Source organism: Platichthys flesus, chromosome 2 (assembly GCF_949316205.1).
Source record: "Platichthys flesus chromosome 2, fPlaFle2.1, whole genome shotgun sequence".
Classification (NCBI taxonomy): Eukaryota; Metazoa; Chordata; class Actinopteri; order Pleuronectiformes; family Pleuronectidae; genus Platichthys; species Platichthys flesus.
The window spans coordinates 20860465-20976948 of NC_084946.1; the positions used below are offsets into that span (position 1 = coordinate 20860465).

General features: G+C 41.8%; 3 protein-coding genes across 3 annotated transcripts; 2 read left to right on the top strand and 1 right to left on the bottom strand.

Annotated features, from left to right (window-relative positions):
• Positions 1-24364: 24364 nt before the first annotated feature.
• Positions 24365-62134, top strand: LOC133973597 (neurexophilin-2). The gene is made up of 2 exons (XM_062411556.1): positions 24365-24753; positions 60756-62134. Exons 1-2 carry the CDS (start codon positions 24700-24702, stop codon positions 61569-61571), a joined length of 870 nt encoding a protein of 289 aa, XP_062267540.1. The 5' UTR covers positions 24365-24699; the 3' UTR covers positions 61572-62134.
• Positions 62135-64863: 2729 nt separating this feature from the next.
• On the top strand, positions 64864-86625 carry shmt2 (serine hydroxymethyltransferase 2 (mitochondrial)). Its single transcript, XM_062405596.1, has 12 exons — positions 64864-64996; positions 72943-73134; positions 76337-76416; positions 77071-77271; positions 77538-77619; positions 79761-79883; positions 81425-81564; positions 81684-81846; positions 82241-82340; positions 83550-83705; positions 84597-84704; positions 84842-86625. The coding sequence occupies exons 1-12, from the start codon at positions 64964-64966 to the stop codon at positions 84967-84969; spliced, it is 1506 nt and encodes a 501-aa protein (XP_062261580.1). The 5' UTR covers positions 64864-64963; the 3' UTR covers positions 84970-86625.
• Positions 86626-94589: 7964 nt separating this feature from the next.
• On the bottom strand, positions 94590-99637 carry LOC133969253 (cytochrome c oxidase subunit NDUFA4). The gene is made up of 4 exons (XM_062405608.1): positions 99421-99637; positions 96929-97014; positions 95753-95816; positions 94590-94819 (listed from the first exon to the last, which is right to left on the bottom strand). Exons 1-4 carry the CDS (start codon positions 99460-99462, stop codon positions 94763-94765), a joined length of 249 nt encoding a protein of 82 aa, XP_062261592.1. The 5' UTR covers positions 99463-99637; the 3' UTR covers positions 94590-94762.
• Between the last annotated feature and the right edge of the window lie 16847 nt (positions 99638-116484).

Here is a 116484-nt window from a genome sequence, read left to right on the forward strand (position 1 = left end):
ACGACTAAGTAGAGGCAATGAGTCAAGGCGGCCATGCGTGGCTCCTGCGTGCGGCTCCCTGAGCTTTGTTTGAGCTCCAGGGTGCTCAATGAGACGCAGAGAGTGTCATTTCTCAGGACTGTCCCACAGGATCGCCGAGAGGGCGGAGAGGGGAAAATGGAAGTGTAACAAACAGACTGTTCAATTAGGGGCGGAATGGTGTGAAATTGCCTCCAAATGATAAGCCTCCATTATAGCTGTGGATGTGTACTTGCCTTGTAGGTGAGTAGTTATGTATCTCAGCAAAAGAGGGGGAAAAAACACAAATCTGGCAGCATCCATGAAATGCATCTTTATGATCATGACAACGCAAACGTTATGGATGTGACACAGTCCAAAGTCAGGAAATGAGGGAGATGCACACATTATTTAGTGAGTGTGAAGAGCTCAGCTCTTTATCTTACTGCAGAGAGTCTGGAGTGAGGATATGCTTTTTGTAAAATAACTCCCTGTTCCCAGTTTTTTTCGGTACACCCAGCAAAACCCAATGCAGTCTAACAACCTTTGTAAATGAAATCCTGCCTAATTGATTCAAGTTGATTAGGTAACAGACCGAGAACTGTCTCATTTATGCTCAGCGATAGATATGGATGGATCCTTCTGTCTCTGCATTTACTTTGTACGTGTTAGTGCACGTATTCTGAAACCTTACAGATACGGATGAAACAGATGGAATAAAGCAGTACCACAAGAAATTGTAGTGGGCAGTGTAGCCAATAGTTAAAATGACCATTAGACATAAAGTATCTGAGCCTTTAGAATCCGCTTTAATTATTAATTTACCTGTTAACTTTATATTTCAGAATAAATGAAGTGTCTGTCACAGGTTCCATCAGCCAAGTGTGACATTTTCCAATTGTCTGTTTTGTCTGATCAACAGTCTAAAATAAAATACATTAAAAAGCAGCAAATTCTCACATTTGAGATGCTTCAATGAAATGAATTAGGAATCGCACATTTCAAAATGTATTTTTTAAATTATTCAAACCTAATTAAAAAAAAAAAACAGTTGAGTTTAGGGCTGTTTTCACTCCTCCTGTGCCATTCTCTCTTCCTCTCGGATGCTCGGGCCTGCAGCCATAGCTCTGTGTTTGTATATCACTGGGTAAAGGTTAAAGAACAGAACTCTCTTCAGACAATGGGCCCATGAGAGGACATAAGGAAGTAACTGTGCAGGGGGTTTAAATCTCACAATGAAGAGGTTCAAATGAAGTATTCAATCTCAGCAGCTGAGCCTGACTCACAGAGGAACCTAACTTGAGATAAACAGGTTTATTAAGACATCATGACATGAAAGTCCTGAGGAGATACTGGGCTACTTCTCATCACATGACCTCACAGGAAGGTCAGCACCCATGAACGAGGGTGCTACTACATGGATGGCTCACATTATCTGAAAAATGACAATACTTAGAAACTAGAGAGCACGGATTGTAAATGTCAGTTTAGTTTTACTTCAGAATGCACATTTTACAGTAGGAAGCAGATGCTCCATGTTCAGCTTTAATCTGAGTTAAGTTATTTAGAGGCTTGAAATCTCCTGTACATATTATATAATATAATATTTTAATATTGTAAATTATTAATTACCTCGTGGAATAATAGGTGCAGAAAAGCATATAATACACAAAATGCTTAAAAGCAACTCCCCGGAATTTCTTCATGACAAAAGTATTTATAATATAATAATAATAATAATTAATGAATGAAATTAACTGTGAAGTAATTTTCCAACACAGCGTAAAAAGACAGCCACCCCCCACAGAGAGGGGGAATCCTCACAGGTTCACATTTGACTCTCCATTCATCTTTTTTTTGTGGCTGCTGCTTGTGTTTGACCAGAGTCTTATCTCCAACTGTAACAGGGTCAGTGTGTTTCATCCCCGGTCCGTCCGCCGAGGGGATTTGGGCTCTGCTTCCTCTTTGACGTCTTCACCACTCGAGCCAAACGCCAGCTGCCAGAATCCAGAAAAAGGAATAAAACAGTTTTTTATGGATGACTCTATCGAGCACTAACAATGCCATGCAGGTATGATGTTTAAATCCCTATCCTGCTGAAATCAGCGGACCTTACCACAGGTGTTTTTTCTCAAGCAGGTTCCTGACAATGAAAAATGTCCCTGTTCTCAAGTTCAGACTGAGGGAGGGAGGGAGGGAGAGGGAGAGAGAGAGAGAGAGAGAGAGAGAGAGAGAGAGAGAGAGAGAGAGAGAGAGAGAGAGAGAGAGAGAGAGAGAGAGAGAGAGAGAGAGAGAGAGAGAGAGAGAGAGAGAGAGAGAGAGAGAGAGAGAGAGAGAGAGAGAGAGAGAGAGAGAGAGAGAGAGAGAGAGAGAGAGAGAGAGAGAGAGAACCAGTGTGTATGCATAAGCCTATGAGTAAGTTGCCTAAACTGTTTGATGTAAAGACCTTGTACGCTGAATTTCTCCTGTTAGTGAGCTCCATGCTTAATAGCACGAGGTGACTAAATGGGTCCCTGCCCAGAGTGTTGGGGGGCCGGTCTTCGTCCCCACCAGCTGGCCCTCGTAACCTCACCAGTATGAGGGATAGACAAACACTAGCGGGACACATGCATGTGTATGTGTGTATTTACCTCCATGCACACATTGCCACTCTCACCAGACGGGTGTTAAACAGATGGGGAGGAAGAGGTAAAGCCCCCTACAACCATTCTGCAGCCACTCGATCGAGGAAGAACTCTTAAGATTAATGGATGACAGGCTCTAAGTATTTTTTATGCATTCTTTCTCCATCTCTCTCCACTTCTCCATTCTCTCACTTGCCATAGCTTTTGTTGATCCGTTCTGACATAAGCTGAAAAACCTCATCGTGGCGTTCAGGCTTCTCGGCGCTCCATGTCGGCGTCCTGATTAAACTCCCCGTCACAAGACGCTTGTGACCTCCATGGAAACTTATGTGGGAAGAGGAAAGGTGCGTCGAGGAGCTGTTTTAGTAATGTGTTTAATATTTGAGGAAATAAAGAATGAGGCATGATGGTTAATGCAGGACGCACGTATAGTTGAAGATATTTCCTGATGATGAACACCTGTGATATTCATCTGGCTGGCATCTCCGCCCTGCAGTCCCAGCTCCAGCAGGTGTCCATGCACTTGATGAGCATTAAAGAAAAGCATGTAACTGTTTGGGAGAAAAGTGAAACAATAAAAGAAAAAACCATAGCTATAATTACATACATAATACATAGGGCCCAATCTTTCATTCAGCACAAAGCGGTGCCAGGTGCAACACCTTCGTCTTTGCTATAGTTTCACATGCACTTGTAATTTTTCCCATACAACGCCCACGTTGTTGGAATAGAAAATGCATTTGCGGCCATCTGAGCGCTCGTGGCCGTGTTGGTTGTAAAATGAGGTCTTGTCAGGTGCTTCGCTCTTTTGAAGCAGCGGGAAGCGAATGCATGATTCACCAAAACAACCTGGTCTGTAGTCGGCTCTGTCGTTTTTCAAATGTATTTGAGTTTTTTCCTCATTTTAATAAAATGCACCTACAGAGGTGGGTACACAGCATGCAAACATGCTGCTCACAGACAAAGAGAAGGCTTCTCTCTTATATGTGGCAAACTCACAGGAAGACAGCAAAGTGCAAGTGCACCTGGTTTTTAAAGCCAAAGGGAAATTACTCTCTGATTGCTTTGATGTGTGTTACATCCAAAACACAACAATCAATTAAGTAAGTCATTTAAACCATTTTGAACCACTTGGCTGATGCTGCAACCTTTTCTTCCGCCATTAAACTAGAAAAAGTACATTTGGTATTCATCTTCAACAAATGTATTTTGCCTGCTATTCCCACAGTTTTTTTGTTGTTGGATTATGGAGGACCATACATGACATAAGTAAAAATAAATAAATAAATAAATGTATAAATAAATACAGAAATAAATAAATAAATGAATAAATAAAAATGGAAATAAATAAATAAATACAGAAATAAATAAATAAATATGTTAATACCAAAAGAAATGTCAAAAGAAATGTCTTAAATATATTTTAACATTTATTTTTTCCCTGATACATTTCCTTTGCATTTGCAGTGTCCTTATGCTAATGAGAAAGGCGGGCCTAACCGCAGTCTCATGCAGGATTGGTCACAGGAGTGTAATGATCCAGCCCTACTACTTCTGCCTTTCAATGCTGGTTTCCAGTAGCTGTTTGCAGCGTTGAGCCAGTTCACACTTAAAATGAACTAGTTCAAGTTCAGAGGGTTAGTTAAGGTTATTTTTTATTGGGATGATTTAGGTGTCAGTAGTCCTGACTGTGAGCGTCACGTCTCGTGTTGTAATGAGCACAAGGAGCGAGCCGAGAGGAGGAGGAGGAAACAGAAACTCCAGCTCGGTACAAACCACCTGCCGCCTCTGCTGTGATCATGAAGCCGCTGATCTCTACCACCTGCAGCTTCTGCTCTGAACATGAAGCCGCTGATCTCTGAGCAGATGTGACCAGAGAAGCTTTGTGTTTCCACTGTTTCCACTGTTCCACAGAGTCACTAACTGGCTGCTTCACGGTGAAGAGATCAAGTCTCAGTCACTGCCCGTGTCTCTGAGCGAGTGTGTGACGGAGCGGAGGGGCTGTGTGTGTGTGTGTGTAGTTCAGTTGACCAATCCTGCTCGAGACTGAGGTTAAGCCCGCCTTTCTCATTAGCATAAGGACACTGAAATGTGGAAATAAATAAATGTGGAAATAAATAAAAGTTGCAATAAAAGTGGAAATAAATAAATAAATGTGGAAATAAGTTTAAGACATTGATTTATTTAATTCTGCATTTATTTCCATATTTATTTATTTATTTCCACATTTATTCCAACTTTTATTTTTCGATTTCAGTGTCCTTATGCTAATGAGAAAGGCGGGTCTAACCGCGGTCTCGAGCAGGATTGGTCAACTGAGCTACACACACACAGCCCCTGCGCTCCGCCACACACTCGCTCAGAGACACGGGCAGTGACTGAGACTTGAGCTCTTCACCGTGAAAACAGCCGCTCAGTGACTTTGTAGAACAGTGGAAACACAGAGCTTCTCTGGTCACATCTGCTCAGAGATCAGCGTCTTCATGATCACAGCAGAAGCTGCAGGTGGTTTGTACCGAGCTGGAGTTTCTGTTTCCTCCTCCTCCTCTCGGCTCGCTCCTTGTGCTCACTACAACACGAGACGTGACGCTCACAGTCAGGACTACTGACACCTAAATCATCCCAATAAAAAATAACCTTAACTAACCCTCTGAACTTGAACTAGTTCATTTTAAGTGTGAACTGGCTCAACGCTGCAAACAGCTACTGGACACCAGCATTGAAAGGCAGAAGTAGTAGGGCTGGATCATTACACTCCTGTGACCAATCCTGCATGAGACTGCGGTTAGGCCCGCCTTTCTCATTAGCATAAGGACACTGCAAATGCAAAGGAAATGTATCAGGGAAAAAATAAATGTTAAAATATATTTAAGACATTTCTTTTGACATTTCTTTTGGTATTAACATATTTATTTATTTATTTCTGTATTTATTTATTTATTTCCATTTTTATTTATTCATTTATTTATTTATTTCTGTATTTATTTATACATTTATTTATTTTTACTTATGTCATGTATGGTCCTCCATATTGGATGAGTTCCCTGTTATATGTTAGCATGCTGCGTGGCTAATCCAGGGATAGTCCAAAGAGTGGAGCTATCTGGGCCAAGCATAACTGTGTTCACATTTTTGCAATCATGAAAAAGTGTTCCCCACTGAAATCATGTGATTTAAAGATATCTTGTGACTTCATTTAGGATTTATTTTGGTGAAACAAAAACTTTATTTTGAAGGGTGCAGATTTCCAGTCCAACTCCAAATGTACCAATGTACCTGAGGTGATATTTTTCTTTCATATTGTTGTCATTACTTTGGTTTAATTGATAGGTGTGTTGCTTGTGGATTGTAGATTGATCAAAATAGGTAACAGAGTACACTACCTGAAGTAGAAGAAGAAGCAGCCGTAGGCACTGAGCAGCCAATCACAGACATGTGATCGTACAGTGATAAATACTACTCTGATTACCAGTTGGATGACAAGGTTGAAATCTCAAGGGCAGCATAATGAGACAGTAGAACGATCATGATGAGATAAGCCATCAATTGGAATATGTGGCCTATCTCTCTGTCTAGTGCCGCAGATGAGATGGGAGGAATAGTGCATTATGGGCCCAGTCCCCCCCCCCACCCCGGAGCTGCAAGGTACAGAGATGACTGTCCAGTCCTGTCTATCACTGTCTGCCGGTCGTTGCTGTGTCAGATTCATCTCGCACAACTTCTCCTGTGCACAGACCCCCGGGCTTTAATTATGCTTCAGGCGCTTCGAGGCAGCCTCTCTCTGAGCATAAATACCTAAATACATGAGTACTGACAGGAAAACATACAGAGATGTGCACAGGAAGACAGTGTCATGTTACACACACACACAAACGCACACACAACCTGCTATTCTTCACTGATCCACAGTTGCGATATATGTTTTGCCGTGAAGACTGGCACATTAACACTAGTAACACAAGTCATTTGAATGTAATGCAAGCTGAAGTCAGCGGAAGTCCCATGGTCCCTTGCTCCAGCCAGTGAGCTACTGGTTGTCTGGCCTCCACCGCCTCTGAATATAAAGCATCCTAGTCGCCGTCTGTCATAGCGTACATCTACCTATTATGAGGCCAGCAGCATGTATAGCCTACATACATATAGGGGAGGGCTGTATGCATAGACCATTAACCAGGCATAGGGATCAGAATATGATTTGATGGGCAGTGTTCGGGGAACACAATGCTAACACAGGTATGCAGGTATTATACAATACATTTTGGATAGCGTGTATTGAGCCGGCACAGATCTCACTGACAAGCAGAGGGAGGAATGCTCCTAGACTACATTATAACCTCCAATCAGACACTGCCAGTGTTTCCAGCACCTTCAGACTCCATCATTACCTATTCAGTGCCGATTCCCACCCGACTGTCATGGGACTCATTACTCCATTGCTTTGTGAGGCTGCAGACAGTCGCGCGGCTCTGCGGTGGGTAAGAGAGAGAGAAGGCGTACGCTGACCCGGGGCACAGGTACTGACATAGATTGTCCATCAACACACACGTAGAGAACAAAGGGTTTGACCGCACTGAGGGAGGTTTAGAGGTAGAACGGACAGTCGACGAGCAGCTCAGGGCCCTGCCGGACTCCGTGCTATCTATATGCATGTGGACATGTTGTAAAGGAGATTGGGAGATGGACAATACTGAAGGATTGACTTACATTTTTTGTCACTTAAAGGGATAGTTCACCAAAAAAGGAAATTCACTCTTTATCTATTCACCACTATACCAATTGAGGGGTTGGTGAAGTGTTCAAGACCACAAAACACTTTTGGAGATTCAGGGGAAAACAGAGCTGCAGCCTCCATACTGCTCCTGTGGGGTCATCAGAGTGTCCGTCAGCCCCAACATTTAAATTAGATTTAAAATATTTTTAGACTAAATGTACCGGAAGAATCGATGCTACCGGGCACCCTGCGCCAACCCTTGGGCAACAGCTTGTGTTCAGTGTATGCATGCTAACGTGAATTCGACTCCATGGTGTAAATTATGCTGTTTCGAGTCAAATTTGATTATTGGGTCTAACGGGCAGTTGGATGACACCACAGGAGCAGTATGATTTAATGCTCAAACCATTGTTATTCAAATCTTAGTCCACAGTCGTAATGCTGTTTTAAATCCTGCTAATGCTAAAATGAGTCTTCAGTCAGATTAAGTCAAATTAAGAAGTAATCTTCAAATGTAAAGTGGAATTACAGTGTAGTGAGAAAAGAGGTTTTCACTGAGTTTTGCAGCAAGACAAGGGGGCGCTTTATTAATAATCAAGTTTTAAGCACAGGACATGAGTTAATGTTAGATGTAAGCGTGAAACACTGCCTCAGCTACCTGTTTCAAAGGGATGTGCCTGTGGTGTTCTCACACCTGAAGGTCCAGACCATTGTCGAAACCAGGTTTTGTGTCATTGTTCCATCCTGTGTATTTGATCTAGTTAGGACATCGCCTACATGGGCTGCTTCTACATACAACTGGCATTGATTGGTTGGTAGATTTTAATTTGAACTAAATGTAAAGTACATCATCCTCAGCAGCTTAGTTTAGTGTTACCATGCTAATTAGTTTAAAGTAATAAACCAACAATAATTGTCAGCGAAAACAAAGTGACTGTTAATTTCCAATTTACATATTGTGATATGTTGTGTTACGGATATTGTGGAACCAGTCATTCAAGTGGGTTTTCCTACACAACTGTCTCATGTCTGCTGCCTGTTTTCCCCTGTGTGTAACAGTGTGTGGCCTTGTGTGTGTGTGTGCAGAGTAAAAAAGGAAACATCTGTGGCATCAGACAGTGAATGAAAAGATTCTCCTCATCGTGCCGTTTTCACCTCACTCCTCCCACAAAGTTCTCAGGATCCCAAAGCACTTGGCAAATTTATATCAGACACACGCCCTGTTGGAAGAATGAACCAGATATTACCACTAGTAAAAAAAAAAAAGAAGAGAAAAAAGGAAAGCTTCAAAAGACCGGAGCTGGATGAGAGGGCAGCAACGGGAGGAGCAAAAAAAATGAAGAGAGACTTTGTGAGATGGATGTAAACGTGCACACATCGATATATATACACACATGAGCGCAATCACAGCCAAATACACACACACACACACACACACACAGCCTGTGTTATATGATCCAGAAAGAGTGGGATAATGGAAAAGCCTGGGGGTGTGAGAGGATTGTGTCTTCTCCCCAGCTACAACTCTCCACTGTCCAGTGCCTCACAATCCTTCAGACCCCTCCACTGAAGCCTTCAGCCAAGCTTCGAAACACTGCTCATTACAGTGGGGTGGGTGGGGGGGAATAACAACGCTGACATAAAAATAAATCTATTTCTTTAATCTCCCTTTGTATCTACACAGCAGCTGCTCACTCGAGTGTTGCTGTGATCATCTTAAGCAGTGTCTTATCTTGCCTAGTGTTAATAAATGATACGTTGCTTGATAGTAATCGACAGGATACCGCGTTTCTAATCTGAGGCCTCAGAGAGGCTGGTGTGATTCGGTGGGTTTGATCAGGGGGAGCCTCTCTTCCATCCAGCATGCAGCTATCAGTGAATATCTCCGGCTCCGTGGATCCAACCCCTCTGGTGCCGTATATGACGAGTTCATGATGACTTGAAATTAGCCAGCTTCAATTAGTGCGCCCATTATCGGCTAATTAAACAGGTGTGCTGTCGCTACATAGGAGACCACTTGGAAATGTCCCAGTATATATATATATAAATATATATATATATATATATCTGTGTGTGTATATATCACAGATCAGCTCTGTACATAGTTCATCTCTCATTCTGTTTTCTGCTTCTCCTTCTTTATTTTTTATTTTATTACGAAGTCAGAAGCAAATCAATTGCAAGACTTAGATTCAACTAAACAAATTGACCAGCATTAACCACAACAACCCAAACTAATGCTCTATAATAAACACACTGAATGACAGCTACAACCGACAATTATATTCATTGTTCTTTAATCTGTTGAATATAGTTTCAGTTAACTCTCTCTCTCACTTGCCAGTACAGCACAACTGCTGTTTTGCAGCGGTGAAGAAGAAGTGATTTCCGGTTGTGTAGCATTAGCCAGAGCAAGTTTCAATATCAGCAGTTTGGTCATAGTACACACTGGAGCAAGTGAAATGGTGATGGGTATCACATGTAAGCCTTCAGTTTCCAAGTAGTTAAATATATATTAATCACATGCAAGTCATGGTAGAGCTGTGAAAGCTGTGAAACCAAAACTAAACAAACTTAATTAAACAAAAGTAAAAAACATATATTTTCCTGTTTAGTTTTCTCTTTTGCGGTCTTTTGACTGCATTGTTCAGTCTGCTGTGTGGTTTCCTGGGGTTAAACCAGATAAACCATATAAATCAGTCAGGTTTCTCTCTCTTGCTCAACATCACATCCAGGGTTTCACTAGTTTTCACTGGCAAACATCAACCACAGCTTCCAACCAAGCCAGAGCTCTTTAGACAAAAATCTCCAAAAGTACTGTTGAGAGCACAGAGACCGAAAATAGAGAAAACTACCCACTTCTGACAGCGTGAGCAGTGAAACCAGTCGTTGGAAGTATTTATTTTATAAGTTAGTACAATTTCAATAAACACTGGATTTAATATTCAACAATGGGATTATGATAAATCCAATACTGATATACTGTATGTGAGAATTGTTATAAATCCAATAAAAGAAGTCACAATATAACAGGTTGGAAATGTTTGCACAATCATAAATGTTAAACGAGTTTGTAGATTTGTTGAAATATGGACCACCGGTGTGAACATCTGTGGGAGGCTAGTTCCAGTTGGGTCTGGACCTTTTTAAACAGAACTGCATAACTCAATTCTCCCATAATGTAAGAATCAACATTATTATATTATAAAGCACATTTAAAAAAACTTGGTTGACCAAAGTGCATCACAGAGTAAAAGGTACAACAAGAAGACAGCAACATGCAGGACATCAAATACCAATAGGAAAAATAAAATCAAATAAAATCTACTGGGATAAAAAGGTTCTCAACTCGAAACGATATGATGGATGATGATGGGATGGATGGATGGATGAATAAATGAATGAATGAATGAATGATGTATGGATGATTGAATGGAGGATTGGTGATGGATGATGGATGATGGATTAAGAAATGGAGGAGAGGCTGCAGAGGGAGCAGGAAGTTACATAGTGCTGCTTTAATGCGTTTATGAATGTCATCTTTTGAGACATTTTCAAGATAAAGACCTCCCCTTTCCCCTATCCCATTTATGCTCCACTTCCTGTATTTCAGCCTTCTGTCCTCCTCCTTTACTTCCTGTCATTCTGACCCCGTTTAAACATGGCAGGCTGTGGATCTGCTTCCCAGGGAACTCCACTCCAGGGGAATCCGAATTCTGAGCAAAATGCCTGAACAACAGGTGGGTGGAGGGGAGATGTAGTAAGACGAGCAGGGAAAGAAGCTCGTGTGGAGGGGGAGAGAAACCAGAGTAAGGCTGAGGCAGAGAGAAACAGAAGGCAAGACCTACAATAACAACAGTATATAATATAGACACAGTAACAGGGAGGAGATGGTTGTTGCTGGATGACTGTTTTGAAAGGTAATGTCTCTTAACAAGCTCCCATAATGCAAAGTAAGAGGGGAAAACCCAGCTCTGCGCTGACGGGACACCAACAAGGAGCTCATTAAGAGCCACAGCCCCGTCCCTCCCAGCTGCCATCTCCTGCCCTTCCTTGTTCCATCCACATCTCAAAATGAAGGACAGAACCTGAGCGTTGCTTTCCACTTTGGACGCGCCATGCTAATGAAGTGTGTGTGCGTGCAGGGAGGGAGTGTTTGGCAAGACGGTTGCTTGTGTCTCAATGTGTAATTGCTTTCTCTGAACAAAGGTTGTCCTGCTGGTACTTAGAAAAGGAAAGCTTTGACATTTTAACTGGGCTTCCATTTCGGGTCGATTATGATACATTTACGGTCCTTGTGCTGTGCAACTTTGCACTGACGACAGTGACAGCCTTTAGATGTGCACTTGTATCCTGGATAGGTTGTTTACATTGAACATGAGAAATCAGGTTATTCATATTCCCATAACCTACATGCAAATACAAGTATCCTGCTTACTCAAAGCTAGCAACAACACGGCCTGTACCGATAATTGTGATTCTTCTTTGGTTGCTATTGAAAATGACGCCATCTGTAGTGGGCTTATTAATTGCCAACATCAGTTTGCGGTCAGATCTGTTTTTCCTCAAAACCAGGATCAAGGTTTATCCAGGATTCTGAAATGAGATTTGACGTCTAAATGCAGAAAACACTTAAAACGGTGTACTTCAAAAAACCTAATAATAACCAGGACATGTTAACCCAGTCAGTGTCTTATGTAGATTCTGACAACTGACTGTAGCTGATGAACAAATACCACGTTTCATTGTAATTGCAAAGAACAGTTTTCCTCCCCTTTCTCGTCCTTCTTTACTTTCCGTCTTTGGTTGTTCTGTGAGGTGAACAGTTCGTGCTGTTAGAAAAAAAGTCCTCTCTAGTCAAAGGCGTCTTTCCTCTCATGGCTTGCTAACACATTTAATTGGTTGTGCCATATCTTGTTGAGGGCTCAAAAGCATTTTTGCAAATAGTGAGGAGCCAACCGCTATAACGTCGTTAGCTGCACTTTCTGTGGTGAATGTGCAGTGGGTGATTTTTAGCTCCTTTTCCAACCACAATACATCAGGCAGCCTCCCTTATAAAGGAGCTGTTACCATGTGGACCTTTCAGGCGGCACGCTGTCACGCAGAGGTCAACGCTGCCGCTCTTGAGCTGTTAATTAGTTGGAGCAGAGTAGTGACCAGCTATTCTCACACAGACTCTTAACTTTAGTCTCTTCCACTTTCCTGTTGTTTCTTTTATCCTTCTTCAAGTTTTAATGATAGCTTGTAGCCGTGGTCAGTAATCTATATAAATGCTGTAGGGCTGTAGTCCGACACTGGAATAAAAAAGTCCGCCTCAGTTAGAAAATTCCCATCACTACTTTATGGAAATATTTAAATACTACAATATCATACAATGATTGAAACAACATAGACAACTGTTGTTTAAAATGAATAAAGCTAAATATTTACCTTTTCACTCAAGAAAAACTGTACTTCTTAAACTGTACTCCTACCAGAAAGCCTTATTTGATCTAGGCTATTTATATTATACTAACGTAATATATACATTTCTGCCCTTTTATTGATTTGTTATATTGTATTGTAACCATAGCTTGGTAAAGAAAGAGTTTACACTGAAATTATCCGAAAGTTAGACTAGGTCGAACAGCAGCAAATATACCAAATCATCGAAAGGTTTCAAACAAAAATTTTGAGTTTTTGACTTTTATTGTGTTATTTTGTCAATCATATATTTTATAGCATGTTGATCTTTTAGCACTAAAGATTTTTTTTGCACGTGTAGCATCCACTTGGCCACAGCAAAGTAAACTAAAATAACCTAAGACCTGCAGAGTAGTGCATTTAAACTGCAGGAAAAAGACTTTATAAAATAGTTTCTCTCCTCCCTGCATGAAGAGTAATAATGAGGACCAGGTTGACACCTAGACCTGCTTCTAGCTGGCAGCCTAGGGGAGGTTCACACTAATCAGCCTGGTGTGAAGGTATTAGCCTTGCCTGTGCGCTTGGACCGCCTCATTAAACACCCCATCCGATTGGTTCACCAACCAACCAACCTTCAGTCTCTCATCTCGGTTTCCCTTGATTCTGAACGTCTCACTAGTCCCAAGGATTTGGTGTCTCTGCAGTGGAGGGACACATGTCTCTGAGTGCCCTTGTACAGAACTCTACAGATCGCTTATACATGCAGGTCCATGTTTTTCAAGATACTTTTCTTTGCTAGTGGCTTTATGAAAGGTTAACAGTGAAACCAATGATTTAAGATGGGTTTCCATCATTGACTGTCTAAAAAGATAGACCACAAAAAGTGAAGCCAAATCATCTTGATCGCCCCCCTAGTGGCTGGCTGCAGTATAGGTCATAAACCCTGCCTCCGCCAAGTAGGCCTACACATTAAAATAAGATTTCTCAAAGATTGTTACAACACTGATGTTTGTGTGTTGAGTTAAGTTTTTGAATTGTTGTTTGATTTTCTTAAACGTCATGATTAACAGCTGAGACTGAATTGCGATTGGTCGGGCAAATTGGCTTCAACACAGCTTCTTGGTCAGCCTTCTTTGTTGCATGTGACAGAGTCAAATCCACAGACTGAGATCACCTTGATGAAGAAAACAATAATATGAGATGTGTGAGCACTGTCCTGCCCCCCCCCCCCCTTCATGAAACTGTCTGTTCTGGTGAAGAGGTTTAATTAAAATGTCAGAGATCTGCCGTCATGTGATTTTAAAACTCAGCGACTTAAAAAGTCGGTGACTCGCAAAGACACATTTATACTTCTTCTGTCATTTTCTTCTTGTCACCGCTAATACTCTCCAGCCACACAGACTATTTAATGCTCATCTTCAGTGGTGGGCATATTTCCACTTGAGGAGATGTCAGCAGCGGCAGCAGCAGCTCAAAGAAACTCTGGTCTACTTGATCGAGGCAAGACGTGAATATGAACAATATTTAGTAATAGCAGGTCTGGCAGGGCATCGCCGATGAAGATAACAAGAGACTGGTGACTCACCAGACAGGAAGAACCAATTAAGAAAAGGGATGACATAATTTTTCATAGTTTTGTTGTAGTTTTGTCCATCGTTACAGCTGCTGATAATACAATTTTACCACTGGGATGAATCCAGTGTTAATTAGAGTGGAGGAGGCTCAACTAGACAGAGACCACATCAGACGATCAGAGAACTTTTACAAGTTACAGAGAAAATCTGAGTTAATCAAACCATTAACATCGTCTTGACTGAGATCACTAATCAATACCAGATCTGAATGAGCTACTTGTTAATTTGAGTCAATCTGGCTTGTCTAGTCTTGCTCTTTAATGTCCCTGCTTCCTGAATGCAAGAATGTCTCAGCCGATGGGAGAATTTTGTTTAAACTGAGAGAAGGGGCAGATCCAGGAGCCAAAGCCCCACTGGCCCCAATTGAAATCTGGTTGGCCCCTGAAGTGCACAAACACAACAATTTATGAAGACTGTGTATTTTCTATGCTTTTCTGAAATAATATCCTTGAAAAAATATATGCAATGATTTGTGTCTTTGCTCAAAGCTATACAGCTAACAGTAAATGAGGAATTACCTAATGTGCACCCTTTTCAGGAAGTTGGACGTATAATTGGGCCCTCTGGATAAATTGTGGCCCCTTCCTGGCCCCTGATTGATAAAGATCTGCCTCTGTCAATATTGCTGTTGGATAAGCTGAGAGAGACACTGCATGTTCAGTCCAGGCTCGTGAATTAAAGGTAAGATGTAGCCTCTTCTGTGCTAATTATTTATCTTTTGGGTTTGGAAAGGGTTGTAAATATATTGATTACAGTGTCCACAGTGAATATGGTGGGAGAGAACAAAGCAAACACAGCGACCGCCGAGCAGGACAAAAAACGAGGGAACTTACAACCTCTTACAAAATGGAACAATCAAAAGGGGGAGCGAAACTAAGTGGAATCTCTGCTCCCCCCCATCCTCATATGGCTGCTGTGGGGAACTGAGAATTAGCTTTAACAGCATGGCAGATCAGGAGTCAAGTGGCTCGAGTCAGTTGTTGGAGTGCAGACGGAGTGCTCGACAGAGGAGGAGGGAGAATGTATGTCAGAGAATAAAGAGAATGGCAAGCCTGTAGGAGGTGAGAGGCAGATAAGCCCGGAGAGACAGGAGACCGGCAGGACAGACAGACAGGACAGAGAGACAGGGAGCAAGCGCAACACAGGTAGTAAGAGGATGAGTGAGAGCGAAAGAGAGACTTCAGCTCCCAGCGCTCTCAGACAGCCACTTCTCCCCAGGGACTCCTTATCTACAGGGGGCATCTTTGACTTGATAATCCTACTGCATATCACCTATACCGCTCAGGTACGCCCCCCTCTCCCCACCCTCCACCCTCCAAGCCACACACACACACACACACACACACACACACACACACACACACACACACACACACACACACACACGCAAACACCTCTACACCCCTGCCCAGGGCCCAGGGGATTGAAGAGCTACCTGTCACTGTGCCTACACCTCCAGGAGACTTGTGGGGCAAGGTGGTGAGGAGTGCGGGGTTGTCACTGTGCCCGACTAAGAAGTCACCTTTCGGGGGATATGAATCTTAATAAGGTGGGGGTGGTGGAGGGGGTGTGTGGAAGCAGATGCACGCTGGCGCTGTTACAGTGTGTGTGTGTGTGTGTGTGTGTGTGTGTGTGCGTGTGTGTGTCTGTGTGTGTGTGTGTGTGCGTGTGTGTGTGTGTGTGTGTGTGTGTGTGTGTGTGACAGATGGGGAGCTGCGGAGTGCTGACAGGCCCTCTATGCTTTCCTGGCTGCCAGATTATTTTTGGTCATTTATAACCATTGTTGCTTAAAGGGGCTTTTATCTCCAACGGTTACTGATATAACAACACTCCAACAGCAGCAGCGGTGCAACTGGCTCCAGTCGACTGTCCCCATTTATTTGTGTCTTTGTGCGTCCTGTGCGTTTGTGTGCTCGTGTTTGTTTTTGTGTGCGATAGAGCGCTGAGGACAGGGGGTGCTCTCACTCATAGAAAACGAGTCTCTGTGCGGAGCTTCGCAGATAAACAGAGGAAATGAAAATGTGCAGTGTGTCCAATGTAAAGACCACCGACATGTTCGCTTGTCATCACAGCAATTATGGAGCTTGGATTTAGTTACTTTCATGTCACCAGCTGCTTCATTAATGCATTAGCATCACTGGGTCACTCTTTAGCTTGTTTGGCTACCAGCTTACTATCAACCTCTACTCATATTCATGCATTTGTGCAATGCAGTTATAAAAACTAGGAATCCAATGTTCAGTCCTAATACTGATGCTCCAAAACCAATTTGATTAACAAGCTCTGTGCTTCACTGTGTGGAAGGATCCTTTTTATGTGGAAGGCAACATCCGGCTTGACTTTAAACATTGTTATAAACTTTGTAAAACAAAATGTAACAAATAAATCCATTTAAAATGGGAAGAAAACATTGGTTTTGCAGATGTTAGCTGTAAAAACGTGTCGGTGCAATAAACATGAAATACTCCCTCCATGCTATGTTAGTTCTCCTTTTAATGAAACGGAAAAGGAAATGGCAAATTGCGAACATATGCCATAACAGAAGCACGTAGATGTAAACATAGACACATTGAATTGCCAAACCTATTGTCACCGTTTATTGTTTTACCTTCACGTTTGTGATGGTCGTGTGTTCTTAATGTTGCAGCTACTTCATTGATTTTCTGGCCACGTTAGAGTTCTACCTAATCCTACTTTGAAAACTCTGACATATTTCTATACCATTTTGTGTCTTGTCACAGGTTTGTCCGGCCCTAATTTAAGTGTGAATACCAGAGGATCCAACAGGTCCCCCGAATGTCCCTATGGGTCCCAACCAGCTTGGGCCTGGTCTCCACATTGTAATCAGGGCATGGCCGGGTTTGGACAAATATTTTGAAATAATATTCATCAGTCACTTTGGCTGGGTGGTTTTTTTTGACACAGCATGTGTAATCAGGAAAAATAAGCAATAACCATGTGTGTCAGAGACAGGGTAACACAACTCAGTGCAGCTTACATTAACTGCATCAGGCTCAGGGCTGCTTCGGACAGGGAAACTAAATATTCCTGTCAGGTCCGGGTTGGGAACTCTCAAGGCCAGATTCACAAAAGCTTTTTGTGAGCGCTGCTAACATGCAACGTACAAATGGTGGCACAAACGTCTCATTAATGATCAGGGGTCAAAATTTGTCTTATCTTTGGTATGTGAAATGTGTCCTGAGATTACCTTACTGTTGGATGAGCTTAGATTTTCAGATTTTACCTTTAATGTGCTTGTTGTAGAGTGTTAAAGTGTGATGCTAACGATACTCTGTTGTGTATGTGTGAGTTCAGTGCGTGTAAAGTGATTCCATTATAAGGATCCTGTAGCACCAGACATTTTATCCATAAAGTCACACAGTACAACATGAACCTAAAACAGCTGAAATCAAATATAAGCTGTGTAGAAGCTGTGGTGTGTGGTGGAGTCAGACAGAGGAATCTGATTACGTTTGATCAATGCGATGTTTAGATGTATTTACACTCCACCTTTTCTTTTCTGCAGCCGGGCTGTGTCTGAAATGATGGATGTGTTGACAGATGAGTTTGATGTTGTTTGTCATCTGATGCATTTGGACACATCATCGATGTAACCTGAGGTCACCTGAGTGTTCAGAGAGTGCTTTCAGCATTAGACACATTCACAGATGCCTTCAGGCCAAACACAATCAGTTCCCAGCTTGTATCCCAGTTTTATCTGTAGTCCAAGCATTAGCCTTCATTATTCATGGACGCCCTTAGGCCTTTTGTACAATTTCTGATGGTATCAGTTGCAAATAAGGTAAATAGAAAAGGAAACACATTTTGTTTCTGAGTTTTCTTTCTCTATTTCAGAAGAAAACAGCCATGGTTCATGGGAACATTTAAAAAAGTTGGAGTCACAGCCCAAGTCTGTGAATAAACACAGGCTTTTCTCACCAACTGAAATGTAGTCCTCTTATCTATTTGAACTAGTGCAGTGGCCCTTCCAGACCTGCTTGTTTATTATGGGTGTTTTTTTGGAGGGGGGCTGTGTTGATGCCGGCTGCAGTTTTCTTTCTGAAACTTTAAAAGTGACCTGCAGTAATTGAGCTGCGGCAAATGAAGACCAGCTGCTGGACTCAGTCCGCAGAGCCCTGACGCTGCACAAAGAGCTGTTCACCTGTTTAATCACAGTTCAGTCAAGTTGGACTCACAGAACCTTGAACTGGGGAATCAGTTGTCTTTGCCCGTTGCTGTAATTCAGAATGAGTCCCAGCCGCCACAAAGCTGGTGGTGCGATTGAAGGAAAAGTCCTCCTTATTTTAAATGTTCACACTACCATGGCGATTTCACCTGTAGTTGTGTCCGGACCAAAGAAGGTGAATGACCGATCGACATCCTAAAGTTCTTCACATTGGACCAACTTCACAATGAGACACGCACCATGTGAAAATGATTCCAGCCACATATTATGTCCTGTCCTGCACTGACAGATAGACATAATCAAATCCAATTATTCCACTTCTCCCTTTGCTCCCCATTAGCGCTCATCTCCTATTCCCCTCTCAAATTCCCTTCCTGCAACAAAACATTTGAATGACAATGGCTCAGTCCTGACACCCACAACTGACACGCCGCCCATGCTCCGCTCCTGCTCCCCTCTCATCCTCTATGCCTTCCACACGTTCTCCTTTCCTGAAATCGATAGAAAGGAAAACAAAATGACGGGGTTTTGTCACATCATATCTGTGAAACCCCGAGACTACACAGGGAAATTACTATTTCCACTCACAAAAGGCTCCATTACTGCCAGGTGACCTCTCGTCATTGTGTTCCTTAACCTCTGAGTGAGACACCCCCAGGATCGGCGTTTCAATGTATGCGTTAGCAGGTGTGTGTCTGTGTGTGTGTGTGTAATTGTGCATGTACCAGAGCTCTTCATGCAGTGGCGAGGAATCTGTCATTCATCCACACTTTTTTCCCTCCTCTCTTTTTGCTGTCATGTTTGCACAGACGTCTATTTTTAGCAGCTTTCACAAAGAGTCAAAGGCTAGGCTAATTATATTTTCCCTTTGTCGATTGGCATTCTTATAATTACTAATAACTATCCTGTGCAAATGTTTTACCTCATTAGAAAGATAAGGGACTTAATTCTGTAGTGATGGCGAATTTAATTTCTTTTTCAACTGTTCAATTGCGACCAATCGGGCATCATATCTTCCAGAGACACTGTTACCCAACATGTGTGAGCTCGTTTTATGAGCTCTGAGATTGTGTTGATTTTATTCCATCATCTAAACAGCTGATCCTTAACCCATGAGGTTCAAACCCAGGGCCTGGACAGTGGATGGTGGACAGTGCTATCCATTGCACCAGTATGTCGTCCAGCTTGGGTTGACGTGCTCTAATAAATTTGTTTTAGCTCCACCTTGTCAGGATGATTTTGCATCACATCGCTCCTTCCTCTTCTTTGTTTGCTCACTCTATCGTTCCACCAAGGGTTCCACTAAATCCTACACATGAGACCTTTAAGGGGTTGCAGCAGCACAGGGTTGGTACCTCACTGGTTATGTGTCTCCCACAAAAACTACAGCTCAAGTCTACCTCGGCTACATAGATACCACATGGGTACTGTAGATACTGCACTCGGTCAGTTTTGGCTGTTTGGCCTTTGATTATTGACAGGAAGTGTTAATTTTTTTTCTCTGTGATACAGGCAAGGTTACTTCTAGTGCAAACCTCAGTGGTTGTTATCGATAAATAAATCAATAAATAACATTAACATTACAGTAATTATTACATATATACTGTAGATAGTCAGTAAAATCTACACATCAAATACACATCTCCTCTCGTTGTTTTCTGTGTAAATCACGCTTCCTAATATTTTCACTGCCTTACCTTCCTCCCTACTATACCTCCTCCTCTTCTTCTCCTCTTTCTCTTCAGTACTGGTCTCTCTTTACCACCACCCTCCTCTCCTACACCACCACAGCCTATTTGTCCTCTCCATTCCCTTTCTACTCTTCCTCATTTTCTCATTTTCCTGTTTCAACTATCTGCTTTTTCCTCCTTCATCACACTCACGGTGTTGTCCTCCTCACACATCCTTCTTTACCTCTTTGCTTTCCTTCTCCTCCACCTGCTTTTCGCCTAATTTATCAAATGGAATTAATGGTGTAAAGTGCTTTAAGGGTGTTTAGTGGCTAGATGTGTGCGGACGACTTGTGGCCCTCGGTCTTGACTGTAATTCATCGTCATTAATGGTAGATGCTTGTAATTTTTTCTCAAACATGAAGGTGATGAACATGCAGTTTTGTAAATGATGAAACTTTCCCTGGATGTTTTGGAAGGAAAAAGATGGGATCGTGATGTGAGGATAATATTTTTGAAAGTAGATGCATTCGGCTCTTGCTCGGAGCATGTTCATTCATTTACTATAACCATTTGGCGACTGGGAGACTCGGAACAACAGAGTCGCCGCTAAGTGGAACAGAGAAGGGGAGCAGCTGGGCAAAATTCACCTGCCACTTCCAATGTGGATCAGAAATTGCACTCAGCATCCCTTCTCCAGCAGTGGGAGGAAAGCTGTGGCCATACAAATCACAGACAGCAGATTGAACGCAGGGCCGTGATGGGAACGGGAAATGGTCACATTCTTTGAGTCCCGCTGTGTTTGATAGACAGGGTTTCATGGTCGGCTGGAGACGAAGCACTGGGTGTAACACACTGATTTACAGCAGCTGTAAGATTGACAGAAACCAAAATGGTAACTTACTCTGAAGTGTTTTGTTCTTTATAATCAGGGAGACATTGAGTAGTGTGAGTTTATATTCATCTTAGTGACGTTTTTTACGTCACAAAATATGGTGACAGATTTATTACAACCTGCTCTGCCTTGAAAAACCTCTCATTTGTTTAGCCAAATATCTTTTTTCTGCCTTTAATTTGACAGTCAACTGTGAGGAGACAGACAGGAAGCAAGGAGGAATGAAGGAGTGTGACGTGCAGCTTTGGTCTACAGGCAGAAACCATAGACACTGGGGTTATGTAGCATGTGCTATAAGAAACCAAAGTTCTGCATTAAGCCAAATATGCTTTGAGGGAATTGTAATTTTTAGTTTAGATGCAACAGTTTTGTGCGTTTGAAAGAAAGGGCTAAATTTTTGTGCCACTCCCAAGCTGTGTGGAGGTGGTTGTGATGGAAGCAAAGGACACTGGAGATCAGGATCCGCAAATATAGAAGAACAAACTTGAGTTTGAGGAAGGGACATATTCTAGGCTGCTGACTTTCTCTAATCTTTATCCTTGAACTTTGAATGATGTTTTATTTACTCCCATTGACAGTAAATAAAGATGGACGACATGACAGCTCCTTAAAAGTGAAGCCAAAGCTTCTCGGTTGACACCTGGTGGCTGACTGCAGTATAGCTCATAAACCCAACCCACTCACGGTTAATGGACCCGACTAAAACAAACATTTCGTCATTATGATGGAATTTACATGTAAACATTCTTCCCAGGAGACTCCATGAGGATTAGTTTGTCCTCAGAGACGTCACTCTGAACACTTGAAATGTACCTTTATATCGTTGTGTATCCTCTCCTGTTTTTATTGACAGATAATGTAAATGTTTACATCGGCTGAACGATGGTAAGAAGGGTTCACACTTGAAATCCTGCTTCGGCAGGTATTAAATCAGAAACATGTGTCTGACCAGCTGTTTGTGCTTTGCCGTCGTGGTCATCAGGTCCTCTGAAGACTTACTGAGCATCATACTGAGGCTCAGCCTGAACTATGATTGTATTTTTATCCTCCTATCACTGCACTCCTCCCTTGTAGAAACACAGTGCCTGGTGTTTAGCTCTTCTCGGTGCGGTTGGCCTCCGCCTGCAGTGACTCTTTGTCTCTCAGGGAGGCAGTGCTGTGTCACTCTCACTCACATGAGAGCCTCGGACAGACTGCAGAGACTCTGCATTCCAAAGAGCGATGACAGTTTGCAACCATACAATATACACAGTCACACAAAACCACAGAGTGGCACAGACGCTCATCTCCATCTGTGGCGTAGCTACCAGTCTGGACTCCAGCCGCTCTGAGCACATCAACGTGATGTGCACTTTGACCAGCAGTCCCTAAAACTGACCTCATCAGGGCAAGAGCGGAAGTATGAGGAGATTACAAAAGTGAGCGAGAACGCCCCCTGTCTGAAGTAGAGAGCGTGGCGTTGTTTGTGTTCGATGTGCGGATCCATATCTCAGGGTTACAGGCCAAACAGACTTGTTTATATTCACAGGCAGATGAAGTCTACAGCAGACGTTTAAAGGAAGAAAAGAACAAGAAAGAGACACTCATGCAGTTGGAAATAGAATTCTCTGTGGTGGCAGAGAAGAGCAGTTGGTGCACCGAATATATTATGTGCTGGAAATATCTGGTTAAAAGCCACAGACTGGGAAGACGGTTGTGAAAACAGAAAAAGAGAGACCGGTGGAAGGTACCAAGTGCCATTTGGATGAGGAACAAACGGGCTGGTCAGTCACTCATTCAGACAGACGCTTATGAAGAAGGGACACACTTCATCATGCACTGGCAGAAAGTCGAGACGGACATTATGCTGATAGAAGAGAGGTCTGTCAGTCACACAGATTCACACAGACGCGCAGAGATGGAAGCGCTGATCCTCCCACAGACAAAACTTGCGAGACAAGCGAGCAAAAAAAAAAATGCCACGCATCCCAGATCAGTTCATTTTGAAGGTGGCACAGTCGGGCAGGCGGCAGCTGGGGCCGGCCATCAGGGAGAGATGTGGGGCCACGCTGCCCCAATATATCCTTGCAGCATTAATATTTCAAAATTGTTTTTCTGGGAATTTATAGTCTGGCTAGCATGGCGCTGTTGGCCTCCATCACACGCAGTCACTTCTGAGCAGCAGTCAAGGTTCATGTTTCTGTAAGATGATGATTATTTTCCATTCGCTGGTGGATAGGAGACGTTTAGCTGCCACTGAGTGGGGCAGAGTCACGTATTGTGAAGGTAAAGATGACGCAGCCCAATATATGAATTCTAAACCTTCTGCTGTGTCGTCAGCTCAAGAAGTGTAGTTCTTTATATTGTATACAATTGGGAAAGGGTTATTACTATTGCTCATGCGAGAAGGGTCCCGGTTTGCTTACTCTCCCCAGTGTCTCTGTGGGTTTTCTCCATTCTTCCTGCCACAGTCTGAAGACATGCAGATTGAGGTTAGTCTGATTGGTTACGCTGGTGACCTGTCCAGGGCGTACTCGCCCAACGTCAGCTGGTATTCTCTCCATCTCCAACTGTGAACCTCAGAGGATAAACACTATAGTACATGGATGGATGGACGAATGGATTTTTTTGTACAAAATATGGAATCAACCTTTTCAGATTAAAATGTCGGGAAAGTGTTATGAAATAGGACTGTAGCTATTAAGACTATACAATATTATGAAATATAATTTATAACTATTTTCATACAAACAAACACAACCAACCACACAATAATGCTCATCTTCTTATCTTGTATGACACATTTGTCAAGATGGGACCTGATAATTTTGGGCATATTTGTTTAAACCATTACTTCAAAATATTAGCCAACACGTTTTCTTTCAGTCCTCTATCAGATGAAATGACTGACCTTGTTTGATTTCTAAGTCAACCACGTTCTTTCTTTTTCTGTGGTTACACTGTTCTAACTTCCACGAGGTTGGTGCACAGCTTCCTCTGTGATTCAGAACCAGATGGAGAGTCACCACCTCATCAAATCACCGACAGTACTAAATCATCTCCACGCAGTGTTGATGCCAGTGAACGTGAGCCGCTGTGCGCCGTGACGCGCGCATGGAGGGAGAAAGAAAGAGCGAGAGAGAGAGGGTGGTAGGGAAAGGAAGGAGAGAGAGAGAGAGCGAGAGAGAGAGAAGGGGGTGAGAGCGAGATCTCATCTCTCCAAATCCACCAGTCAGCTTTCCAAAACACTGGTGATCTTCAGTGAGAGCCGCTCTGCGCCTCCACCTCCCAAACTGTCTGCGCGCAAACTTCCAGCCACACGTCCAGCATGAGCGGAGACGAGCGCCATGGATGCGCCACATGAGCCGGACCGGAGCAACTGAGGCCACCGCGCAGAAGTTTGTCCGCAGAAATCCACTGTGACACTGACTGAGCAAACACACTTTACGCGTGTTTTCTCTCCGTTTCCAACACTTTTTACGCGTCGCCTGCCTCTTGGGATTGCTTGGATTCGGCGTTGTGTCTTTTTTTATGTCCATCCAGGGAGACGTGTAGTTTTTTTTGTTGTTGTCGGGGTGGTCCGCTGTAAAGGAAGGTGACATGCAGGTCCTCGGTTGGACCATAGTTCTCCTCTGCCAGTGGATCCCACGGAAGGTGAGTTTATTATCATCCTTAGAAAAAGAAGAAACTTAAAAATATCTATTCACATCCGGTGATGTTGGGTATTCAGGCGTTTGGAGAGAAGCACCTGTCCTCTTCTGACGGGGGGGTCAGTTTGTCAGAAATCAGTTCACTGAAAAACACGATAATGTTTCTATTGTTTCATACATTTGATCCATTTTATCACATCCAGAGTGACCTGCATATATTTAGTTGTTTTTATATTGCCTTATTCTAACTGTATCTTCAGAATCTCCTTTAAATCTTTCCTCTATGGAACTTAATTTAAAGTTTTACACACCTATAACAGCTGTTTAAACTACAGCAACCTGTAAAGGGGGGATTTTGGCTGTATGTTGTCTTATTATTTTAAATAGAAACGCTTGAGCCACTTTTGCCCGATCTCCAGACGCGCGGATTTCTGCTGTTTCTCTTTCACTCCCACTTTACGCACTGCTTCTTATCTATTTATCTTCTTGCGCTCGCAGCGACTTCCTCTAATTTTTCTTCAGAAGTCAAACTCGCCCGTGGCTTGTTTTATTATCTCGGCATCGTTGTGACAAAGACTTTTTTTACGCATGAACTGTAGTTTGGCTGCTGCAGCTGCTGATCATTTGTGGTTAAAGGCGTGCGTGTGCGCGGGGACGTGCATGTTCACTCGTTTTGGGCTGCTGTGCACGAGTGTTTTCCTGATTGCTTTACACTGGACAGTAATAATGTAGCCGAGATATTATATCTGGACCTCAACACACAGCAGAGCACAATACAATTCAATACCACCCAACACAATGCAACACAATACAACCGAATACTGTGGGAGCCTGTCTGTCCCAGGAGACAGCATCTGTACTCAGTGTGTCTTTGGCCTCAGCCAGAAATGAAAGAGAATAAATACATGACCTTTCACCATGTTCCCCATCTCCTCCCTCTTCTTCACCTCTGACTCCTTCATTTCCCTCCTCCTTCCTCCTCCTTTCCTCCCTTTCTCTGCTCCTCTTCCATTATGGATAACTTTACCCCGAATGGTTTTCATTAGAAACCAGCGACTGTATCTATACAAATATTGCTATAAAAAAAAAAAAAAAAGAAGCTGACGCTGTAAAATCTGGTTGCGGTTATGACACGATTTCTGTAATCTGCTATTTTTACAAAGCTTTAAAAAAAATCAGCCATGAAGTGTAAAACAAGAACTTAATGCAGTCGTCACACCGTGCAGTGTAAGGATTTAAAGAGCTCAGGGAGCGGACGGGTGGGGAGCCTTACTGGTTAGTGGCCAACTGTAGCAGACATACTGGTGAAACATATTGGTGAAGTGTGGTTTTTTAAAACAGGCTGCTGGCAGATTGGGGTAAGGTTGTATTGTGACAGGTAATAACACCCTCACGTCTCCTGAAGATTGAATGCAAATCATGTCTCCTGCTAAAGTAGAGCTGCCGTGCGTCGTCCACACGAGAGTGCAACTCAGGTTCAAGCACCAGGCTCAACCCGGTATTAGATCATATCAGCCACGCTCTCCAGCAATCCTCCATTTGGATTTAAGCTAGATCTTTTTCCCTTTTATTTCCTGAAGCGTGAGGGAGGATAAGAATCTGGTTTGTTTTCAAAGAGCACGTTGGTGTTGATGACTCAGTGGTTTCGCTGACATAATCTGACCTTGAGGCACCATTAGCTCGAGGGATTAGGAAGTCAAGAGGCAATGGACGCAGTGAAGACAGGGAAAGACGGACAGAAGGAAAGACAGGATACATAAGAGGGATAGCAGTAGAAGTACGCGGAGGGTGAAAGAGGAGAAGGAAACATTAACTGTGTCTCTAACTGAATCTGGTGGTCTCCGTGAACAAACCCACCTTTAGTGGTCATTTGGAGTCATTAAGAGGCCGGTTGAAGCACATGTGTGAGTGCATAAGTGAGTTTTTGCAAAGTGAAGACGAGGAGACGAGGGGAGAAAAGGATGAGACTCGTCTTCTAAACATCATCGTTTATATTTTGTAAACGCTTTAAAAATTCCGAAAATCATTTATAGATCATTTCCCAAAAAATGAATTTGTGTAGACATACTTGGATGAGAACAATTTGTGGGTGGGCTCTTACACTGGGACCGAAAAACGAATTTGGTTTCCTGCCTATGACGTGTAATGCTGCAACATCGTGATTCCTCACACCTCGTACTTTGAAGTGATATCTACAGTAACAGCACCACAAAAGAAAAAAAGGATGTGTGAAAAGCTTCTTTACTGTTTTATGCTCCCAGTAGGAACAATAGCATTAGCCGGCATCTCAACCTGACGAAATCCTCTTATCTCCCCCCATAAAACAACTAGCTGTATACCCCCGGGATATTACAGCAACCGAGTCACTTTAATTTCATTATATATATAGTCCTACTTCCCTTGCAATCACATCATATTCTGCATAGCTTTGCGTTTTGGCATTCTTTGTATTAGTCCCGGGAAAGTGTGTATGTGAAACCCAGTTGCTGTGTGTCCTTATGCTTGTGCCCACATGTTACGCACTTATTCATGCCATTGTAGGGGGGGAAAAAGGAGAAAAATAAATCTATGAACCCTCAGAAGAGCAGGATCAGATGTTTTTTCTAGCACGGATTAGACAAGGTGGTTGGTGGTTTCCCCTCCCACTCGCTGCGTCTTTTCCGTCCGTCCATCTGTCCGTCTGTGGATCATCCGAACCATTAAGCAGCCCAGTTCCAACAGGCAGGAGGCCCCACTGGTCTGTAATCTACGCAAAATTATATTCTCCCCTCACAAACCGATTAGATGTGTAATCTGTTGAATCATGATGACAGAAGCAATCACATTACTGCTATATCTGTTGCCTCTGAAATTGTTCCCCCCAGATCAAAGCGTTCTTTAGCCGTATAAAAAAAATGGCACAGAATCATACAGTATTTTAATGAATTCTAACATGGTTTGCTTAAGGTTAAGCAACGATCCATTTTTATTAATTTGCTTTCTCCCCCTTTCAAGGGCTCTCTGCTCCACTTTTGACAAGCCATTACTTTTAAAATAAGACATCACTTGCTCGGTTCAGCGAATAGTTCCACCCCAGGCTTTGTATCGGCCTCGAGGAGAGAAGAGAATTTAATTTTAATGTGCGAGCATGTCCTATGTTTTAGACTAATGTGAAATAAAACATCATTACAGACCCGTGGCTTCTGCTTTGCACGAGCGTCGACAGCCGACATTAATATATAACATATATAATTGCATTTCTGGCGATTGAATTAAATTGTTCTTTTTCAAACTTAAAGAGGATTAAGTAAGGTGTGTGCAATAATTGCATCATAATCCCTCTACTTTTCTACAATAGATATCCAGTTATAATAATGGAGGCAAACAGCAGGCTCAGAAATGAATACTACGGAGACAATATTTTGGGGGTGCCAACTCTAAACACCTTTAGTTTGACTGACAGCTCGACTGCACCTGAAGTTCTTAGAAAGGGAGAATTATGTTTGAAACTATTGATAAATTCAAGGTTTTATTTTAGCACACAAAAGAAGAGAATCCGGAACCTGTGAGGTGCATGAACAGAGATGCTGCTGTGTGTGTGTGTGTGTGTGTGTGTGTGTGTGTGTGTGTGTGTGTGTGTTTGTGTGTGTGTGTGTGTGTGTGTGTGTGTGTGTGTGTGTGTGTGTTTGTGTGTGTGTGTGTGTGTGTGTGTGTGTGTGTGTGTGTGTGTGTGTGTGTGTGTGTGTGTGTGTGTGTGTGTGTGTGTGTGTGTGTGTGTGTGTGCATAAAGTGATACATTTGTAAAGAAATGTTTAGAAAATAGCAATTTAAAAAATACTTAAAAGTTAAAGTCCATAAGTACCCTAAGTATTATTTGCAATCTACTTCAAAAATGTATTGATGTATTGGTATTGCAGGAAAAACAGTTAGTCTTACTATTATCAGATCATCAGTTTGTATGCACACTTACTTTTATAGCTGTGTTTTTTTATGTGAAAAGGTTTCTATATCCACTTGTGAATTTGCATTTAAACTGTATAACACAACCTTTTTCAACATTGTATATATTCTGTCATCTTCATTGCAGAGGAAACAACCACATCATGCACAGGTAGGGGGAGTGTAGGTAGCTGCATTGTATCATCTACACTCCGCTCCTCCCCCTCTTCTGGTCCTATGGAGCCTCACTGTAAATAACCAGAGGTTGTTGAAAGTCAAGAGAAGAGTGAATCAGGGGTATATAGGTTCGTGTTTGTTTCGTGAGTGTGTGTCTCGAAGTGCTTTTAAAAAGCAAAGTTTCCACATAAAGCTGAGAGGAGCATGATGATATGTTCGAGGAAAAGAGTGGAGTCATCCAGCGGCCACTTGAAAATAAATATATCACATGACCTCATTTACTTACTTTTATGCAGCCAGTCTGAAGCAGAACAGATGTGTCATGTTGAAAAGCTGAGGTGGAGCTCCAGCTTCGGGCAGGAACAGGAAACTGAGATACTAAGGTGTTCTCACTGTTTTGGAAACAGTTTGAGGATGAGGTCTCTAAACTTCTGGCACTGGTAGCACTGGATATCATGTAGTCTGTTGATCATTCTCCTGAAAAACTCGACATTGCTCTTGTAAATGGTAAATGTAAATTCTGTATACTTTTCTATTCTTGATGACCACTCAAGGAGCTTTTCAGAACAGGTTTGTCATCCATCTAATCACACACACATTCATACATTGCTTCTGAGTGCAGCACTTTTATCCATCACACATCCTATACACTGCCGGCACAGCCATCAGGGACAAGTTGGGGTTCATTATCCTGACCAATGTACGAAATGGGGATCGAATTGCAGACCTTCTGGTTAGAGGACGACCCGCACTACTCCCTGAGCCACAGTCACTCGTGTCCTTAGCAAAACAGCCATAAAGTTTGAACTCGATTAGACAACTGAAGTGAATCAAAGGATGGACAGACAGACATTCTTCCATTTATCCTCCATCTAGATCAGCCCCCCCCCCCCCCCATTTACATTACACCATTTCTTAGCTGTTAAACTACTTTTAAACAAATACAAATGTAAATATAGATGTTAACATATGAGTGTGCACTGATAAAGTTTATTTTTTCTAAATTAATTGAATAAACTGGTCTCCAGCTGCCAGAGGAGTTTTGCTTGGTTCGTATTGACAGGGGTGTAAATGCCAGATGGTTGTTTTTTTGCAAATAACACGGGCGATTGGTTGAAGCTTTTATGATGGAAAAGAAAAAATCATGTAAATCAGAGAAACAGAAGCTAATTATATTAATAAGATAACCCCCTCCTTGTCTTGCCCTGGCCTCTGTTGTGCTGTAGAAAGGTCGAGCTAATATAAGATTTTAAACACACCACAGCGGTGTTCAGAAACTACGAAATGTGTTGGGTTTTTTGTTCACTCCTTTTACAGACTGAATTTGTTAAATCAAATCATTGTGAGGGAACAGGACTGGAAGCTCTAGCCACAGACACACGACTCGGTGTGGTGCCTGCATATGAAACATGTCACATGTAATACTGACAATTTTCACATTCTCTGGACAGATTATTGGAATGCTGGTATTATGCGGTGCTTGACTGGCCAACCAAATAAATCTGAATACAAAAATGATGTGTAGCGCTAAAGCACTGTGTGAAAGTAATTGATCAGGAAGGCTGAACTTTCTATTTGACTTAAAAAAAAAGCACGACCCTCAGCAGGATGAATAATGCTTTCTTTAAAACATTTTCTTGAGTGAACTGCTGCACCCTAACCTCGGGAGGGTGAGGAGGGAGAATCCATCTTGTCAGGCCCCCAGCTATTCGCTCATGGCCAAACCACAGTAGATCGGACAAATCGTCTTCCGGTGAGCGAGGACTTGCGGTTTGGAGCCGGTCTCAGGTGTGATGGTGGCGAGAAATAACATTAAACAACGACATCGGCTCCTAACGAGGTTATTGGGATGCTGCTGTTGCATCAGTTGTCAGAGGCAGAGTGGAGAACAGCCCCGAAAGCTTCTCTTGTTGGAAGGGATGTTTTTTCGCTGCAGCCGCTGTGATGGACAGTGATAGACAGATGGCTTGTCCAATCACCTGCCAAGTGTTTGTTTTTTTAAGAGCGCCTGTCATTTTTCCCGAACTATTTTTTTTTAAACGGAGTCTTCCCAGATGGTTCCGTGTAACCAGCCATCTGGCTCGTCAGGTTACAGCCACACCCCTCACAACATGTCAGCATCCTATAACTGTTGCATTGGCGCAGCTTGTTCCAACCAATAAAAATTAAAAGGCAGTGGTGGAAGAAGTATTCAGGAACTTTAAAATGAAAGTAGTTAAACTCCTTACATTTGGATTCTTGAAAAAGTATTATCACCTAAATGTACTTCAAGTATTTAAAGTACTCATTATGGAGAATGGACGGATGGTTATAGCCACGGTTGTATATACTCAATATATTCTGCTGTGCTCTTACCGTTGAAGGTCCCACTACAATTACTCAGTATTCATGTGCTGCTTTTGTTTTGTCATTTTAAATGTACCTGTGTATTTTATTTTCTATTTTTTATTCTTTACCACCATTGGTTTCATATTTGGTTCTAATTATCTGCACTACCTTTTTTATTGTGCTATAATAACCCGTGGGAGTGGTGGAGGTGCTTTGTGGTATAATTACGAAAAACAAAACCGTTTACTCAGCAGATCACAACAATAGCAGCTCTAGTAACTGGAGCTGTCAAACATAATAGACTTGAGTGTTTTTCCTGTAAAATAAAGTGAAAGTAAAAGGTGATTAAGTAAGATATATAATGTAAAGCCCAATTATATCAAAACTGTAGTAGCAACTGGTATTTGTAACTTCCATCACCGCTAAAAGATAGTGATGACAATAAAATAAATATAATAAAGACAGTAATTTAACATAGTGCATTCACTTTAAACTGTAATATTTAAATGAAAATATCAAAAGCACGGAAATGCAACAATGGTGGTGTGAATATTCCCACTCTTTTTGCTTCAGGCTACACTGCTACTGAATGGATGGATTGTGCACAGGCAGCAGTTTAGATGATGTATCCGAATGTAGGAGCAGTATAAAGTCAGTCTGTTTGAGTGTCAGTGGATAACACAACGGTTAAACTGTTTGTATACATATATATAACATCACACCTCAGCCACACAACTGCTCTGATCTTGGCATCGAGGAAACACAGATCATTTCAAACCATATGATGAGAGGCTTAGGTCATTCATTCACTGGAGCGCAGTGGAAGGAAACAGTCAAGGGAGCCGTTTTCAACAGGAGCACAAAATATGCCTGACATGTTGTTGGAGAAGTTATTTCTAGGGCGACAGGGAAGCCATGGTCAGTCAGACACAAGCAGAACATTGGGCTCCACATCAGACCACGTGTGTTTCCCTGCCAGGATCATCTGGAGGAGAAGGCCTGTGGACAGCTGCTGCCTCTGCCCCGAGAGGGACTCGCGTCTCCTGGTCGGAGCCCCCATCAAAGCTCTCTGTGTAACTGCCAGCTCAGGAGGTGTTGATGATAGCGATTGTCAGAGATCTTTGAGTTGTTTCTGGGATGTTAGAGAACAAGCAGGAACTCTAATTGTGTAAAACTCTGTGTTTGTATTGTTCTAGTGTCTGGGACATTATCCGTTTCTATGATTTTTCCTCTTGGGCCTGATTTCTGTCACGAGCTGAGCTCCACTGTGCAGAACACAAACTCACACAGCATTTTAATGCTCCATGCCTACCCCAATGAATGGGCTACCATTATTACAATGGTATTGTGTATGACTCACCAGGCCTTATGGAGAGACTGTGGGAAATTGCTCTCTGAGACGAGCTGTTGGGGGCAAAAACAGGAATTGTCTGAGGAGGCGATAACGCCTGAAAAGGAATCAGTTTGAAAATATCCCTTGTAATGTGTTTGCCATAAATATATGTGAAATAGACATGCATGCATGGAATGGAGATGGAGTGAATTATCCACAAGCATACACAGAAACACATGTATACAACCGAGAGGTAAAAAAAGAAACATGGTATGGTAGTGTATTGTTCTATGTCGTTGTAACAGAGGTGTGATAAACAAAGGGCAACATTCCCATTGAGGTATTACAGCCATGATGGCAGGGCGAGAACATGAACACTTAGCTGAAGCTGATAAAGGGACATTCCAGCGGATGGCCCCGTTACGCTGCCAGTCAAAAGGGCAGACAGCCATCGTATGCAGATTGTCCTGAACAGGAGGGAAGAGCAGAGAGAAGCTCCATAAACCAAATCCACTTTTCATCCCTCATTTGTACTGTTGATTTTAACTCAAAAGTGTCTCAGTGAACTATTTTTAATTAGGAGCTTGAGATTTATTTTAAGGAGTGAGTAATGAACCCCAGTGCTTTTATTTTGGTACTGAAATGTTTGGTCAGATTGGTTGTATTTAAAAAAAATCTTTAGGTCCAATTGTTGTTAATTTTGGTGATTCACTTTTCATAGGGTCAAAATAGTTTCCAGTACTTTGGTCATGTAGCAAAGAGAAGGAAAAGTCCCATCAGGCAGGAAAGCAGAGGCGGTGGACTAGTGGCAGAAACTTGGACTATGGGCAGAAAAGGTCTCTGGTTCGACTCCACGGAGAGACAACAAAAAGACGAAGCTGGATTGATCTGTCCAAAAAAATCCAAGTGGACTCTCCTTACCCTGTCTAGTGCCCCTGAGCAAGGCACCTTACTCCCCCAACATCTGCTCCCCGGGCGCCGTACATGGTTGCTCACTGCTCTGTGTGTCCTGCACCAGATGGGTCAAAAGCAGAGGTCAAATGTCCCTACCTTCACGACTGTACCTGTGCATGTCTGTGCATGTGTTTGGGACTAATAAATGCATCTTAATCTTAATCTTAACTAAGATGGCATCCAGGCTTTAACTTAACATTACTAAGCTAAACACTAGCTAGATTAAAGGCACTGTCTGTGACACTTTTTATCTTATTTGTTGAAATCTTTCTAACTTCCAGAGCCATTAATAAATAAAGTTGTCTAAATACTAATAAAGCTGGTGTCTGTGGCCCTGCCATGACTGTGAGAAACACGGCAAACATTTCCTTTCGACTGAATGACGTGATTGGCTGGCCAAAGTATTTAGTGAACGAGTCACAGAAAAGTGAGTTTCTGTCAGTCGTCAGGCAGATTGGGTCATATCCCGAAGTCCAGGAGTCATTGTGGTATTAGGATGAAAACTTGCAGGTGTCTATCATATTGAAAACCCTGTTGCCATTTTCTTCTCTTTTTGTGGAGAAGTTTTTTTTTGTTTTTTTGTTTACTTGTTCAGTAATGTATTCAATTATTAGTTTTTCTGAATCTTCACTCTGTGGGTTTGGTTGTTGTTGCCCTCGTTTTGCGAGACCTAAACAAAGCAGCAGAGGGGGATTCTGGGTGTGAAGTGGTCAGCCCTACTTTGGATCGCTCTACTGATGTTGCTCCACTTTGAGAGGTCCCCAGTCATCATCACGATGTGAGCAGTGTCTCTCTCTCTCTCTCTCTCTCCCTCCCTCTTTCTCCCCACCCTCTCTTGCTCTTCCTCTCTCTCTCTCTCTCTCTCTCTCTCTCTCTCTCTCTCTCTCTCTCTCTCTCTCTCTCTCTCTCTCTCCCTCTCTTTTCCTGGCTGCGAGGAGCAGAGTCGAGCATTGGAAATAGATCAGATCAGAAGGGACGTTTGGCTCCTGATGACGGGCAACGTGTTTGTTTCATACATGCATGATGAGTAGCTCGGCTCTCTGCGGGGGCCACCAGTTATGGCACGGCGCCGCTGCCCGTGGTCAATGTGTTGCCTAGTCTCAGCTCCCTCTGGGAGACAGCACGCTGCGTCTCATACTTTTGCTATTTGGTGCGAGCGATCTGTATTCTGATGCGTTCACATGCGTTTACCAGTGTGAGAGACAGACTCAATGGAGCACTGTATTGTTGCACAATGAAAAAATAACGGCAGGGTGTGTATGTGCGTGTGTTGGTATGTGCACAGTTTGTAATTACCTCCATATATATACTGCACCATCTTGACTTTCTTTTTCATGGTTTCCACACATGTACCCTGTTCAATACATAGTTAGCTTTATGCTTTCACAACACTGTGTGATTAATAGTGACACGCATGGCGGAGAGTGTAGAAGAGGATTGTGTGCATGTATGAAATATTAAAGTGTAATCCGAGCGACACCAAATATCATAACTCACGGTGCAGACGGCAGAGAAAGCTCAGGGTCAGCTCAGCGTGAAGACCCTGCTGCCACAGATGGGACTGTGGAGGAGGGATTAGTTTTTTTATCATTTTTTAATATCTCCAGCGTGGCTTGTAATGCATTAATTCAGACATGCATTGAATTTATTGGAAAACAGCGACAGTGTGAGAGGGAATAAGAAGACATAAGTAACGTGGTGAGGCTGGTGATTCCGTGGTGAGGCTCGTACACTAAGCCACCTCGGAATCACACAATCTTAATAAATACAAGATCCGGTGTAAATCCACCGGACATATCAGAATGTCAGGGATTTGATGCCGTGGTTTTTTTTTCAGACATGTAATAACGGAGTCTTGTTTGCATCCTTTTTTGTCCTTTCAGGATCTCAGGAGTAACATGGGATGCATTATTCAGATGAAAGCAAGACAATATGCCTGTTGAAGCTGTTTTTTTTGTTCATTTGTTTTTCCAGATTGTTTCCGCATGTCAAAACTTTCCGTATATATTGTTTGCCGGACTCGAGCGTAATGCATAGTGGTCAGGAGATTTGCGAGCACTCGGCACAGCCATTTGGTCACAGATATCCTGCCCCTCTCAGTCTATTCCCTCCGTCTTTCTCTCTCACTGTCTCTCATCTTGCACCTCTCTCACCCGCCACCTGCCTGTCAAAACCTTCACAATCGAGGCCTGTATCTTTCATTCCCTTGCTCCCTTTCTCCTCCTCTTGCATTGCTCTTCTCGTTTCCTCCTCTATACCCTGCTGCCCTGTCTTCATACTGGCCATGCCCGCCCCGCAGTCTGTCTGATTAAAATGTAGCCCTTGAAGAAATCAAATATGTGAGGAGAATTTCATTCGTTTCAGCTTCCAGCTCCTCGTGCACTGGTGGAGAGGAGGTTTATTTTTCCATTTTCCTGTCCTGGTGGTTTCTGGCTCCTGTCACCATGTTTCTCTCTGGGTGTCTCTGGATCGAGACATGGCAGTTCACTGCTGAATTATATAAAATCTCTGCTTGGGTTCTAGTTAATTAGCCTGAGCATTGACGAAGAAGGGGGGGGGGGGGATAGATGGCAGGAGGGAAGCAATGGCGTGTGTGTGTGGAGGCGGTGAGGGTAGACCTTCTCTCCTTTAACTTGGTCCAAGTTGGCCCATAGGAGGCTGCTGGGGAGGGAGTCTAGGCCAAGTGCTGAGGAGGGAGAGGAGTACATCGCCAACTGAACTTGAGAAAATCATCTCACATCTATATCCCTCACATTGGCAAATTTCATTACGCTCCTCATGCAGAGCTTAGCTGTCAGTGTGTGTTAGAGGACCTTGACATCCATTTTACCACTTCGCGCTTTTGGATGTTATTACAGATTCGGATCGTGAGAATAATATTTACGGGCTGTAGCTGTCAAAGTGGAGGTTTCTAATAAGTGAGTAGCCTTGTAGAACCAGCCCACGAATATTGTTCACTCACTCGGTTCTGACAAGGCCGGCGAGGTGTTTGCTGTTTGCAAATTGCGAAGCACTGTCAGCTGGTGTAGAACAAAATCCCCTGGCTGCTGACGATTGGATCCACTTTAAATCTACATTTGATGAGGTGTCACCCCCACAACATGGACAGATCATTTATAATACGAATGGAGGGTCATGTCACTCAACTGGCTGTTTGTTCTATTTGATCATATTATACAGTTAAAGATGAATTTAAGAAACAACTATCCAAACCTTAACCTTAGATAAAGCTCATACAGATTTTGTTGGAATTATTCTTGGAAGACACCAACACACAATTTCACTGTACAAATATTGGGGAAGTTAGGAGAATGCATTGATTTTTACTCAAGTTGTGAAAGTTTTGTCACATTTTAGCAAAACTATATCCTAGAAGTTTTTCCTTGATGCATTAACTTTGTGGGGATTGAACGACAGGGAATGCAGTTGCTGAATAATGTTTGTAATTAGATCTATAATGCAGAATAAATGGTTCTTTGTAAGATTGAGGAAAGGTTTAAAATGAATATTGATGCTAAATGAGAGAAATTTAGGTAATACCTAAATCCCACCTCATTATCTCATTATGTCTCAAAGCTCTGACTGACTTTGACCTTTCTAAAGATAACTGGAACTGCAGTGCTCTTCACTCATTTAGAGTCACAGTTGGGTCACACATGCTCGTATCCAAAAAAAGAAAAAGCTTTTTCTTTGTGTGCCGCGGTCAGACGCCCGCAGATGGAACCAGGTTCCTGAAGCCTCAGTTCACTTTGCTCACCAGATGTCACCCTCCCCTTGGCAAACACTTGGACCAGGCCCCAAACTGCATGTAACGACATGACCAGCCAGTGACAGGGACATAATGTGGAACCTCGAGAAACAGACCGGCGGAGAATGAGGGGGTAGGAAGTGGCAGACAGAGCGACAGACATAGAAATAGACACATATGTTCGGCCAGCGAGAGGCTGGACATCTCGCTGCAGAGGGCCGTGTTCAGCATGTTCTGCTGAGGAGAGTGTGAACAATGTAATGCAGCATAAACAAGGAGGGGAAACAGCAGAGCAGTGTTATCCCTGCAGGACCAGCCAGGGAATGCTGATTATACTCTTCCTCGTCTCCTCAGGACTTTGGGCAGAGGATTTGGCCAAAGCATAACCTCAGACGCCCAGTGTATGTCTGCTTGAGAGAAATATGTTGCATGAGTGCATGAAGTTCAGCAACCACAGTTCAGGCGGTGAAGAGTTGTCGCTTGAGCGAATCCAGTTCATTTGCGAGCCCTGTGATCCAGATGACCAATCCTTCACTAACTGAAACGTTTCTTTGGTTCTGTGTAACAAACATGTCAGTTATAAACACAATGCCCTATTTCTATTTTTTTTACGTTAACCGAATTTGACACTTGATATTGAATAAATTGGGTTTTTATGCCACAGGATACATATCTTCTCTGCGTATTACACAGTGTGAGATGATTTCCAGAGATTGTCTACATCCCCCCAAAAAATTCTATTGAAACACATTTTAAGAGAGAAGTGATGGTCGCTGTTCAATCAGTGACACAGAGAGTGAATTGAGTCCAAGTATTTATTTACTTATTAACAGAATTACTACTGTGCAGTCAAGTGACCTCCTGTCAGCATTTTACAAGACAAATAACAACAAGACTGAATGTGGTACAAAGTTGTACTTTCACATAATGAACCTCAACATTCAAAAAATGTCCGTGAGCAGAGGTGAAAAGAAAGAAACGCTGAGGCTCCTCATTCCGGTTCACGCCTACTTTGTTTACTCTGGATCTTCTGACTTTTCATTTTACTTCAAACCTAAATTACAGGTGTCAAACGTGCATTGGGCCATGATCTGAACCAATGGACCAAAATTTTGTTCAACTAACTCAAAGAGGTGATCTCGGTTTAGATGAAACTGAAACATATTTAAATTTGTTTGCAGTGTGAAAACACAACTGGACAGTTTGGACTTTTTGACCAATTGTTGTGACAGCATTAAGCTATAGAAGATGAACCAGAGTTTGAGTGGAACAGGTTCACAGCACTGCTTTCAGACATTGCCTCTGAAGGTGGAAAGTTTGATGACGAGGACGTTCATTTGGTGCATTCGAACTAGTGGTTCATTCTTTTTCTCCATTCTACCAGAAATGCTACTGCCCTAGTTGATAACAGACGAATAACAAACACATGCTTGTCTATTAACCAAACAATTTCATTTATCGTAGAAGCAGCCCAAGTAGAGGATATTGACAGAATGTTCATACGTCAAAGGAAGTCTTAAATGCACTCCCTGAATTTCAATGTGAAACTACAACTAACCAGGTGAAATGGTGAAATGTAATAAAGACGTGAAACTTGTTCTGAACGCCCCAAGATGGTGACAGGCCTTAGCATTATACCGTGCCACAAGGTACAGCGCGTTAGAGCAGCTTGCACCGACTTCAGTTCATTTCTGCTCTCCGTCCGCCACCACTTACACCGTTCTCCTCCTTTAGCTCTTTTTGTTTTCTCTGTGTTCATTTCCTTTTCATTTCTTTTCCGTCGCCCTGTGTGGTTGGATGTTTTCTCGTCGCGGCAGATAAGGAGGCCAGCGTGATCTGGTGTGTCTCTCTGCATCAGACAGCCGAGTATTTAGAGACCGGCGGTGTTGAGAGGGACCCTCGTGTCCATCGTGTCGGCCTGCTGAGTCACATAAATCAAACGCATGCACACACGAGGACAGAAAGAAAAAGATTAAAAAGATATCCGTGAAAGATTGATCACTCTGTTGCCTTGTAGAACTGCCAAGAACTCTAAAAAAAAGAAAACGTACTTCTGTATATACATACCTATGCAGTGGGTTGGTATCAAAATTCCCTGTGTGGACCTTGAGTGTGTAAAACCTCACTCGGAGAAATGACTCACACCCAGGATTTATGGTGTAGTTTACAAGCCCGGACATCATTCTTGTGATCGACTTGAGGACTTAACCTTAGAGTAATATCAAAAATGACGTGTCCACAAATTTTGTTCCCACGTAATTGTGTGTCTCAAGGTTTATCACGCTTTACAAAATCCCATCAGGCAAAGCTATTCCTATTTAACTGGATGTGCATTATTTGGAGATTGCCACATCCACTAAATGGAGATTAAAATGAGATTTACAAATGAATGTTGATGATAAATGTTTTTTGTAATTTTCTCCGATGTTTAATCCAAGCCCCCTCGTGTCACCAATATCAATTCCGTAAATCACTCCTCCCCCCCCCCCCCCCCCCCACGTTTCCTTTATTTAAATTTTATATGAGATGCACTACCTGCTCCAGTTATTATCTTTTTACAGGACATGGATTACAAAAGGCTTTGGGATTTAATTTGTGTTTTAAACCATGGACGTGTTTTTTAGACCACATTAATATAACCTACAGTACAACAGTGCTGGTGTGTGCGGTGTTTTGAATTGATTTTCCTCTGTAATAACAATTCCTCTTTGTTGAGATACCACCCTCCCGCTTTCTTTTGCTTCGTCTGATGTAGCAAAGATTAGATTCTGTTGCCAAATGGTTTAGTTCATGATTTCATTCCTGTTTTTTATTGCGATATCAAATCCCAGTGTCTCCTTTCCATTCACGATCCAAGTGTTGAGGAGATTACATTCTGAGCCAAATCATTTCATACTTGTTTCATAGATTAGACTGAATGTCAGGTCTGATAAAGACGTGTCAATCCTTTAAGCAAGATGTTTTTTTCATATGTATAAGCAATAGTGGATTTGTGTTACACTAATTGTGGACAATTTTGTTCTATTTTTAGGCATCACAAAAGGCCGTTATTTGACACACAGCTAATTAAATATACATATATATATATATATATATATATATATATATATATATATATATATATATATATATATATGTGCAATACAAACCCTACGGTCCGTGCAGTGGGTTTGATGTTTGCATGACATGAAAAAGTTGAAAATGTCTCATCAGTGACCAATTTCCACAATTTGGTTTTCAAAGCCAAAGACATTTACTTATTTTTGATGCACTGGACAATTTCAAAAATCTAAATTAGTGCTTATGTATTTTTAGGCTACATGCATTTATATTTATAGTTTGACTTTTTTAGGCAATGCAAGCTGATGTATATAATGGTTTGTGGTGTCCACCAGTGCTTTAAGTAATTGATTATTTCAATCAGCGTTGTTGTTTTACAAGCTTTCCATTAACTGTTGTTTAAGAAGATTGAGAGAAACAATCCCGTGTGGCTCCTCCAAGAATAAGATTGTGTAAAATGATCCCCTGTGGTTTTGCTGGTATCATGCAGTGACCAGCTGGTTTGACAGTTTAATCTGTGTTATGTGACATTAATTCAAGTTAAGGCGTCTACTTCTTTCTCTCAGTTGGTTTTATTGATGCATTTTGCCATCTGAAGGACTATTTTAGAAAAATTCTAAAATGGAGACGTTTTGATTGTCTCGTTCCAGATGATTTAGAATTTTTCTAAAACTATTTTAGAAAAATTCTAAAATAGTCACGAAAATACAGCATATTAAAGGAAAACATCTTTTGTTGGCTCAGTAGAGGAACTCCTACCTGCTCACATTGTCTGTTCACTGTTTGAATGTGTGCTTCATACAGGAAGGATCACACGGCCAGTAATGATACACAGCTTAAGTACTAAGCACTTAACGGGGGGGGGGGGGGGTATTTGTTATGTTCAAAGTACATTTACTTTACCAGGTAAGCTACTTAAAACAACACATGAGAAACGAGAAACAAACTTTGTATTTAAAAAAGGAAAAGAAAAAACCTGGGAGAAATTCAATAACGTTTGGCTGAATCATTGCGGTTGTGCAGGAGCCAGAGGTCACTGTACAGAAAAGTCCACTCTGCATTTTCTTTAGTAAGATTCTCCAAACACTATTATGTGCTCATCAATGCATCACCATGTACACACAGTATGTTTTGTATCTAATTTTGGCTAACCTTCTTCAAATTGACTTGGTACGATCAAAACGTCTCCATTATAGTTTTTAATTAGCGACTAATTGGGATTGTCTAGAGAGCCCGTGAGCAGCTTCACCAAGACCACAAACAAGTGTCTAAAATCACGAGTGAGCTGCATTGACTTGAGGGCGTATTGGCAGAACTAACAGAGTGTGTTTAGATTGTTGTGTTTGTGGGTAAATTGTCGCCTGGAGAGCGAGCCAACTGTAATGAGCGAATCTGAGGAGCTCTGTCGTCGTTCTGAAGCTCCTGGAGAAGATGATGTTCAGGGAAACTGAGAGAATGATGCTCACATCGTGTGCTGGATTCATGGGTTTGGTAAAAGGGGCTGAGGTAACAACATGGTTTTGATTTCTTATTTCCTCTCTCAAGTTTTCTGTCAACACTTAATTTGAATACTTTAAACGCGTATTCCACTACATTTAGAAATAATATACTTATTACTATATTATTATATCTGACAGCTATAGTTACTTTATTTATTGTATTACCTGCTTCATAAAGTGTTCAGCCCCTGTAACATTTGCACTTTTTCTATGTGTTGAAGATTCAATTTTAAATCAATAAAATGGACATTATTGCAGAGTGGTCTACATGCAAAACCCACAAACACTATTTAACAACATGCTCCTAGAAATGTCTGCAAATTTGTCCAAACTCAGACACCAGTATTCAGAGTACTTATTTCAGTGATAATACAGTTTTGTTTCTACTTGAGCAAGTCTCCTCTGGTTGTCCATAGATGTTCTGTGGGGTTAAACTTGTCCCGGAGCCACTCCGGCTTTGTTTTGGCCGTTTGCTTCGGGTCACTGTCGTGCTGAAAGGTGGATCGTCGCCTCAGTCTCAGGTCACATACACCCTGAAGCAGACTTTCTTCAAGGACCTCTTTGTATTTTATTGCGTTCTTCCTTCTGATCCGTCTCCCTGTCCCTGCTGCTGATGTGTGACATGTCTGAGCAGGTGACAAGCAGGTGGTGAGCAGTGCCATCAGTGTTCTACAGACATGGAACAGACATGGATCTCCAAAAGAGTAAAATGTTTATTTGTCATTAGAATAAAGTTATAAATCATCAGTAATAATGTTTTGACAAAGAATATGAGGGAATAACCTTCAACACGGGCGGAAACACTTATTCTTAGGGAGAGGCGGTGGTATAGTTGTAGAAACTTGGACTATGGGCAGAGAAGGTCTCTGGTTCGTCTCTGGTTCGACTCCACGGAGAGACAACAAAAAGACGAACCTGGATTGATCTGTCCAAAAATCCAAGAGTCTCCCTACCCTGTTTAGTGCCCCTGAGCAAGGCACCTTACTCCCCCAACATCTCCCCCAACATCTGCCCTGTACATGGCTGCTCACTGCTCTGTGTGTCCTGCACCAGATGGGTTAAATGCAGAGGATAAATGTACCTACCATTGTATGAGTGTGTTGTGCATGTCTGTGCATGTGTTTGGTATAAATAAACGAATCTTAATCTTAAAAACATCTTCAAAATAACTTTATTTATCTGTATACTAGCAACTACTCCAAAACCTTGCCACACCTATATCTCACCCTCTCGGTTTCCTGCAAAATCTCTCCAGATTCCTGATGTTACAAAAGATGAAGTATTTTGATATTTGTGAAATCTGTACTAAAGTGTAACTGAACAAGATGCTCCACATTCCCTGTTGTTACGCATGCAACACTGATCCTCCAATATTCCCCCTCTAACATGTCACGTAGACAAAAATTAGAACTCTACTCTCCTAAAATTGGGACTTTATCACCAGTAGGAATATGAAGGTAAAATTGGTTGGATTATTTTGTTTTGGAGGCCGGAGCCTTTAATAATTGACCTTCCTTTCCTGTAATTTTGCCATGAAACATAATTTCTCTGCAGTGGCTTGTTTGCAAATCACTACTCTTTCTGAGACAAAATAATTTGGCACGTGTCACATTGATGTTCACGATGTGAATCCCCTTCTATTCAGACTCAGACTTAGAGTTTGTTTTTGCTAAAAGCTTCCTAGATGCATAATGCCATTAATGATTCAGTCGGCAGAAGGGGTTTGTCAGGAAGGGTGGAGGCAGTGGTGGTGGAGGAGGAGGAGGAGGGGGGAGAGGGGGGGGGGGAAGCAAAAGAGAGAAGAAAAAAAAATAATCTCAGCTGAAATTAAAAAATGCCACAAAATGAAATAAAGATGAGTGCACCGCCGAGCCACAGACTGAATATGAAAGACAATCCAGTGAAATATACATGGCCGGGCGGAGAGGTGAGCAGAATGCTGAGCTCCAAACTGTACCTGTAACCCACCGGCACCGGGGTCCATCCTCAGCCTGTTGATCGTCCCGGAACATTTAGGAAGCAATCCAGCCGCTGCCAGCCCGTCCAATGGAGCGGCTTCCTGTTCACCTAGGCAACAAGAGAAAGGAAGACGTAGAACGGAAGAGACCAATTCCCTATATTTAATAAGATTTGGTGTTCTTTTCCCCCTGTCTGTAATGCCTTTATTATTGCAGATTGGCTTAGCGGTGAAAGGTATTGATTGTTAGCCAGAGCCCCAGCAGGGACTGAAGAGAGGGAAACAGAGGTGCAGGGTGTGGGCTTTTACTGGCAGGTGATTTGTATGTGCTTAAAAAAACCCCACACGGTCTTTGCTCCCGTCAAGTGAGAAGTTATTTTGCAGCGCATTTTACACAAAAAGCGCAATTATTTATTTGAATAATGGAAAGTGGTGCTATTCTACCGGCAAACGGCAGGTATATGGTGCACGTGTCAATATATGACCTGCTTCTTACCTACGTAATATCATCAGTAAGAAGCAGACGGAGTAAGCACCTACAAAAAGAATGCATACATTTTTTTGTGTTATTTGATCAGAGAGTGTTAAATAAGGGAGAGGCAATAGGATTCATGCTGCGTATCGATTTGGCAGCGGAGATAATGATACCCGATGCAGAGCTGCTCTGCTGCTGCTTATTTAATCCCACTTAGGCCCACATGTGTTACAATGGGAGATTTAATTGTTTCAGTCTTTCCAGCAAATCCCTGACATGTAAAAAATAATGAACCAGAGTGAGAACAAAGCGAGAACAGAGAGATATATGGAGATGATGAGTGAGTGATTGTGTTCGTGCTCCTATTCTTAGCCTTGCAGCGGGGAAGCAGGACTAATGATGCTTCCTGACCTTAATGCCGAGCACTCAAGGTCAGCCCTCCGCTGATGCATCATGGGCAAGGTGTCCTGGACTGCCGAGGAGCACTGCCAGATTGAGTTTGCTGCTGCTGCTGCTGTTGTTGTTTTCTTTGACTTTGCCCCAGAATCTATCACTGCTCCTCCTGAAAGAATAACAGATACAATCACAGAAACAAGCAATTTATTCAGCGGCACAGCTCCAAGGGAACTACCAGCGCTCCTTCTGTTTCGAGTTACACACCCAATTATCCACCGTTTCTTCGTGTTACTGTACGCACGGTTGGATTTCATGCTAATGCTAATGGGGGAATGATGTCAGAGAAACAAAGGATGCAACGTTTTCAAAGATACAGAGGAAGATGTAGTTCAACGCCACAGCTTTTTCACAAATGTTTCTAAATATTCCTTCATGAAGATTTTTTTCGGAGGTATAGGTTCGTCCGGCAGCTTACTACATTTCAGCCTGTTCCTGGGGCAACAAAGTTTAACTAAGCAGAAATGGCCGCTCGTTGCACTATAAGTCATTCATTCCACCACATCCATGTTAGCTGATGGGACATGGACCAAACTAAAAAGTTAATACCTTTCTCTCAAAGACGATTTCTGTCATTTTAGTAAGTTCCTATCACTGTGTTTGTTCAAATGTTAATTTTGGAAGTTATTTGTATTTTTTTTAATGGTGTTAAAGTTCATGATTGACAGCTGAGACTGGCTCATGATTGGTCATTATTTATGTTTGATAATTACACATTTACATGTGTTTTACTCTGTGTGGCTCATACTCTAACTTAGCCTATTGCTAACTAGATGTATATCCTTCTTCACATAAAAGCATCCTGCACCCAGGTTTACTGTAGTTGTCGTGATTCAGCTGAAATCGTGTCTGTAAATAATTCACACAGAAGCGATTAGCGACTGTTGATCGAATGCCGCCTTGGATCCAATTTTGGGCAACTTCCAAAATCCTTGGACACTGGAAAACCAGGCAAAAAATCCTGTACCTTGAACACGACATTTGATGCAGTTAAGGTGACATGGCACCTACATCCCAGCTTCAGCTATGGTGTGATCCTAAGAAAAAAAAAAAAAAAGATAGCTAATTGTTTTCTTAAGTGACCTATTGATGAAGTCTGGAGTGTTTCTTTCACCTGTCTTGGAGGAGGAGAATGTGGGAATGAAAACACAGAGGGGGAAGGGATTTTATTTTTTTAAAGCAAAAGAGAAAAGGAGAAAGAGCAAAACCATTAAAAGCGATGCAGCCCGGAGGAAGACGCAGCCGTGAGGAAGGCTAAATGTTGACTGGAGGGAGGGAGAGGCAGCCTGTCTGCTTTGCTTGGATCATTAATTTGTATTCTAATTAGCAGGAATGCCACAGTTGGAATGTGACGCATACGTAAGGACGTGGAACGGGCATGTGTGTATATGTGTGTGTCTGTGTGTGTGTGTGTGTGTGTGTGTGTGTGTGTGTGTGAGTCTCCCGTGTCTGTGACCTGCCCTGGCTCCAAGTCTCCCGGCTTGTTAGAAATGACAGATTGACGCTCTCCTGCACCCCCTACCCACCAGCCTCAACCTTACCCTCCCACCCCACTCACCCATCTGCTCTGGAAACATGCCAGATCTTTAGAACCATGTTGTATTTACACCGTGTGTGTGTGTGTGTGTGTGTGTGTGTGTGTGTGTGTGCGTGTGTTTCTGTGTGTGTGTGTGCAAACGTTTCAAGTCAGTTCACTTTCGTCATTGAAAGACTGGTTGGACCCCGTCTGTAAATTCTTGTCATGCTTTTGTTGCTCCACCATTGTTCTCCCTGTGAATTCCAAGGCTGAGACGGCTCTGATGATATGAGCTGTTTTGCCTTTTAAAGCACATATTGTCCGAACCGAGGTTGCGCTAAACAGAACAAAATGTCATTGACAGCTCTCCGTAAATCAAGTTAGTTTGCTCCAGATGCACATTACGAGTCCTTGGATTCAAATCACAAAGGAGCAGTTTTGCCAGCTGAGTGAAAATGTGAATTCAGATGAAGACGGTTAAATTCCCACCGACTAACTTTCAAAAGAGTTCAGAGAAAGAGCTGGAATTGAATTCACAGGTCACTGTTCATTTCCTGTGTTGTCTCACTCATTGTGGATAGGCTGCTTCGGCCGAGCTTTTCATCAGCTGTCCCCCCGATTTTTAAAGACCCAGACGGTGCGTAGAGCCGCGCCTCCCTCCGGCCCTCAAACATTCACTTAGATAGTGCCAATATCCAATCCTCCAATATGTTTCTTCTGGACGTATCTTTAAGGGGGAAAAAAACAGGAGGAGAAATGTATCCTTTGTGTTGATATCCTTTGGTCAGTGACATCACATTTATAAAGGTTGTGCGGTGTTTGTGTGCTTGAGCGTGTGTGTGTGTTTGTGTGTGTGTTTTACTGAAGCTATTCCAGCAAAGTGTCTTGCCCAAGGACAGAGGAGAGCTGCCCCATGCGGTAATTGAACCACAGATCCTGCCGGACTATTAGTCACAAGTCCTGGTCTGTCCACAACCTTTTATATCGCTGTTAAATCAACACCAGCCGTGTGAATAAGAGCAGCGCAGTAATACAAATGTAGCTATCATAGCAGCGACACATTTTCATTTTCTTTTATACAAAACCTCAGAGTTTCTTGCTACCTGAGTAAACTCCTCTGAGGAAGTCGCACAGATCTCGGATCAGCAAACATAGTGATGAAACTGCAACAGAGATGTAGCTTCAGTGTTTGTGATCCGCAGTTCCTTTAAAAGATAGTAATGGTTCATTATAATAATGTCCACATGAGGGACCAACCTCTTGCTTCACCTTCCACCAAGTTTACTCCGTGATGTTTGTCACCGCAGAGGTTATTCGTGTGAAAAGTCGTAAAATAAAGTAGTTAAGTAAGCAATACAATACAGGGTAATAATGATAAGAGAAATAGACTGAGTCGAATTTTTAAAAGAGTTTTACATAATGAATATACAAAAGTAAAATATGATTTCTCTGCATAAAGACAAAAACAATTTCCATGTAACTCTATTACCTACTTTTAATGTAAAGGGGAAATGCATTGACTCTTTGCGTTTTAACTTAAAGTTCAGATAAAGTTACATGGAAATGTTGTATCTAATTGAATTACAACTGTGGGAGGATTTGGATTTTTTGTTTTATTCCATTCTTCCACACAGACGTGTTTACTTGACTATACAGTGAGTGTGTTGGTTTTTGGGATGAGCTTCTGGCTGTGGACAGTCAGCTGGGACTGGAGAAAAAGAGGGACACTGCTGTCCTCTGTGATCTTCTCGGCCTGGTGGAGAGACGACGGGCGGTCAGACAGACACAGACCTATAGCTCTACTAACACCAGTGGATAGCATGACACAACTAGAACAGCAGTGAGTGGACACCAGCTCTCCGTGGAAAGACAATCCTCGGGTTTCTCATCTCTGTTCATATCTGCTCTGATATTGGGTCTTGGAGTGTGAAACCAAGTCGAATGATGGAGGACTGCTGTCTCGGGGGGGGAGGCCGAGCAAAGGGGGAAAAGAGCGAGCGAGGGAGGGAGAGTGTGAACGAACGCTTCGGACAGTTCTGGATGAGCAGAGACATTTGACAGCTTCTCTGGCTCTCTGTTTGTCTGTACATGTCTCTCCCTCCCTCTCTCTCTCTATCTCTATCTCTCATTCTCTCTCAGAGTATCACCCCTGCTATATTCCAATTCTATTCCTCTCCAGCCAGGATTTTAAATGAAGTCCCGTACACACTAAAGCAGTCGATGGATTTATAATATCCATACACACCCTCATCTTGCGTCCTGAGGAACAGAATGAGAGCAGGTCCGCTGGTCAGCACTCTGGGTTTCTGTGTCCAGATGGTGGATGTGAAAGATCCCAGTTAGGGGTCCCAACGCTGCGCCCTTGAAGCTGGGTGATTTATACACTGGCAAAGGCATCCAAAAGGCAAGAGAGGAGAAAAGTTACTGTACATTATGTTCTCACATGAGTATGTTATAGCTCATCTTCAAATCTACAATATAATGTATAATTCCCTTGTGCTTTTTTTTATCAAATCACTCTTAAAGAATCAAGTCTCACTGGAGATAATCTTGTGCTTTCTATGCTAATAAAGCTGCAGCGACCTTGTCACTTCAGCCTCAGTAGCAGGTGTGTGTTTTTGTGTGTGTGTGCGACCTTGACGTGAACAGGGGAATGTCGTCGTGCCCTGCTGCCAGCCTCTTTCCGTGGGGTTTTATTCATTGGCACCTCCCACCGTTTTCTCTCCAATTAACTGTGCCATCAGCCCGGGTGAAGACGATGTGAATAACCCACTCAGCCTCGCCGGGCTCGCAGGCTGCGGCGGACACATGGAGAGCATCCTTCATAGCAGGGGAGGAGCAGACACGGAAACGCTTAGTCTTTTCATCTTTTGTCTAATCATCCCGACACATCCCAAAAGTCTGCTGACTCCCGAACCAGGGAGAGAAGGTGGGAGGTCATGGCTCTGACAGGAGGAGGAGAGGAGAGTGGAAATAAGAATGGATGAATGGAGTTGACTGAATGAGGGGTGGGGGAAATAAACACAGGAAGTATAAGGAGCTGGTTTAAGTTTCGTGGAGGTTAATTTGTGCATGGATATGGAGGCTGGAAAAGAAAGAAGAATGAGAAGATGAGGAAAAATGAAGGGATGGAATGGTAGAGAGGGAGGAAGGCATCTGGAGGTTGTTATATGAACATATATTGCATGTGATATAAAAGGATAAGGTGGAGACTTGAAAGGATATCAGCAAGGAGGAAAATAGATGAGGAAAGATGCAAATTAGGCAAGGAAATAAGGAAGGAAGGTAGGAAGGAAGGAAGGGAGGAATCCTGTCCCTCATATGTGAAATGGCTGAGGAACTGAATTTCAAAACTAAATTAGAAATTAGAAGAAAGGAAGGAAGGAAGGAAGTCCTCTCATCTATGGACTGATAAGTGGAATGGATGAGGAACTGATGACAAAAATGGAGGAAGGGGAGGGATAGAGGAAGGAAGGAAGGAAGGTACTGAGGTACTGAATGAAAAAAAGAAGTAGGAAACGAAGGAAGTAGGGGAGGGAGGAAGGGAGGGAAGAAGAAAGGAAGGTATTGAGGTACTGAATGACAAAAAAGAAGTAGGAAATAAATAAGGAACGAACGAATGAATGAACGTAAGAACGACAAGGGAATGGATTAAGCAAGAAAATCTGACAAAATACAGAAGTGTCAAGTATTTATACTGAAAGATATACAAGTAATGATTCAAATGTACAAACCTCAGTTTCCGACCTCTTGTGTGTAATACGAGTTTGTTGGGAGGAAGCTCAGGATGCAGACGAAGGCAGATTGAAATGAGATGAAATGGGCTGTGGGCTGAGGGACTGCAGGTGGCTGGAGGAATAAAAAGGGAGCGATGGAGGGAAAAGAGCAGGTCTTTATTATGGTGAGTAACTGACATGCTCGTGTTGCGCTCAGTGCCAGTCCATCTGTCATGCAGCTCTCCTACTGATGAGCACTGGAAACAAATCTGAGGAAGCCGGGCTTTATTTTGCCGCCTGGGTGACTTGTCGGAGTCGTCACAGGCCCATGTCTCCCAGTATCCCTCCCTGACTGACGTCTCTCGAGCTCAGCTTCACCCACTGGGATTCTCTTCCTCTATTCTCCCTCCTCCTCCTCCTCCTCCATCACATCTATTCATTATGCAGATTTCTTTCCCCCTCTTCTGCTTCTTCTTTGCCGTCCCTTGTGTTTATTTGATTCCTCATTTATATCAAATGTTTCTGCTGTTTGCAGAGCGAGTGCGGGTATATACGCTTGATAAGTTGCAAAACGCAGAGGGCATCAATCACTGTCACTTAGCTGCTTAACACGTCGCTCGTGGCGCCTGAGCCCGGATACCCAGAACCTCCTCCGAACCTTCCTCTCTTGGTCTAAACCTCGATGCATCCCAAACTCTTTCAATCCATAAATCTGTGAGAGGGAGAAACGTGAGGGGAGAGGAGGGTGTGGCGGTGATGTGCTCCTCGCCGTCTGAGTCAAATATATGTTTACACGTTTTACAAATGAGAAAGCCAAGAGCGCCACGTCACTTCTCATATTCCCCCACATCCATGCCGGCCCGTCTGCTGCTGCCAGACTTCTGCAACAGTTATTTAGATGAATGATTAAAGTTAAGCCGCAGCCAGCAAGAGTCGCACCACCCTTATTTAAGGAGGAATGGGAGAGTTGTCATCTTTTGATGCATTGCCTGCCACCCTGCATGCAAACCAGACATCATCGGACCACCCCCCCCCCCCCTGCACCTCCTTCCTCTCTCCGGTGGGTCCCCAAAGACTTGTCGCTGGTGATTGATCAGTTGCTGCCGTGGCCTCACTGGAGACATGCAGGGAAAAGTCTGCCCACCCTGCCAGTCGAGCCTAATAAAAAAGACAGCGGCATGCTGATCCGACGTGAGCGGTAAGATAGGAAGAACTAAAAGAGGAGGACGAGTGCACACAGTTGATCTATGGTCGCTGAAGTCAGGCTCCTGGGAGCAAAAGCTTCTAATGGCTTTATAGATAAAGTGTAGCCCTGTTTGTATTAACTTTGTCCCTCTGAGCGGCACAACAAGATCTTATAAAAAGTAGTTTGTCAGGTCATGGGACATTAGTTGTAAAAAGGCTATTAATGAGAATCAAGTTCAGTCAACACTGTTCTTTGTAAAGTTTCTGTTTGGTCGTGGTACTCTGGCTTCCTCCCACAGTCCAAACACATGCAGCACTTAAAGGAAAAGCAGTAGATGAAGGTATAGATATGTTCTATGTAATCTCCAGGAGAATCATATTTATAAAACCTCATTATTATTAACCTCATGAGTTTACCATTACGTGTTCTTCCTCTGGCATTTCTGCAAAGCTTTTTTGTAATATTACACTTGCTGACATGTAAGTGTTATGATGGCTTAACATGGATTAATAACACTGATTGTTTTTTACTGGTTTATGCAACTTCTGTTGTTTTGTAGCTGTTGGGTCGCTCCACTGCAGATCTCATTATATTAAGAGTAATCCACACCACTACCAGGGTTGAAAGTCAGATACCTATCTTGGGTAATCCCAACATGGCCGTCACCACTGAGACCTCTGTGAGATTAACGGCTCACCAGCTCTTTTTTTCTGTCATCTGCCTTTTTTACTTTCATCACTTTATCATATTTCCACAATGCAGGATACCTGTAAACACCATAGCTGATTAAAAATGATTGTTGATACATTTTATCATCTGAAGGATTATATTTGTGTGGGCTCTTGGCAGCCCACCTATTTTCATTATGATTTTGAACTCACTGGGTGATTTTGCAGCCTCCTCTGGGTTTACATCTAACATTGATTTATAATGATGGAGTATATAAATGCAGTATTTCGTATATACAGCAGCTGCATTAACAAGTGTAGGGTCTTTATTCCTTTATGCTACAGAACCACAGAGGGAGGAATACTTTAAAAAGTCCATATGCACGCACTCGTGAAAGTGGGAAATTCCCTGGATATGATTTAAATTGTTGCTCTAATATTCAATACAAGAAAATCTCTAAAGAAGTGTTATATTCAACATTTACAGAGGGGGGGAATTTGCTTCATGATATTAATGATAAAGGTTAAATAAACCCTGTTTAAAAAATCACAACATTATTCTGTCTGACTTCCTCTCCACCCAACACACTGTGGCAATATCACAGAGACAGTCACCCAACTGTCTCCTGTGAATTAACTAGTGTTGAGGATAATCATTTTTAAATAAGTGAATCTATCTTAACAATAATTGCACTATTTTCTCCAAAAACTCATGGGTTAATATAATGCAGAAAATAATAAAACCCTAAAGAACCTTGAATAAATCCTTTTTATTTGTTTTGCACGCCATGACCGAGGAGCTCCTTATTTCTCTGTCAAGTCCAATCTTAGTGGCATCTGCAACATTTTGCAATATTGTCACCATACAACACTTAAGCCAGCGCACAATACCTTCATAAATCCTCTTATGTCGACATCAAATGGAAAAAGAGTACTCTCTCACAGTCTCTCTCTCCGTCTTTCTCGTTCCTCAGTAAATGCCAGATCCAAACACTTTAATATAATTTTATTTGCTGTATATGCTACAAGATGTTCGAGTATAGATTCTTTTAAGTGCAACTTTTGCTCATCATCGGCCAGACTACTTAAATTCTGCCTGATACATAGGAAAAGGGACTTTTATGATTTCAGAGCTGAGCTGGTCTTTCTTGAAACAATATTACAGATATTACTTCTCAAGAAACCTCTGATTATTCTCTATGGGGTGAAGTGACTCTCATTTTTTTGTCTTATTGCACTCATAATCTCACTGTGTGTCGTATATATATTGTCTTCTTACCTTTTCTTTTCTTTTCTTGCACTTTTGCCTCATATTGTCTTACAGACGTGTCTGCCTTCTCTACACTCGTCCTCTTATTCGTTTTCTTCTTCTCCCTCACTGTGTTATCTGTCCCGGCTCCATTTCCTTGCTCCCTGATACTCCCTGACTCAGTAGCTTTCATTTTCATGATAATCCAGCGACACCACTGGACTGCGAAATCGCTTTTACTGTCCCCCCCTCTCTCTCCCCCTTTCTTTCTTTCTTTCTTTCTTTCTCTCTCTGTCTCTCTCTATCTCCCTCTCTCTCTCTCTCTCTCTCTCTCTCTCTCTCTCTCTGCTTCCCCCCCCCCCCCCCCTACTGGTTTATCTTTTTTCCTCCTGGCTTTATTTTGCTCTTTGTAATTAAATGTCATTTTCAGTTCTCCATTTTTTTCTCTTTTTTTTAGAGGAAGGCAGAAAAGTTTTTTTTCCTGAAGACATAGAGGAGTCACTGCTGGTAAAAATGTCTGAGCCACACTAGCATCTAAATCTGTTCACTACAGCTCTCTTTCTTATTTGCCTCACAGATTAGTGCCTTTATTACAGTAGAAATACACACTTTGTACACTTACACAAAATATCCTTTAACCAAACAGAAAAAGATTCTCTCACATCCAATGTGTCTGTTGACAGCTCTGTCCAAACACATCAAATCCACCGGTTTTCATTGCTCATTCTGCTCCAGGGTCACAGTGGCAGGATGCTAAGAAAAGAAGCCCAGATGTTTTTCAGCCCACGTCCTTTCCAGCTGTGTTCATAAATCAGGTGGGACTTGTAATCCCTGGGATCCGACCTATAGGTCTGCCCGGAGGTGCCACAGGGAGGCGTATGTGATCCTACAACAACTGCAAACGCCCAAAGCACATCAACTAGATCCTTTCAGTGACGGCAATAGCGCCTGTACTCAAAACTCATTCTTACTCTGAAGTGCACAACTCAACAAAAAAATGGGAAAACACTCCAATAAAAATATATAATGGGAAGTCACGAAACAAAACAGCAAATAAGAAAACTTGATTGTGTGATTTACTGTCTTGTTTTCCCATTTGTGATTTGAAGTGTCCATCATCAGCATCAGCAGGAATACAACAGTTTCACATCACGTTGGTATTAGTGAGGATGTTTGTGGGTGACAATCACTTTATTGGGCATCTGCTCTGGGGATGACAAATCCACATTTAATACAGTTTGTGTTCAGCATTTGCCCCATGTTACCTTACAGTAAGGTACCCAGTGAACTCGGCTGATTTTGGATACTAGTGCAGTGGCCTTCCTAAACCTGTGTGTTGGGATTGGGCTGTTGGTCTGTTTGGTAGTGATGCTGGTTGCAGCAGTGACCTGCAGCAATTGAGCCGAGCTGAGTAAAGACCGACTGCTGGACCCTGAAGCCACAACGCTGCACATAGAGCTGTTCACCTGTTAAGTCAAAGTCCTGCGAAGCTCGGCTCAGTGTGAACAACCCTGAACTGGAGAATATTGTTATTGCAGATTCCATGAACCCAGTTATAACTCACAATCATCAAATAGATTGAGGAGTCCCAGTTGCTGCTGCTAGAGATGACTGGTCACCTATGTAATTAAAGTTTATGACACTACACTTCCTTGTCCCCTTAACAATACACATTCCAAGTGTGAAGCCAGTAAGCCACAGACAGACAGACTTCTGGAATTGATCTGTTCTCTGTATCAGAAGACACCTTGAGTTGAAGTATCTGAATCAGAAAAATGTTGTATCTCTTGTCATCAGTCTCAGTACTATATCTAGTGAGGGCTGCTTGCCGTTCGTCTTATCCAGATTTTCTGTATCTTTTCATTTTAGTATTTCTCTCTCAACCTGCTGCTTTTACCTGCCTGGAACCTGCCTCCATGATAGGATGACCTGTTGTTAGAGTCCAGCTGCCTGCTCAATCTGATTGCTCCTTGCTGATCTCCACGTGCAGAACCTTCTTAAAGCTACCTGCTCTGTGTGTTGTGTCTGCACTTTGTCTATCTCAACTTTTACAACCGACTTTTTACACAATTAAATTCTCCTTTTATTCAGAGCCTATGGAGCTGAACAACCAGGTGAGGGTAGACGTGTAGTTCACCTGACGAACTGAGAGTTTCACCCTCAGGCCCTGCTCCTCTACAACCCCCTCAGTCAACCTCTTGCTCTCCGAGGTTCCTGTCGTTCTCCAAACCTGACAGAGCTTCATTGTTTTCAAGCTGCAAACTGCTGTGACCCTCATCACATCCATGTCACACCAAAGCTGCTTTCAGACATACACTGGACTCTTATTTTCTCCGGATGAGGTGCATGTGTGAACATGTCTGTAGAAATCCAGGAACAATTTGAAATCGCTTGCATCACATCTGCAAGAAAAAATGTATGTTGCATGTTTTTCCAAAGATTTGGAAAATAATAAGCACATAATCGTTCATGGCATAAAAAAACAACCTTCATGGCCATTTAAACAACAACGCCCACATTGCACGTCATAACCTTGTGCTGGAAAAATGTGCAGCCTCTGCATCAAAACTGGCAAAATAAAGAGGTGGAAGACATCAGCACATTCACCCGGGTGTCACGTCATTTGACTATGGTGGTGATTGCTTCCATTCTCATCGTTAACAAAAGCCAGATGTTAGTGGTATAATAATGTGAATTCAACTGCACAACATCTCACCCTGTGAGTCCTCACAAATCCTTCCCTCTCATCCTTCCTTAGGAAACGGGTTAGCCTCACTACTTCTAATCAAAACAAGCTCTAAAGCAGCAGAAAGAGAAAGTCAAAGAAGAAAAAAACCTCTGTTGCCGGCGTCGAAGCCGGTGGTTTTTGTAGTGCGGCGGGAGTGGAACTGTACATTTGACTCTTCTCTGTGACAGCAGATCAATGCAGCCTGCAGCGCAGATAGAAATGAATTGATTGTCACCAATAAAATTCCAATTAAACAAAGGAACAAGCCTGGGAGAGGGCTCCACAAGCGTCTCTCATCTTCTCATCAGTTCTCCAGGGGAGGGAAAAGGAGGGGGGGAGGGGGGTGGCAGGAGTGGGCCGGAGCACAAGGTCCATTCCCTCTGAACACTCACGCTATCAAGGAGGTGTGGAAGTTATGGATGAATATGAGAGTGAGTGAACTGCAGACGGAGGGCTGGACACCCGATAGACAGAGTGTGGAAGACAGAGAGCAGATGCCTAGGGGCTGCCATGATCCAAAGCTTCCTTAATGATGAAAAGAGATCTTAATTGTGGTGGCATGTGATATATATCAGGTTTCAGCAGTCAATGCTGCAGCTCATCTGACCTTCTCTCACTTAATAAGTTAGTGTGAAGCCCCCTCACTGCACAGGCTCACTCCCTCTCTGAAGTCTTTTCCGTCCGCCTGCATGTGCGTCTCGTCGTTTTTATTTCTGTCACTTCTCTCTTTCACTGAACAATCCCTGCATTTCATACTTGCATGTACTTCCAGGTATATAGTTATAGGGCCTTCCATCTAAGGATGCTTTTTGCTCATATAAACCTCAAAATGAAGTTAAAGATGATTAATGTTCCCCGTTCCTGGAAAATGTACAAGATCTCCTTACTCTCTCCTCTCCTCGTCTCACTTCTCCACTAATAACATTTTCTTCACTATCTCCCTCTATCTCCCAAGCTCTGTAATCTGATTGTTCTTTCTGTGATTGTGCTGTTATTGAATTGTCTGTATCATACATATGTATTAGTCCACCACAATACTTATTCCATCTCCCTCTATAATTTCCTCCTCTTTAAACAGGAATCTCATACCTAAAGGGAGGAAACATTAATGCTGTGTTGACACGTGTAAAACTCTGCTGTGGGGAACGTGGTCGGGATGGGAGCCCAAACTGGCCACAAGTGAAAACTCAAACTGGGCCCTCAAGTCAGGTTTCTATTGACATTTACTGCTAGGTCATTTCTAGTGAGATGAACGGGTTGGAAAATACGTATTCAAGTTTGTTTTCTGTGTTAGAGGAAAATAATTAAAAAAGCTGGTGCAGATTTAATGTAAAAGTAAACTGTGGAAAGGTAAAGGTGTCTAACCTCAGTGGAACATGAAAAATGACATGTTTGCAAGTAATTCTTTTTACCAGTGATTTACCACAAAGCTAATTTCACTTTGTGATATTCACAGTCAGATTTTTAGCCATACTGCATTCTGGTTTTAGCCCGGGAAAGGTCGTTGGTTGGTCCATGATGGATTGCACTCAATTTTATAAAGACGTTCATGGTCCCTCTGGGATGAACCCTAATGACTTTTCTTTTGAGCCGTCAGTATTTTTATCTCAACTAACTTCTCCGTCAACTAAATCCCTGGTACAATTTTCTGTACAGATATACAGGTATTTTGCAAGTTTTTGTTATTGCGTTGAAATTTTGGCATGAACACTCTTTCTTGACTTTTGAAATAGCAACGTGATAAACTTTATGTTTGGTTTGTGAGAAATCTTCACAAAACTAATGATATAGATAGATGGATAGATAGATAGAAAGATAGATAGATAGATAGATAGATAGATAGATAGATAACTTTATTCATCCCCGAAGGGAAATTAAGTCGTCATAGCAGCCGGTATATTACAATACAATAAAACACAATACAATAGAATAAAATAAAAAATATTGAGGTAGAAAGAATAAAAACAGAAACACAAGATAAATAGGTAGATAATGTGCAGTGGCAAGATGATGGTAATAGTACTGATGATATGATGTTAATGTTATTGTTAGACAGTATATAAAAATAGTACAGTATATATAGTATATAATGTAACATAATATATATTTATATATGATAGTAATAATTATACTAATATAATAGCAGTATATAGTTATAATGGCAGCAACAGTATATATAACAAATATTTATTCATGGCTCACTGTCGCATGACATCTCGTTTTGCATGTTATAGTTCAGAGCGTCTGTAATTGACTCTGTGTTTGAATGTGTTATTCATCAACATGTTTGTCTGTGTGAAGGCACCTTTGTTAACTTCATCACCTCCTCGTCACCCAGTAACATCCCTCCGGCTGCTGCTACGAAACTTACTTCTCACTCATTGTAACCGAACTGACTGGAGAATGAGGAGCAGAGAAAAACGGCTGAAGCTGTGTTTTCCAATCCGTCAACCTGACGCCGGTTTGCGGCAGCCTGATATGACCTTATAGCAAACATCCGCTGTTTTGCAAAAAAGTCTATAGCTTATGGATTTCATGTCAAGAGAAAATATCTGATATTTCTTCTAACAAATCCTCACCCTTTAAATGGATTTACTGTCAAGCACCAAAAAAATGTCATATTTATGCTAATAGAAAGTCCATCTATTTATTGGTTTCTTTTGGCATTTTTTTATTACTTTCATGCCACAGAAGAAGAAGCCCTCTCCACACACTCATCTCTTTCCAATCAGTCGATGTTTGGCAAAGGTGCTGACTGTGTACACTTGCCTACCCCCCCTTAGAGAGACCGACCTCAGGCCCCAACATGAAATCATCTTTGAGCTTCATGCAGTTGACCCTGAAGGTTGGGTTGTGGTTCGTGCTGCGATGCTGCTGCTGAAGATGGGATGAGTATTATGATGATGGTGCTGGTTCAAGCTCTGTGCCATCAGCTCGAGAAGTGATTAGGACTGCACCAGCAGAGTGTTAGCCTGACAGATGGCAACACACGGAGCTAGCTGACAGCAGTGCTGACAGCGCATTCACAGGAAGTCCCCATCCTGCATGCTCTCTACACTTTGTTTGTTGCCGTATGTATTCTGATGTTTTTTTTCTCTCCCTGCCTTCCACCGTATATTATTCCAACCTGTCAGAATCAGATCACATCACCGATTCACCCGCTCAAAATTGCAAGACCACTGCACAACCCTCCTGCCACGGCCACAAAGGGAGTCAGTGTCTGGGTAAAAAAAAACCACCCTCAGTGGTTCATTATCCCAGTCACTGGTCATTTATCAACAGCTTTCTTTTTCTTTTCTTTTTTTTTTTCTCGGTAATTCATTTCTTCAGTGGTCAATACATTTTCAGTTATTTTCTCCTCAATCAATCTACTTAGAAGTCAACACGGCTGCCATGTTAATGAATAGCCAACAGAAATAGATATGTTAATTGAATGACTGAATACATTAGGAGCCGTATTGAGCGCTGCACTGTTGCCTCTGCAAATAGCGATGTGGAGTCGTTATTAGGTGCGGTGATTGATGAGCGATGAGGAGAGCTTTGGCACAAACCTGTCTGTTCCACTGCCCTGGATAGGAGTGAATAGAGACAGAAACGGTCCTTGCATGATCAAAAGTCTGATCCTTCTTGTTTTTGAAAGGCTTTTTTCATTTATTTTTTAATATTTTGTTTGGTTTTAAACCACACCTGAAAGCATCCTCAGGGGAAGCACATGTAACCTCTCCCAACAGCTCCCAATACTTCTTCCTGACACCTCATGACAGCTTTGAGCGTGAAGTCTTGCACGTGTGTGAACGTGTGTGTTTGTTTGAATGCGTATGTATGGCAGCATGGCAGTAATGTGATTGATGACACATGAAGGAAAGCAGAGGAAGATCTCCAGTCAATCAGCCGTGTGAATAACCGCCAAGGCTACGGATTAGAGACAGAGAGATGTCAGACTAACAGACAAAGGCTCACATCCACTACCTTACATGCAGAGTGGTTGTTTTGTTCTCTCTGGAGCAACATTGACAACAAAATTAAAGTGTGCTAATAAAAAATAGATGGGTCTGTTTTTTCCGATTCAGGAGATGAATCATTGCAATATCTAAAAAGTTGGTTGATCACTGAGATAAAAAAAAAAGTAAGCCAGGCAAAAAGGTCTGATGCAGAAGGGTCAACAATACAGCATCTAAGATTATAAAATCACGTGTGTGAAATTAAAGGGACATAATGGAAATGTTTACGAATGTTTCGGTTGCCCAGACTTGTATGTAGAGCTAGAGAAACCAGCCACAAACTGGTTGCACTACTTCCACAGTATCCGCATTGGATATTTTGTATTAAATCTACTGTTGTTGGGTGACAGCTATTTTGGTAAGTGATCTTAAGCAAAGTGCTGAAACCTTACAATTGCTCCATTGTTGCTGCTCTGTGGCTGATGCAGGACAGACACTGTTCAAATTGAGACAGCTTTTTACTGGTTACACTCAACACATTTTTGAATTAGGCTGAATTTTCACCAGATTGGCTGTTTTCGAGTCTGAGCAGGATCCAAATGATGTGATCAATAATATGGATTTTGGACACCCAAAAATGGTGGATTTTTGTCAGAAATGCTGGTTGTATTTCTAACAGTTTGAATATCTATTTTTTTCTATACCGACTTGGTCTTAATATTATGCCCCATGTCATGTGATGCGGCTGTAGTCTTGACAGGGCAACTTTAGTTTTTCCATAGAGTTTGATGAGTACACACATTGCACTTTAGATTAATAATAGATCAATATAAATATACACTGTACACGTACCCACATTTACTTTGTGTTTTCATCCCTGAAAAGAGTTGATTTGGAAGTCCTCCAAATGAAACCCCCCAGAATGACACAAAGAAGCGTTTTCTGATCTGATATGTCATATTAATGGGAGGTGTCATGTCAACCATCCTTATACTCAGACTATGGACTGCTTGAAGAATATCTAGAAACATTTTTTATAGCCTTTGTGACATTGTCAATAACGTTTTCTTCTTCTTTTGCTTGTTTTTTTCTTTCTTCAGGTCCAAGGGTTGGAGAAGCAAGTGGACTTCTCAGACAAGGGCCCAGTGGGGTCTGTGATGAAGACTGTTCCATATGGCATGGGTGGAGGTGCAGTTGGAGGAACGACAGGAGGGGTGGTTAAGCCTCCGTACCAAACCCGTGTCTTCTCCACTTCCATCGACCAGACACCCATGAAATCCAAGCCCCCCACTTACGGCTTCTTCAACCCGTACGACCAGAACCGGAACCAGTCCCTGCTCCTCGACCAGACAGGCTACCGCTCCAAACGCAAGCCCTCGCTAAAGATATCCAAGACCAAGAAGATCTTCGGCTGGGGCGACTTCTACTTCAACGTGAAGACCATGAAGTTCAGCTTGTTGGTGACGGGGAAGATCGTGGACCACATCAACGGGACCTTCACCGTCTACTTCCGCCACAACTCTTCCAGCCTGGGGAACGTTTCGGTCAGTATCGTGCCGCCATCCAAAGTGGTGGAGTTCGAGGTCCTCCAGCCTCAGCAGCTGCATCCTCACACCCAGCTTAACGTCCAGCTCCAGGAGACCCGGCAGTCCACCGTCGACCCCAAAGAGACAAAGACCTTTAACTGTCGGGTGGAGTACGAGAAAACCAACAGATCCAAGAAGCCCAAACCCTGCCTGTACGACCCGTCTCAGACCTGTTACACAGAGCACACCCAATCCCACGCTGCCTGGCTCTGTGCCAAACCCTTCAAGGTCATCTGCATTTTCATCTCCTTCTTCAGCATCGACTACAAGCTGGTTCAGAAAGTGTGTCCGGACTACAACTTCCAAAGTGAGCACCCTTACTTAGGATAAGTACGTGAGACTGAACTGAGAGGAGCATAAAGAGACAATGTTAATGTCAAAGATGATGATAAGAATGATTATGATGGATATGATAGTCATATTGATTACAGTGAAGATGCAGGGGACAGTTTTTTTGCCTCTGAACTGCCGTGACTTGTGGATTTAAAAGACGTATAATCAGAGCTATGGATGGTTAGGATATGGATGATTTCTCTGAATTATTTTCCAACTGTATTTGTTAACTTCTGTTTTTATTCGTTTTTTTTCCCTCCCTGTAAATAATGTACTCAAACTCAGCACACTTATTGTTTTTAGATATTTGTTTCTAGGTGTTATTACTTTTTGCAGTTGGAGAACTTCGGGTTGAAAACAGCTGGAATCAGTATTATGCCCTCGGAGTACAGAGTGAGCCTCTGAGGCGGCTGTGTTGTGCCGTCACCGTATGGCAGGCGTTACGTTATGGTAGACTGACTGTTAATCATCCTCTCAGCTCTATGTTTCAAAACCTGGATATAAGAGAGTTATATGTATGAGAAATGCTATGCTGGATATGCATACAATATACTGTATGAAAAAGCACATTAAAATCTCTTAAACTGTCTGTCTCTCCCTGGGTGAGTGTGTTCTGTCTGAGCCAGAAGCAAAAAATTGCAGGACACAAGCTGAGCCGCGTGTTCACATTATCTGAACCCAGCGAGGACACTATTTTAAATTAAGTTACATTTCACTCTGATTAGAAATGCTCTGTGAAGATATGTAATTTTAATTTTCTCAAATATATTGAATTAATTCTCACATGAAAAACCAACTGTGAGACATTCTCAAGACGACCATAATGTGTGTCTCCTTTTTGGGTTGAGTCGGTATCTGCACTAATAGAATCCAAGGGAGGTATCTGATATGGTTTTTAATTACGCACACTCTCTAACTGAAGAAAAAAAAGAAGTGTTATATTGCAAGTTATGTTACTGACAGATTTCTGTCTGTGTGATTATGAAAGCAAATCAAGTAGTGCACACCTGATCAAACATTTTTTCAGGTGTACGTAAGCCTCCAGTTGGTTTCCACACATTTTATAGGCGTCTGTATTTCTGCTGCCACAGATACAGTTAAACCTTAGTTTTCTTTATGCTGAAAATATGAGCGGATGGAAAGACAAAGCCGGACAGTACGGAGCCCCTGAAGGGTCACAGCAAGAATATTTTGGAGGATTACTTTTGCGTTACATGCAAAATGTTATCACATTGTCACTTCATTAAAAGTACACAAGTCTGTCTGTATTCATGTCTAAAGAACAGTATCTGGATCCAAATGAATCTGACAGCATCCAGCAGATCACTGTAATGGGTTCTCTCAGAGAGGCCTCTTGATCTAAGAATTTGTTAATTTCACTGATCACATAACAATGACTGAGTAAAATTCAATAAGCTGATCCATACTGCAGAATTGCATTGGGAGGAGATGAGCAGAAAAGAGTCACATATTAGAGTGTGCATGCATAAGTCGAGTGTATGGGGAACCATCGGGACCACATGGCCGGGTGGGGTACGGACAAAAAGGAAGAAAATTCAGGTTCTGGTTTTGTCTCCTACTTTGGCTGGGTAGATTTTTTTACACTGCACGTCTGTAATTGGGGAAAACAAGCAATAACCATGTGACAGGGGCAAGGTAACAAGGTCAGTGCAGCTTTACATTAACTTCATCAGGATTAGAGTCGGGTCCGGACACAACGAAACAGACCCTGGCCTTGGACGGGTTCAGACAGCATGTGGCTCACCAAGAATACAAGAAAAGAATTGTGATGTAAATCAAAACCAATCCTCAAAATGTCTGGCTGTAGCCGTACAAGGGCTCTGTGGGATAGTTCTACTTAAAAAATATATATACGTTTGATTAATTCAATTAGCTCACCACCTTCTTGTTGATTGAAATAAAGAAACTCGACTTGAAACACCCACCTTCCTTCGGTCCGTATCACACTTACTTTATTTTTCCCCCGGCACAGAGTGCTTGCAACACTTCTGATTCGACATTTATGGTGCTCCGAATTTCATTAGGTAACACACAGTCAATGCTAATTGAATCTTCATCTCACTGAGGCTCAATACCCTATTATGCCCATGATCGATGGCATGGAGCTGGAGGTCCGGGGAGGTCCATGTGTCTTACACAAGTTGGCGAGGACAGTCCGAGCACAGAGATTGATGGGAGTCACTGCAACCCAGATTCTCTTCCCCTCCCCACAGACCTGCTACGATCGTTAGGTGGTGAATCAACAGGCCAGTTGTTGTGGATCCTTGTGTGCGCCTCTGTGTGTGACAAAAGATGTGATCTCATGTCTTTGTATGCATGTGTGGGCCTCACAATCTTTTGTGTACCTATAAATAAACTGAGAAAAAGAAGTATACAATAGCAACAGAATGCTCAGATGTTTACTTAGGATCTCTTGACACTTTGATCATGTGGCACAAATCCTACAGTTTGTGTAGTATAATAAAAGTTGGAAGATCCAAGGCCTAATATGTGACATTTTTTTGCAAAATTGTTGAAACTCCACATTTCAAACTGCAAATTAGTTTACTTCTATGATCATGACTATGCACAATTCAGTGGGATTACAAATGTATCTTGATTGAACCAGTTTCTATTCAGCATCTCAGATGATACAACCACTGAAAGCTGCCTCCACTCATTACCTCAGCCAATAATGTTGTTCTTTCACTGCTGTGTTTGTTTGTGGGGTAATTTGTTAGCAGGATTTTTCAAAAATTATTAAAGAAAACCACACGGTCCACATACCAAACCTGTGGAAGGGATGGGTCCTGGTCCTGGGATGAACATATTGAATTCTGTTGCGGACGCAGATCAAGGGATGGATCCAGGATTTGGTTTTTCTTTAACCATGTTTTATGACAAATAAATGTAGGTTCTCACACCACTTCACTATTCATTCGAAATGCACAACCAATGCACATCTGGGCAACACAACTATATAAATCATATATGGCAATTTACATTTTAATCAATAGCAATATAACAAGGCTTCATTTAATATGTATATGCATTGTGTAAGGATGGTGAGAAGCTATACGACTAAAACTGAAGCTAAAACAATGACTTTATAGCAAGCACCAGCCTTTGAACTCAAATAAAATAATTATGTGATGTGTATTGTGATAAATATCGATATTAGCTATCATGTGCGCAGAATCCCCATGAGCCTTTTCCACGTATACTCTAAGTGTGAATACATGCACGACAGACACCTGAACGTGTAGGCGGCTTCCTCTCAGCGGCCTACAACTCCCAGCAGCCATCGCGGAAATCTCAACGGTGACATCCTCTCAGTCCTTCCCGAGCCAGTCGGCGCTGCTTCTTCCTCTGGACAGAGACCTGGGAACATGCTCTCCTTCACGCTGAGGCGGCTCACACGGGTACGTGCATCGATAAACACAGCTTCTCTCTCACGGTTTCCCTCACGGTGTTTCCCAGGTGGGCTCTCTGTGAGCTGTTAGCAAGATGAACGTCAGTGTTACTTAATACTACAGCCATGGGGTGAGGGGGGGGGTTCAGTTGTCCACTTCTGCTTGAGTAGGCTCAGTCACCTTCTAGAAGAATCTCTAACGACCATTGCTGCTAGTTGTGTTTCTGCTCGTGTTGTTGTTGTTGTGCTTGTTTCTCAAGGGAACCGCTGTCAGTTGTTAGCTAGCTGCTAAGCTAGCAGGCTAGTCGTGCCTGCGTGGTACAGAGCTGCAGCTGAGTCCACGTAATGATGCAACAGCGACTGCTCAGTTTCATCATGTGGGGAGAAGTCAGCAGCAACACGACGGACACGTTTCTAACGTTTATCTAACTGAGTTAAACTGTTTCAGACTCACGGGTCCTCATCAGTAACATAATGTATGGATTCTGGTGAAAGTAGAAGTATTATAACCTTGTTTCCTTGGAACTATGCAGGAGGGGTATAACAAAACTTGAGTAATTATAAAGATTTCAATCTTTGTTAAGAAGTATTATTTAACTGTGTGAAGGAAAAGGGAAAATGTGCTATGAAGTTTTTAAATAATTCTATTCTGATCTCAAATCTGGTGTTTTGACAAATTTTTTAAAAGATTTTTTTTTTTCTATTCTCTCTGAACTTACATTTTTTTGTAAACTTGTATTGGTTATGTGGCTTTGTTTTTGTCTTATGTTTAAGTTATGTGTATGACTGTGTGTGTGTGAGGTGGACCCCAGAAGGAAGAGATTATACTGGTGCTTATGGGGATCATAATAAAGAAAGAGAGAAAGAAAATGAAAATAAATAAATGACAAAAATATAGAGCAAAAATTATAGAAACAAAATTATCACATGTTGCAAGTCCACCAAGATATAAACATTTAAAAAGATTACAGACTTTTATTCCAGTGTCTCCGAAAACCAGGAGTTTACGTTCCTATTGATCACCACTTTATCCAAACATAAATTCATACATAAAGTCCCTCAATTGGGGACATTGCTGGTATCAACACACACCATCCTGGAAAACGTAAGCTAAAATCTGATTGCATCATATGCCACCAGAAACTTTTGTGCTGACTGTGCTGCTGTGTAAAGTGGAGCACAGCCTGTTTTTAAAAAGTGCTATTTTAACATGTGTTTACATGTTGACTTGGTTGTACCGTTAGCAGCACTGACGCTGCACATAGTCATTGCCACATAAATCGTTCCTGACGTGCCACTTTGATCTTTTACTTTGTTCTCGGCAATAACGACTTGGTCTCGGTTATGAAAACACTAGAACTGCACTTTGCCATTTTACAGCATTACATGTGCTGTTTTTGAACTGAAGTGCACCTCGTGCTAGGAGCCTCAGTCTGTGTTACTCAATGCAGATATAAGAGAAGCGTCACACACTGATATATTAACTAGAAATCAGTTGTGCTGGTCCTAACAACGTCCAAAGTTCAATAAAGGTCTGAAAAGTACTCTGCAAGCTTCAAGCAAATATTACCTGGCAACTTTGAAAAAAATTATGAAACAGATAACAGTCCTTTTTTTTTGTCATATAAGGGAAGTAATATCTACTGTTTCAGCAGTGTCAGCAGCTTCTTGACTGCTGGAATATTTATAACTGCATTGTATCTGCCATGGTATTGTAATCTTATTTTTGATTATGATACATTATAGATATTATCCTCATAAAGACAGTCTCAGCTCCAAAGTCCACTGACCTAATACACACAGCTGTCAGTGCATTACCTGAACTTAGCCTTAAATAATTAGCTTCCACTTGTTTTTACATTGTGATGAAGAATTTGAGTTGAAACATGTAGAGCTTTAGATTTTTGCAAAGCAGCATTACTTGCTTTTTGCTGTGCCTTGTTTATCACAAGGCAAAGTACAAGATTTCTCAATTCTTAGTGTCATGATTTGTTTTAGGATCCAGAGTTCGCCTGTTTTTTTATATCTGTACTAGTGAAGCAGCCCCTTTCTCCCTTTTGGAATTTGCTCTCCATCGACATCTGTCACTGTTGGTTATAAGTTTCATGAAGTTGTTATTTAATGACTGGATATTATCCTCGGTCAATATGCAGTGCGATTCCTACCATGAAAATCGCTGGAGAGAGTCCCCTTAATTTCCCAGACTGTGGTGGTCACCCTTGTTTCTTAATGATCTGACGTATTCTTACACTTCCCACAATAGCACATAAGGTGATTGTTTTGTGCTGTTGCTTCACTGTACGGTTGTAAAGCCGGTCACTGGAAACGTGAGCCGTCTACAAACGTCCAGTCAAACAGGGATTTTTGAAAGCGGCCAAATGCTGTTACAGTGTGAGATGGTTATTGGGGGGGGGGAATTGAAGTTCAGATCCATTCGCTACAAGTCTTGTTTTACCAGTGTTGTTTTTCTATGGTACACATTGCCATCACTCACAAGAAATGTCTTACAGGAGAAAGCTCCAACTCAAACCTAGATTTTATTAGTCGTAGGACGGTTGCTATTAAACTAAGTGGTTCACATGCTTGCACACATTTCCTATTGATGCTTAGTGGTTAAATGTGACTCTTCATTGAATTTTGGAAGGAATCACAAGACCGTCTTCCTTGAGGTGAAATCATGTGGTGTCCTCATAGATCACAGTGCAGTTTTTTCCTGTTGCAGTTCACCTCGATTTCTTTTGGGAAATGAAGATTAAGGATTGATCACATGAATATTACTTGTTACCAGGGAAACTTTATTTATTATTTTCTCTGACAAACAGATTTTATTGTTCATCACTGACATGTTTTTTTCTGAATTGGGCTAGTTGCTGAAGGTATTAGATTCCAGTTCAGACTGTACAGGATTAGCAAGCTCCAATTCAAATCTGCGAAACATTAACATAAGCAATGAATGCAGTGTAGGAAACATTCAGCTGCAGCTTTTCATTTTTACCTGGTGCTGATGGGTCCTCGAATCTGCTGAAACTAATGAACTAGATGACAAGTCTAAATTAAACTTGTTTGTCTCTGCACACCTTAGTCGGTACTTGTCAGGGATATTTTGTGTTAGAAGAGCCATCACTCTGTAACACTACTGCACAACCATGAGCGAACTGAGTGTTTCTGCACTTCCAACAAATCGTACTGGGTGAGACATCTTGGGCTTCACATTGTGAAGCAATGGGTACAAAAAAAGGACTTTCGAAAGTTCTTAGTCTTAGATTCAAACCCTAGAACATCTGAATTAAAAATGACACATTGATCATGTCATGCAATAGTGCAGCAACCTAAGTGTAGCTATCAGTGAGTAAAGTATTTAAACTTTTACTTTTTTGGCAGATTGTAAATTTGACAGTTCTGTTGAACATCTGGGTAATAAAGAAAAATAAACAGGGTGAGACTTAGTGTATGAGACTGACAGATGTCCACTGTCCAGCTACATCTGTACATCCATCAGAAACTGTCTTTAAACTACTATACTTAATATAAACTGGAGGTACTTATTTTTTGCCTTGCGGTTCCCATTTTTACATCCCTCCAACTGGTAACAAAAGTTCCTCAGTAAGACCAGAATCACTTGCAGAACTCCTATATGTAGTGTATTGCCCGACTAGCCCACTCTATGAAAGCACATCTGAACCCCTAGACAAATGTCAACAGCAAAGCAAAGCAAGTTTATTCCTCGTCAAAGAAGGACATGTCTGTATTGGTATTACTCAACAGGGCACAGGTTCAAGAAAGGCCATGCACATGTATCTTGACTCAATAAAGCATCAGGAAGCCCAGTGAAGAGCTCTTTCACCATCATCTTCTTCACTGCACAAAGCGTTATGGAAGAATTACACCAAAACTGAGTCGTTCTGGCATCGCTTAAATCTGTGATTGTCACCCTTACAACCCTTTGACCCAAATAGAGTGGAGTCGCTTCAGACTCTGGCTCTGTCCCTTCACGCTACTTCACCCCATCCAGATCTCTCCGTCTGGTGTCATCTAGACTGAATCACAGGGCAATTTGTAACGGGCAGCCCCACTATTAGTCAGTGACAGGGAAAGAAGCAACTGCTTGTCAGACTGACAGATGCTGTTGCCCTGTTGACACCTCTACTCACTGACCGTACGTACCTTTTCCCCCCCTTCTCTTTAGTTCCCTCTGTTTTTCTTGTCTTACCATGCTGTTTGGTACAGCCACTGATAGACAGCAGTCATCTGTAAAATTGCCTTGCTTTGAAGGCTGCATCAGGAAATGGGCAAAAATAACACAGAAGTAGGATTAATGAAAGAAATGATTTTCCGTCTTCCTGTTACTCCTCTGCCATTGTCCTCTGGCCACAGATGTTTGAGAGGAAAGGCAAACTGCTGACAATTACCTTATCAGTGTCATGCAGATGCAGCACATCTGTGACTCTGCCATTATTTTGTGCTCAACGCCCAGGTTGATGTGGCCTATCCTGCCACTCTACTCACAGCAGAGTTTTCATCGAGTTCACCTTCAAACGACAGCATAATCTGTCGCCAAAAATAGTTCTTCTGTGACATATGGGTGCTTGTTCCTCGATCTCACACTTCTTGGATCAGTTTCTTGTGTTTATTAATTATCTCCTGTAATGATCATCACTGCGGAATGAGGCGGGAAGGCACAGAGGAAGACCACTGGGACTGACCTGTGTGTTTCTGTAGGCCCAGAGCTGTCCTGTTTGGACACCATGGCAGTGATGCGGTTGACATGAGAAACTAATAAAAATGCCACACGAGTGCAACTTGGAGTGTGCTTAGCAGTGTAGGGTGACATGGTGGGGACAGAAGGAGGGGAAAAGGAAAGCAGAGAGAAGTGTTGAGGTGCAGAGGGGGAGGGAGAGGCACCCTTGTCTGTTTTGCAGTCGTCAGTTACGCTATAACTATGGCAGCTTTGCCTTGTGTTGGGTTTTTCTTGGCTGCTTACCCTGGCCCTGGTGTGTACCAGCAGAAACCCAGACAGCGAAGGACAGTTCCCGTCAAGATTTAATGACCCGTTTGATTTCTCTGCTAGAAATGTGTCCTCAGAGGCAGCCTGACCTGTCTCCCCAGGCCCTCATCTCAGCCAGAACCCCCGGGGGGGCCCTCTCCCCTTCCCCACCATCACCACTGCCACTGGTGACAGAAGGCCAAGGTAGAGATTGTTAGAAATCGTCCATTAATGTGGCTGTCGCCTCCCCTGGTGTGTCACCAGTGTCCCCTCTGCCACCCCGGGGAGCAGAGGAAGCAGCGGAGTAGAGAGGATTGGACAAACAGCGAGGGATTAGATAAGAGCCGCTTCTGAGAATAGGGCTCTTGTAAAGTTTTCCGAGACGATGGTTTATTGGACTTGAATAGTTATAACTCACATTCATTTTTTATTTTTGTTGTGTAAAGTCATTACATACTGAAATCTTGGCAAATTCACAGAACTTATTCTGTGCACATCTTCATGTTTTTGGATCCATTTGTATTTATGAATTGGGCTTTGCACATGTGTGGGTGGCTACCTGTCAGTTTGTGTGAGAGTTATGAAAGGGATGCCATGTGGTGACTGAACTCTTGCACTGCACTAGGAGGTGTGTCAGGAGATTACAAATGTTTCCTCCAGAAGCTGCAGCCTCCATCAGGCAAAGTGTGTTGAATGCCTCGTTAATGTTTTTGCATTAGGGCTAAATCTAAAAAAATATAACTTTTTGCATTGAGCCCAAGTTTCCTATCAACACAAAAATAACACTTAGTTTGAATACTGAAGATAATGCAGGATAGATGAGCACAGCACACACTGACCAGGAGAGGACAAAGATGAACTCTATCCTGAAATATGAACAGTGGGTTATAAACATGCTTGACTTTGCCTTTCATCTGCTGATGGAAGCCTGTCTCCTGTTGTATGGATCTAGATTCGAGGTACAGTCTTGTTTTGGTCTTTGCAGCTCTTCTCTGTGCCTTTTTTCTTCAGTTTAGTGCCGTTTAGAATTGGTTGAAAATCTGCAAGACAATGAGCCGGAAGTTCAAAATATCATGTTGTCCACAAACTGAGAGGAAGCGATTGACAACAGTGCAGAGCCAGTTTCACATGTACAAATTAATCCTCAAATGCATACATGTTTATATAGTTGTAGTACATAGTTGGTACACATGACTTGTGTGCATAGTCTTTTTTTTAATTACAATTATTAAAATCCAATATAAAAAACACTAGAAACCATTATCAACTAATGGTTGGTCGTTTTGCCTGCAGAGAAGTTTACCTCATTTGGTTTAAGTAGCATTTATCATTCTGCCTTGGACAAATATTCATTATTTTTAAGTATAAAATCTCTTAGTTAGTGTCTTTGTTAGATTTACGGTGTAAAACAACCCCTTCAAAAGATTATGCACTCCACCATTTCTTTTGTCTTATGGGTGTCCTCAGTCAGTCCTGAGCATTGTGTTAATTGCTTTTTAATGGTGCTATTAAAGAGAGGTTGTCCCTCACACCCCGGCACACCTGTACCGATGATAACTGTAGGTTGGTTGTGGTGGGATTGATCTCATCACAGAGTCATCATCATCTTGTTGATTAAATGACAGCAGAGAGCACATTTTTTCAGAGTGCAATCAACCTGTCTGGGATTTTTGTTAACCTCAGAGTTCTTCCACTCGGTGCTTTCCCTGTTGTTTAATGTTTTATAAAGGAGTCTTGTGCACTGAAGGGCACACGCATGTAGCTTTAAGATTGTATTATTATCTAGTCAAAGCATCTACTGTATGTGATATCAAGCCAGGGATAGCACATGGAAGAACCAGGACTTAGCCCAGCAAATAGTAGTATTCATGTGAAACTTTAAAAAAAGATATAGAGCCAGTGAAAATTGTATGGACTGTGCTCACTCACATGATCAGGCGATGCTGCAGCAGCAGAGGAAAAACTCGCCAGTTCCAGTCCAGATTAGATAAGCAGGAAGTGCTGAATCTGTTCTCTATATGCCTCCTTTGGTACACTGAGGCTGTAAAAGTCAGTCCTTCAGTTTGTAGAAGTGCTGATAGAGGCATAATTGAACAACCATGCTGATAATTGATATCATGCAAAAACGCCAGCTTCTAATTATACCAGGCTACATATTGGACTGTGAGGAACAGAGGAGGGCAAGAGACTTCAAATGTCTCTGTATTTATGTAGAACAAATCAGAGTGTCACTTCAAGTATGTGAAATTGTCTGATACATTCTGCAGAGAAATTGTTTCTGTGTAACGTGTCTCTTCTTATTTGTTGGTGCCTGTTTAAGAGAAGAGCCCCACCTACCTTTTATCAGCACATTCTCATCGGAGACATTGTTATCGATTCTTCCCTCCTTTAACAGGGCCACATTTTTTAGATAAAGATAATTTATCTTGCTTAATATTTCGTATCACCAAAAACCCTACAGATGTCCAAATTAAACCTCAGTGCCAACAACACCCTCACTGGGGACATCATTGTTTTGAAGACCTTGAGCGAACTTCATTACATCTGGAACAAACGTCTACTTTGATTGGAGGATGGCCTGATTAGTCAATGTTACTGTGTCCTCACAAAACACAAATTTGGTCATGAGTCATCACCTAATAATTCTTATACTAAATATGACAAAATACAATGAATACATTTCATAAAATTTGATCAGTTTTCCGTATATTTGTATATGTGTCTGGACAGGCATGGATGTATGGATAGTACAATCTGCAGGTTTACTTTAAAGTATAATCTCCCAAAAATTCAGCAGTTAATAACAGTCCTAAGGAGACCAGTTTCTTTGCAATGACAGTGTTTATAAATTGGTTAACAATATTGATAATATGTGTACTAAGTTCATATAATGTCACTGGATTGTTTGTTTTCCTTTCTTTGTATTCCCGCTCTTTTTTATTAAAGCCCCTAACCGTTTGTTCTGTCTGTAGCCTCTGTGCCACAAAGCCCCTCTTCTTGCCAGTGTACGTGGGCAGCAGTCCCACGCTGCCACCCATACCGCGAATGAAGATCCACCATGGACAGGCCAGGACAGCCTGGCCCAGGACGACCCTGAGATGTGGAATCTTCTGCAGAAAGAGAAGGACAGGCAGTGCCGAGGCTTGGAGCTCATTGCGTCTGAGGTAAAACAACTTTCTAATATACACACAACAGTTCACAAAAAATAAAAGAGACACATTTTTCTGGTTTTGTTGAGTTTTAATAGGTTCATGTTAAGTGAATAACCTTAAATAACCTTGCTAATATAAGCAAGAATACCAAGGTTAGAAAAACTTAGTGTGGGAACAAACTGTGTTACTTCACCTCTAGTATCAGGACAATGTTGCCCTGGAGGAACTGTTAGTGCCTATTATTATCAGAATAGTGAGAAAAAGGCAAGAAACAAGAACACACTCGTTGTCTCACTAGAATCCCATAATGGAAGAGCAGCACAGTCTCCGGACTTAAACCCGATCAAGCTGGTTTGGTATGAACTGGACAGAAAGTGAAAATGCAAAGTGCAGCACATTTGTGGGAGCTTCTGCAACAGTGTTGGGAATACATTTCCACAGATAATATTTCACAATAAATATTTCACAATATTTCAAAGAAATGCATGAGTTTGTTTGACTGCTGAATGACTCAGACATTAAGATTCAATTTAGTGATCAAGATTCTGTGATTTTTCTTTTAAATATGATTTAATTTGTCCAGTGCCTCAAGTACACCGACATATGAACATGTATATGTACTTTTCAGTGTCAAGTAGAAAAATGAACTACTTCTCCAGCATAATGGTGACCTACTTACTCAGGCATACACAAAACAGATATCATGAACTCTGACATGTGCAGTTCAAATTGACCTCACTATTCATTCATTATTCACCCACTGACCAGCTGTGCACACTCGTAAGCAGCAGGGTGTGAAATGTAAAATGTTTTACTTCAAAAAAGCAGGCAAGGTTCTATCCCTCGTTGCTCTTTTTTTCTCTGCTCCTGTGTCTTTGCCACAGTAGTTGTTCAGTGGAGTATATCAGCTCCCTCTCAGCACAAAGCCTGACCACTCGAGTGTGAGATAAAGCTGATATCTTCATTCTGCCTCTTTCCCACCCTTTTCTCTAAAGGCGCATCTCAGTAGCACACACACACACACACTCATACACAAAATGCATTCCATAAACCTTTACCCTGACATTAAGTAACTAAATGCTGCAGCGCTAACTCTTACCCTAACCCTTACACTACCCTCACCCTAAAGTACCTATTGGCCTTTTACTTCAATGCAGTCAAAGTACTTGTCATTAACTGGAGCCTCTGTGCTAAAATGTGGCGTTTGTAAAAAAAAAAAAAAAAACATTGTATAAAGTGGGCTGGACTACATGGACTCTACGGATTTGTGTATTCAGGTTGAAGTCGCCATCGGGATGTCAGCTGCACTCGCACACATTCAAGTCCCCAAAAGGCAAATGAATTTATTTTTCTAATATATGCACAGTCGTCAGCACGACAGACCGACGCGGCAGAAAGCTGGTACTGGAGCTCTTATCTCCCTTGATCTTCTCTTGGCTCCCAGGTGAAACATTAGCATAACCACACACAACACGAGCACCGCCGGAGCAGGTGGAGACTGTAGGTGTTTGTGTGTGCTTTGTGTCGGAGCCTGTTACTGGCCAGCGTGAATAAAATGGCAATGTGTTGTTTTTATAAAATTGACAGTTTCCTACATAATGCATTTGCCCATAAACATGCAGCTCAACACTTTTCCAGGGCTAAGCTTATAGTAAAAAGGTTTAAAGCAACTTAATATAAATACCTCTGATGCTTTAGATTAACATTTTTGTGAATTGTCCTTTAATTTTATGAAATAAATAAGAGGGAAGAGTGTCTGTGTGGCAGGATTTGGGGAAGCACTCCTGATCTCCAGAATACATATTCAAAAATGCATCCTCTGAAATACCAATAATATTTCAACCAACAGAAACATTTTAATCCCCAAAAATGGGAGAAAAAAAAAAACAGGAGAATCTTTTTTTATTCCGAGGTTGCTATAGAAAGCTGTGGGTGGTTACGTGCATACAGAGCAGGGCCGGAGCCCTTTTGTGAAGTAGTGGCAGGACAAAAGTTTTGTGTTTAATTTAAATCTTCAATAGCTAAATTTGTATTACTCACCTATTCGACTCATCATATCCAACATAAATCGAGACAGGAAGTGGTATGCGTTAATGATGGGTGGTGACGAATGTTACCAGTAATGGCGGAAGCCAAATAGTGATACATGCTCCCGTGGAGTACAGAGCTGAAGTGTCGGCTTCCACAATCAAGGAGCCATTTGACAAGAGCCTTGCAAGCTGCAAAATGTACTGTGCCAACATCAAACACTTTGGGGACACAACCAAATTGAGAGCACAGCAAATGGAATGAGTGGATCTCTCTCAACTACTCTATGTAAAACTGTCAGTTCACTTTTAGTCTATTTACATAATATGTTTACGAAAAGATTCTTGCTTTGCTGATTACATAAAAACTAGTGCAAGGATGTTGGATGTGACATGGACTGTGATGAATGCAAATGCAGATCCCACTGTTGTATAATGGAAAAAATAACAACAATTATTTGATTCATATGGTGGTGTATTCTTTATACTATGTTTTAAAAGATTAGATTGAAATATCACCTTTTCAGTATTGTTGTATATCCCAACATATTGAATCATAAGCCCTTCATCATGATAGATAATCCTCACCTTTTGAGAAGCTCAAATGAGGGAATGGTTTTCTAAAAACAAGGCTTTAACCAAAGGTTTCTAAAATATTTGTCAAAATACCTCGTAAGTATGATCTAACTAATACACTACAGTTATATCGAATTATGATCATGATTCTGGTGTAAGATTATTATTTGTCCAATCTAATGTTTCACAGTAATTTAGTAAAATAAATCATTGAATGAGTTCTGTATCAGTTATTGGTAATGGTATATTAAACTCTTATTTATCATGTCTTATGTTCAAGCACATGAACACTATGCTTTATACATGTGTGGAATAATTGTCCTTTGCAAACCACACTGACTGAAATAAAAGTATTTTTCACACACACACACTGCAAAATGATGAAGTTGGCAGAAAAGTTTATTATATTATCTTGTATCCTCAAGCAGCATTGTGAAGTGCAGAGTGTTAGTCTAGGGAAGACCAGAGGTTCAATACTGTAATGATTGCCTTTAGCTGGAGGGGGATTTCTCACTATCACTTAACAGACTTTAATTTGCCATCCTTGTCCCTTTTGTCCAATGGTGTCATTGATCTGACTGTGTGTGTCTGTGCTTGTGTCACCACCACAGAATTTCTGCAGCCGAGCAGCTCTGGAAGCTCAGGGCTCCTGTCTGAACAACAAATACTCTGAAGGCTACCCAGGGAGAAGGTGAGCATTTATCCAGCCACACCCCAGATTATTAACGCCGTTGATATTCGCTTCGGGATATTTGTCACAGACACGCACACAAACACGCGTATAGGCAGCCACACAGCGAATAATCCACAGCCTCTGCTTTGCCAAAATAGATTCCTAAGGGGATACATTGGAAGAATTTGGTGCCAGGCGGATAGTTGGATTTTTTTTCTGTTTTCTATTATTTCCCTCGGATAATTCACATTTAACAGCAGAAAACAGAGCTGTTGAAATGTTCCTAATTTGATTTTTCTTTTGCCTAAAGTAAATCTCCCTCCTAATGAATGTTTCACTTCTTTTCTTTTTTTTCACCACTTTACACTTGTCTGTCATTTTACACCTAAATGTCATAAACTAATTTAAATGAATGAAGCTAAAAGGTCAAATTTGTGTCTCTCTTTAATTTCACCCGGTATGTCCCAGATCTAATGTCAGGTCACCATTTGATGACCAACACTGTTATTTGTCACAAACAGGGATTGTTGTAGATTGACTTAAACAGAATTTGTATCACAACTTCATTTAGTAGGTGATTTCCAGGATTGTACAGGGTGTGTTTTTCATTCAAAGCAAATCATGTCTCCTTCTCTTTCCTTCTCTCTAATGTCTGTGACCATAAATTCAAAGATATTATGGCGGAGCAGAAGTGGTCGACCAAATCGAGCTTCTGTGTCAGAAGCGAGCTCTGGAGGCTTTTGACCTGGACCCAGCTATGTGGGGTGTGAATGTCCAGCCATACTCAGGCTCACCCGCTAACTTTGCTGTCTACACGGCTGTCCTCAACCCCCACGACCGCATCATGGGCCTGGACCTGCCCGACGGAGGACAGTGAGTAGTTACTGTGGTTTCCTTTTCACACAAAATCCCTGCCCTGTCACTTATTCTCTCCTCTACCCACAGTCGAATTTGCCCCATTTTCTATGTCACTGCTACAGCATCACATTTAGGACCAGAGGAATGAATTTTATTTATTTTTCTTTAGCTGCAAATTGTTTAACTTTTGTTAAACTTAAATCGGGTTGTTTGCAAAGTATTGTAACTGATGTGTTTGCCTGTTTTTCTGTCTGTCTACACGTTTGTTTTTGTCACTCAAGTCTGACCCATGGCTACATGTCTGACGTGAAGAGGATCTCAGCAACCTCGATCTATTTTGAGTCCATGCCATACAAGCTAAACGTAAGTAGAGACCCCTACTACTGGTATCAAGTAACAAACAAGTGGAATTTTCTACTAGTGATAAACAAGATTCCTAAAAAGGGTGAAGATGTTTGGTTAAACAAATTGATAAAACGCTGATAAAAGCATGTTATAGTATCATGAAAGCTGTGCAGCTGATACAGCTTATACTGAACCATATTAGAAATTAATTAATAAATGTTATGTATGATCATGTTGGATTGTCAGATGAAAAGACTTTAATTCCTATAATTTGGTCCTTTAAAGTTCAGACAGTCGTGTGCAGGATTTCAGGAGCAGTTGTTTTCTATGACTGACTCATAAACCAGAACGTGTACTGATCAGAGCTGCCACAGACTTGTCAGATGTCTGGACTTGCCAGTGCAAAGCTGGACTTGTTCTGCAGCAGTACTTTGTACATGGTAATCTCTGCTAATAATTAAATTGTGCAGGTATTTATTGATAAACTGCACTTAATGTGGTTATTTAGCTAAATAATGTATTGGACTGTGAGGCAAGAAAATGTATGTGAAACATCTGGAATGAAATGTCATAAAATGTGATCTGAGCTTTATCTTACTCACATGTATGGACACCTAGCATAACTAATAACAACATAGACATGAAACTTACATTGCTGGTGGAAAAAATGTATCTAGAACTAGTTCAGTGATATTTTTAGGATGTCTGGTGTGTACAGCTCTCTTGGGGTCATAACACAGCATCTGCCCTCACTGGGTTATGGTCTGGGCTCTAACTGAGCCACCTCAGAAGACAGATATTCTCAGTTTGGTGGTCATTGAAAACCGCTACCCCTGATTTAACTTCCTGTTATTCTGTAAATTACTTTGTACAAGTTTGGGATTTGAATGGAATTAGCATTTGTTATATCAACTGGAAATTTGGACTGAACAGAGATTGTTTTATTTAAAAAAAACAACAACATATAAGTGTGGATGTAGCCTCAGTATCTAACTCAGGGAATCATTATCCCATCAGACATTTGCTCACTCACTGGTGCTTGCCAGACAGAGCAACTTAAACTCAAGTGTTGCTTGATGTGTGGCCCGTCTTTCCCCAATCTAGCCAATCAATCCTATTATCATACAACATTAAACAACTGAAGTGCTGCTTTCCACCTCCATGAGGATCTGTACTAACAGGCCCACTCAGATGTGACCAGTGATTTTTCAAGTTAACATGTAGATAAGATCATCATCATGTGTTAGTGTGCAGCATTTTATTTCCTTGGGACATAGTTGTGTGGTAGTGTTGCTAGCGGCTGATGGATAGCCATGCAAGTCTGCATGTCCAGACCTGCTGATGTATGGGCTGGCAGGACCCCTCTGCGAGAGAGATAATGGGAAATCGACAGGCTGGCCAGCAGCACTGGCTCTGTCTTCACAATGAGCAGCTTGATGGAGTGAGGGGGCATCCATAGATGTGATCTGGAGATGGGAGATTATCAGGTTGTCTAAATAAAGCTTCCCTTCTTCTTTCTCTCTTTTTTTCTTGTTTCCCTTCTTCTCAATCCTTTTTGTCTCTCACTTTGTTGCTCTCCTCCATCTTGCCCTTTCTCTCTTTTCTGGTTCTTGGAGGGAAGGCTTGGGGCTAAAGCCTCAGATTCTGACACAAGACAAACTGGTCAGTTGAGTGCTCCTGACTCCATTTCATGTGACTCTGAAGTACACCCACTGAACAATAGACTGTCTAACATGCCTCTTTATTGCTCAGTTCAGTGAAAAAAGCAGGAAAAGTTTCCAAACCAACCTCCAATCTGTTCAGCCTCATTACACCAGTTGAGAAGTTCCCTGAAAGGTTGAATTAGGATAAGTAGGAGGGGATTACTGCAATTGCCCCATCTTCCTCCATGATATGATGGGTGGAAATGTCTCCCTTAGATAGATTTCTTCCCCTTTTAGGGTAGCCAAAGTACCTCAATTGCCGCTGCTTCAAATAATCTTCAAATGAAAAAAAAAAAAATTCTCTGTTGATATCTTGTCTCTGGATCCTCAAGATATCTCTCCGATCATTTTTTGTTCTCCTGACCCTTACTCTCCCTCTAATATTGTCATATTCCTCTTCCACGTCCTCTTTATTCTTTCCTCTCATGCCGTTTTTCTCTCTCTGTGTCTCTGCAGATTGCAACAGGACTCATAGACTACGAGCAGTTGGAGATGACGGCCAAGCTGTTCCGACCCAAGCTCATCATCGCTGGCACCAGCGCCTATGCCCGCCTCATTGACTACTCCCGCATCAAGAAGGTGCACGGAGAACTCTGTATATTCAAAAGTCTCATAGCTTTTACCCCATCCATCTCTCTATTTTTGTGTTTCCCTCTACCAGCAGCCTGTTTATTCCAATGCTCATCCTGCCTGAAGAAGGACATCTTATTTTAAACTCACCTGTCACTTTGTCACCTGATTCCCTTGGTGAAACCCGGCTAGGATTATTTCTTAACATATTTCTGTCTGTTCTAAAACCTAGAGCAGAAAGAGACGGAGACTGGTCTAAATATTCACTTTTTAACTTTTGACTTCAAAACACAAACCGATATTGAGGCTCTATTAACCTTTTGCACACCAACACAGATGCTGTCTTCCTCTCTTACCTACTCGACCAAACTAAACATGGCACAGCCTCACGCATACGCAGCACCAACTTCTAGCCGCACACTTCACTGCTCTTTGACAGGGCACAAGAGGCCCCTTCATCTGTTTTGTTATACCCACTCGCTGACTCACTTCATTCACTCCATGACTGCTCCCCTTTTGTTGCAGAGCTCCACTCTAGCCTGCACCATCAGATGGAGTGTCCCACCATTACAGAGCTGTGTTTTTATTAAGCACCATAACTACTTTGCCACTAGGCCTGAAGTGGGGACATATTTCCCCCCTGGCATGACTCTCTGGAACTGTTCTCCGTTTTATGGCTGAATCTGCTGGGCCGGGCTCCTCTCCAGACTTTCAGTGTTGTTACCTAGATTGAAGCCCCCCCCCCCCCCCCACACACACACACACACTACACATCTGAAATTTGATTCACTATCTGCACATCACCCTCTTGTGTTCTTTACCCCCTCCAGTAACCCTGCCATCTCCCATGCCTTTTAATCTAATAAACATGCGCTGATCCAGTTTAGATATGAGGGAAGGGAGGCTGTCATGATAATGCATATTAATTGGAGCACTAAAAGATTGTTTACTACTCTGATCATTCGCCAGCAAGTAATTTGCATGTTAGCGAGCTATTTATTGTTTGTCTCTTTTTCAATAAATACTGGCAAGAGACAGCCAGGATTTATTGAATTATACTGTAATATTTCTGGCCTCTGAAGACAACTGAAGAGTGTAATTACACCAGCTCCCATTTGAAATATCTGCCATTTGAGTAGGTAGGAACTGCTAACAGATGTAGCGTTAGTTATCATATCTTAACTGTGGGGGGAATGTAAATGTATTAGAGCCCAGAGATCATATCTCTTTATCTCACATTTCAACAAACAGTACAGAGAACAGTCTGTACTCTTGGGTAAGACAACTAACCCGTTTTGGTAGTTAATTTCCCAATTTGGCAAATTAAAATGAAAAGAAGATTAAAGATGTTTATTTTGCTAAACAGTGGAATACTGTCAGTTAACCAAGTCAGGCAGTTTTTGTCCTGAGATCCTGAAGATCAGACTGGAAAACTCCCTGAAGTGTAGAGCTATCTTACAAACAAAGATGAAAACTGAATATTTCTTGCAGTGGGGTATAAATTAACTAATTTGGTCTTTGTTTCTTCTTTTACACCCGTTCTCTTTCAGCTGTGTACTGACATCAAGGCCTACATGCTTGCTGACATGGCCCACATCAGCGGTCTGGTAGCAGCCAGAGCCATCCCCTCTCCCTTTGAATACGCTGACCTGGTCACGTCTACCACACACAAATCTCTCCGTGGAGCCAGGTAAGAAGCACAGTCAATATGCTAGAGGAGGCACCGACAGGGATAAATCTTGTCTTGGGTTTTAGAGAAAGATAAAATGCAAAAAATGCCCAGTTAGTAAATTGCTCTGTTTTGTCCAGGGCTGGCCTCATCTTCTACCGTAAGGGCGTCCGCTCAGTGGACAAGAAGGGGAAGGAGATCATGTATGACCTCGAGGACAAGGTCAACTTCTCTGTCTTCCCCTCGCTGCAGGGTGGACCTCACAACCACGCTATCGCTGGTGTGGCTGTGGCACTCAGGCAGGTCAGTACTGCACACACATGCCCTGTTTCATAACGAACTTTGTATTGATGTAGCTCTTTATTACGCTGCTCTGTTATCTCGTAATAAGACACTGATAACTGTTGAATCAAATTTTACAGTGAAACAAAATCTTACCCCTGAGAACTGTGTGGTCATTAATGATGTGATAAACGGTTATTGAAATTGAATATATTAAAGAGGACAGACTGCATATTTGACTTTAACCACTGGAGGGAACTTTCTCCAAAAGTTTTTATCACTTAGATTAGATAATATTAGGAAGGTATCCTGTGTTTATCTCTCATGACACAAATAAGAGACTGAGTTTTAAAAAAAATAAAGAAAAATTCTATGTCATGTATATATTAATGCCTTATCTTTTCTGTGTGACCAGGCTAATTCTCCCATGTTCAAGGAGTATATTGACCAGGTGTTGAAGAATGCTAAGTCAATGGCCACAGCTCTTCTCAGCAAAGGCTACACCCTGGTATCAGGTAATGTAATTTATATTTAAGCATTCTCTTACTTTTAAACACTGGCAACTCAGCAAACACGATAAAGAAAAATCCAAAACACAGGTCAATAAAGAGAAATGTCCTGTCACCGCATCGAAATTACATTGTTAAAAAAACAACAGAAAAGCATTTAAATTCATGATGTGCAAATGGGCTTATGTCAGAGTAACTACCTCGTCAGTCAAGAAAATGAAACCAGAAAGTGGTCAATTTGTGGTTGTGAGTGAAAAGTTGATTCTTGTACTGCATTCGATACGCTGGCCTCAGCTTCTTTTTTTCATGTGAAGCCTTCATTTGAAACCCTAACAAAAAGTGACTCGTCCTGTGCTTACACTGCATTATCTGCATACTCTTTTTATTGTTAATCCCTTTTGTAGATGTCGCTTCGAAAAGGAAAAAAAAGGAAAGCGGTGTTTTATACTGATTAAATTTCTCAAGTAAGCTGCTTACTTATAATTAAGACATTTTAAGCTATGTCTATTTATTAGGTACACTCATTTTAAACTAATTTAGACTAATGTAGAAGTACTGCACTGAATGCTACCTTCATGAATGTTGTCTCTTACATTTTAATAAAACTGTTAGAGAGCTGTAGGTTGAAATGTTTGGTCTTTGCAGAGGCTGTAGTTGGCCTGTTGTTAAACTTGATTGTTTCTGTTATTTAGCCCAGCCTCACTGATAGAGATAGGGTGGACAAAATGTACCCCTGTGCTCTCAGGAGGCTTTCAACTAAGTGTATATATATGAAACAATTACAAATGATCATGGTTTTAAATTTAATATCTTTATAGTGAATTTCTTGCTTTGCTCGTAATAACAATACCAATCAACTTTACTCTCAGTAAAGTTGATTAAAGTGTCGTTTTAATGGAATTGGCCATTACTCACTTGTCGGAGCTCCCAAAGAAAAGCAGACTAATTTTTTTCCTTGATTAAGTGAAACACAGCGATCCGTTGAGTAGACAAATGCATGAGAAAAGTGAAGATGTAAAACATTTGGGGCATTGACAGTAATTTGGTTTCATCAATTACATATCCTCAAGTTAATAAATCTAGAAACAGTACCTCATCATCATTAATTCAAGGTTGAGAGGGTTTGATCGAAACCTTAAAGGTGAAGTATGTGTCCATGAAGCTTTGGATTATGGCCTCCTCAAAAGTTTTAACTGGTAATGCTGAACATTTCAGGCGGGACCGAGAACCACCTGGTCCTCGTGGACCTGCGGCCTAAGGGCATTGACGGAGCTCGAGCCGAAAGGGTGCTGGAGCTCGCCTCCATCACTGCCAATAAGAACACCTGCCCTGGGGACAAGAGCGCCCTGACTCCTGGTGGCCTCAGGCTAGGTAAGGAACCGCTTCAGACATCACCACATTTAGCTCCACTCAGACAAGTTCATGCCATACTTATTAGCAAACAAAAATAACTGCACTGATTTGTGTAATAAGAAAGTTTTACAGATCAAAGACTGTAAATGATATTCCTACTCAAGATAATTAGTGCTGTTGTGCTGGTCAGTTGTTCTGACCAACACACTGAGACGGAGAGAGTTTATTGTTCATAGTAACTTTGCAGTCGACTCCACTTGGTCTGTTTTGCTTAGTTTTCTAAAATGTAGTTTTGCATATGGAAATGAGTCAGCCACCAATTAAGCCACAAGCGCTGAGCAAAACATAATTAATTAAGCATGTTTGGCTTTTTAATCATCTTCCAGGAAGTTCAAGAGCTCCACTTCTACACTGTCACATATTTAGCATCATCTTAAGGCAAATACTTCACCAGCAGCCCAATGTTCTGCTGTTATTATTTAAACTTGGACTGCACCTCTGTGGACCATTGATTGTCAGAATCTGTTTGGTTTTGACACTTCTAGAATCTGCTACTTCAAAATTTCCAGAAGCTAAAGGGTTCTGTGTTTTTTTTATTTCCAAAGACCATAAAAAGACCATAAAAAAGGAAAACAGAACATTGAACTGTAAAAGTAAAAGGAAGAAATTACCAGTCTTCACTTTTTATTTCAAGCTGCAGTATTTGTTAGCATGATTTTTTTTATTTTATCTGTCTCTGCTTGTATTTATGTATGATATGTAATTTTTTTTATTTTTTTCCATTTGCTGCCCATCTTGAACAGGACTCCTTGGCCAAAGAGATAATTGTTTCTCAATAAGACCTCCCTGGTTAAATAAAGGCTAAATTAAAAGACAAATAAATTAAATATGGAATCTTCTCTGTTCCAGGTGCTCCAGCCTTGACATCCAGGCAGTTTAAAGAAGGAGACTTCTTACAAGTGGTGGAGTTCATGGACGAGGGCTTTAAGATTGCGCTGGATGTTAAGAAAAAGACAGGTAAGCCTTATGTGAGGAGGAAGACAGATTACATGATACAATGATATTATGCTATATTAAATAGTTGAATGCAGAAACATGAGAGTAAAGAAGGCTCTGTGGTTACTAAAGAAAAGATGAACATTCTCTGTTTCCAGGAAAGCTCCAAGACTTCAAGAACTTTCTTCTCCAGGACCCAGAGACTGTGGCTCGCATCGCTGATCTACGCCACCGCGTTGAAGCTTTTGCCAGGCCCTTCCCCATGCCAGGCTTCCACGATCATTAGGCCAGACTGTGCGGACTCAGCATGCTGAGAGCCAGGTGATAGAAGGCTGGCTGAGCAGAAATGTCTGAGACAGGAAAAATGTCATGTGGTAGTCAAATGTGCTTGGTGCCAGTAAAGTGGGATGAAACGTAAGTTTCCTTGTAATCAGTCAGATTTTGGAAACTTAATTTTTATACTTCTTTGCAGTCATCATTTTACTATTCTTTGAGGGGGAACCTAGCCTTCATATTGAGGCAAAGACAAAAATACAATATTATAGAGGGTTTTTTTTGTTTTTTTTTTAGGGGCAAAGAAAATATTTTCTATTGTATATGTAGAATATCTTTATCACTTGTTTTTACACACATTTCTGTAACATTGGTGAGAGCGAGGATTAAAGAAACATGTTGAATCAAATAAAACAGTTATTGGTCACACAGCCTCTGTGGCCTGAGTAATGTATAATTGGTAAATATAATAAAGTATACTAAAGAGTCTTAATGCTGTAAGGAGTTCTAACTAGAATCAATAATGTAAATTGCTATATTCACAGGGAGTGCATGTTTTTTTTAACTAATTTACTGTTTTCATAACCAGGTTCATAACAAAGCTTCATAATGTGAAGGATTGTTCTATCAAAAATGTTGTTTTGACCATCTAACATTTTTCCAAAGGAGAATTTTCTTGAAATATGAAATATAGCCCTTTAACCCTGTAAAGATTTGTCTAGCCCCCAGTCTCTCAAGGGTCTAGGTCTGAGTGCACAGGAGGTGGACTTATTTTCATCTGAAATATTAATATAGAGCATCACAGAACTTAGTCACGTTTATTTTATGATACATTTCATGACAACAGTTAAAAAAAAAAGTTCTCTGTTTGTATCAGATTGCGTTACAATATAATAAGCCCGCCTTGGAAACATCTCCTTGGTGTGAAAATAACCAGGTACTTTTTTTACGCTTCTTTTTTCTCTGTACTCATATTATAGTTGTCAGATTATCATTGCTCTATATATTAGTTATGTCATAAACAACCAAATGAAATACAAATGTCATCCTGGATCATTTCCTTCAAGTGCATTTACAAAGAGTATATACTTTTGTATATATTGTTTAAATGGATTTAACTGTGTAACTATTGTTTCACCTCGAGTATTAATATGATTTGTGGATTCAGAGGGAAAAGTGATTTGTTGTGCAGTCGGTCTGATCTGAGTGTCATTTACTTTACCATATGAAAACTGTGAAGCAGCTGGATTTGATAAAAGATTTTCACGGTACTTTGTTGTCTCTCTGGTTCTCAGATTGGCACTGCTGTCATTATCACTGCATCAGTGGGGAAGCGAGATTTCTGTCTGTGAAATGGTCTCACAGCACAACTGAATAGAGGCCATTAGAAACAGGGTGTTTCTCTCTTACTTTGCACAGAACCCAGATTCGAAAGTCATAGGAATTAAAGGAATTATCCACATCACTGGATATTTTCTTGACAGCCAATAAAGTAGATGTTGCCAAAATGCACCAACAAGTATTTAACTAGTGTTCATAAATGCACTATTTGTTTGTTTTCATCTCGGATGTGTTGCCAGCGATTGTACATTAAGTTTGAACTGCCTTTTACAGAACCTTTTTATGTTAATAGCTGAAATCTAATAAAAATCGGATAACGGAAATGTAACTGATGTTGTCTCACTTACACTACAAGGTCATCATTACTAAGTGTGTTTATCTAGAGATTGTTTGAAATTGTGAAAGTGATTAATTGGATCACCTAATCGGGTCGGTCTTCTCATTGATGATTCATCTGGTTAAGGTTTGGAAATGAAAATCATACAGGAAAATAATAATCTTAGAACGTTTTCTATAAATCGTATGATCTAGCGCCTGAGACCTGGTTTCAGCTCTGAAGTGTTGCAAAGTACTTTTACTGCACTCAAGCACTGTATGATTAACTTTGAAGTACTTAACATTTATGATACTATTATAAAACAAAGCCTTTACTCCGCTATATTTATTTAACATTACCTTACTAGTATCTTTACAAGTACAATTTTACATGCAAACCACAATCAGTGTATAATAAACAAATTCTTTTATTTTTGAAACATTGTACTAATTACACATATTTAACTAACAAAAGTCTTTAACCAAATTATAATAAGTTTTATTCCCTCCACTGCTCTTTTGATGATGATTTAGTAATGTGTTGAGGGACAGTGGTTAGAGGTTTATTACACCACTATTAAAGGTTATGTTTCCTTATCGGGTCATAAAGCGTGAATATATGAACCAATCAGTGATCTGTGTCCTGAGCAGCTTCTTTTTATACAGTCTATGGCTCAGAGCTGCTGTTTCTTCTGAGTAGAAACACCTTCACTCACATGTGACCTCCTCTAGCAGCTGTAACACAAATCTAACAAACCCTCACTGACAGGGGTGTCCCACACATATACTCTCAATGGTCCTAAACAGGGTCCCACTTGCTGTCTGCATCTGTCCTCCTGCAGCTCTACAGATCCCTATTAGCTGCACATGAACTATTTTAGAATCAAGCTAACCCATCAACACTCGGATAACAAGTCTACCGTAGAAAAAAAGACTTTGTGAAGGATATGTAACACTGCTGCCCCCTGCTGCTAGCTTCTGCTGCTAGCTTCTACTACTTGTTGCTAGCTTATCTTAACTTCTGCTATCTGCTGCTAACTTTTGCAAACTGCTTCTAGCTTCTCTAAACTTCGGCCACTAGCTGCTAGCTTAACTTCTGCTAACTGTTGCTAACTTCTGCTAGATTCTCTTAACTTCTGCCACCTGCTGATAACCTCTGTTAGCTTCTCTTATCTTCGGCCTCCTGCTGATAACTTCTGCTAGCTTTACTAGCTGTTAGCATGCACCTGCTCGGTTCAGATACTTTTCATGTGGATTATTGGATTCAACAAACACTTGGAATAACTGCACTCGACAACTTGTGTTAATTTTTCCCAAAGCATTTAATGTCCAGTAAGGTACCAGGGAAGCTGTTAGTCGTTTTGTTTGGGTTTAATTAGCTGTCGTCCTTTTTAATTGATGGTGATCTGCTGTCATGTTGTTTGCTTTGGTTGGATTGTGCTGACATTATCCTGTAATTCCCATGCTGTCTTTGCCATGGCCCATTCATACACTTCCTCTGTACCATTGCCTTAGTCGGACACTTTAGAGAAATATTTAAACTGGAAGCAATTATGTGTTGATGTGATTGTCTGATTTACTTTTTTTTGTTTTCATCGTATTTGAATCTGATGCTTATTTCTCTGCAGATTAATGCTGCTATATGGCCTAGTGGTTAGAGTGGTGGCTCTCCAACAAGAAGGTTGCCGGTTTAAACCCCACTCTCACCCATCTACATGCCAAAGTGTCCTTGGCAAGATACAGAACCCCTAAATGGCCCCTCATGAATGATGAGCGTACTAATTGTAAGTCGCTTTGACAAAAGCGTCAGCCACATGAAATGTAATGTAATATATGAAAAGGTGCTGTATCCCAGCTGCATTCATTCTCAACTGGAACTATAGATCAGTTCACTGCTGTTTCTCTCTGCTCATCAGTCCAATACATTTCATAAGAGGTTTGCAACTACAATCAATGTTACTCATATTAATAATAATTGAATATCCGCCGCAATGATTTTTACCTGTGATTGACATATCAGATGTAATAATGTGTTTATATATGTATATTCACATAAATACTAAGTATACTGAAGATTCCCCACATGTAAGTTGGTGCAGCAGGTTTTTTTTTAGTTGTAGTTGTCGTAGTACTGGTAGTAGTACATGGTAGCAGACATTTGGCCTTATTGCTACTCCCTGTTTATTATTGGCGTCCTTGCATGTTTTCATTCCAGCTCTGTCACAATCCCTGATCTGTTCAGGTAGGTGTATGCTAGCGGGGTTGACAAAATAAATCTGTGCCACGATACCAAAAATTGACATTAAACACATGGTCGAAGCCATTGAAATGATGTCAAAATTGTATGCCTTAAATGTATTAACCACTCAAAACGATATCACAAGGCCATAGTTAAAGAGACAAGTTTAAATTGACTAATGGTATCTGGGTCGAGGTGTTGCCTTCTATGGAATGATTCAGCTTCTGACTGTGCTATTAGCGTAACGAACACGCAGTAGAACGCATAGCTCTGCCAAGACCAAACAGCCTTACACCAGCTGTCCATATGTACGATATCTTTTAGCAGCATAGTGGATTTTAAAATCATTCTGTAAAAATAAATAGGTCCATAAGCAAGAAAAAGCATAATGAAAAAGTACTCCTCAGTTCTAATTGTAATAATCGAACACAGTTTTACCCATCTGGTACGTTTCCTCGTAATGCTGGTCATATATCAGAGCCTTACAAACTCCCCTCTGATCCTCCCCTTGTTTTTGCAGGAACACACACACACACACACACACAAATGAAAAAGATGATACAATTCAGTCCCCATCATAGCTGATCTGACAATAAATCACGTCTGTTCAATGAAGGATAGGGATAAATGACAATGCCAGCAATTAATTAGAAAAAGTATCTTCAGTCCGCCTAACTGTTTTGTGTGTGTGTGTGTTTGTGTGTATATAATGTTAATGCATGTCCTTTTGTCATATACCTGTCCTGACAGAAGTAATGTGATACTAAAACACAGGACAGGAGATTCTGTCTGTCTGTAGTGATGTACAAAGTCTTATTTAGACATCCAAGCCATGATAATGCACTGACTGCATTACCCTGTAATGAAACACAGGTATTGACTCTGTACAATAATCCTAATCATACTCCTAATCTCTTAAACCCACCTTGCTGCGGCTACTAATGTAGCAAATACAAATACATTCCTAACAACAAAGTTAACTGAATATGTCAATAAGGACCTGTCTACCCGTATTTAAATCGCATGGGTTGGACTAGCACAGGTGATCAGAGTGATATAAATATAGAATATGTCGCTTAATTCAACGTCGCTGACTGTGACCAATTAAGAGATAATTGTTTTTGCTGAAAATGTAATGCTGCCTACAAGTGCTAGGGATACTAGACCAGTAAGTGTGTTTCAGAAAAACAGGAATTTATTATTCAACTTTTAAATGTTCTTCCATAAAAAGATTCAGGTAGTGTGTTCCTCCTGATGCCAAAAACAATGTGATAATCGTGGAAAGATAATGGTGTGGTCGCTTTTCCCCCTTAAGAATTTTTACTCTGATGACTTCCTGTTGAGGGTTTGAGAGCATATCAACCAATCAAACAGGAGACTGTGGCCATACAATGAAACGCATGTTTTCAGTAGGTGTAAGGTGTAAATAAAAAGATGATGGCTGAATTCCATGTTTGAGACTCCTGGTTTTTGTTCATGCTGACTCACTGTCACACTGCCATGGCCTTGACCCTTGAATAGAATAGTCATCAATGAAAAAAGTTAAAATGTCTGCTGTGAAAAAGGCCTCTTGGAAACTTTGGCTTTTACTTTAATGTATTGGGTCAATGTATTGTATTACTTCAATTATAAATTTCACTTTCTTCAAGAAAAAAAACACTATCTCTGATCTCCTAAAGAAAAACAGACTTTTTATTGTTTGTCTCTTTGTATCCAGGCTATTGGCTGCATTAATGACACTCAGATGATACTCAGGAGGACAAAGAAATCTTTCCATCCTCAAATAATCGTCCAGAAAGTGCCCCTGATCTCCAATCCAGGAAACTGTGTACCAGCATTTGTCTGTATCTGTGTTAATGAGGTCTTTGAGATTGTGTCTGAAAGAGCCGCTTATACCTCTCCTACACAGATTTTCTTATTTTTACCAGAATACCTTCAGCAAACAAACACTTCCTCCACTCCTGCAGCAAACCTGCAGCAGGCAGCCAAGAATGAATGAAACCTGTTTTTTTTCCCACCTGGTCTAACTCAATGGAAAGTCTCCTCGCTCCTGAAGCGAGGAGGGATTCAAGCAACAAGACTGCCAATGCAGCATAATTCTTTGTCCTGCTTTTAACACTGTATGAGCTATTCTCATAATGTATATCATAAACTCGCCGCTGGCATTTTTAGGGACTCATATATAGATATAGAGTGTCTGTGTGTATATATGGAGGAAGAATGTTGCCTTGTACATTGTCATATTTTTAGCGGGATCTGCTGTTTGTTTTCTTCAGCTGTGCTTAGCAGTGGTTCACTTGTAAACACAATCTGTATTGGTCCCAGCAGTATACTTTTCTAAGAAAAACTTAAAATACAGAAATATGTGAATATGTGAATACAAAACCATGCTTCATTATGGCTACAGCTGCTGAAATGTGTGATTAAAAATCCAGTATATGCAAACAGATAGATACATAATGTTTTATACATCAGCCATACGGAGACAAATGCCAGTGGGCCGTTGCGTCAGAACAACCCCCCCACCCTCCACCCCGCCATTTTTATCAAATAAACTCTTCAAGCTTCTGTCTTCAGTTCTGAAACATGCTTAACCAAAATGTATTTTTTTGTTAAACTTCAAAACTATCATAGCAGCTTTTCTTAGCTTTTTTTTCTCTGCACCATCTAACCTAGCAGTCTCTCTGTTGAGAATGGTCGCTCCATTTGTAGATATGGACAAGCGCCGGTTTGCACTTTTGATTTTGTTTTTCAAGCTGTGGGAGAAAACATTCAAGGATGAAAGGCCTCACTATCTCCACTGGATCAGTGGATCTGCCCAGGGCCTCGCAACAACAGCCACTCTACCCCAGCGCTGCCACCGCTGCCTCCTGTTTTGCGGCATGTCCTATTTACTTATTTATTCGTCCCTGCCTCCACCCACGACTCACTTCTTATCTCACCCATTAAAATTAATCCTCATCTAAAAATATCTGCTCTTGCTCGTCAGAGAGGATGTAATCTAGGAGGAGATGGTCTCTCTTCCTCTCGATCTCCCTCACTCTGCCTCTTAACTGACTAGTGCTGAAGTGTCTGCGTGTCGAGAAAGTGCTCTCACTTCAACTTCTGAAGTAGAAAACTAACAAACGAGACCTGTGTTTGTAAAACGGAGATCTTAATCACACAGCGCCCTGCTTGGCTGCCTACTTAGGCCTGATTGGGATTGCATGTCTAGTGTTTGCTGTTATAGAGGAGCACTGCGTGGGTTTGTTGACACAGTCTCTAACAGCCGAAGCCATGCGAAAGTTGTAATTTATCTCTATGGGCCTATTTTATTGGTAGCGTGAGTTGAGAAAAATGACTAAAAGCAGGCAAGGAGAACATATTATTGAATAAAGAAAGCTCAGAATAGACATCCGAAAAGGCACATTGTGTTTCGAAGTGCTGGAAAATGAAAGGGGAGAATGCGAATGGCATGAAAAAAAAAAGAGGCCCTGAAAAACACCAACAGAATCTTGACATATTCTACAAGCATTTATCCTAATTGGTAAATTGTTTGGCAGCGAATTGCTGCTGTGAGTCGCTCTCGGCTTTAAAGTTTTGTACCGATAATATAACACACCGAGCCAGTCCAATCTCAACAAAGCCGTTTAGGTTCTATAATAACTATCCCTCCTCTTTGTGTGCGTGTGTTTGTGTGTGTGTGTGTGTGTGTGTGTGTGTGACCTTGTGATTATGCCCCAGTGTGATGCTTTGGCCCAGCTGATTACCTGTCAGCGGGTTTCGTGCATTTGAAACACACACACACAAATCACCTCCCAGCAACAGACACTACCCACTGGGCAGGTCACCACGCTGCTGCAGGAAGCATATTGCTGTTTAAAGGGAGCAGACGCGCACGCACACACATAAATGGACCCATGCGGGGGCCTGGAACATAGATTGTCTATTAAGTAGTATATTAGGAGAACTCAGGGGTCCGACATCCAGACAGTTTGCGTGCCATTAGTGCTGGATATTAAGCTGTCGGGGTGTACAGTGATACTGAATGAAAGCGGATACATAGACACACAGGTGTGCACAGACACTCAACATTCATCATTCGATGAGCTCTCCGACGTGGGGAGATTATGCCAGTAGGAGGCACACTTTCTGAGCTTGTCGTTTTCCTGCTCCTCAGCAAAGTGAAAATGTTTTGGTCTTTCCAGACGGGCAGTGATCAAACAGTCTGGCGAGTCGTCTCCTCGGACTGCATCTTTCTGGGACTGAAATCTGGTTGAAAAAGAGCTCTGTGACCCACACGAATATTCATCTCTCATTGTTAATTTCTATTTTGGTCCTCTTCACCTGCAACTTCATATCTCAGCGTGAGTGCATGTGTGACTTACTTGTCACCGCGGTGCTGGATTTGTGAAGTGATGAGCTCAGTAAATAAAGTCTCTCCCAAAAGTCTGGTTTTGTGGAGCTGCGTGGGTTCATTAACACAGTCAAGCACAAATATTGGCTTTTCATGGTGTGCATATTAAAGTCACACGCTTATTAATTTTGCAGCACGGATGGCATAATAAGTAGCGAGGTTGTCCTTCACCTGGTGTCCCTGGAAAAAGTGTCCCCTGCTGTTTTAACTAATACATGAACCTAACCCTTGAATTTATGGTGCTACGTCTCTTCTGCCACAATATGAAGTGTGAGGAAACTCTTTTGTTTCCTCTGTGTGTTGTCCTTATTCTATTATTTTGATCATGATCTATGTTTTACTTTGCCATGTGGTGCATCCCCAGTTCTTCAAAATATTATGATGCCGTCTCTTGTTGTTACAGATGTGATAGTTTATTTGTCATCTTTTTTTGTTGTCATCTACATTTTGAAGTGATGTGATTACACACTGTGCTCAACCAAGCCGTGATCCACTATGGCCTACCAGCTAAGGTTTGTGAGCCACTTGCTGGTCATCAGGTAGAGAACATGGAGATTTTTTGTTTTTGTCTGAAAACAGCTGTCTTCTGCAAATGAATGACCATGAACCCAAACAGCATTGCATCAGTTTAGAAAAACAATACAATGAGCTTGAAGACGGTAGATAGATCAATAGCTCAGAGGATCAGCTGAGTCTGGTAATATCATCTGGCTTGATCCAGTGTGATTATAAAATATATTGATTATTGCAGCTTTTAATAGAGAAGCTATGGGTCACTATACTAGCTGTAAAGTTGCTTTTCCGTGTCCGTCCATAACGGTTTCCATTAGTCAAATCAATCTCGATGGCTCCGTGGTGGCTTGCTGCATTGTGGGTCACAAACCCCACCTCCTCCATGTTATTGGATGGGAGTAGGAACAAAATAGTGAAAGTAACCATAAATGTAGTTTTTCTCAAAGATGGTATTCCTTTATTTCAGGTTTTTTCTTATCACATAGATGCAAGTGTGAGTTTATCCATTAACTTTAGTTTAAATTGATAATTTGATTCTAAACAACAAGTGTAATGTCACAATTGCAAGCTGAGGCTAGTTCATGATTTTTGAGTGTGTGTATCGGTGGGACCTTGAGTCCACGGCTCCACAATCACTACTGCACAGACTCTGGCTCCAAATGATGTTAAATAATACAAAATGGCGGCACCCATATCTGGAATCAGCTTACAAACAAATTATCATAATTTTTACTGTTTCAATGAAACCAAAAGTAGATAATTTTGTGATGATTGATAGCCAACATGAAAACAAGTTGCTTATAAACAACGCATATGCTCATACACAGAAGAACCAGTTCTCTGTCTTGTGTCGTTTTTAACCATTTTTATTCTCAAGGTTACAGTGGTAATTCAGAGCACGATGTGGGACTGAGGAAATGTAGAGGAAGACGTTTCACATCAGTGAGGGGCCAGCGGGGGGTCCTGCCAAACCTCGAGCAGCCGGAGCCTGCTGGAGGACCTTTAGAAGTCAGGGCCCTCTTTCTTCAGGTTCTTGTAGTCTGTGTCGATGGCCACAAACTGCGGAAGGCGGGAGGAATACATTTAAATCTGCTTTGCTTAAATTAAATTAATCAGTGTTGTCTTTGGGGGCCAAAAAATACTGAGCAGTTATGGATTCGGATGCCTGCATTTGCTCACCAAAGATTCTTTCTATCTTTTTTACAGATGTTTATCTTGCTGAGTCTTTTGGGAAAACATGAATACTTGGTTCATGGTTAATATGCATTGTGTGACTGCTTGGATGTCAGCACACATTACAGCTCTCCAACCATGAAAAAGACACATTTCTCCTCTGGCAGTGATTATTTCCTCCCCGTGTATTTTTCTTTATTCTGACTGCCATTAAAACTCTCGCCTATCCCCTCCTCTTTCCCCTCTCTCCCGCTTCCCTGTCCTCATTACGATCGTTGTTTGGACTTCAGTGGAATTTCGATGGGAGACCTTTGCCTTGCTGTGGAGAATTAAACATGCCATGTCTTGACCTTTTGTCTGCAGAGTCTTTCATTCCACTGGCAAGCAACGCAGCCTTGAAACCCTCAGAAAACGTTCTTTTCTCTGAAAAACACATCATCCAGATCGCGTCTTCTGTCAGCTGGTTGTTTTTCTACTCTGTCGGGGGTTGTTAATATTTCCATCAGTTGGTCAGGCGTGCTGGCCTAGTTCAGGAGGTAAGGGAAATTACGGCCAACCACTCAAAGCTCCTTGTTCCATTTGCTTTCATTTACTTTTGAAAGACATGTTTTCCTTCGTTGTTTTCTTTTATTTGAACAGATCTGCTGAAAGCCAGGAAGCAACTATATTAGTCTGCCATCATTTTGCCAACACTGGTTTGTTTAAATCTACTTTGGGGAGGTTTTTAAGTTGATGAAACCGATTTTTGCATAGATACGTTTCTGACACACTTGATTGGTTTGAGGCAGGAGGCCATGAGAGTGTGATGGGAAGAGTCACCTTATACTGGTAGGTCGGGTCAAGATCGTTCCAGGGCTCTGGGTTCTTGTTCTTGTTCCAGAGGCTGCGAAAGTGGAAAGATTCAGGGTATGGAGAAAAAAGAGGCGTGAAAGAGGGAAGAGAAGAGACAGGAGTATTATGAGAGAGGTATACTTGATCATGGCAATGAGGGGGCGCGGAGAACAAAGAAGAGATGCGGAGAAACCGCCCGAAATTTAAACAAATAGGACGGCAAAAAAAGAGACAAAAGGCATAAAGATGTAGATGGCGGATGGAGACAAATGAGGAAAAAAGAGATGTGATTATGAGATGAGGTGAACTCAGCCCAGGGACTTGGCATCGCTCCTCTGTTCATTAACCAAAGTCTGGATTTCTCAGCAACTGTCCCCTTCCCTCCTCCTCTTCCCCCTGTGGTAGCATGTCACACCGCCAAAGCACAAACAAAGACACTGAGAGACTGATGGCAGGGCGAGCACCCCCCCCCCCCCCCTCCCTCCCTCTCTCCATTATCGCAAACATTAGACAGGCTCAGAGAGAGAGGGAGGCAGAGGCTGACCACAGCACTCATCACCAGCTGATGATGAGGTCAGGCTGTATGGCTGACCCTCAGAACAAGTGGTTGTGTGTGGCTCAAAATAGGACATGAGCGTGCACATTTACCTCATGTAAGCAGTCGCTGAGTTCACCGTGGTTGGTGCACATTGTCATTCGGAAACATGACAGGTTAATCCAGCCATCTGCATTTGTTGTTAACTCTAATTTAACATGCAGCTTTCATGAAAGCTTTGTTGTGATATTCGTATCAAATTCAGTGCGCACAAATTTACAGCTGATAATCTATTACTGTTGCTATTTCCTTTCTTCTGGTGAAAAAGATAGACAATACTCACTAAAAGTAAAACTCCTGTTCCCTCATATTGTTTGTGCTGCTCTTTGCTAATAATAACATTTAAAAAAAGAAGGATTCTATAAGAAGTTAATCTTCCTCTGAACTCATTGCCAAAAATATTCTCAGATCCAACATGGGACTAACAGGACCCAACCCTATGGGCCATATTGAAAATGTTAATATCAAATGAAAATAATCCAGAGTTTAGATTCAGCTCACATTCTGTAAATTCACATATTTCCATAGGAAAGGTGGAAGATTCCTAAACTACACTTCAGAAGACTTACGTGACATGAGGCCCTCTTGACAGACGGATCAGGTAGAGGATGGCCCCGGTGATGCCCAGAGTCGTGAAGACAAATTGAGGGATTAACTGAGGAGAGGAGATAAAAAGAGGATGGAGGAGAGAAGAGAGGAGGAGAGAGAAGAGCAGGAACAAATTAATCTCAGAAAAAGAGACATATGAAGGTAAACAACCCTTTTCTTTTAAGTGGTTGACTGTGATATGGGAAGACAAACCTGTGTGAAATTCACACACATACACACACACAAACATGGGTAGTTGTTATTCTTGTTTTCCCTCTCGCTGCCCTCCTGCATATGCATGAGGCCCAGGCCATGTGTAAGGCAGCTCACTGTCAGCCTGGGTTGAACGGGCAAGGACGCGGTGGAAGAGAGAGCTGCCGCATGTCAGTGTGTGCCAGCCTTACCTCCTCAACACTACAGTATACCTGTCATACTGAGCGACTGCATTCCACACACACACACACACACACTCACACACACGCACTGAGAGTGAGACACCCGCACAAATTCGCACAGAAATGAGCCTACACACCTAGGCTGCATACTCAATGTGTGCACACATGCAGACACAGTTTCATTTGATGTTCTGAGTTGTGATGATGACAGGAATTAAAATAGAAAAGCACATTAGGGGGACAGGGGGATAATGTGATATGTCGTCTTAAACACCCAAGGCTTAAGTGTGAAAATCCTCTCGCCGTGCAGCATCTATTCATCAACAACACATTGCCATACATTTCCTCCCTGCTCCGCCTTGTGAGACTCTCATGTCTGAGACGGAGGCAGAGCGGCAGACAGAGTCACACCGCTGGTGAACAGATGTTCTCAGCCCACACAGATCTAGTCGAGCTGTGGAGAGATGACAGTTTGATCAGGTTGAACTGAAGGATGTCTCTACTCAGCTGTATCTAGACATCTGTCTTCTGTCTGATTTGCTTGTCACTTGCCGTCTTCTTGATTAGCAGAATGTCTGCTGACAAAACTCACTCCCTTAAAGAAAACACCCCCTCCCTCTGCCCCACACTTAAAACCACTCGGGGAAAGTAACAAGTAACAATTTTCAGTTTACAGCAGAATAATATATCATTTGAGACGTTGGTGCTGCTTTGTAATTGGGCAAAGCAATCACTGAAATTATTAACCAAGTATCAATCTAGTTACCGATTAATTTTTTCTGAATAACTAATTGACTAATTAATTGATAAAATATGATTCTATCTTTTAGATATCCATCTAACCTTTTAACACCACATACAGTATAACTGTTCACATCCACAGTCATGATTGGTTAAAGTCATAGTGACAGATTGTGATTTTTGTTGAAGCAGGTTGTGTGTTAAGTCTCTGTGAACTTTTCTGCATTAAACCAGACCACTTTCATTCCTTAACCATAAAAACATTTAATTAAAGCTGCAATCAGCACAAATGGATATTATAAATAGTTATATTTGTAGAAAACCTACATAATAATAAAAGTGACTATTTTACTGATAAATATAGTGTCAAAAAAACGAAAGTGTCCTTCTTGTTACATTAACAGAAAACTTAACTAACCAGGTCAAGTTAATACAAACCATATTTCCAGTTGCTTTCTAGGACACAGAGCTGCTCAGTCAGGTCTCGTACCCTGAGCTCACCCAGCATGGGGTTTATGATTGCTCAGTTCTTCTCTGTGCAGGTTTACTATAAACTTCTCAACTTCTCCAAGTAAACCAATTGCAAAAAGTACAAGTTTTCTTTCTTTTTCACATCCACACGAACGTGAAAACATGCACAAGTGTACATATACTGTGGACTCACTGCAGATGATCAGTTTCGATCATCGAGGCAAACACAACCCACCCCACACACACACACACACACACTACCGCACAGAAGCAGGTCAGCTTTGATCACTCACTCTCACACACAAACACACAAACAAACACACAGGCCTGCGTGAGAGGAGCTGTCCATTCCCCAGTGCTGATATTTTCATATCCTGCACAAAAGTGAGGCTTTCACCTTTCTACCATTCAGCCTGACTGCTTTAGAAAGTGTTGTATACTTAGTTCGACGCTGTTGCTGCCCTTATTACTTTTCTGGTGCACTGCCAAGCCAACCCTGTCAATCCTCAAATTTGGGTCACCCTCAGAAAAGCTCAGAGGCAACAGTGAGGGGAAAAAAACAAACACAGACAGATTCTGTGTTTTTCTTTCTGTCGTATTTCATCAAATTTGAATTGTTTATAATCTAAAAGATGCTCAAAGATTGACTTTGAGTAATAAGATTGGGCTCAGGTGTTCTTCCTCTGTTTATTTAAAACTACTGAAAAAAAGAAATGGTGAAAAACTTATGCCAAACGTCCCAGAAAACATATTCACAAACTAAAATGTAGCGTAGCATATATTACTATACCATCAGTTTATTTAGGCCTACATAACTATAATAAATAGTCAAAGAATTACAGCTAGATACATGTGACGTAACCTACCCCTGGGTGTTTCTTCACTTGTTGGATCATGGTCTTAATCATCTTTGACTGTTCTTCAACGGAAAATACAATCCACCAAACGAAAACAAAAACTCAGCTAAAGTCTGACAAATGTCTCCATGTGAGTGAGTGTCTCTGTGCAGCTTTACAGAAAGAGCTGATTGTTAGCTGTGGAACAGTGCCTGTGCCAGTGCCCAGAAACCTGTTGACAATCTCTCTCCTCCGCTCTGCCACCGCTCCCTCCCTCCCATCAGATAAACCAGAGGGTCAGAGGCGAGAGGAAGGAGGGGGGAGAGAGGGAGAGACAGTCCTAATCCCTATAATCATGTCAGCTGAGGACACTAAGTTTCCACTGAGGCTCACTGGGTTCTCTAAAGTGTTTGTTAGACAGCAACAAAACTGCAGGTACTGAAAGTCCCATTTTTACTGACACAACAGATACACACAGATATTTTTCCGAACATTTTCTCCTGGTGGTGCAGCAATAGAGCCGCCAGCTCCAATAATGGGTTCATATTTAAACCTCACACCCACACTGCAGCTATTGTGTTGGATAGTTCCATGTTATATTGTTATTTCTAAAATGACTGTTTTTATGGACATCACTCTGATACTTTAAATCATCCCCCAGCAGCCACTCAATGTTGCTGCCGATCTCGTTCAGTGTAAAGAGCAGAGAAGTGATGGCGGTGTCCAACATGTCCCTTGGGTTGAGACCTTTGTCTCTGGTAATGACAATTGATTGGTCTGTGGTGCAGCACCTGCAGACCTTTCAGGTTCCTTAACAACGGTTTGCAACCTAATGTAATTAACACCAAAATGCTACGCTGGGCAAAATGGCACAGGTCATTACTATTCCTTACTTACAGTACTGGTTGCACCATTCATCATGCTTATGTGGACAAGGCAGAGGGGTTTCATTTTTTAATAATGCTGATGTCATGGCTCTAGGGAAGGTAACCCTAGTCTGATCGGCCACAACTTTTACTCTGATCCAGACTGAAATATCTGGAATGTTCTTTTTGTGAATTATCCAGATGATTTGGCTTCACTTCCAGGGAGCAGTCATGTCGTCCATCTTGATAAACAGTCAGACACCACCAGAAGGGTCAATGTTTTCACTCTAGTTCACTATTTTGTACATCTTGACTTAGAAACTGTGTGTTGAATAGAATTTCTCAATGGAAATCAGAAAGAATCGCATGAATTTAGATTTTTATGTTATTGATCCTTGCATGATGACTTTCAGAGGCTCAGGTGATCGCCTGAATTTTCCTCTCTAGCACCAGGTCAAATTGTTCATCTTTTTATTATTTTCTTATTTTTATTGATGGCTATCGGAATGTAGAGAGGATTTTAACAAATATGATAAAAGTGCTTGACAAGCATCTGCCCAACCCTACCTTTAAAAGAGGTTCAAGACTAAAAGACAGAGCCCTGCTGTAACTGTAGGTTTCCCCTCGTGTGTAACTGGCCAAATACAAAAACTATCTTTTATCTCCTTTAGCAGTTTGTGAGATCAATATTTCAGAGTATGAGGAGGATATAAAACCATTCATCCATGTGCAGAGGCTCATTCTGCACAACCTACAATATTTTTGGATGTGCATCAATTTCATCAACGTTAACGTGGTTACTGTACCAAAGTTGTTTAATATTTGGGAGTGATTTATGCTGCGGTGCCCGCGTCCTGCAGTCTTGTGAGTCACCCTAAGTTGTTTTACCTGACATTTGTCAGTGGAAAGATTGCTATTTCTGTATACCACATGACAGGGGTAATGGGTGCAATTCTTCACCCAGCAAGGATAGAGAGATTGATGAAGGTTGATGGTAGAGGAAGGCTTTTCAACAAAAGAGGATGGGGGGGAAATGAGATGCATTAAGACGAAAGAGGGGAGGGAAAAAGTCAATATGTCCACCCCCCCGCCCTCACAAGTCTCCTCCATTGTTCCCCGTAACAGAGTGTTTAAAAGAAAATACCTTGAAAGAGTGCAATGTCCAAATCTGTTTCCCACTGGTGATGAAGCAGAGGCTGAGTGGCTTTATTCAGATTTCTTTGGTATGTATGAATACAGTAGTCTAGACTTGACCCAACCTCCGAAAAATGCACCACTATATTGCAACACATGCATGCTGTCTACACATGTGTATGTACATCTGTTTCATTCTTAAAGCAGCTATATCAATATTGTACATACAGTTTGTAGTATTGATCAAAAGTTTTAGTTTCTCGAGATGTCCAGATGATGTTTATCCACGATTCATATCATCACTGAGGCATCGGACTTAATCGATTCTGCAACATGACAGCTACTTAAAATACAAAGCCCCAGTCCCAAAGAAGTGGGAGAAGAACAAGTGGTCTCTACAGAGCCACTGTCTCTACAGAGCCACTATCTCAACGTCCGTCTACTCAGATTACAGGAAGGTCCAGAAAACACAGAGGCTGTCAGAAATCACTCATAATCACTGCAGCATCAATTATGTAGTGAGTTTGCCATTTTACAGTGCTACCTGAATGTCAACATTTTTGAAGTCACTGTATGGTGGACTCTGTTTCCTACTCTCTGCATCGTGAAAATTAGTATACAACCGATAGTCCCTAACCTACCACTATATACCATCATGCATTTCGGCAGAGAGAGAGGCCTCAGGAACAGCCCGATCTGCCGTACAAATCTCAATACAAGCAGTTCAGCACATCACGTCACAAACAGCAGCAAAAACGGTTATTTCTACATTTAAACAGTCATTCTACTTGTTTTTTATACTGAGTATGAAATTAACATTTAAATTTAATTGTGGGACTTTTAGACCAGTGATTTTCAACCAGTGTGCCGCGGCACACTAGTGTGCCGTGAGTGATCGTCAGGTGTGCCGTGAGAAATTATCTAATATCTAGTGTCGCCCTCCTCTCCAGGCCACCGGAGGCTCGGTGTGCAGCACGCCTCGGGGGGGAGGTCCTCGTCCGGGGCGCCTCACGGCGTCGCTGTTGCGGGGGCATTCTTTCTCTGGGACCGCGGGGCGGTGTCCGTCGCCGGTGCGGAAGGCGGGGACCGGTTGGAGGGGACCGGGTACGGCGGTCGGCGGCGGCGACTCTGGACGCGTGTCGGTCCCTTCTCGCGGATCACCTCAGCTACGGCGCCCGCTGGGGGAACCCTCCGTTCGCGCGGGGGCCCCCCTCCGGCGGTGCGCCTCGGCTGGCGCCTAGCAGCTGACTAGAACTGGTGCGGACCAGGGGAATCCGACTGTTTAATTAAAACAAAGCATCGCGAAGGCCCACGGTGGGTGTTGACTCGATGTGATTTCTGTTTTAGACAGGGTAAAAGTTGCTGTTCTAAATGATCCTTGTGGTATTTTGAACAAAATATGTTACAGACATTTCATTAAGACCCCAAGGAGCCATATCAACTGTGGAGAAATGGGTATTATATGTCTCTATGTTAAATAAAGTTTCGTTAAATCAAAGATTATTTCATAAATCTGATTCAATTTGTGCTCATCAGAAGAACAGAGTGATAAAGGGCTGAAATAATTTAAAATAGTGCTTTTTATTACATTTGTAAACTATGTTACTAACTATATGTATTATATGTACTGTGTTAGGCCATAGAGTGTCATTTTGTGTCATTTTGGTTGGTGGTGTGCCCCAGGATTTTGCAAATGTAAAAAATGTGCCGCGGCTCAAAAAAAGGTTGAAAATCACTGTTTTAGACCACGTTGTTGTTGTTGTTCTTCAGAGTCCTGCGACAATGACCGGTGCTCAGAAAATGTAGCGTTTTTTCTCTTTTCCTGATCAGCTCACTATATTGTCATCTGAATAGAAGTCACCTTTTATTGAAGTAAGGATTACTGAGTGACTGTTTGATTACAGACATAGCCAGTGACGATTAAAATCCACTGAAGAATTGTGGTAAGTTCTCCAGGATGCTGGGAACAAGCTGCCAAGTACCTTGAAAAACTGTAGGCAGCTTTATGATTTTAAAGGGAAGGGCAGTAACACTCAAATGTGTAGCTTATATTCCCTCACATTTGTGTGTTGATGATAGTGTTGTCAAAATCTCACATAGCTCCTCACTTGGGTGGAGATGTGGGGACTCTGAAGGTCATAGCATATAATTGTCATATTTCCCATTAGCATCAAACCATTCAGTGATGTGTTAAGTGTCCATCTGGTTTCTTCTTAAAGTCTTTACAATGAGGTCATGAAAACTGTTGTGTTTCAGAAATCCACCACGCACAGACACACACAGACACACACAGACACACACAGACACGCACAGACACAACTTCCATAAATTCTCAACATGTTTCCTTTCATTCCTCAGAGAGTAGTGAGTACTCATATGTCTCCTCAGTGACACAGGTCTGATACATCCAGGGAATACACCAGCCTTATCAAACATCTTCACCCGTGTACAAATAAGTGGTGACTGCGACATCTGATCCCACCAGGATGGCTTTCAAATAATAGATGGCTCCGTTCCTCATTTCTCTCCCTCAGATTGTGGCTCATGATCGTACAGTGATTGACTGTTACTGTGTTTATTTAGAATTTTGACCTCTATTTCCAGGGCCTGGACACAGGAGCAGGGGTGCCACTATTAAATTCTAGTCCTTATGAGAGGGTGAGATAGACCCCCTACCTTAATGCATAAAAATCTTCACTGTATATATATATATATATACAGTGAAGATTTATATATGAAGATATATATATAAACATCAGGGCCACCTTGCAACATCTTTTCTTAAAGCCGAATTTAAAGATTTTTTTTAGTGGTGCTGGGTAAGAGACAATGACTTTTAAAGAGTGAATGTTCTCAAGATTTGGGATATTGGGTGTCATCATGCAGTTTCACCCTCTTGCATAGACCCCAGAGGAATATTTATCTTTCATCTCACGACAGGAACACACTGAAAAATAATGCACTGCATCACTTGAAATATGTGCAAAAGTTATAGTTAATAACGACAAAAAAGATTCAGTTGCGAAGATCTCACTTCTTTAAAGATGTATTTGAAAATCTGTGATCATCTGGGGGATAACTGATCATATTTCCTCTGATGCAAAAAAATTGTTTTCATTTTATTTTGCTCTTCATGTTTTATTTATGTTTAGAAGGAAGTCAATAATCTTCCACAGAGCATGATGGATACAGTACGTATCAATTTCGGCATTTTTCTGTGGTAATATAGGATGGCGCAATACAGTGGTTGTGGAAATGTACTATGCACCGTATGACGGATTGTTGTTAGAAATACCGAATGTGGAAGGACAACATGATAAATAACATGCAGGGTGCATTGTGAAATCCTCCAGTGAATTTACCTTGAGAACAGATTGTGTAGGTTTTGATACAAACAGAGCAGAACCTTGTGGCTTTGTTAGCAGCAGCAGTTACTGAAGACAGAGTGACTGTGAGCGTGAAGGCCTTTTAATAGACCACCAAGTGCAGCGTGGTGTGATGGACCGAGACGCGTAATGTGAAATACTGACCTGCCACAACCAACTTCATTATAAATTAGAGCCTGACTGATAAAGCAGCACGTGTGATATTATCAGGGGATTTTTTTTTATCTATGATATATTGGTATTGGCGTATAGGTCAGTTGCTAAGTAATAAGATATTGCTGTGGAGAGATCTCAGATATGTTTTGGAGGTAGTTTAAAATGTCAGCACCACACGTTTGAGAGCCAGTTCATTATCTATATCTCTATATTCGATCTATTTTTAAAGACAATTCTTTGACCCAATTTTTAAGAAGCAATCGATGAATTGAGAAAATATTTGGTAGCTTAAATCGTAATGAAAATAATTTAGCTGCAGCCCTGTAGTTTTTTTTTATATAGTTGCGTACTGTAGTGTTATTAAACAAGGAACACAATACATACCTGTAATAGAAACAGGCTTTTTTCTTCAACAACCCAACGAGAGTAATTAGTTTTTCTTTTTTTAAAAGAAGTCTAGGCTCAGAGTTAAAAAAAAGTAGAAGATGAGAAGAGAGTACGACATCTGTGGGTAATTATCCATCTGCGACTGTTCTAAATTCAGTCCTCAACAGTTAGTGCACATGTAAGAAAGCCATGGTTAGACTGTGGCCATCGTTATTTTGTGATTTCTCTGAGCAGAAGGTGGGAGAGAGCGCTGTTCTTAAAGCAGAAGGCATTCCAGCTAATCGCCATGTGTGAATGTAAACATGAAAAACAACACAATCTGTTTCCAACTTTTTAAAGAGGCATCACAAATGCACGCACGCATGCAAACTCTTTCTCAAAATCTGGCACATCCGCAGAAATGACAGGAACCTGTGTTAGCATGCTCTAGCTGGGCACTAGTTTTTATCATTAAGTGGCACAGTATAGCGCGTTTCAAACCCTCCACCATGAGCAGCAGCTCGCCTCCACCCTCAGCACCAGTGAGGTTTGGATGATGGTCACGACTCTGTGTGCCCAAACCCAGTCCCGCGAGTTCTGCAATTGCTTTGATGCATTTTTCAAAAGGGATGTGACATGAATGCCAAAAACACATAGCTTCCAATTCCTCCAGACAGCACACAGAATCCTCGCCACGTCCCCTTTGTCACATATTCCATGCCGTGCTGGAATTTCTGTTGCAGTAATATAAGTTGTGTGGAGAGCCCCTACACTGTACATCCACAGAGCAAGCCGACAGAATCGTGGCAGTGCTGAAGTTCTGCCCGGGTACACTTTGTGATAAAACTCTTTATCTCTTCTCTCCTCTTCTTCTATTCATCTCCTTCTACCCTAATGTTTTGTAGGTTAGACCTTATTTATTGTAGGTTTGTGTTCATTCAACCCTGAAGGATACATAAACCTGGAATATCTAAATATTGTCTCACCTCAATAACCAACGTAAAGTTTTAATAACACTGGATTTTTCGATTTATGGTCATTTTAAATACATTTCCCTTCACTGCTTTGGAGATTTACTTAAAGCTGAACAAATCAATAACTAAATACTGACAATGAATCAAAAGACTATGTGGAATGTGAAATGATGAACCCAGAAGAGAACTTTGGAGTGCGCATACCTCCGCCACATCTGATTGGCCACTTTATCACCATATTCAATATAAATGTATTGAGATCAGATATATTGTGATAATTTTCTTGGATATGCATCAAATGTGATCTGTTCATAGAACTCTGCGCCTCCTTTTTTCATGAAGATTTCCACATTATTTCTTGATAAATAAAAAAATAAATAGAAAAAAATAAATCTCACAATTTGAGAAGTATCTAAAACACTTCCTGGATCTTCCCCTTTATTTGAATCCAAATGATTTGATGGATTCTTGAAAACCAGGTCGGCGGTTCCTGAGTACTCTTGCTGAGGGACAACACTCAAATCATAATCTCCTTCGCAGAGGTAATCATTCCTGGACTGTCCTCTGAATTTCAAAAGGATCAAATAGTTGAATCAGTTTTCCAGGCTTGCACCAAAAGGCCAATGACCAGCTGTTGAATCCATATCAGCTGAAGGGAGAGTGAATAATAACCAATTATTAACTGATATTCCTGCAGGAGGTCAGAAATATGATTTTGAATAAATAGACCTGACCGACAACCTGACAATGGGAATTAATGTCTGTGTGTGTGTTTTTCAGCTTTAATTTAAAACCAACCCAATCCTTTAGCGTGTGTTAAAACTGGAATGATGTATTATTGTCTCGTAGTTTGAAAAAAGCCTCTCCACACTTTATAAGTACGAATTTACACCTTTTCATTTACAGGTGATGGGTTTGTTCAACTTGCAAATTCAGCACTTTTAAACACTTTTAAAACGCTTCAGACGTATTAAGATGTGGCAAAAAATACACATGTGACAGTTAAAGGGTGAAGGAGAAGAAACTACACAAGTTTTGCTGTAGTTCTTGGCACATCAACACCACACAGGATTACCCCTCGGCGGATTCAGCAGGAAGCATGTCAAGTGTCTGGTTTTGCCGGTGCAGAAACTCTCTCCGCCAACGTTATGGATCGTCTTGAGTGGCATAAATTCTGCCAAATGGCCTCATATCACAACATAAGAGGCAGCGTCATCTCTGAATATGAGAGGAATAATAGCTTTTCCCCCGTCCGCCTGCGCGTCTTGATGAAAACCTCGTTTTATTGCCACAATCATAATGGAATTATCTGCAGGTGTGATGAGGGCATTTAATGAAATCGCAGGATCACTTGCTCTTTCTCGCGGCCTTATTAAAAGGTCCTTTGTGTGATAGAAGGCTGAGGGAGAGACGCTCTATTTTCTCTTCCCCCCCCACCCCACCTCTCTCCACTCTGAGTGATTGGGTGTTTGTCAGTCTGGCAGTCGCACCATTTGTGGCTGGCATAAAAGCCTGCAGGGAGCCACAAGATCTGATTGGGAATCTCGGGGAAAAGAAGAAGGGGGGGGGGGTACATAGGTTGCTGCAGTGTAGTATTGATGTGTTTGAACACGGGGGCCTCTCATTTTCATGCCCTCGAAGCACACATGAAAATGTTTTTTCAATAAACGCTCCACTTTGATGCATAGTTTCTGTTCAGGCTACAATAATGGACCCCCCCCCCCCCCTCCCTCTCTGTATTTGTGTGCATCCTTCCTTTTTCCTTTCGCCTCCCTCTCTGTCTTCCTCTTCGTCTCAGTTCCTCTCTTCTCCCCCTTCCTTCCTTCTCCGGCGCTGTATACATCCGACCACCTCCTCGAGCTCACCCACCTTTACCAACCATCGCGGTACTGAACTGTATTTAACCTGTCCCGGTGAATCTTATTGCCGGGGGAGTGAGGGAGACACTAAGTTTGATGAGCAACACAGCGAATCACAGTCGTATCGCCATCCATAATTCTCTCTGATTGAGTCCAGAATTGCAAAATCAATGTCTCCTCGCCTCCTTTTCACTTGTTAGTTAATATTTCTCCATATGGCAAAGCAACTTTGATTCTTCCTTCATCTAGCTGAGGTGGCCCGAGGATCTCCCACACATCAGCGTTTGATGGCAAATATAACTCAAACTGTTCCTCTTTATTGTTGTTATCATCATCGCTGTTGTGTCACTTTTATTACAAAGGAAAAGTTCTGTCCACTGGTAGTTTTATTAATCGAATCACAATTTAACTGAAACTACACTGTTAACACCATAGTATCTACACATTACTTAACACCTCATACTTTTATTTCACTTTATGTAAAAAATATTTTATCATCTCAAAAGAATTTTGAGATGATAAATATTGAAAAGGGTTATTTTTTTTATATATGTTTAACAATTTTAGTGGCAGAAACTTGGACTATGGGCAGAAAAGGTCTCTGGTTTCTCCTTACCCTGTCTAGTGTCCCTGAGCAAGGCACCTTACTCGCCCAACATCTGCTCCCCGGGCGTCATACATAGCTGCTCACTGCTCTGTGTGTCCTGCACCAGATGGGTTAAAAGCAGAGATTAAATTTCCCTACCTGCATGAGTGTGTCTGTGCATGTCTGTGCATGTGTTTGGGACGAATAAATGCTTCTTAATCTTAATCTTAATCTTAAATAAAAATGACAAACATCAGCAACAACAAAACCAATATAAAAAAAAAAAAGACAAACAAAGACAAAACCAAAACAATAAAGGAAAGACAGGGCACAAATGATAATTATAGAATATTTATGAAAAACTAAATAGATAACAGGGTAACGCCGGGTTCACACCGGAAGCGGAAGCGACGCTGAAGCACACATACTGTTTTCAACCTACAGTAAAACTGCATTTAATCATTTTTTTCCAAGAATATACTTACTTGTTGTCCCAACATTTGTCTTTTTTGGTTTTGTCTTTATACAACACCAAACAACACAACATACTGAGGATCATACAACTCACTGTACGTCTCCACTTCAATTATTAATTCAATGTCATCCATCTTCAAGAACTTCGTCGGTTGTCGAGGCTAAGTTACGTATTCTCCACTCAAGCACTGCGGTCAAGTCAGCCGACACTCGCGTCTCTGTGGTAAAATCAGCCGAAACAGAAATTCTATATATTCGAGCATATACTGGCATTTATGGTAAACACATCCAAAGCGTTTTTTCAAAATAAACTTTTGACATGGAGCATATACAAAATGCATAATCGAAAATTATATGGATTGGATTATATTCACAAGAAGTATATGTCGTCTCACGTGTCATTTTTATGAATATCATTTTTAATGTATCAATTTAGAGATTTTACACAATAAAAGTCACACATTGTTTCCTTCAAGTAGCTAATTTCTTGATATTTCAAGGAACTGTAAAAACACTTTGCTCAATAGTTCCAGAAAGAGACTGATATGCCTGTGTTCAGGACCTCTCTGACTACCTACATACTGAAGATCAAAACATTTAATTTATAGATTAAAAGATTTTTGAAAGTCATGTCCAACATGTGTACAATCAAATCAGTTCATTTTTGGATATTTCTTAATATCCGAAAATGTAACTGTATAGATTAGGAGATTTTCAAAGTAAAGTCCAACATGTGTTCAATCAAATCAGTTCATTTCTGGATATTTCAAAGTACTATAAAAACACTTTGCTCAATAAGTTCAGAGAGAGACTGATATGCCTAATCCATCTGTCATTTCAGAACTCTGCTTCATTGTCGTGCTTTTGGGTTCACGCTTGCCATTCTGCCAGCCCTGACAGTGGAATAGATCATTTCAGGATACTTCAATTACTTTAAAAGCAATTTGCTCAATAAGTTCAGAGAGAGACTGATATGCCTGTGTTCAGGACCTCTCTATCTACCTACATAATGTACAAGTCATCAGAGCATTGGTCTTGACTGTGTGGAGTTTTGCCGTATCTACATCTAAAAAGGATTATCCCCTGATATTCACTTATTTATTGTTGATTTACAATGAAACTGAGTTGTTAACAGCAACATGCTAAATGCACCTGAATAAAGAAAAGACTAAAGATTATAATATGTATTAATATGACACTGTTGTGGGGATTCATCTGCCTCGTGAGCTCTGTTACTTTTGAAACTTATTTGAATTTGAGGTATCTCAGCAAACAGCTGAGTGGCTGACTCTTGTTCTTCAGGCCCTCACGTCAGCATGACACTGGGGGTGAACAATGGTTACATTCATTCCTGTTGTCACGCTGTGATGAATTGCTCCGCCTAACTACTCAGGAATAATGCTTAAAACAGAAAATGAATCCGAGTCGTGAATAAATGTATTAAACATTTGTGTTGTGCCTGGTCAGCACGGATTCCGGTTTGCTGAAGGTAGGAGGAGGGAAGGCGAGAGATGGGGGTTGGTGCTGGTGGGGGGTGGGTGAAAAGAAGAGTCGCCGAGTGGCACAAAATCAAGCACTCAGCAGCTCCACAACACCCCATTAGTCTTCATTTTCAGCAAGACATGCAACAGGGCCCTTACGTCTTGAGGAACAAACTAAAATTTATTGGGCCGGCCAGTTCGGGCTAATTGAAAGAAATTGTCTGTCTGTTTGCTTTCTATAAGGTCTGTAAAGGGTGGTGGTTCGGGGCAGGGTGATGATCTGGGGCCTGAGCTTGCTGCCCCCCATTCCTCACCTCGCCCTGGTTCCCCGTTTAATGGTTTGATCCATGAGCGCCCTCCACTGAGCAGGCACCCGGAGCTGTGGGAATCATTTAAGGAGGAATCGTTTAGGGAGGATTTATGAGATGCATTCATTATGAAGTGTACAGAGGCAAACAGACTTCGATCGGTAATGGCAGCTCAGTAATGGCTTACAACGCTGTGTCTGTACTTGTTGTTATTTTGGTTCGCTCCTCTCCTGGAGTGCAACATGCTGATTATGACTGATCATCTCGCAACTTTGATTTTGAAGTATTGTTTCTGGTGCCGCACCAGGATCTCCCATGAAAGTCCACATGGAATTATAGCTGCAAGTTACTGCCAGTTGTATTGTGGTTGGTATATTGATCTTCATTATTACATGGTGTCCAAGTAATTAGAGGCAATTTTAAACTTTTTGTCTTGAAATCTGAGGGTCACAGGCTGTTTTCACTGATGTTGCTTCCAGTTCAGTAACCCTTATGTCCCTGAATAGGGGGACATCTTTTATCCCCTAAAAGTTAATTTGCAGTCATTGATGGGAAGATGTGGTGACCCCTGCGCACTGCACCTCTATTAGATCTTACAGACCTACTTTTTAATTTAAACTTGACCTAACATACTTGCCATATAGTTGTATGAACATGTATAAACAAAAAACAACAACTTTTGACCCTTTATAAATAGTCAGGATAAGAAAATCTAATCATTTCTTCCACCAAGAAGGTTTTTTTTAAGTTTCTCTAACATTGCGAGACCTACCTTTATATATTCACCAATTTTCCCAGGGAATAATTCATGGACCTTGATGAAAAGCATCAGGTACATTTAGGAGACTGATATCTATGAGTGATTGCAATTTGGCATTGGATCCAAATAAAAATCTGGGTATAACAAATTGAAATGTGGTTTCATAAGGGGACTATTGGGCCTTGGCATAGTGAGTTGGGAAATCTGATATTCAAATTGAAAAATGCCATCTGTGCCCTTTGACTCAAAAAAGTATGTAATAGGGCAACATCTCAAAGTAATGTAAAGAAATGAGCAATTACATTTTAGACAATGAAAAATCTGTCATGAATCACAGTTTTTGCAGTTATTCTCAAGAGTGTAGAGGAAAAGAGGGGAGGGGGGGGGGGTGTAGTATGGATGTTTGCCTCCCACCAACAATACATCACAATCCATCCTTGTTAAATACATCCTTATTGTGCTCCGGAGATTGTAGATGTGGAACAAGCTGGAAAAATCTTCTCCTGGCTTTGCCGCCCTGTTGCTATATCTCCTGTCACCTGCTGTGTGTACATTATTCAACACGCGGTGAGATAAACCAGGTACTGCAAAACATCTGCAGTGGCTGTATGTGGATGGGAATCTTCTCATAATGCAATTATCATCATAGATGTATGAGAACTAGCATCCAGATTACCATTAATCCAATGCTACTTTAGGACATCAGGTTTTTTGTGCCAATCTGTATGGAATCACAACATGTGAAGTCACCATGGTGTAGGAGATACGCTTGTATTTCATTTTATACCCAGGCTAGCATCTTAATACTGGATATAGTTTATGTTAAGTGTATGTAAATCTTTGCTTTTGTAGAAACAAATCCTTTTCGCCCTCCAGCCAAATCAATGTTTCATGCCCCATGGTGTCTGAACTATTTAAAAAAGCAGTTGGCGACTCCACTGAGGACATTTGGACATTAAGAGAACTCGAGACAGGACGAAGAATCTCAGTATCATTACACCTCTTGTGTCTACCAGTGAAGTATCCTAAAGTGTATCCACATTAACAAAGAGCAAACTGTGAGTGACCAAGCTGCCTGTTAGACGAGTGACAGACACTGAGCTGGAGTTACAGTTACAGTCAGTCAAAAACATCCCAGCGCTGCCAGGAGCACTTTGACAACTCATCCCTGCTGCCTCCTCTTCTCCGTCACAGGCTGGATAGACTCTGTCTCTCCGTCTCCCTCTCTGCTCAATTATAATTGCTCGCATTTAACAGCTGAGCTTCTGGATCCTGAGGAGCAATGAGGAGGAGGAGGCACACGCGCCGACACACAAACACACAAATTAAATAAATAAAAGCACGCATCTCTGGTGGAAATTGAGTGGCACTGGTGTTTAAAATAATAAGATGCAGCTGTTGATAGTAGCGACTGTCTCCAGGTTTACTTCCCCGTGGCCCCTGTGGCAGCGCAGGAGCCATGATGAAGGCAGACAGCTGACAGGTGCTCCAGGATGATGCCGCCATCAGGTGCTTCTGCTAAACTTAACTCAGACAGGGAGAGGAGGAGGAGGAGGAGAGAGAGAGAGAGTGAGAGAGGTGGAGAGGGAGAGAAAGAGAGCTGGGGAGAAAGATGCTCCAGTGGTAAAAGAGAGGAAGGGAGGAGTGGCCAAAATATATAAAGAAAAGGGGGTTAACCGGGGGAAAAGTGGGGGGAAGACAGTGGGTTGCAAGCAGACGAGAGAGAGGTTGTGTTTGTTTGTGTACGCATTGTGTTCCAATGCATGCACCTTGAAACTTTGCGCCAGCCTCCTCCTGTAAAGAAACTCCAGGGGTGTCTTTGAAGCGGCGAGGTTGAGGGAACAGGCGCCTCTCTGTCGAGACACTGTCACTCAGGAGGGCTAACAAGTTTACTGAGCGGGTCAGGAGATGGGGAGATAGTTGGGAGAAAGGTAATAAGGAGGGATAATGAGCCGGTGCAGAAAAATAATGGAGAGGAAACGGTACGAAATAATTAGAATGAAGAAATTAAATGAAAGAAGGTGCATGGGGGGGGGGGCGCAGCTTGTCAGGAGGTGTGTGTATCAGTGTGTGTGTGTGTGTGAGAGAGAGTATGTGCTCTTGCCATATGTTTATATATCATTGGATGCATCAGCACTTATGCAACTACCCCCCCCCCCCCCACACACACACACACACACACACACACACGCACACACACACACACGCTTTCCCAACTCTTGCGTCAGAAACGCAGCCGGTCTGAATAGACTGTACGCCCATAGTGGATGTGATGTGTGACAGTGGGGGACGGCGACGACGTACATGACGTTAAGAAAAGGTGCCGCGAGAAGTAGTCAGGAGCTGAGGCAGGAAGTTGAACCCCCTTGAACCTGAAGCATCGGGGGGGGGAGGACGGGGTGGGAGTTTCCTGGGGTTTCACAGGAAGGAAAGGTGAGGGGGGATGTAGCCAAGGAGCTGATCCTGACCCGCCCGCTCTTCTTTCTGCTGTTTGCATCTACAATTCCCACTGACACACACACACACACACACATTTACACACACACACAAACACACACACACACACTCCAATATACAAATGCACAGTTGTGTGGAAGGAGAGGAACCCGATCGCAGGTAGCCCGACAGAGTGGCTGGGAGCGCTGTCACCAATTTGTTCCTAGCCATAGGGGACATGCAGGGGATGGAGAGGCGATGGCAGCTCCCTGTCCTCATCATGGCTAATGAGGCCCAGGCTACTCCCTCCTTCTTCCTCTGTGGATCCCTGTGTGCATGCGCATGCATGTGTGTGTGTATGTGGGAATGGCCTTACATAGTGAAAACCAATTTGAGTTTCAATCCATTGGAGTGAGGACATTTTGGGCGTTTTTTCTACCTTATAACCAACTTCCAAAGGTCAGTTTAAGGGTTTAAGATGATGCTATGGTTATGGTTAGAAATAGAGTAAGGGGCGAGGGAATGCATTGTAACAGTGTTTGTGTTTGTGTGTGAGAGAGAGAGAGAGAGAGAGAACCTGTTTTCAGACACAACCTCCAGGTACAATCCGGAGAATTGCTTACGTTCAGGAGTTTACCCTGAGTTTGCTCTTCACACATGCACAACACAGCTGGAGGTTTTCTGCACAGACACATTCACAACAGCAACAAATCCTCCGCATTATTCAGGCGTGAGGTGGAGCAGCCGGGTGGAGCAGCCGGGTGCAGCAGCCAGAGGCAGGAAGTGACGTACTAACTCCACTGCGGAGATCACATGACTTGTTTTACAGCACCGTCGTTCTCAGCTCTTATCACCACAAACCCTCTCGACACGTTGGTCTGTGTCTTCAATGTGTGTTTTCATCAGGAGATATTAGTTTTATTTCTCTGTTTTTTCATTTGTCGTGTGTTAGAAGCAACATCAACCCCCCAGCTTCTCCAGGATTTCAACGGACTTTATATTAGGAGGTCTGGTGGATAAGGTCTGTAGAATCTGTTGTGCATCTCACTCGAACATTTGCGTTCGCACCTCCTCCAGAAAACATACAGAGGATCTGTAGAATCCAGTGCATGTCTGAGAGCAGCAAGAGAGAGAGGGAGAGACATTGGTTAGTATCAGTTTGTGTCACAATGCTGCCAAAGCTCCTGTTACTGAAAAACCTGCAGTTGATATCTGGCATAGAGCACCCTGCACTCGTATTTTTCTCTTAGCTCACACCTCTCCTGGCTGAATTATTTACCGGGCCAGGAAAAATTCACACTCACCCTCATAGAGAGAGAAGAGACCGGGGTCTTGTTCAAGGCAGCTACCATTCAATACAGTGCAGATCTTCAGGGACTCAACACGAGCTGAGGCTTGCTCGCTGTGCCGGCTGACCCGGCAAACTTCCAAGGAAGGAGCAAGAGAGGACGGGAGAAAAGACAGAGCAAGAAGAGAGAGACAGGCACCGGACCTGTTGTGATCAAGTAGAGCTTCAAGCAATGACTTCTTATGAAGAGTCAAACTGGAGCATAGACTACACCATCATGAGAGACATGGTTAGAGATTGTATAACATCTTTACACTGACTTATTTTAGAGACATTGACCATCACTTAATCATGTCATGGCATCTCGTCTGTGTGATTCTCCTTCTTGTGATGTTCAGTCTGAGATGAGCGATAGGATGTGGTTGCACCAGAGGATCGGCTGCACTGCATTTGTAGTTCAGGAGCTCCTCAGTGTGGTGAAAATGTGGAAGTGCAGTTTCAGGGGTTTCTGTACACGTCCATCCACACATCGTCTACACTCCACTTTTCTTTTGACGGTCATGGGAAGGTTGGAGAAACAACCATTCACTATCACATTCATTGGCCCTTAGAGATTAGTGATATCACAAGCAAGAAGCTCAACTTTGCCAATTCACCATTTGGCACTGACCCGTTGGTGTATAGTAGATTTACCTCATAGAAAACAGCAGCCTGCACTGAACACTGAAGGTTTAGAATTGAAGGAAACCAGGTTTAGACATTTCAGACAGGGCACAGTCACACGTACGCAAATGCAGAAGTGCAGCCCCCCCAATCCACTTTCATGCTGTGCGCAAGGGGATGATTAAAATATCCCCTTCCTGTGGCGAAGCAAATCCAGCATGACTTTGCATGGAGTTCAACTTTGACTGATGACATCACAGCCTCGAACTCAAAATAGCATGGTTGTGTGGTTCACCCACTCGGCTGTCATTGGCGTTACCTTGAACTGCTCACATTCAGCCAGCGATGAAACGTGAT

Bases quoted from the DNA above. Each gene is read 5' to 3' on its own strand.
- LOC133969253 (XM_062405608.1), bottom strand. From the start codon at position 99,462: ATGATTAAGACCATGATCCAACAAGTGAAGAAACACCCAGGG. The intron at 97,015-99,420 runs GTAGGTTACGTC...TCCTCTCCTCAG, and splicing joins AAGTGAAGAAACACCCAGGG to TTAATCCCTCAATTTGTCTT. The intron at 94,820-95,752 runs GTGACTCTTCCC...CGCCTTCCGCAG, and splicing joins ACCCGACCTACCAGTATAAG to TTTGTGGCCATCGACACAGA.
- shmt2 (XM_062405596.1), top strand. From the start codon at position 64,964: ATGCTCTCCTTCACGCTGAGGCGGCTCACACGG. The intron at 77,620-79,760 runs GTAAGTAGAGAC...GTGTCTCTGCAG, and splicing joins CCATGCCATACAAGCTAAAC to ATTGCAACAGGACTCATAGA. The intron at 81,847-82,240 runs GTCAGTACTGCA...CTGTGTGACCAG, and splicing joins TGGCTGTGGCACTCAGGCAG to GCTAATTCTCCCATGTTCAA.
- LOC133973597 (XM_062411556.1), top strand. From the start codon at position 24,700: ATGCAGGTCCTCGGTTGGACCATAGTTCTCCTCTGCCAGTGGATCCCA. The intron at 24,754-60,755 runs GTGAGTTTATTA...TTCTTTCTTCAG, and splicing joins GCCAGTGGATCCCACGGAAG to GTCCAAGGGTTGGAGAAGCA.